At 39.7% G+C, this 124,546-nt stretch overlaps 3 protein-coding genes across 10 annotated transcripts; 1 reads left to right on the top strand and 2 right to left on the bottom strand.

The window, feature by feature from the left end:
* Positions 1-9,879: 9,879 nt before the first annotated feature.
* C4H12orf75 (chromosome 4 C12orf75 homolog) lies at positions 9,880-28,205 on the bottom strand. 3 transcript variants are annotated; one of them, XR_004417746.1, is made up of 7 exons: positions 28,143-28,205; positions 21,087-21,111; positions 15,989-16,024; positions 14,958-15,037; positions 14,158-14,193; positions 12,354-12,756; positions 9,880-11,274 (listed from the first exon to the last, which is right to left on the bottom strand). XR_004417746.1 is itself a non-coding variant. In XM_033058273.1 (6 exons), the coding sequence occupies exons 1-6, from the start codon at positions 28,183-28,185 to the stop codon at positions 12,749-12,751; spliced, it is 228 nt and encodes a 75-aa protein (XP_032914164.1). In that variant the 5' UTR covers positions 28,186-28,205; the 3' UTR covers positions 11,308-12,748. The 3 variants fall into 3 exon arrangements, 1 of the variants encoding a protein (XP_032914164.1); XR_004417747.1 differs by having other exon boundaries at positions 14,158-14,198; XM_033058273.1 differs by lacking the exon at positions 9,880-11,274 and having other exon boundaries at positions 11,308-12,756.
* Positions 28,206-44,499: 16,294 nt separating this feature from the next.
* On the top strand, positions 44,500-80,138 carry APPL2 (adaptor protein, phosphotyrosine interacting with PH domain and leucine zipper 2). Its single transcript, XM_033059088.2, has 21 exons — positions 44,500-44,614; positions 49,340-49,438; positions 59,408-59,467; positions 59,952-60,023; positions 61,810-61,897; positions 63,962-64,003; positions 64,121-64,179; positions 65,124-65,270; positions 67,464-67,546; positions 70,112-70,270; positions 71,267-71,455; positions 71,774-71,816; positions 71,893-71,949; positions 72,063-72,151; positions 72,573-72,725; positions 72,845-72,897; positions 73,633-73,807; positions 75,360-75,396; positions 75,500-75,640; positions 76,293-76,340; positions 77,135-80,138. Exons 1-21 carry the CDS (start codon positions 44,561-44,563, stop codon positions 77,261-77,263), a joined length of 1,977 nt encoding a protein of 658 aa, XP_032914979.1. The 5' UTR covers positions 44,500-44,560; the 3' UTR covers positions 77,264-80,138.
* Positions 64,195-118,535, bottom strand: WASHC4 (WASH complex subunit 4). 6 transcript variants are annotated; one of them, XM_033059085.2, is made up of 34 exons: positions 118,380-118,535; positions 114,408-114,547; positions 113,301-113,354; positions 113,125-113,190; positions 112,910-112,955; positions 110,445-110,512; positions 108,058-108,140; positions 107,043-107,085; positions 106,434-106,537; positions 105,638-105,758; positions 104,045-104,168; positions 103,817-103,944; positions 103,072-103,232; positions 100,730-100,856; positions 99,277-99,402; positions 97,940-98,047; positions 96,527-96,673; positions 96,341-96,420; positions 95,395-95,500; positions 94,549-94,665; positions 92,445-92,613; positions 92,155-92,309; positions 90,562-90,636; positions 89,654-89,758; positions 88,072-88,206; positions 87,248-87,356; positions 86,498-86,564; positions 85,690-85,776; positions 85,041-85,188; positions 84,785-84,881; positions 84,115-84,311; positions 83,184-83,283; positions 81,715-81,790; positions 64,195-65,022 (listed from the first exon to the last, which is right to left on the bottom strand). In XM_033059085.2, exons 1-33 carry the CDS (start codon positions 118,438-118,440, stop codon positions 81,723-81,725), a joined length of 3,522 nt encoding a protein of 1,173 aa, XP_032914976.1. In that variant the 5' UTR covers positions 118,441-118,535; the 3' UTR covers positions 64,195-65,022; positions 81,715-81,722. The 6 variants fall into 6 exon arrangements, with proteins under 6 accessions (XP_032914976.1, XP_032914974.1, XP_032914973.1 ...); XM_033059083.2 differs by lacking the exon at positions 64,195-65,022 and adding an exon at positions 78,688-80,351; XM_033059082.2 differs by lacking the exon at positions 64,195-65,022 and adding an exon at positions 78,688-80,978.
* Between the last annotated feature and the right edge of the window lie 6,011 nt (positions 118,536-124,546).

Consider the following 124,546-nt stretch of genomic DNA (forward strand, 5'->3'; position numbering starts at 1 on the left):
CTGGCAGACAAACTTCTTTGGGGCAGCAGAAAGGAGGGAGAGGGCAGAGAGGGAGACCAAACCCTTTGCCAGCATCAGGAAAATCCACAAATGCCAGAGCTTCATGTCCAAAAAAAGAGACAGAGGAGTCCCACAACTTTATTTGAATAAAAGGAGCGAGTCCACCAGGGCACACACCCGCGGGGTTTGTTCTCTCGAGGTTTGGGAGGGTGCAGCCTCCTTTCATCCTAAACTCCCGGCCAAGTGCTGCCCTCTTCCTTTCCCCACTGGCTGAGGTGCAGGGAAGGTACAGTCCTCCAGAACTGCCTACCACATATCCCCCCGTGAACTGACTATTTTACCCCAGAGTTCAGAAACTCAGGCTTGTGCAGATCCTTGTTTGTTTTAGGAGCCGAGCGGTCCAGGCTCTGCACCAAACCTGCTGCCCAAAGCCAGTGGGGACAGTAAGCCCCATTGCCAAGACGTGAACACCCATACCTTCAGCCATCAGACTGGAAGGACAGGAGCTTTTCTCTCCCAAAGCTGCCTGCTGGCCGTGTGTGGACTCCCAGCCCTGTCACCCAACCTCCATGGGGGTCCCAAGAGCCTCACAGACAACCTCACCAGCACAAACTCTGCCCAGCTTCCCCTGGAGATGGAGTACCGAAACACTCCTCAAACAAAAGTCCTTTGCTTGAGCACTCAAGTTTTAAAACTGTTTTTGAAGTATTTGACCTAAGTGATTCAGCCAAGACTAACAAGCCTGTGGCATAAGGAAGGCTGGAGTTTCTGATTCCCAGCCCCTCATGTCTACTTTTAGCTCCAAAATCAGATAAACAATAAAAATCAAAACCAACCAGGCAACCAACACAGAACCTGCTGAAAAATAGGAGTTGTGTACTTCGGGCTTTCTTCCACTGCTTTAAAGTAACTACTTTTAACTAATAATAGCAACGACAGGAAAAATAAAATTAAAGACATGGAGAGAATAAATGAGTGATTAATTGTTTTTACAGGCTTGTCATCTGGGTGGCGAGGAAAACTTTACACTTTCACGTCACACTCCGAAAGAGTGACTGTCAATCTAAAGGCAGGTGTTGTGCTCTCTTTTCAAATATCTCTCATAACTTGCTGTACTTACACCAGTTTTCATTAAGTAGAAAGGGTACCACCCCTCTTGTTCTCTTGAAGTTTATTTTGACCCATTCAGCAGCATGATGGAAGCTTTTGAATTCCCAGTAAACTACAGTAATGGTAAAACAAAATAATTTGAGTTACAGCAATCTGAAGACTCGACATTTTCATTCTGCATTTTAGAGAGCAACTGACAATCCTTGGGAGATGTTACCCTCGTTAATTATCCATCTTTGGATAATAAAGAACCAGCTTTCATTAGTTCAAAAATAAGAAAGGACATTAAAAATTACATTTTTATTATCAAACTTGCACATAGGCAAGGAAAGCATAATCCCAGGCAATAAATTGTCCCAAAGCAAGGATAAAACAATTATAAAATTAATAAACAAGCATTTGCAAAATTTCAAGAGAAAATATATTTTTCCACAGGTACCTAATTAGGTTAATCTATTTTAGCATAAAAATAATATTGATCACATTGTCCAAAAGTGTGCCATAATACAAATATATCAGGTATATTGGTATTCTTCGAATTTTCTGAGCATGAGAGGGTGAATCTTTTGATCTTATTTATATCTTATTTATAGCTTAGTAGTGCCTAAAGTGCATTGGGGGTAATAAGAACACAGCAGGATACAAACATTTATTTTAAGCTACCTTGCTTTACAGAGTGCCCAGAAATGGCTGGTTGCCCTTTTTCATTGCAGAATAATCGTAACATCTGTAGCAAGGCTAGACCAGAACTCTAATGAATCTACAACAGCATGAATTTCTCTGTAGAAGAAACCTCAGAGACATATTTTAATTTCCTTTATTCATAAGACAATCTGAAGTAGCCCAGATGCATCATTTTTATATACTCTTATCTTTGAGACTTGACCTAAAAGCTCCTTTAGAGGCAAAGTTATTTAAAATAATTTGATTTTTAAGCTTTGTCCACAAACTGTAACTTTGTCACAGGCAATGCCAAAGTGAAAAGTAGTACTGTTAGTATTCTCATTGCTAAATATTTTGTAAAATGTCATAACACCAGTATTTGAGTCTATCTTTTAAAATGAAACCGTAAAGTGAAAAATAAATGACCACAAGCTTTGAAGAGATTGGTTAATTAACTTGGGAAATTTGGGGATTTGGATACATCTGGGGATCAGGATAGCAGAGACAAAACAACTTTTTCCGAAATCTAAAATAAGCATTTTGAAAAAAGGTAAATTTTTAGCTGCTAAAATTACTCGTATAGATATTATGAAAACAAAACTTCAGATAGTCTGCTTTTAAGAAATGAGCAACTGAATGTTACAGAAATGAGAACATTAGAGGTATATCAAGGTTCATGTCAAAGGATTCTTTACACACTTTAAGTTTGGTTTTTTGTTTTTTTAAATCCTAAAACCTCTGCTTTGGTATTCTCTCTCATCAGAACAACTTTTCTGTAAACTACTGACAGAGGATCCAAGCTTCAGGGAGCTGTCATTGCCATCCAGGTCTGTAAGGCTCTTTCCCTTACAAGTATCACATTTGAAGAAAATTATTATGAGCAATAGTGAGAAATTTGCTGTCCCTAATCAAAGCTGTTTCTTGAGGCCAGGCATGGTCTGCTGACCTACTTTGGTCAAGGATTTATTCAGCCTACAGCCTGGGATGAGACTCTGGGACTGCTGGGAGAGCCCGGGAACATGTGAGTGATGATGGGATGATAATTAATTTGATTGTCACCAGCACAGCTCTGAACGTGAGGCTTGTCCAGCAGGCACATAAAAGGAAACTCAGTGCAGTTTCTTGGGTTCTGCTGCTAAGAGAGCAAAGGATGCAGACAAACAAACCCCAGCCCTGTTTAAGGCTTTGGCCAGCCAAGGAGCAGCCAGGCTCTCCAGCACAGTAGTGTGTGTGCTGTCTGGGGATGGTGGTGCAGCCAGCCTGGGGACCATCAACAGCCTCTGGTTGCTCCCTTGTGGGGTGGGAAGCTGCCCATACCTCACTGAGAGCAGCAAAAAGACAGTGGGATCAAGGGAGGGAGTGTGCCATGGGTGTGTCCTTGTGGCTCACCAGTCAACCAGCTCTTTCTCCAGCCCACTCTGGCTATTTACGTGGGCAGGCAGCGTGGAGTGCGCTACAGAGCCGCAGTGACAAAACCAGCAGGCTGCAGAGGGGAGGGCTCCAGATTATCAAGAGCCACACTCTGTGTACATCAGCCAGACCCCATCACCTACACAAGAAAACCTATGGGTCATCCACTGGGAGGAATTTATTTTTAGGATAAAATCTGTACTGGGAATAATTTCCCTTACTGTCTACAGGTGAAATTTTCACAGGGCTGCAATGACAGAACACCGAATACTGCATTGCATTTGCAATGTTTAATATGGGTATTTGTGATTCCTTATGTTGCTCCTTTTGTCATCATTTCAAGCCACTACAAAGAGACTGAAATGTGGCCAAGTCATCTATCCTACTAATTTACTAGCAATGCTTACTCTTGTGCACATCACTGCACAAACTGAAATGGATGGAGACACTTTCCCACCATTTTGTGCCTTCCAGCTTTGTAACACAAAATTTGCAGGAGCTTGCTGCTGTTGGCTGGGTTAAGAGTTTATTTTCTTCAGAGCATCTCACATGTGGCTGTGTTTTTGTGGATTTTTGCTGGAAACAGTGTTAGTAATTGAGAGGTGTTTTCATTATTGCTGAGTGGGGCTTACACAGACTCAAGGCCATCTCTGCCTCTCACCATCCCACCAGCAAGTGGACTGAGGGCTCCCAAGAAGCTGGGTGGGGACACAGCCAAGACAGCTGACCCCCACTGACCCAAAGGACATTCCTTACTTGCATATAAAGCTAGGCATGTAAAGCTGAGGGAAGAAGAATGAAGGGGAGGACTTTCAGAGTGATGGTGTTTGTCTGTTTGTCTTCCTAAATCAATGTTATGCATGCCAGAGCCCTGCCTTCCTGGGGATCGCTGAACCCCTGGTTGCCCATGGGAAGTGGTGAATGAATTCCTTATTTGCTTTGGTTGTGTGTGAAGCCTTTGCTTCAACCCACAACCATCTCAACCCACAAGTTCTCTCACTTTTCCAGTTTTCCCACCCCACCAGAGAGGAGTGAGAGAGTGGCTGTGTGGGTCTTAGCTGGGGCTAAACCACGTCAAGTAGGTGTCATGAAGGAGCCAAGATGAGGTTTCAATATCCTCATGGATAATGAAGACTCCTCACTCAAACTGTGCCAGTACAAATCTCAAGATGACACAGTGATACATGCAGTAAATGCTCTTCCTGGAGAATGATCAGGCAACACTGTCCCTGTTTCAACTGAAGTTGAGAAAGACAGCTGAGTAGTGAAGTGTTCAGGATAAAATCCCCAGCAGCACCTACTTGGAATGCCCAGCTGAGCAGACTTTTTATGCCAGAAGTTGAACTCTAGATAAAAATAAGAAATAGTGCAAGAGGTGCTACGAATTATAAAGAATTATATATTCTTGCAACAAACATGGATTAAATATTTTTACCAGTGATTATTTCAACCAACAAGAAAAAATGAAAAAAAAAAAAGTATCATATTTTAATGAAAATACTTGAAAGAAGGATGCATAAAATCTCGTCTAAGCTACACCAATTTGTTAAAGATTTGGATTAATTTCAAGCGTATGAACATATATGTTCCTACTACCGGTTATCTTTTTTCTTGTACCTCTGAATGAGAATTGCCTGTGATTGTTTGCAGGCAAGGAGAAGTAGACTGTTTACTCACTGGCTCCAATGAGAATTTGTCTTCCTCTTGAAATTCAAGGAGAAAAATATAATGCTGCTCTTGAGAAAATATTATCATAAATCAAAACATTTTTCAAGTAGTGATTTTCAGGGTTCTTTTCACTGGAAATCATGAGTTTCTCAAGAAGCAATGCTTACACAAGCAATGATGTCTTAAACAAAGGCCCTTTAAAAGCACTGCATAAATTCTCCAACTATTATTCATCCTATTAAAATAATTTGGAATTTATAAAACCTCAGTCTCTCCTGGTTGGCACTGTTTCCTTATTACAAATTAATTCCCTGCCAAAAATGGTTTGTTTCTATCTGATGATCTGAAGCAGTTCCTTGTAAAACTAAAATAATTTAATTATTTATTTATTTATTAGGGAAACTCACAATTTGGAACAGGAAAAAGAAGCAGGCAGCTGATTTCATGTGAGACTTCAGATATTAAATACAGTAATTTCACGATTATAAGCTGCACTGAGTATAAGCCGCACTTCCAGGTGCCAGCAACTTTTCATTCTTTGTCCATACATAAGCCACACCTGATTATAAACCGCACGTTACAATACAGAGTGTGATAAAAGGTATCTATTCTATCACCGTCTGTTGAGGGTGGGGACAGAGAACCTTATCTCAATGGCAGATACTCTGCTAATGGGCCATCCATTGAAACCAGGCAGGGCATTGTTCTTTATCTTTTCACAACCCATCCTTCCTCCAGCGAGTCATTTTCTGCTAATGGCCCATTGAGTCCCACTGTAGGACTGATAAAATTACTTCATCCCATTGGAAGTTGCTCCAGCCAGGGGGAAGAGCCCAGCATTTCTTACCAAAATAAAAACAGAGGTTTTGGGACACTAAGGAAACCCCTTTCTCCACTGGACTCCAGAGGAAAACTGGATTTCTCCACATCACCACTGGACCTCCGGAGGGAAACTGTACCTTCTACAGGAGCACTGCTCCAACTGAGCCACATCTGTCACTGCAGGAGGATGCAGCCACCATTTAATGGGACTGCTACCAACACCCTGCCTGACAGGGTGTCAGGTTGTACTCTGACTTTGTCAGGGTTTGGAGTTTGTTTCTTTGCAGTATTGTATTTCTATTTTAATTTCCCTAGAAAAGAACTGTTATTCCTAATTCCCATATTTTTGCCTGAAAGCCCCTTGATTTCAAAATTATAATAATTTGGAGGGAGGGGGTTTACATTCTCCATTTCAAAGAGAAGTTCCTGCCTTTCTCAGCAGACACCTGTCCTCCAAATTAAAACAGCAACTTTTCGTTCTTTGTCCATATATAAGGCGCACCTGATTATAAGCCACACTTTGGGTTCGGACCAAAATTTTAGTCAAAATGGTGTGGCTCATAATTGTGAAATTACTGTACATTGTTTTAATAACCAGATACTTGGAGTTTGATCAAGATGATATAATTTATACATGTTGATCTGATTAAATATTTGAATTTTAGAGGAAGTCTATTGGCTTTTTTCCCATAAGCATGTGAAGCTCCTACAAACAAGCCAGGTAGTAGGAGTCCTTCCAAGGCTTCCTCACAGCAATATCTTTTGGGGTATGTAAACCTAGCTGTAGGTAAGGTAAATATTCACAGCTCAAGGTTACAGTCAGACTCCAGTACTTACATAATCATAAACATGGTATCAGATATAAGCTTGAAGGTGTGTGTTACCTCCCTTATTTTGTTTACTTATGCATGTGGTTTTATGTTTGCATACTGCCAGGAAAAGTTTCATAGTGACACCGTATGGGCTTTCCAAAGTTTGAATACCTCCCTAACTGCAATGAAATCTTGCATTTTCCAGCAGTCTGGTACCCCCCACAAAACTGTTATCAAATATGACAAATTAACTGTCATTTTGAATCACAGCCTCAGCTTTTTTGGAGATGAAGTCATTGTGCAGACAACACTGAGATCCAGCCAACACAAAAAGTGAGCAACAAAGGTGAAGTGTGGAATTCAATATTTCACATTACTACCATCTCCTGTAACATGGAATCAAAGACCAGAAACAAAATTCTGTGAGTGGACAGATAATTCTAGAGTACCAATAAGGTGCTGTGACCCAAACTAATCACTTGCACAGTGATTCATTTGTTACATCAGAAATCTAAAGCGCATGGCATAACTAAACCAAAGATTAGGTTCTACCTCTACACTGTTTTACAGATTAAATTCTAGCTTCCTTTTTGCATGTTCTGTACAGTAATTTCATGACCATAAGGTGCACTGGACTATAAGGCGCACCCCCGGGAGTCGGCAAATTTCACAACTTGGTAGATCATATAAGGCGCACCGGACTATAAGGTGCACTTTTTTTTTTGCCACGAAGATCCGTGTCACATGCAACAAAGTAATGAATTAGTAACGGAAATCCACGATCGTGGAGTTTACTGGCAGGTGCTCAATTTGCAAACATTTTAACAGATTGGTGTAGCCTTTAAATGCAGCCCCAAGTGCCCTCCTTGAGTGCGGGCCCTGGCACTCCCGCGCACCCCCCTGCGCTGGCTGGTGAGGCAAGGCTCGGAGCGGGCGCCGCTCGGAGCGGCTGCGCTACAGAGCGGGTGGTGCGCACCACGCTACGGAGCCGGTGCCGCTCGGAGTGGCTGCGCTACAGAGTGGGTGGTGCTTGTCGCGCTATGGAGCCAGCGCCGCTCGGAGTGGTTGTGGTATGGAGCGGGTGGCGCACAGAGCGGCGGCGGTACGAAGTGGGCAGCGCCCGGCGGTTCTTTGCTCTCCCCACGGCCAGCGGCGCCCGGCGGCTCTTCGCTCTCCCCACGGCCGGGTCGGGGCCGGCAGCAGTTCCCTTCCTCCCCGCGCAGCTCCTGCCGGCCATGGCCGCCCGCTCCCGCCCCCCCTCGCGACTCGGTGCTCCCGTGGCACCGCCCCCCCATTGCGGTTCACACTTCCAGGGTGGCAAATGTCGCAACTTTGTACATCATATAAGGCGCACCAGACTATAAGGCGCACTTCCTTATAGTTCGGGGGAAAATTTTAGTCAAAAGAGTGCACCTTATAGTCGTTAAATTACTGTAATCTATTTTTATACTAATCCTGTTAATTGTTTTTAAATCTTGAGTATTTTCTCAGTCTGCACATAAACTAAGGGAATACCAACATAAATTTTGAAAGAGACAGCAGGATATATCCTGGTAACACCCAGGAGAACCTTTAAGGTGCATGGGCTCATTACACTGAACATTAAGCAAATAAAAATTACACAGATTTCCTTAAAGGTTTGCAGTCTCAGGCATCTGAGGGTTGGAATGCCCTGATAAGCCAGTTCCCATTTCTCTTCAGTCTTAAAACAATTTGGCAGCTGTCTACTTCTTGCTCTATTTTCTAGAGATTAGAATCATGGAGAAATGCAGCGGCTACTTAATTAAGGTATTTCCCTTTTTACGTCATTTTCTGTTCCTGACCTCTTTCTACATCTGTCTTCACTGCATAATAATCCTCATTCTCCTGTGTGTTTTCTCCTTTCTGGAACACAAAGCCCCCTTTTATCCAGGCTTCATCCTGTGGTTGTGGCTTCATCTTTCTAATTCTTTCCTCAGTACAGTTATGCTAATGAGAGTTTCACTGCACTTCACAGAATGATATGGTTCATGAGCTGAGTTCTATCTTCAGCTATAAGTCTTTTAATAGTGACCAGAGAATAAGCAGTACACAGAAGGTTCCACAATAGGGGTGATAGATTTCTGCTGTCTGGGAAATACTTCTGTGTTTGAAAACCCTGCAGATTCAGCAAAAATTGTCAGGTCAGGTAAAATGGAATCGCTCCTATTATGATAAACCTGAGTTCTGCACTTGATTGTCTTTAAAACAAGGGTTGAATCATTTAGCCCAACCTCAAAAGATTTTCTGCAATACTGGAACATCACTGTTCTATGGAAAGTTTACAGAGTTGTTATTTTCTTCATTTTTATCTAAATGCATTGCAAAACAAAAATACTCCCCAAATCCCCCTCCTTCAGCCTGTTCTTCACAAAGCCAATTCACCTGAAGTGTTTAAATTGCTGTCAATAGGAAGCAATGATGATGTACTGCAAAACACCCAGGGACTATAACCAGGCAAGAGCTTCTTTTAGTGGGCACACACAACTGAAGAACTGTAGTAGCAGCCCGTAATAATTGTCACTTCTGATCACCATGGGAACCAAACAGAGGTCTACTTTGCAGAAAACAGATCGGCAGTGACTCACCGACTGCTTGGGAAGCATGATTATTGAGAATTGCTAGACTTGTGTGGGTGACAGGGAATAATGATGCCATTTCAACTATAGTTCCATACAGCAGAGTCTCCTCTGCCAGACATGCAGGATGAAAACAAGTAAATTAGTACTTTGTGTTCATTAGAGACAAATTTCACCTTTATGATTTTCTGCAGCTTCAGTCTTGTGTGGACTCTTTACTAGCAAAGGATTTCATTCCTAGTGAATGAAGTTCTAACTGAGATTACACTGGTTTTTACCAGGTCTTCTGCAACTCACTTAGTGACAAGATTTAACCCTTGAGCAACACAGAGGTTTAGAGTTTTCACATCGTCTGAACCACACTAGGATGTGTATGGCATATAAAGGACAGGCAGTATTTCCTACCCAGAAACTGAGAAGTTTGGCCCTTACAACAAAGCTCCAGGTCCTGCATTAAGAAGAAAGCAAAATAAATTCACTGTCTCATTAGCATAATCCGAAAGAGAAGCTGTCTTTGAGGTAAAATAGTTTGTATTTTGTTTGGGTTTTGAGAGCAAAATTTGCAATATAAGATATTTTGAGTGTTTTTCAGCTGGTCACAAACTGTAGTTTCAATCTTATGCTTTCCTATTCCAGAACTTTTCAAGATTCACGAATTCAAGCATAATATTTCCGGGCCACCAAAGAATCTCAGATCAAAGATTCTGAGATTATAAAACCTAAATCCACTCTTTGCTGAATTATTCTCACTGGCTCCTCAGCTCTGGCTGAAGAAACGGTAGCCACTGCAAGGAAAATGATATTACAGCCCCAACATTTAAATGTTTATTTTCCACAAATGGTAATTCAAGATTTTTTGACAAAACCAAAGTATATTCCTCAATAATAACTTTGTCATTCAATGGCTCCTTGTGTTCTGTTTTCAGTTCTCCCATTGAACAATCATTTGAGTGGCTAAATATCCTCCAAGGATTCTGTCACATGCACAGCTGGTAGCTGGCATATAGGGTTTCTTTTCTGTTCCTCCTCCTAACAGAAATATCCATAGAGTGTAAATTTTGAAAGGGCAGATACACTCATTTCTCCATGAAATGACATGTGCTTTTATTAACAAAGGCTGCTCACCATAGAGGAATTTCCATGAGCAGAAAATCAGTTCCCTAAGTGGAATTTGGCCAGGAGAGAATATAGCATCCTGTCATACAGTTTCTAAACTCATGGATCCTTGGGAAAACAAAAGACAAGAGTCTGCAAATTGAAGACAAAGGCATGGCCCTAGCTCTTTAGTTTGATGGGTACATGCCCACACAGCATAAATGAATGTATGTCTATTTTAGAGTTTCCAGTCCGTGATGCTGCACATTTGTCAGTTGGCCGGTAAACTTTTGAGATTAAATGACACAGAGGAACAAAACTATTAAGAAATCACTGTACCTTCCACACATTCAGAGGATGAAACATTAAAAGACCAATTCTGCAAAGTGCTTCAAGCTTCTCTGTAGCTCTGCACAGGAAAAACAAGCAATGGTAAACCAAGGAAAGCACCCTTTGCAGCTGTCCCACCACCAGCGAGGAGCTGTTCATCAGCAATCGCCTCTTTCCTCCCTCCGCCCACACAAAGGGCTGCAGGTGTCAGTAGCAGAACAAGTGATGCTCAAGTTTAGCCCTGTCCACCTTTTTGATGATTCTTCCCAGCAACTGAAGGATAGAAGTGGATAAACAACCACGTTGATTTACTGGCACCTGCTGTTGGATTTTTGAGCACAAACTGAACACTGATGTATCCTAGGACGACTGGTGCTTTTTCTGCTTTGGGAAAGACAATTGTGATCAGGTCAGGCATGGGCTTAATTGCTTTATACTAAATAAACTTGTGCTATGCAAACCATTTTTAGCCATCTGTGGAATATGTGAAGTGGAAACTATATCCTCATGCTATGGTAAGTAGGTAGGAGAAAAGCCTGCATGTTTATCACCCAGAGCTACTTGAGTCCTCACCAGCCTGCCTTGCAAGAACAAGACTCTGCAGATATAATCTACAAACTTTCATTCATACTGAGAGATACTTTAATATCATATCTTAATCTTCAAGCTTATTTCATCTCGGTTTGAGGTCGACGGTCAAGAATGAGATGCATGTTTGTCTTCAGGAGCTGGAAGCCTGAAATCTTGATAACCCAAGTAGCAGATTTCTAGAGAATAGCAATAAATAATGTCACAAATAATTGAAAGAGGACAAGCAAGGAATACTTTTAAATATCTCTTTTTGCAAGCCTCATATCAAACCACCACTATTTGAAAGCGAAAGCTGCAAGTTACTGGAAATCATAGCCAAAGGTAGTTCATTGGTAGTAACAGGTATCAGTGAAAAGGGCAGGAATTTCATGGTTCACAGTGGCTTATTTCCTCATGTCCACATTTTCTGGTTCCCTTGTTTTATTTTAGTTTTAAAAATTATCATTAATGCATAGTAATATATTAACATGGTGCAGATTGTTGGGTTTTTTGGTTTTGTTTTGTTTATTTCGTTATTTAAAGTGTATGGCATATCAAGTCCCATTAAAAAGAGTTTGACTACAGAATTATGCAAAAGGCTTTAATAATTTAAATACTCATTTGGCTATCTGTAAATGTACAATCTGTTTTATGATCTATGTGAAACTTACAATTGCTACCAACTTAATGAATTTTAAAACCTCAACAATTTGCAAAAGTAGTAAGTAGTAACACTCATTCTGTTTCAATTTGCCATACTGAAGATGCTTACAGATGAGACAGGGATACAAAACTAATAGTGATCAAAAATTCTCTACAGGGCAGAAGGATTCAGCACTGGAGTTTAGTCCCATTATCTCTGAAAATACCATCACTTCGTCCTTATGCAAGGACATGCTATTATTATTCCATGCAGTGGAACACATAATAGTTCTCTTTTTTGGTTTTTTTAACATGTAATGCTTTATAAAAGAGATATAGCTAAAGAAAAATATAAACAGACATGTAAATAATACAATTAAGTTTATCATTCTTATTTGAACTAATTTCCTTGAGCAATATCTTTTTACAAGGTGAAAATTAAACATTTATATTTGTCTCATGGTATAAAAGGGACAGTAATAATTTTAAAGAACCTTACGGTCTTATGCTTGTTTCATCCTATTCATAAGATTTCACAGCAAAAATATTAACATTTGCAATATTCCCAAAAAGATGCAAACTTGTCAAATATATTACTCTGAGTTAAAATAACAATTAATTTACAGGAACCTACCATAGAAACTATTGAGTGGACAGTAGTGATGGTTTTCTATATAAAATCTATCAAAAATTGTTGGAGAAAATATATGAAGCGTAGCTGATAGCTGATGGAATCTGCAATATGGCCACAGAGAAATAAGTTGCAGATCATCAAAGTTAGCTCTTGTTCAGAAACATCCACCATGAGTTCACCAATTTAATCTTTCACTGGAGAACAGCAGGAGATTTCCATAATGCAACAATCATAGGAAACGGTTTCAACGCTGTACTTTAAGCTTTACCCGTAGTTGGAACTTGCAACAGTTTGGATTTTTTGGTGCTCTGATCTCTCTTGCTCTCTGGAAGGCTGTGTAAATATCAAAATCTTCAGCACAAAGACAGCTCTCTCCAAAGCACTGGCAACTGGTCTTAGTAGACTGTTTGAAAAAAAAAAAAAAAAAAAAAAAAGAACTGATTTAAGCAGACTGGTAAAGCAAAAATGGAAAAGCAATACAGGCGCAGTCTAGAAATGCTATAAACATTCTATTGCATTCTATAAATCAGACAACTAGAGCATCACTAGAAGCTGGGAGATTTGTAGTCCATGAACTGCAGACACACACACACACAGACTTGTGGAGCTCAGAGGACCCTTTGTAGATTTGAACTGTGTAAGACTTGAGTCAGCAGCTAAGCTCTGATCTTGCATGAATGAAGGCAAAATCCACTTTCAGCTATTTTAAATAGCAAAAAAAGGTCAAGTGATTGATTCTATCCAGCCTCAGGCATTCAACACACCTAGAAAAGGACCTAAGTAACCCAGACTCTGTTCATAAATCACAGATAAAAATATCAACCTCAAGATGGGGCTTAAGCCCTGGCCAGACCAAGGGTGATGGTGTTTCTAGCTTAGACATCTCAGCCAGGTTACTGAAATCAGCTGTGAAGATCACCTGAAGTTCTTCCTGTTTAAGACTGCTCCTAGAAAACTTCTGGGGCTTTAACCACTCATACAATAAAAACACATATGTGTTCTGTTCTACAAGGCCTGCATCCAGCACTGGGACCAGTCAAAACTGCTTCTGGATCTTCACCTAAATTAGGTAAGGGCTCTCCTTCTTATGGAAATTGTTGGCAGCTGAATAATTTTCAGTTCCCCACTGGCTAGACATCAAAAACGTTCCCTATCAAAATTAGTCAATGTTTTTTTAGTTCAAGTACTGAATGGAAACTTCACTTGTTTTTATTTTTTTCTGCAGACATGAACTTATAAAGGATTTTTTTTTTAAACTTAGTCAAAACTCTTCACTCAGGAAGAGAGCCTATAAATCTTCAATGTCCTATTTTAGCTGGTGGAAAATGAAGCCCCCACAGATACTCCCATAGCAAGGGGGAAACTCCAACACATTATTTAGTGACATACCATGGTCCTCAAGGTCCTTCCAAAAAAAGGAGATGTTTTCTAACTGAAAAAATCCTCATTCCTGGAAAAATCTTTGTCTCTGAGATGCTGACCTAAGCACTCCTGATGTACCTCACCTCTCATGGGAGGTCTGAGTACCACTAAGGACATCTGATTTTTACTTGCTCTCAAGTGAAGTAATACAGAGTTCCCTTGCTTCTCAGTTTTCACCAAGAAGCCGACTTTGCTACTGTCTAATTTAGATCCGCCACCACTGAGAACTGGTCTCTGGTCCAGCCTTTATAAGTTATGATGCAGTTGGAGATGTATCTTGGTGGTTCCCAGACCAACTTAGAGCATCACAGCAAGCATTGCTACCTTGTTCTGTTCAACAAATACATGCCAAGCACCTAATGTTAATCAAAACATACTGTACCTTGGGCTGTTTGCATCTTGATGTCTTTATTTACTTCTAATCTTAATTAGAAAACAAAAGACAAAGATGGTTAAAATCTTTAAAAAAACCAAAAGCATGCAACTAAGTTAGCATTGTTCAAAAACCACCTATTTTATTTTTGTTAAGTGTTACTGTTTTTAATTTTCTTGTTTTGCAGCAAATTTTGGAAGCACCAGTCAGTGACTAACCTCTGTGCTGTACATACGTGACAGCAGTATTTTTTTTGGTGTTAAATCAAAAGAATATTACATTATTTCATAATTATATGTTTATAACTTGTCAATTAAACAGCTATAAATCTAATGCTGCTTCCCACTGCTGAAAAACATGACATGGAAAAGAAACAGTTTCTTGCTGGGTTTCATGTAAGAACAGAAATAAACCTGAAAGCAAGCACTTACTAACTGTTATTACTGGAATTCACCACAATGCAAGTAAATACCTTCAAAACTAAAAATAGTGCTGGGGCTCTGCAAGTGCATCTATCACAGCCTCTTAGTCGTAACAGGGGTTTGTTTTCTTTCAATTCACAGAGCACTCAGAGTGTGGAGAAGCTGTTCAGAAGACCATGTACCTACACTGTCAGCACCTGCAGAAGTGTGCTATATTTTAAATAAATGGGAACGATCCCCTTGACAAGTATAAATAGCCCCACAGCCTTAAGAGGCTTCAAGGCTGGCCAGTCTGTCTGAAATAATTGATTTTTAAAGGACATGCATCCTGCAGGACAAACTGATCCCCGGAAAGCAGGAGAGACGCCATGCACAGCCTGCCGGTACCTTTGGGCGCAGCTTTCGTCTGGCTGGGAGCCATGGCAGCCGCGTCCGACGGCAGCCCCACGTACACCCCACCATAGTTCCTGGGGAAACAACGGCAGGCACATCAGAGATCAGCTGGGACACTTCTCCTCCCTGAAAGGAGCTATTTATTTCACTCAAGTTCCTGATACCTATGACAAGATCTCCACTGCCTTGTGACAATAAACTCCCCCTGCCCACCTTCCTCTGAGTATACCCAGCTGAGGACAGAGCTAATTGACACTGGTGTTTGACACTTGGACCACCAGAGCTCCACACTTCAAACAACACACACAAATTAAACGGCACTTTGACCCCATTAATAAATGCGACCTGCCCGCCCGTGCTCAGGGTCACACTTGGAGAAAACTGTTAGTAGAAAGGAGCACATGTGTCTTAGGTACTTTTATAGCCCAACCCTCTCCCCTTCATGGAGAGACATCCTTGCAGTTTCCTTGCAGAGGATACTTTCTGGCTCCAAAGAGCCCGTATGGAAAGTAGGGAGGTAAAAGAGTGGATCCTTAAAGCCTCTACTGTGCCTGGAGTTACTTGCAGAGGCTCCCTTTACACTGCTCTGCCCTGTTAGGTACTGAATTAATCACACCTCCTCCAGCTTCTGGGGTTCTGAGCCAATTTCTATTTTGCTTGATGATAGACTCATACTTCCTTCAACTTCCAGCCCAGCAGAGATCTCCCACAAGTGCTAATGGCCCTTTGTGTGGCGGTGCTGGTGTGAAGGCAGAGGCCACCGGCCCCGATCGAGCACACCACCTGCAGCTGCGAGATAATGCGCTCTTCTTACCACAAAGTTCCCACCTCCCCAGCTCAATAACAGGCTGGGTGGACTCATCAATACTCAACTCTGTGTGAGATTTTCTCCTCTTTTCCTTTCTTCTCTGCTTTGTTGGTGTTGGTGGGAGTTAGGAGGAGGGAAGGAAGGATGTGTAACTGGTGGCAGAACTCACTGCAGCCTATTGCAAATAAAGCTAGGCCTGGTTGAGCAGAGCACCTACCTCCTTTTGTCATCATCTGATATGGATTCTTCTGCTCTGCAACATCAAAAGATACAAAGCATGTTAGCAGATTGTTTCTTTCAAGTGCTCCGTGACCATCTGGGTAAATTCAGAAGCAAGGGAAGAACTATTACAGACCCCAGTTAAATTCAGGACATCCACCATTCAACAAAGTACTCACACAGGTATAAAAAAAGGACAATTTTCCAATATAATGTACAGAAGAAATAAAGGATTGAGAAAAGATGTAGCTTACTTTTTATGACCCCCACCAGTGAGATCTGAAAGTAGATTTGGGAGCAGAAACAGGTAAATTAACACTCTTCCTGAATGAATCCCCACACTACTCCCCACATAAAAGGAACATTAAGGCTCTGCATGTAACAGGAACAAGCCTGGACTGCTATTTCCCCAAAAGAGGAAAGAAACGGACTGGGTATTTGTGCTGGCATGTGAGCAAGGATGAAGAGAGAAGAATTTTCAGAGTAGCTATTACAGAAGCCAGAAGCTGTCACAGGGCCTCTCTATAAAATGAGGCACTGCAATTCCTGAATTCAGTTGTTTGCAAACCAAATGCAGCTATTAATCCCATGTAAATGGGCAATTACTTCTTCTTTAACTTTAGGGTAAAATCACAGGTCAATACATCAATAAAGAGTCACTGAGGTTTGATTTCTCCCACTTATATACTGCTACAACTTGGAAATTTTCTGACATCTACCTTCTTTCTAAGGGGCAGAACATTAACGACTATCCTTTCTGCATCACCACAGTGAATAAGGGTACACAGGTCCTTTTTAATAGCAGAGGTTTGGAGAAAATTGTATTATTCTGCAATTTTGCTAAATTATATTTATGCAGGGCATAGCACTCCTCATTGGCTGTCTTTGTCTATGTCTTTGCCACTCAAGAAAGACTGATCAATAAACTCCTCATTCCCTGGCCCTCCTGCCATCCCTTCCTGGAGGAACTGGAGCCATTTCAGAAGGCATTTCCCATCTTCCTGTGACCTAAGTCATCTTACAGTCCTCACACACACAGCCAGGAAATGCAGAGATATTTTTTCTTGAGGACTGTGGAGCTGCTCTGTCCTAGTGTGGGCCAGTTTCTCCTGAAGAAAATGGAAAGCCTGTGTATACCAGTGGGTAGAAATGAGGATGTATTTTCAGGGGAAAAAAAATAAATTCTACTTCAAGAAAGGGACTTTGAGTCCCAAAAGATCACAAACAGTCATTTCTGTTGAACCAACCAAATGTGTCACAGGATTGATTTTCTCATACAATTGGGAACATTTTCTATAATCCAGATTAACCATTGTCCAGAGAAAAGAGTCGTTTAAAAGCACCGACAGCTTCATGCACAGCTTGAAGCCTCTGAAATGGACTTGTAAGAATAATAATCAATATTGTCCAACAGGAAATTAATGTCAATGCTTTTTTTTTAAAAAAGAAAAATATTCTAGTAGGAAACAGGGTCATTTTCTTCTGTTCCAGAAATGTTTTGTAATATGGCATCACAGACCATTACTGTAATTCTTTCACCAAAACAAATTTTCCAGGTCTATGATTAAGCAGACAAGAATATTTTTAAACATTTCGCTTTCGTCCTTTCCTTTTACTAGATACAAATGAAAGTAGTAATTTTGCAATACCTTTTTCTTCAAATGCATGACAGCAAAAATAATCTGGGATTGTATAGAAAACAGTTCTTGGGCTGGTTGATGATTGGGGGCAAACTGTTGTAGCCCTGCCAGAAAAGAGGGAGTGAGCAGAGATAGGAGGAGCACAGGAGAGGGAAAAAAAAGAAAATTTTGGGTGATGGCACTTAAGGAACAAGCCATTTTACCCCCCTTTCTGGAGGCTCAGGAAGGAATGCTGCCCCAGTTTATTTATTATACCTATTCAAACACCTCTCACCTTCACACATGATGGCTCAAGACCCCCTTTTGAAAGGTGCCCACTAATTTTGCATGTTTAGTGTCTGCTGAGCCACTGAGGCAGGTGCTGTTTCTGTGCCCAGGCTGGGTGAACACAGGTGGCTCTGGAGAGCAAAGCTACAACATGGGACTGAGATTGGAGAGAAGCTCCTTTGGTTTCGGCCGTGCTCCCATTGCCATATCTCCTGGACTCACAGACGTGGACACAGGAGTCCAGCAGTCCAGGGACAGCAAGCTAGGACAAGCTTTTCTGTACCAGGAATAGACAGCAAAAGGAACTTAGCAGTCCCAGGTGCTTCGTGCTGACCAGCTGCTGTGTCGCTGCCTCAGACACTGTTGACATCTGCAGAGGAACCGAGAGCACGGTTTTCAGCAGGCAGTGTGGGCAGGGTCTTGGAGCCAATGGGCAGATTTAACAGTAAATCCACATAATGGCATTCTATTTTCATCTGAATAAGTGTTTCTTTTGGTAAGGTTTTGTCTGTCCCAAGAGTTCTTCCTGTCACCCAAGGTCTGAAAAATACCCTTTGTTCATCTGTCAGCTTTTACATCCATCAGTCCTATGTCCATTTGATGGTAAAAGAAGCTGCCATTTCTCACTTATTTTAAATGTCAGATGACAGGCATTCACACTAATTCATTCTATCCACATTTTTCTTACCTTAGCTTTTATGGCTCTGTTTGTGCTAAGCATCATAGAGACTCTTTCTAGCTGCGCTCAGTAGTCGCACCAGAAATGATTCATTGAACTTTGAACAAGTGACAGACAACTACTCCTCAGATTCTTGGTGTTTCTTGGGAACAAGGGCCTTTCATTTGTATTTGATGCATATCCTCTCAATATTTTGAAACAGGCTTGAACTGCTGTGTCCTTTCCTTCCCACTGCAACCAATCCTCCCCCAGACTTAGCCCTGCACTGAATACTGCAGGCATTGCATTACTTTCTAGCATATCCTTTACTTCTCCCACAGCTAAGCTTTTCCAATTAGCAGTGATGAATGTTTCTTTATTAGTGGGGCAGGAGCATGGGCTGAAGCTGGCTGACAGGTTCTGGGCTGGAGCATAGAGGAGAGGGCACACATGTTCTCAGAGCATGTTCTTCTCATCACCACACAGCCCTCAGACAGCAAGAGTCCTTTGCAGAGGAAGACCATATCATCATCCCTATCTTACTGGTGGGGAAACTTCAAGCCCAGAGGGCAAAGCAGCTTCCCCAGAGTCACTCAGGAGGGCTCAGAGCAGGACCCAGCCCTCTCCCAGCTAGCTGCTCAATCCAGGAGACATGGTGCTTTGGCAATGAGTCACAGTCAAGAAATGAGAAACCTCAAGTTAGAATAACCAGATCTAGTATCAAAAAACATGTAAGGATGGACACACCTAAATGCTTTTCTGGATCAGAACTGATATGACTGAAAAAAAAAGGGTTATTTAGAAGCAAAAAGGAAGTAAAAAGGTGTAAAAAGCTTTTATGGATCTATAATACTAGATAAATCTGCTTTGTTGATTTCTATGAAAAAAAATTCTGATAATTTACTTCCTTCATAAAAATCTTCTCTTAAGTATTAGAATTAGGGCTTTTGGGTCATCACTGCCATTCCTTGTTAGTAGATGTGTGTTTATAACACCTGAAGAGAAGGTTCAAACATGCTATTACCCATGTGGGTTGTTTGGCTGGCTCCACTATCCTTAATCTGAATGAGTAATAGCTCCAGGATTGACCCTTTCACTTTGGTGAAGACTGCACTAGTAATTCATATTTTTCTAAGTTATCTCGATACTATTTTGAAACATGACAGATGAGCTCACACTAATAAGTAGGATGCTCCCATTTTAACTCCTGCAGCCTAGCTCTATAAATGCTTACTCACATATAAACACAGTTCTACACATCCCCATACCTTTAAGCACAGGAAAATGCCTACAACATTCATAATTTAACAGTGCAGGTGATTTTGAAATTTAAAACTACTGATGAGCAAAGAGAAAGATGCAGTTCTAAGTCAGTCCTTAAATCATCTAAATGGAACAATAAAAAAGGCCCTGATATAAATTAAACCAGTGGGTTTGTAAATACAGAAGTACTGAGAGCAGTGGTGCTGCAGGCTGCATCAAGAAGAGGTTCCTTATAAGATTGCCTTCTGTAATTTATTTATTGTCTGCAAGCCCCGAAAACAGACTACAGAGGTAACACAGATCTCAATAGTATCTGTGGCAACAGAGTTGATCAGCCAAGTGACACCTGTTGTTAGTTCTCAGCTGTGCTCTGTAATAGCAAGGACAAGCCTGTTGTTAAGATCTTCCCTCCACTTGTTTATCTGACTCAACTGCCCTCATTTCTACACCAGGATTCCTCCATCTAATTAGAGTAGTTATTCTAAGTGAAGTAAATAAAACAGAAGAATGTTCCTATTGCATAACATAACAATCTTTCCCTCAGTCGCAAACTCCAGTGGCAAATACCAATTACATGAAACAGGAGAAGGCAAGTCCTTGGGAGGAGTTCTTTATGGTTTTCTTTGACAGAAAAATACATTTATGGCTCAATAAAGCTGCTTCTGTACATTTCTGTATCAGCAAATAAGAATAGCTCTAAAAAAGACCTTGCACGTTTAGAGAAAAACAGGATGGGTAGGGCTGCCTTCTGCTACCCTGTGCCAACCTAAAAGATACTATCTGCAATGCAGAGAATGCCTAGAGAAGGTGGGTACTTTGAAAAGGAAGTTGGATGGGTTAGTGGTTCTCATGCAAAGAGGAGGAATGTGTCTCAGAACTTTCTAAATCTCTCACTGGGCCCGGTGGAAATTTATATGCCAGCTTCATACACTGCTTTTGGAAAAAGGTGCACCGACACATGATGGGGAAAAGCAGTCTGAAGTTACAACCACCTCTGCTAGACAACTGTCTCAACAGAAGGAGGGAAAAGAAATTTCTGTTAGAGAAATAACAAGCAAAGAAATCTGTAGAAAAGTAAACAAGACAAGGAGTTGTTTTGTGGAGATGAAAGCTGTCACTAAAGACAGTAAACATCTGGTTGTGCTGATTATACGTTAGGAGCCAGATGAATCATGTATGACTAAATCTAGTATAAGGCTAGTAGGACTGACAATATGTCCAGGGTTATATATTTAAAAGAGTAGAGTAGAGTAGAGCAGAGTACTTACACATCTTTAGTAGTCCCTGTAGCACCTAGGAAAGAAAAAACAAAAACATGTTTACCAGGTAATGGCATAATCCTCTAAACCAGCTCTCTTTCTGTCCTAAACAACACAGAAATAGCAACAAAAATTTACTATTGTAAGAGAATGCATTTCTCATGATTGTTCAGTTTATCCTTAATGATTATTCATACTATCCCTTAAATCTATCATATCTGGACCAGACTCTTGGTGTGTGAAAATGATGCTGTTGTGGACCAGTGCCCAAGTGCAGTCACTCAAGATGGGAACAACACAAGACAAGAATAATCTTTCTGAATTTTATGTGCTTCAGTTTGCTCAGTCCTCTGGTGGGTTCGTCTGCCACAAAGCTGGCAAAACTAACCAGGCAGTTACTCCCAAATGACTGATTGTTCTGCCATTTGATGCAGTTTTAGAACTGGCACCACATGTGTGAAATGCTGCCTTGTTCTTCCTGCCATATAAACAAAGTTTCATAAAACGACTAGACAGAACTAATATAAACATTAGGACACAACCCATCCAAAGCTCCAGACACCTAACAAGATCAACCACCCTTTAATTCATCTTGCTGTTTAACAAAAAAAAGAGACAAAAGCTGCCACCTGGCTGCCTGGTATAAGTGACTGACTTTTTTGTTTTGGTGACTCAGATGTTTCTTGCTGGGACACAAACATTTACCCAAGTACAAATTCTTTCTTGTTCCTCCCTAGTTACTAATGTTACGTTGCTCTTGCTAGTGTATAAATCAGCTGAGTAAACAGTAAATTATCCCTTCTGTTAATTACAGAATTTAGAGCAGACATCAGAAAAACTTTCACTTCTCTTTTCCTCTTAGTATTTAGCTGGAAAAGGTGAACTGAGCTCACTCTGAAGAAACTGAAGTAGCCAGTCACAGAGATTTTTTTAGTTTGGAGGTGGGTTGTTTGTTTTTATCTCTCATGATACTTCATATTTTGGAAAACTTTTATTTCTTGTGCTGCTGAAAAATATACATAATAGCAAATACCTTTAATCTCCTTTTGATGTGTAAGAATATGCCTTTTGCATTCTCATTTTAAATAAGAGGAAGACATAGACATGCACGGCTTTCCAGCTCTGTCTACCTGAATGGACTGCTTGAATGTCAGAAAACATCACCCTTTACAGCCAATTCCTGAACATAATGTCATTCCCATTTCCTATGACCAGACTATCCCCTCCTTTTCCCAGCAACAACACAGACTAGACTCATATAAGACTGTACACATTTATTCTGTTAGTCTTGCTTCCAGAGTCAGCAAAATCTCAGTATGGCTACACGTATCAGCAGAAAGCCTTAATTAAGTTGGAGGGAGTATCTCTAGTCACAGTAAACTCAGGCCCTTGCTTTAAAACTTTACCAGGCAGCCTTCTGAGACTTCTTGGCTTTGCAGGTACATCTTTGAAGTACTACATGTAAATCTCTCAGAGTAATTGTGTCCAGATGGGAGGTTGCCATTGCTGTGCGAGCTCAATCTCTGCTACAGTAGGGAGACATTTTCTGCTACCAAGGCTAGTTCATCTGGAGTCAGCTAAGCAATGAGCCTTCAGGACACCTAGACAGAGCCCAGGCATCAGCAACTCTTTAGACAACATGAGTTTTGAAAAGCCTAGTTGAAGCTAGCAGGATTTTTTATTTTTTCCCAGAAGAAACTATTCTTTTGCTGTGCCTGCTCTGCACGAGGGCCATGACTTTCTTATTTTTAGCCTAAACTCTCTGCAATCAAAATCAGTTTCTCTAAAAAGGTTCATGGCCCTTTTTGAGGCCTTTGCCAAGACTTTTCTGAGTCTAAGCACCTTGGATGCCCATCTGAAAAATGTGTCTTCCTTGGAGGAGGTACAGCAAAAGTACAGTGTTTAATACACAAATTGAAACCTCAAGAATTGTGTGCCTACAGTATTGCTACACTCCCCAGAGGTGATACTCAAGTTGCAGTCAATCACTGGGTGCACTTCAGTGCCATATCCATGTTCAGTGCCATGCCTGTCTTCAGTGCATTATGGTACAAACACATTCCCTCCTTGGAGATGGGAGATGTCACTCAGACCCATCAGCCTGGGCTTTGTGTAGAGCTACACAAACCTGTTGTTTGAAAATATGCCACTAACGTTCACACATGGCAGCGTTTCTTGGAATATTAGCAAGGGTACCACTGCTGAAAAATCACTGCAGAGTTTTGAAATACATTTCACACAAAAACTTTAAGAACTGAGTATGATAAAAAAATTCACTTCTAAAGAGATCGGTTTTAATTTTATAATAAGTTTAAAAACACATATTAACAAAGCATTGTTTTCTACTTTTTTACAAGCACAGCAAACCAGTTTATCCTCACTTCATTGATGGGATTCCATTAATTTCAGTGGAGTTATTTCTCATTTTCACTAGCAAAAGTGAAACAAATGTTGGTTCAAATTCACTCAAGTACCGCTAAGGTACTTGACAATAGATCTGAGAGTGTTTCCAGTTAACAAAGGGGTTTTCTTCCTGCAAGAGTTCTGAGCTTGCAAATGAACATCATTTTAGTTACGTGTACAATAAAAAAATCTCTGTGCAAAAACTTCAAAGATCTTTTTCATTAGGGAGCCTGAACATTCCTTACACATAGATATTATTTCTCAAGGAATCAAAAACATCTCAGTCCATACAGACATATTTATTTGTAAAGTCCAATCCATTCACCCTCACCCTGTTACTTCACTGACATATTTCTCTAGCTCTTGCATGTTTAGTGAACAACACAATTTTATTGCTACTCAAGTTCCTTCTGCCAGAAGTTCAGCCAAAGAATCTTGTTTACTATCAATCCACAAACACTCTACAGCTCGTTCCATAGCAGCAAGGCTTAGTGCTCTCATACATATGATGGTTTCCATAAAAGACTTGAGAAAAAGCTCACATATATAGCTTGTCCATTTTTTCCACTATAAGAGCTTGGCCTAAAAAAAGGCATCACTTGACCCAAGAAGCCTTGTCTGGATAGGCTGTTGTTCACTTGGTTTTTCAAACCTAACCTCAGCAAGAGATTGAAGGAAGCCACATTCATAAAAAATAGGCAATACTGAATTGTCCTGAATGACCTCTCTGCTCACACTATTTACACAGTAGGACCATGGGTGCGTTTGGGCATTTTACAGCTGCAGAAGGAGAAGAAAGAGTTCAGCCTGCAAATAAATCTGGCCCATTCAGCCACACGTTGCTCTGAGCCCCAGTTGTTACAGAAGAAAAACATTCTATCCAGAGCAGTGGAGCTGCAATCCCTCAGAAAAAAACCTCACAGCATTTAAACAGTCACAAGTCAAAAAGAAGAAGAATTCCTCCCAAAGCATCTTCCATTAGGTGAGGGGGTTTTGCTCGTTCAGAACAACAGCAGCTTCTCTTGGCGACACTGCAGGGTTTCAGTAAATGCAGGCCTAATGCAAAAGATGGTTGAGAGACATTGATAGTCATTGAGGATATTCCTCTATGCTGAAAAATTCATCATGAGTGAAGGGGAGAGGCAAAAGCCTCAGAAAAATATAAAAAGCATGAGAGAGGCAACCACTGACATGAATAAAATGGATGCAAAAAAAATGCCAGGACGTGACTTTTGAGCAGATTATGAAACATTTTCCTAATATTTTTAATGAACAATGCCCTATGACATTTTCTTGCACATCAAATTGTTACAAAAAGCAAATAAAATCCCTCCAGATTGCATATATGTACGTGCAACTATTAAGAATGAGTTTTCTACTGCAGGGTCCTGTCTGATGTGCTCCAACAGTCAGCAACAAGGAAGCAAGTTCTAACATCAAGGAATTTATTCTATTTAAACCCCATTGTAACTGAGGACAGAATATTATCAATTTGTTTCACATTAATTATTTCTTCAGCTCATCAGGTGGGAGTTCTCTACACAGATTTAACCCAATCAATACAATGGCATGATGACTTCCTGGGGATTGCACCAAACCTGAAGTTAAATCTGTTAGAACTTGGTGTGAAAGTTCTCCTTCATCGTAACTTGACTGTATTGGAAGCTTTCCACAGACTAACAGCTTCTCTGGATATTTAAATTAAGGCTAGACTGACACCCTTCAAAGAGTACCATAATTTAAGATGCTTCATTGTTACTACAATAGATACAAAAAAGAAGAGGCAGTTAAAAAAAATAGTAAAGGGTCACTAGAACGAAGGGAAATTCCTTAACTCAGAAAAAAAAAAAAAAAAAGGAAATTACTGTTTAAGAGCATATTTTTAAAACACACACCAAAAAAAAATAGAGAGAGAGAAGAGCTATTTTGAGCTTTGAAAACTCCAGGAAATAACATGAAAGAAGGATATGTAAAATGAGACAATAAAACACAAGGAAAACAGCAAGTTGAGAAATAAAAAATGACTATAATCCATAGTTAATACATAAAATACCTAGGTAATTTAAGAAGGGTGTATATACATCAGTTTACTTGGATAACTGAAGTTGCCATTTCTCAACTGAAGAGCTTTTCGTCACTGTCTGATACTCTGCAAAGAACATTTGAATACTGTGAGTTATATTGGTGTTCTGGAGTACTGCACGACAGACTGAAATATTATTCTAGATCACGTCTATTAGTTTAGATCTTACAGACCATAGGGCTGATAGCTCTGATGTCATTCTAGCCATGCAACAGAAGATAATTTTATTAGCTGAACTATCACCATATATACATCTGCTTAGGAAAAATCAAATTAGGCTACAATAGGAATTTTACCAGAGTAAGAAAACAGGGATTGGCATAACACATTTAATGTGTTCTGTGAAGTACACTACAATATTATACTTAGTCATATGCTATGTCAAAGAGTGCTACAGGTTAATTGCATGTTATATACCTCCAGCTTTGACATTACTGGCTACAGAATAGTCATAACTTTAGCATTCAAAATGTAGTCATGCTGTGCATGCCACATAATTTATTTGTATTTACACAGTCTTCATATCTTTTGGTAAAATTGTGAGTTGCCATTTTCCTCAAAAGCTCGAGGACTCAAAATAAAAATTGTAAGTCTTCCCCTTCTCCTTAATAAAATAATTTTATTTTTATTAGACACACTTTGTAAGGAATGTTAAATGAAGTAAACAAATAGTAGACATCTGACGTCTTACTTTTGTTACCAGCTGTTCATTATTTTAAGACCATAGACTGCACAGAGTAATTCCTGACTGACAGTGGTGAACGTGAGAAGAGAACTGGACCTTTCAGAGCTGCATTGGAAGGGTTTGGAGAGGTCTATCAGTGCAACAGTAATAATTCCACTATAGTAATTATGTGTTTTACGTGGCATTGCTGGTTTTTACCTGCACTGTGCCTTTGGAGATTTGTGGAATATTTCTAAAGAGCATGCAAAAGTTTACCAAAAAATGCAAGTTCAAATATTTTATACATAACATACAAGTAAGTTTAACTATCAAGGGGGTTGGACCTCCATTCAAAATATTTTCTGTATCTTCAAGCCAAAACCTGTTGAAGACAACTACCTCTAATGCAATGGGACACATTTAAACAAACTATGAGTTCAAAATAATACTGCTCTCAGAATTAGTCTCTTTGACATTTACCCATTTGTACCCTGGTAAAAGTTCCAGAGGGCAGTCAGATCAACATTCACTTAGAAACTACACCAAATGGACAAATAATCGACTCAACATTCTCATCTGAACTTCTCTGAAGCTTGCACTGGTGCTTTTACCCAGCAAACAGAAAAGGGATGTGAGCAACCATCACCCCAGTGGTATGAAGCTACACTGGTTGTATACAGAAAGAACTTCCAGTCACAGCAAGGTGGGAATCAACTAAAGGGAGAGAATTTATGTGTGCAAACATGACAGCTCTAATAAGAGCACTGAATGTTCAAGCAAATTCACACAGTGTATTCTTTATGTATGAGAGAGGCCTCTGATAGATAGATATAGTACCTAAAACCTAACTTACAATCATTTAACATAAACTGAGTAAGGAATGGCAGAATCACATTCTCCTCCAAGTGGGAAGTGCAGAGTTGAACAGGTAAACCAGCAACATGCCCCACCAGCAAACACACATATGTACACTCTAGAGAAGGCAGCATCACTCACACTCACAGGCAGGACCAAGTCAGGACTAGCACCACCCAAGGCACCACTGAAGCACTAGTTAAATCAAGGCAAAACAGTAAGAGATGGGGACCCAGAAATTCTAAGTGGTCCAGCCATTATTTTGCTGTGTATTTTCAAGAGCTGAAAGCTCACAAGTACATCTGAAAGACTTGATAAAGGTCCTGGAACAGGTGGCAATGTTTGCCGAGTGCAGCTAGAATGAAAAATGATTGAGAAATGCTCATATTATAATTACAGGGTGAAGGTCCACTTATCAGTTTCCATGTACTTTCCTATTCTGCGGGGGCAGGGGGAGGAAGAACACAACGGCACCATCTTCCCAGATATTATCTCTTTTGAAAATAGCAATGAACAAATAAGGGAGCCAGTTGGACACACCAACCAGCAGTACACATTAACATGCATGAAACCTCAATCATGGAATATCCTCCAACTTCTCCAACAAGCAGAAGGAGAAGATGTGGCACAAATTCATTTCAGAAGTGGCATTCGTGGCCTTATAGGGAAGCGAAGAGGATGGAGCTGACACCCTCGGCAGGATCCCTACGTCCAGCTCCCGGCCTGGGCTCGCCGTGCCTTGGGCAGCTGCTGTCGGAGGTGGTGATTCGAGCCACAACCGGGCACCAGAAAGCCGCCGGTGCTCGCGGCAGGCCACATCACCCTCTGTCCCCTGAGCAAGCGGATCAGCCTCGGGGAAGGAAGATGCTTTTGCCAGAGGGCGGGCAGCGATTCCCGCGGCTCGGACGGGGATCCCCCGCGCCGGGGGCTGGATTCCCGCCGAGTGCCGGTGCGTGCCCGCCGCCGCCCCCGCCCGCAGCCCCCGCAGGGCTGCCCAGCGCGGTGGGGATGCTCGCCCCGCCGCTCGCCCGGCCCGGCCCGGCCCGGCCCGCCGCCCTACCTCGCCCGCCCGCGCCGCCGGCCGTGGAGTTGCCGCAGCCCATGGGCGCTGCCCTGGCCGGCGCCGCGCCCGCCGGTGCGGTGCGCTCACGGGAGACAGTGGCGGCGGGCGGAGCCGGGTGGGAGATAAAGCCGCGGGGACCCCTCCTCCTCCTCTTCCTCCTCCTCCTCCTCCTCTCCCCACCCATCGCCCGGGAAACCGCCGGCCCCGAGCGCCGCCCGGCCCCGGCCCCTCACCGCAGCCCCGTCCGTGCCCAAGGGGAGCCACACCCCGCCACAGCCCGGGCTGTCCCCTCGGCCGGACGGGCTGCAGCTGCCGAGTCCTCCGGAGATATGGCTCAGCCCAGGCTCAAGCCTGCAGGACTCCGAACGACCCCCACCCAGAGTCCCCCCGGGCACTGGAGACGCTCCTTGGCTCACGCGCTCCACGGGAGCTTTGGGACACCCCTCATCGCCGAGGGGAACATCGGTGCAACCACAGGAGCGGGCTGCAAACCTATATCGGCTATCAATAACACCCTGCTCACTATCTTAAGCAAACCTTTATGATTGGTTTGGGTATTTCTCTTTTGTAAGAAACATGATGGTGAAACTGAAGACTCATTGAGTTGAGAAGAGCTACAGATTCACTTTCTCCAAGTAATATCAACAGCACTGAGAAACATGAAAGATAAGTTTATAAATTCTTCAGGCAATAATTTTCACTCAACATTTGTATCATTTACCAGAAAAGAATTTGACTTTTTTTATCCCAAACTTGTCTTCCACACAGAGAAGCAAAATGCTTTAAAATCTTGATGGCTTGGTTACTCCTCCTCCGTCCTCAGATGACCAGGATGCTGAAATCCAATGGATACATCTAGATACAACAGCAAATACTCTAGATAGATAGATAGATAGATAGATAGATAGATAGATAGATAGATAGACAGACAGATACTACTGCTACAACAAATTTGTTTAAGGGCACAGAAAGATGTTTTAGGGATGTCATAGAAACACCAGTATGAGCATCACATATGCATATGACTGATAACTGACTACTACAAAAGGACTAGATATAAAGTGCTGCTGCCTGATCTTGCAGTCTGTTCAGAGAAGGGGAGAAAAAAGGAGATCACAATTCTCTTACAGGTTTCCCAAGAAGTACACATTAAAACAAAGCAGCTCCATAAGCAGCAGAGACAATAACATCCAGTCTCCTATGGATTTTTGCTCTAGGGAGGAAGGAACACCTATGTGGGCTCACTGATGTCCACCATAGGACAGGGTGTAAGATCTCCCTCGTCTGACTGACTATTTTCACGTCAGTGGCAGAAAGTCAGTATTTTCAGGTTCTTTGTCTAATCCTTCCCAACAAATTGCCTGAATCTGAACCTGAACAATGAGGTCAAAATTTAATAGGACAGGGCTAATGGGCACATAGGTATGACCACACAATTCCTTCACCATCACCAGCCCTACAGCAGACAGACAGTGGAAATGTGTACATTTTTCTTCAGAAAAAAAAAATCTCACCAAGGTTCAAAACGACCTCTTTTTGATGGCCAGTTTTCTGAAATTCACACATCGAAAAATAAACCCTCAGGCCAAGACTTCAGCACCAAGCATCAGCCCAAAGCAAATTTTTAATGGCGGAGTTAAGAAGGAAGAAAGGGTGCTCTGAAAGCAACACTGAAAGACATGTTCCTTAAGGCCCCATGTGGTTTTCTAATATAAAAACAAACCAACAAAAAAATCCCAGCAACCCACACTGACCATAAGCTTGGCACGTTTTGAAGTAGTTTCTAATATACAGTTTACCTTGGAAGAAGCAGTTGTTATGAGCACAGATACTGAGTCATGTCCTCAGGTATTAGAAGAGGCAACTGGAAGGCAAAAATCCCCTGGAGATGCCTTGACACCAAGCCATTGCCCTGGCCACAACAAGAAGATATGAGCTGGTTCAGAAACCTGCAATGGTATTAAGGATGGGAGAAAGGTGGTGTAACTTCTAAGTGCTCTCACTCCTCCTACAAGTTCAGTGTACCACACACAATCCAAGCACCCTGTGCACACAAACTAAGGGTTGCATTTAGTTCAGTAAGTCAAGAAACTTGCAGCACACCCATCCAAAGCTGGAGTTAGTAGCACTTTCAGAGGGCTTAAGACAAAGGAAATGTGATGTATTCCTCTATATCGTGTCTGGGATTGTAATGAGTCAGCCTCTCTCTTGGCAGCTCTATTGTAGTAGCCTCCTACTACAACTGGGAAGACACACTCTAGTTTCAACTTTACTTGTGTTTTACACAAACAGAGCATTTCACTATATTACTGAATATAACTGGTAGCAAAATACAGTCACCTAAGCAAGTTAATTAAATGAACACTTAATGCTAAGGGAAAGGAGCGATGTGTTCCCTGCATCAGCAAACTCTTGGTGTCTGCCATCACATGTCCTGTGTATGTCATCTCCTCTGAGGAAGACTGGGAGATATATGGATGTGAGCTTCTGTGAGAATTTCAGAAGATGTAGTGAAAAAGGATTTTATTTTTCTTTCCCTAAATCAACAAAAAAATTTACCCTGATGGGAAAACAGGTTGATTGATGGGATTACCCAAATCTCAAATTATAGTGGTTTTCCCCTTTTGGATATTTTTGCTAGTCTGAGATTTTTGCTTAAAATCAAAACAATCTGTCTGTCAAGCTGATATTCAGGTCTATGGAAAGGATCTTTAAAACTCATTACTTCTGGGTATTAAGGAACAGTCCTTATTTGCACAATAATGTATACTTTTCAAAATCCATTTTTATGTAAGTATACACACAGAAACGTTATGCACCCATGATTTCTCTCTACAAAACATTTGCCTACAAAGGCTTGGATCTGAGTTTATGTAAGAGCTAGGCTTTGATGATCCTTGTGGGTCCTTTCCAACTCAGGATATTCCATGATTTTATAGAAAAAAAAATATAGTGCTAATTAGCCTCCTCTGGGTATTTTCTGTAGAACAGTGTCTCTTAGACATGGATGGTCTCAAAACTTAAAGGTCCAGAAAAAATTTTCAGTTCTTCATCAGTAGTTAGCACTATGAGATAATTTCTTTCCTAATCAAATCTACAACAGGAATTCAATTTAGACCAAACTTGCCCTGTTTAAGACGGCAGGTTGCACCGCAAATATATGGTCAGAGTTTGCCAGTGCAACCACCTTGTTTATGGTTGATTCTCGATTCCATTGTTTTCAAGTTCTAATTCCCATGTTTTCAGGCTACCTTGATTTCTGTTTCCCCTTGGCCAGCTTTACAGTCTTGCTAGAGCACTATTGTTTTCTAGCTGGCAACTTGGACTTGCAGGGTTCACTGACTTCTTCAAATATTATGGTATGGCATAGGTGGTGCTTGGGAACACTTAGCCAGTAAAGGACAGAAAGTTACGACCCAATTTCCCAGTAAACCTGCAAGGATGATTCTTCTTGAAAAATTCAGTAGTCCAAGCTCCAGTCTAACAACAAAAAAAGCACTCTTGTGTCAACTGGGGGTTGTTTGTTTCACATGTCAATAAAGACCAATACATCGAGATACTAATTTTTTACATTAATAGAAAGAGGTGGGGAAACCAAGAACTGACTAGTAAAAGGTATCATGATTCCACAGTCCTTGAAGTTGCTCACTACATGGCAAAGGGAGACATTGAGAAGATCTCTACATTGCTGGGAACATTTCATTCTTAACAGAAAGGGTTAACTAATTTGCTTTGGGTTACAGAAGCCAAATGACAGTCATAAAAAAATTCAGAGGACTACAGAAAGAAAAAGGCTACTACCCCCCATGTTTCTACACTATTTCTTAATAATGGCTATATTGTGAAAGCACTCAGTCACACCAAGTGACCCCAATGTGCAAGGTACTATCTGGACACATAATGAATTTTCATCTTCAGTCAGAAAGACAAGAAATAGCTGATGGATGAGATAATAGAGAAGCCAAAGTAGGAAGCAGTGAGATAGCATTACTATTTATAAAATGGATGTGCCTAACAAGAACAAAAAAAAGGAAAAAAAGAAAGCTGTATCAGGTCAAAGGAAAGATCCACCTTATTCAGGATTCTGTCTCTGACAGCAGCTGAAAAGAACATAAGAAACTTGTATGGTATGTGCCCCCCAAAGTTTCCCATCTTCCAGCATTTGCAGGTCACAGTCTGCCTGGGGCAGATGTGGTTGCCATGTATTTAGCAACCCTTAACACATTTTTCTTCTATGAACCTGCTCCACCAACTCTTGAACACATATAAGACCCTGGCACTCAAAGCATCCTCTGTTCCACCTCTCAGCCACATGTGAATTGAAGAACCTACTTTTGTATGCTTTGAGCCTGGCTCCTGCCCACTTCAGCTGCTGGTGGTTTGTTCCTTGTATCAGGATAAACACTGAGGAATCAATTCCCCACCTCACACCATTTATGATTTTTTGTTCTTCATAGTAGAATAAACACCAAAAAATCAATATGCCATGTCCCCTATGCTCACCTTTAGTTAGCAGCAGTGACAGCAAGTTGTCATTTTCTGGCAGTTGATCAATAGGTAGCTAAAACACTTCAAAAGAGATTGTCTGTGAAAGGGTTTAGAAACCCCATTCTAGAGACTAGGTTCTGCTAGTAATACCAAGTTTATAAGAGAAGCAGTGCAGGGACCCTGCATGCAGGGAGCCAAATTTCTTTGCCCACAGTGTGTCCCTCCTTGCATTCCTTGTTAGCAATGAGAAGATGTGATAAAAGCTTTCTATATGCCCCTCTCTCCCTTTTCTGGATGCCTGGCTGCCCCACACTCACCATGGGAGATTTTCAGCACCAGCCCTACACTCCTCTGAGCTCTGAGCTGATTTTGCCTTACCTTGAGCTCACACCATAGTGAGTAGCCCAGATGGGCCATCTACCATCCAGCCTTAAATGATCCACATGGCATTATTTATCATGGCAGTACAGTGAGGAACAGAATCAAACTGCAAGAACTTAACAGGAAAAGCAATTTGTCTTTCTCCTTGCAGTGACAGTGGAAAATTTGACTTGAATACTTATTTTAAATGAAAATGATGACTCCTTCTATTAAAAAAAAGCATAAAATGGTAGAACATGTAGGTTTATAATGGTCTGTGGAAGCAGACTTTAAAAATATGATTTAAATTATGATTTAAATACCTCATTTTAAAGCAAAAAAAAAAAAAAAGAGGATTTACCAAGACCAAGGGTTTTCTTTCATCTTAAGTCAAGATTTTAATTTATCTACCTGTTCTGCTGTCATGAATTTCTAACAAAATTCTCATTATTGGGCCAAATCACACATGAATTGAGACAAAATCAATGATTTCTGCTAAAACATCTAGTAAGCAAGGAATCCACTGGCCAGCCAATAAGTGCCAAAGAAATGTGAAAATTCTGTTAGTGGACATGCCAGCTTTACAGAAATTTTTGTTCCCCCTACCCCCATCAAAGAATGAATAACAATTGATTTTGTAATAATTCTTTCTGAATGTGATTATTGTCCACAGTCATGAAACTCCCCTTGTTTTTAAAAGCTTATGGGGCATATGATTCTTAGTTGATCCACAACATAGAAATGGAGTTCAGGACTAAAACTTTCAAAGGTATTTCTCCATGGGGAAGAAATAATTCATAATTCACTGCTACTCTGTTCACATCAGTGCTTTATCTGTTCCTCAAAAGTCTGGATTTTAGCACACAGACCTGAAGAACTTGGTGTTCGACTTAGCTATTACCCCTCCCTGCAAAGATTTCTTTTTCAGAGTTATTTTCAGGTGCCCTTGAAAATAAAAAATGGCCAAATGCTTAAATTGGATACTAAGAAACAGTTTGGAATCCTTTCTGTGCCCAAAAGGTTGATATATATGACGTATTAGATTCTTCTATTAGAGGTTTCACAAAAATACAGGAGATAAGTAAGAGTCCTTGCCTCTCAGATCACTTGAGCTTCATTTTACTATCTCTACTAACAGCCTCCCAAAGCTCTATTCCAGAAGAGAAAAGCATCTTACTCTCTTATTTTAATATACTATGCAGACAGATTAATCTCTTTCCCTGTCTCTCATTTCACAGATTAATTTGCAAGATGCAGCTAAATCAGCTTTTACAATGACAGCATCACAAAATGAAAAGATGAAATATTGGCAAAATGCTAGGGAAAGGACCTTTATACTGCACTGTCTTGATGCCAGTGCAGCACTGCATCTTTTTGAAACAAAGTGTGTGCATCACTTCAGGCACACGTGTATCTAAAACAGACTTGCTCCATTTGAAAAGCCTAAATTAGTACTTGAGTACTGTAAGACAACTGCATTTAGATCCATGAGAGAAAACTCCCTCTGCCTCAGAACTGTGTATGAGGAAGGCACATCTCTTGTTTGGAGTCCCACACTTTTATTTCAAGAGGTTTTTCTGTACACATAGCTCTTATTTGTGCAGTACTGTGGGAAGATGATATCCCTGCTTTATTATGTTTTATTTTCATGCAGTTTTTCAAATGCCAATTCTTTCTCTGTTGTTGATATAAATTTCCATTACAGTTTTCCACACATAATAATTGCTTTTGCCCTATATTGGTAACAATGCCAACCAGCACAGTTGCTGCCTTGTTTTTGTATGCAGTGTGCCTGCAGACTACAGAAGCAGCAGACACATCCTCACGACAAAAAATGTCTTCATCAAAGCTGTATATTTATCCACCTCTGCTTAATTAATACCTTAGCTTTTGAGAACCAAGGGAAGCTAAAATTTGCCAGTCTTTTTACAGTAGCTATATATAATTCACACTGACTGGGACTTTCATAACTTGCATGTGCCATTTTATTAAAATAATAGAATTCTGCTTCAGCACATACCAGCCAGAGTAAGAAAATATAAATGTATATCTAAACAGCACCTCTCTATCTAAATATGAGTTTAATACAAGAGGATTCAAATTTTGATTAACCAAAACTTCTGTCATACTAGGCATGCAACAAACAGAAATTCTTAACATTAGCAATATGGAAGCAGTGTGTGTTAGGTCATTAAAAAGAAAAAGATATTCACAAATACCAGCTATATATTGTACTTTGGCTGCTTTTAACACACAGAATGTGGTTCTTGACAGATAAAGTGCTAGCAATTTTTAAGCATTTAAGGAAGGCTCTTGTATGCATAATTTCAAATATTTGTGAGAGCAGAATATTTGTACCCATGAAATAAAACAAACTAAGCTATCAATAGTAGCTATGTGATGTCATCACATTATGTTCTCATAGGAGACCTCCTTTTAGCACCTACATAAGGGTGACAAACTCCTCTCATTTACATTAATAAAGATTAAGCAATTCACTCTCGTCAAACACAGAATCAGCTTTTGGTTCCACAAGTAGAGGCAAATGGTAGAGACATAGAAATGGACAGTTTGGGGATTTCTGCATTAAATACTTTATCTAGTTTCATTTTATTCCAGGTTTAACAGCAAAATGGAGACAGCACATCCAAACCATCTGTTTCTTAATATATAACTGGAATTACTTCCAAAACACTAGTATTTTGTTTATTAATATTTGCATTGCATTTCAAAGTTCATGACTTTGGGGCTCCTAAAATGCATGGAAATGTGTGAAAATAATGAATGTAGCTTAAAATCATTGCTGTGGAGATTTAATTCTTTGATTTCTGACAGTGAGTATTTAGGATTCAAGGACTTGCTTTTCTCTCTCCTCCAGACTGAGAAGGGCTAGTCATTTTCCAACCAATCCCAAATCTACCATCTCATCAGAAGAAGCACATGTCACTTGGGGAAGTCTGGCAGGGAGCTGACAGCCTGGTAGCCCCTCACAGCAAACCTGCCCTAGAAAGCTGCACGTGGTGAAACTACAGGTGCTGGCAGCACCAGTCCAAATGTATAACAACATAAACAAGAAGAGATCTGGACTCAAACCTAACAATGACCAGAGCACTTACTTGAAACAAAGCCACTCTTTTATGATTTAGTTTTCAAAGTGCTGAACACTGCTCCATTTGGCAATGCTACAATGCAGCGTAAATCAAACCTAACAAAAAACCTCTGAAACATTGTATGCACAAGCAGTTCTGTTCAGGGGAGGGATGAAAAACTCTGGCAACTTCTCTTCTGCCACAGATTTCTTTCAAAGCTTTTAAGTTAGTTTAAACACCAATGAAAACATTTTCCATTGCATTATTATTCATCTTCTCGCAGTCACAGATATGATACAGCTCTTCTGTTTGGGACTATTTTCTTTTTGCTATTTCATAGAAGTGTGATTTGAGAAGGTGAAAAACTTATTAGAAACCATTGGTCCCTTCTAAGAAAAACCTATGCATATTGCTAGGTACTGTTGACTCTGACTGCCGTACATGCTGTCTGCATGCTTCATGGTTTTCACTGAGAGATACTTGCTGACCTAGGATCTTGTCAGCACTTATGTTTACAGTGTATTTAAAGATAATGACTGTATGTGACCCTTGAACTAAATGTTCTGGTTTTAAAATGTGAAAGAAAAACAAGGAAAAGCAATGTGTTGCCATAAATGAATTTGAAAGAACTGGGAAACTATTTACTGATCTAGCCAACATTTATATGCCTGATTAATCTCCAGGAATCTGACAGGCTAAACACAAGTTTCTAAGTTTGCAGTACTGGAGCTGGGTTGTCAAGTGCACAGGTAACATACAACACATGCATGCAGGGTTACAAAGCACCTGCCTGCATGGCAAATCACATAATGGAAAGCACAAGACTATGGCAGCTTCTCAGCTGCAAGGAACATTCTGCACAAGTTCAGGTGCTTGAGCAGCCACATATGGTGGGCAGTTTATAGCCCAAAAGCAGCTCACAGCTCACAGCCTGGCGAGATAGTTCACCCTGCTTGTACCTTGCTCACAGTGACCTTTATCCTAGGAAAACAGTGAGAGAGGTTTGCCAGCTGGAAGAATTACTTTGCTAACAGCAAGCCCTGCTGTCAGCCTCCTAGGGGCTGTGCTCTCTCACCCATGCTGTAAGGGCAGCACACCTCTGAAAAGACACTCCAAGAGCTACAAAGCCACAAAAGGCAATGACAATATGTGCCTTGCAACCTCTCCTATAACAATTCAACTCTGCTTCTCTCACACTCCTCACTGGCCCCTACTACAGCAAGTCACCACCTTGCCACAGTGACAACCCTGCCTCCAGCAGCAATGCTGGCTGGAGTGCCTCAGTGCACATGCTGCACAATTCCAGCTTTCTGGCAAGCCCTTCATCTGCAGCAGTAGGTCCAGTCATATGACAGGAAAGGGTTCCCAGTATTTGGCTTTCTCCAGACAGCAGAAGAACTTCTAAGTAGCCGCCACAGGAAGAAAAATTGGAAACATCTGATCTGATGTTGCGACACTGGAAGCATCTGAGCACTGTGGAGGAACACAGAGCTCACGAGCGGGTTCCTGCTGAGCTGGATTGGGGGTGCTCAGACCTGCTGCCTAGGCAGCAATGCAGCACTGCGTTTTCCTTGCATGACTGCACTTGCTCGTGTACTTCTGCTCCTGACATTGTCTCAGCAGCCTTCTGGGAGGAGTCACTGTCCAGCAGGAAACAAACAGATTGTGATAAGAGTACCCATTTGGGTGCTGCCTAGAGTTTCCTTAATGCTTCTGAAGCACCCTCTGGGGGTTTTTGCTTTTCTCTAAAAATACAAAATGACATCCTATTGCACCACCACATCCTGCTCTGCCTTTGCCCTGGGCAGCACAGACAGGCTCTGCTCAAGGGGGAAGCAGGCAGGAGCGTTGTTTGGGGCTTCTGTGGTCTGCAGTAGCCTCAGTTATGTACCCACACTCCTTTGTGCTACACTGTGCATGGAGAACAAAAAGAGTCCAAACAGAAAACAGAAAGACCAAAAAGGATATAATCATGCTGGCAAACTTTTGTGAACTTCTAATAGGCCTTAAGGTATGTTCTACTATATATAAATCCTAAGACACTATCATTCAGCTTTTTTACCCTAACCAGCCATAGAAAGATGAAGGGAAAGTGAATCAAAGGGAGTGATCCAAATTAAGACCACACAAATTTTTCAGTTGTGTTGTTCAGAAAGAAACACAAAAGTGCAGGGCCTGATTGGTTCATGTGATCTCATGATAGACCAAGAGCTGGCTTTAGACATAGTGACATTATGTGCATTTGCTTCTGATATTTGTATTGATGTTGCAAAGACTGAAAAAGCAGGTTCCCTCTGACACTAAATTGACAGTCATTTCTGCAGATCCAGACTGCATTTGAATGCGATATTCTGACTTCTGCTAACCTTTATGCCTAACAGGTTATTTATTGGCACTTCAATCATACGTCAGGCATTAGAAGTCTCATATTAATGTAAAGAATCATACCAGATATGCATTTCTTTGATTAAGTACCTGTATTATTCTTTCTGCCTCTTCTTGTATTTCACTCAAAGATTTTTCGCCATTCCTCAGACAGCCCTGAACTCCACTGGACCATCATCTGAAGCAGGTTAGGGAGCAACATACATCACAAAAAGCACAGCTAGAAGGAGGAAGGAGCCTGTATATCGACATTTGCACTGCAAAACCATAAAAAATTAAGCTTAAAATATTCCACTAATTCTCCAACGAACTACCCACTTTCTCATTGCTCCTGTTTCTTGCAAAGCAAATGCAAACTGTTAAATCAGATGCCCTCCATCAGACAAGCCCCCAAACAAAAAGTCATGGCAACACTATCTGAGTCCACACAGCACCAGGCAGAGGCAGGCGTGGAGGAAGTGGTGGCAACGCCTGTGGCTGGTATTGCCATCAGTGACTCCAGCACTTGAAACCATATTTTTATTCTGCATCTGAGTGGAGGCTACTGCTGTGCTTGGTTGCATGAGGGGACTTAATTGTCCTTAAATTACATGAAATTAAAGATGGCCAGTTATACCCTTCACCTTACATGAGGTTTTAATTAGATCCATCCCACCAGCCAGTCCATCTGTGCATATCCATTTTGTCATATTGCTAACGTGTTTAATGGAAATAAACAAAGCCATGTGTTTTATGTTAAAACAAAGAATATGACATCTTGGTCACATAGCAATTAATAATTTCAGTGGAATTTTATTTCAGCCCAATATTATGTTATGGGTCATACAAAAATCACAAGATACTTTTTTCTGTGTGTCCAAGACATGTCCAGTACATCAGATGCCCTATTATTAATTTAACCAGTAATTTATTCAGATACAATTAAAACATTTGGATTGGGATGCTTCTGGTAGTGAAAGTACTAAGAGTCCTTTTCATATCTTTTACTTGTATTCATTTGAAGCAATTTATTGCTATTGTCATATAACATCTTGTCTATATTTATATATATATTTATACAAAGCTGCAAACTTACAATAAATTATCACATGTCTAAAAGTAATCTGTAGTTCAAATATTTGTTACTGAGCACAAAGAAGAATATGAGACACTTTGTTAAATGCATAAATAGACTCAGCTGACTTAGCAAACATGTGACTACCACACCACTGCTCAGAAATTTCTTGTAAAGTATAAGGTAGGAAGCCAAAAAGGAAGCATAATGCAATATGTTCTTTAAAGTTACAATGGAACATATGAGAAAGAGAGCACAATGCAGTATGACTTACTCCGTAACTAGTCTAACCAGAAAAAAATAATTATAGTCAGCTCTCCATTAATACTGGGTGGATTATCAAATTTGGAAATAAATTAGGCTGAGGATGCACAACAGCTGCCTTGTTTCCAAACAGTCCAATTAAAGCTGGCAGGGCTTATTAACTCAGGCACAGCACCACCCAGGCTTGGCACTGCTGCTTCCAGCCCTGAGCTGGTGCAGGGCAGTTAGGGGGGAACGCACCTGGGCAAACCTGGAAGTGTGGCACCAACACCTTCAGTCCTGCAGAAGGCACAGTCCCAGCTGCCACCTCACGCTGTGGTCCTTTCTGTCACATGGCCAGACTTGACTGGCTGATTACCAAGGGATGTTCCTTCTGTCCTCAAACAGGAACAAGACTGTCCTGTGTATAACCACAATTTCAGGTTTGAAGATGCACCAATTTCTGTGGATCTACAGTAATGCTGAAAGATTTTATGTAATTTTGTTTAGCAGACAAATCTTGAACTTCCAAATAAATTCAAACTTTCTTCTTCTTTCCTTTAAAATTGATCATTCTCCCAACTATGAGATTTTTTTGGCAACAGTCAGTCTTTTGCTGGAAGGAAGCATCATCTTTTCATAGAAGCAGTACAATTAGTTTATGTAATGAATTATTTTGATTTCTTTATTTTACTTGATACTATTATTTTACTAGTTTTATAAGCAGTATGGATCAAGTTAATTGTAGCCATGAGTTCTTTTCCTTAAGTTTTCACAATCCAAGAGCCATTTTTCTTAACATGATTGAGTCACCTGTAGGTTACAGAATACACACATACAAATTAATTGGGCTGCTTCCTGGAAGTGATCTCCAGCTCAGTTCACACTTCCATGGCAGGTCTTTTGAGTAGTCAGGTGACTGATTCTGGGTACTGTGCCTACTGTTTCCCTATTCCCTTTCCATATGTTCAGTGTTCCTAGAATGGCTATAAGAGTGCTTTTCACTACCAAGACTTTTTGTAGTAGGTGAGTATGTTGCATTCAGTAGCTGGATATAGAACATGGAAACTCAGGAAACCCAGAAACTGTTTTCTTGTGTCAAAGAATGAGACATCTCTACCCAAAGGACTGTCCATGCACAAGGTACCTAACTTCTTTTTATAATACTGCTCATGCTGTATAAATAAATGGTTGAAATGTTTGGTGGTAGTACTGTGGGTTATTTTAATTCTTTTAGAAATGTTATTTGTTTGGAGTTACCAAAACTGAAGAATAATTCTTGAGACCAAATAAAATCAAGTGACTGGGAAATTACTTTCAATTACTAACAGGCAACTTTTTGAAATTCAAAACCAGCTGCACTGTATTGGGAAAGGTCAATAAAAACTTTTTGATCACTATAAATAAGCAATCTGCCAAGTTTATAGCTGTGTAAGAAATGATGTAATAAAGAATGACAACTAGTAAAACGTCCTTCAGTAAGTTAATGAAGTGCTTTTTGTTTTATTTAAATAAAACTAGTAGAACCTGTTCTGGAAATAACCATCTTAACTTTGGAATGACAATAGGCTTCCACTCTTGAACCTCAGACTAAACAAAGCCATCAAAAGGAAGAAGACAAAACCTTCCAGGTTATTGCACTGATGTGAAATAAAACCACAAACCACTTCAATGCTTTCCTGGTGAAGGAAATACTTCAAGTCAATGGGTAAGAGCTGTTGCTGAACTATTTCAAGAAAAGAGGGGGAAAGAAAGAGGTAAGAGTTGTAACTAAAACTAAGTATTTGGGAAAGATTAAAAAATACCCTGAAGCTACTTTAACAGGTACAGAAATCTGATGAAGCATGGTTTTCTTGTTCTTCACAAATTTCAAGCAACGTTTTCAAAATCTCTGATGAAAGAAAAAAAATACTTAACACAGAATAACAAAATTGGCTCAGCTGTGATCATGAATTCTTAAGTCTGATGCCTAACTGGTGCCCTATTTCATGTTCTGTGGGGGAAAAAAAAATCTCTGACCTCTTTTTACCATTTTAAAATTCTCTGAAACATTATTATGATAAATCTGTATCTATTTTTATTTTCTCGTTATGTAAATACATACTGTCATCCTTGGTATTTTTGGTATTAGCTAGAGATTTTTATTATGGTTCAGTGTCTTTATTCAGGCAGGAAAAAGAACTGAATGTGAGACCTCTGTTCTTACTCAAAGGCCTGGAACAGGGAGTCCAGCTTCAGGACTGGTGGAGCAGTCCCACTGTTATGGCTTGGCACATTGGGTTAAAGGTCCCATCACAAGCTTCAGAAGCAATACCAATCAATGTCAGACGCACAGAAATACCTTAGCCAAAATTACAGGGTTCAGTGATCTTTCTCATACATAATTAAAGCAAACAATCATCCAGCCAATCTGCAAAAAATCTTTTAATCAGAAAAAAAACCCTCAATCTTTATTACAAATCACTTTGTCATATAAAATGTTTGCTATTGCTTAAAAATGACAGAAGTGGAAAAAGCCACTGGGACTTACACACAAAAACCTGGCCAGTATTAATTTTTGCAGTTCTTTCATAACTAAAGCTGCATTTTAAAAAATTATTTTTCTTCTTTCAAAAGAGGGCAGCAATGTGAGATATCTGAAGATTGTGAAATTTCTTCAAAGATGGTAGTATCTTACTGCCATATGGTTGTTCGCATATTCTGTTTAATTGGCATGATTCTTCCTTAAAGTCTTCAGAAATGGGTTTTGGTGGTTTTATTGTTTTGGTTTGGTTTTGGTTGTTTTTTGTGTGTTTGTTTATTTTCGTAAATGAGATTCTGGATTTTAGTGTCTCCATTTTTATCTCAAGACACACTGGAGCAATAAAAGCTACAGCTTACAAGAATGGAGTAACTTTCCTGCAAGATCTGTAACCCTGGACTTTTGGAGAAGCTAAGGCATCTAAAAGCAATGGACAGACACCCTTCAAAAACATAATCAAATACTCACAGATCAAGCTGTGCTTACTTTGGAAATATTAATATTTTTCAACTAAGCATCTCAATTAATGTCCAAATACTGGAGTTATCCAACATAATTAACACAGCATCAAGACAGTCATAAAAACATACTGAGGTACATGAAGGACCATAAAATGCATCCCTTCCAACCCTCAAGTGCTGTGGGGGTTACGGTGTTATGGGCTATGGGAGTGTGGGGATTTGCCTGTCAGGAGCAGAATAAGTCCCACAGTTTCCCTTGCAGAGTCGTCCATGGACAAGAACAAATTCAGATGCCACAAACCAGGGTCACTGATAAGCCAGCTGTTGTAAGCTTTCTTTTTGTCCCTGGTAGTTGTTTTACCAGGACCTGAGAGTGCTAATGTTGATCAGCCATCTCTCAGGAGCTTACATTAGCCAGCAGAGAAAGACTGGAGGCCTTACTTGACGCGTTCCACAAGAATCTTTATTTCATGCGAAGGGTGGTCGAGCAGGTTCTCTCCAAGACAAAGGAGAGACAGTAATATAAGTTATAGGGGGATTCAAACTACAGCTAATAAAAAGTTTATATAAAGAGCAGCATCCAATCTAAGTGAGAACTTCTAAAGGTGAACTGACCAATTACACAAACTAATTTCTATCCAATTATCTTCTAAAGTATTAGTGTGACCAAATTAAGGAATTTGGCTCAGCCTTGGTATCTAGGAAACCTTATCTATTACAGTAAGTTCCAGAGGCCAGGGGAAGATGGCTTTGGAGGAATTGTATCATCCACAAGCTGTTGTGCTGATGCCAGGCAATGTCCCTGCTGTGCATCTGAGGAGAGCACAGTAAAGGGCTCACCCACAGCTGGAGGTGCCCTAGCCCCAGGAGCTCAGGCTGGAGGGGGTGATGCTCCCCTGGCTTTTATCACATTTTATTATTTTACCGCACGCACCCTCCCAGCCTCTCTCAGTGCAGCGGTATCCAAGGCCCCTGCCGCATCCAGCTCTGGGCCCTCAGTGAAGGAAGGACCTTCAGACGCTTGAGCGTGTCCAGAGCAGGCAACGAGGTTGGTGAGGGGCTTAGAACACAAATCCTGTGAGGAACTGCTGGGGGAGCTGGGGTTGTTCAGCCTGGAGAAAAGGAGACTCAGGGGTGACCTTATCACTCTCTACAGCTCCCTGAAAGGTGGCTGTGCTCAGGTAGGGTCGGTCTCTTTCACCAGGCAGCAATGACAGAACGAGAGGACGCAGTCTCAAGCTGCACCAATTTAGGGAAATATTAGGAAAAAGCTTTTTACGGAAAGAGTGATAAAGTACTGGAATTATCTGCCCAGGGAGGTGGTGGAGTCATCATCCCTGGATGTGTTTAAAAAAGACTGGATGTGGCACTCGGTGCCATAGTTTAGTTGAGGTGTTAGGGCATGGGTTGGAGTCGATGATCCTGAAGATCTCTGACAACGTAGTGATTCCGTGACTCTGTGATCCCTGCTTTCCGGGAGCGGAGCTGCGGGAGGCCGCTCCACGCCGCCACCCGCGGGGGAGGAGGGCACGGGCCGCCCTCCATCTGGGCCCTCCGTCCCGCTGGGCTAATGGCGGCAGGAAGCCTCCCCCCCCCGGCCCTCCCCGTGACTCGCTTCCTCCGGCGGACGGGAACTGGGCGGAGTGAGCGGCCCCGGCCCCACCAGCGGAGCCGTCCAGCCGTGCCCGGTGCCTGCCGAGCGGCCGCCCCGCGGGGACGGACGGAGGGAGGGACGCTGCCGAGCCCCGCCGCCGGGGCGTGTCAGCGCCGCGCACCCCGCTCCTGCCAGGGCTCCGCCGCGCCGCAGCGCCAACATGCCCGCCGTCGACAAACTCCTTCTGGAAGAGGCTCTGCAGGACAGCCCGCAGGTAACGCTGCTCCCGGGACAGCCCGTCGGTCGGTCCGTCCGTCGGCCGGCCGGTGTGACGCACCTGAGCGCTGGGTGCCGGCGGGCAGCCCGCGGGTCTGGCCGGGCCGGGGCGGGCTGACAGCTGGCCAGGGCCGGGGAGCGGGGTGCCGGAGAGCGGGCAGCCGGAGAGAGGGGTGCCGTGGCGGGGAGCGGGGTGCCGGGGGCGGTGCGGGGGCACAGCGCGGCGGTCGGAGCCGTCGGGTATGCGCTGAGGCGGGCGGACGGCACCCGTGCGGCGGCGGGGCAAGTCTGGTGTCCCGCGGGGCGTTCCTCGGGGGAAAAGCGGGCAGAGTCTGCCCCTCGGGGTATCCTGGGACGAGGGCTATCCCCCAGTGCGAGGGCACTCTGCCCTTTCTCCTCAGCGCCCGTAGTGAAACCCCTGTGGGTTTTTCCTCGCACCGTCCCGTCTGGGTGCACGCTCGGTGGCTGTGAGGGCTGCCCTGAGCAGCCGAGGTGTGTCGGGGAAGGACAGGTGGGCAGGGCTCGGTGCGCTGGCTTCCCCCGAAGGGAAAGGGACACCTGTGCGCGGTGAGTCACCTGGCCCTGGTGACAAAATGGGCTGGAGGAGTGTCGCCGCCAGCGTGCCGGCTCCTCAGGCAGGGGCCGCAGTTCCCACACAGGAGTTCCCATGGGGATACGTGAGGCGGATCCCCCAGGAGATGCCCTCCTTCTGAAGGGGTCAGAGGGACGAGGAGAGGCGGTCACTGCCCTTCCCTTCCCGGGTGCAGGCCGGGGAAATGTTCCTCCTCCTTTCGCCCCAGTGCAGCGCTCCATGCCCGCTGCCCGGAGCCGCGGTGGCCGCAGCTGCACAGGGACCCCTCGCCCTTTGGAAGCCCCACAGAGAAGAACATGCCATGTCTTGGTGCGTTCAGGGGTTGGTTGAGTGGAAGAGAGAAGTAACAGGACAGGGAAAGAGTGGAAATTCCACTGAGGTGTGTGGAAAGTGTGCCTGGGGACAGAGCGTGGTGCAGAGGGAGATACAGAGGTAGCTGGTGAAGCAGGGAAAGAACAAATGAGGGCAGGGTGGATCAGTATTGGTCCGGCTCCCAGGTAACCCTGTGTTGTAATCCTAACTCATCTGCTGATGGATCAGGAAGAGGAGTGAATAGGTAAGCTGTGGAGCAGATTGCTGCAAGGTGTTACAGAGTCTTCCATGAGACATTGTGAAGGAAAGATTGGAAGTGCACCTGTCAGAACTTAATGAGCCTTGGGTCTTATCTTGATTGTCTCATTTGATCCCGTTTTTTTTTTGTAATGTCATGAAATCCCATTCTAGTAAGAAGGATTTCCATCATTTGTTTGATGTGGCATATTTATGATCATCCTTGGGAATTTTAAACACTGGGCTGGAAGAAGTGTTTAGTAACATGATGTTACACCAAAGGAGCAGGTTTGGACAAGGTGACCTGCAGAGTTCCTTAGCAGCCTGAGCTTTTCTGTGTTCCACAGTTTATCAGAATGTGCCAGATTTATTATGGATAGTTAGTAACATTTTTAGTGTTAACCTATCCACTGCGTCCTAAAGCTGAAGAAATTGCCATGCAGGAGAAGTGAACTGATTTACCTCTTCAGTCAACACTTCTCTCAATGATTAAAAATGTAACACTGACTGAAAGCAACTGAACAATGCACTGAACTGAATTTGGAGGTCATCATCTTTCCTGTGTCGTGAAATGAAGGCTGTTGGCGTCTCCTTTGCAATCACTGGAATACCAGGCAATGCATAAACCTGAGTATTGGCAGGATGTTTTGCCTTGATTTGGTCGTTGCTTTTTCTTCAAGCTCTACAACTTTCAGAGGGAGGAATGTTGTTTAATTTTTATAATGGCCTAGTGTTGCTAAAATATATTATTTTGATGCAAGGAAGCAGGAGTAGGTTTCTTGAGCCTGTTTTTTTGGTTTGGTTTGGTTTGGTTTTTTTTTCATTTGGGAGAACACAAAATCAAGGCAAAAAGTTAGTTTCTGTTCCACAGAAATAAGCAGCATAGCATCTTTATAGGATCATTTACTTCTGTGAGAAGGAACCTGATTCTCTCTTGCTCTGTGCAGTCACAGGAGTGCAAAGGGATGGTGAAATTAGGATGTAACCTCATTTGTATAATCTGTGGGAAGTATGTGATTTACATACAAGACTGAGGAGAATTAGGCCAAAGTTATTTCTTCATCGGGTTTCTGGAACTTGATTTATCTCTCCCCATCAATACAATACTTTTGTCTTGATTTGTCTCCTGACACTGGCTGAAAGAGGCTATAAGAAGTGTCTCAATTTTGAGGTGTTTGGCTACAAAATAGAGAAAAAAATATGTCAGCAGTCATGCTAAAATCAAGGAAAGTACTTACATGAAACTACAAAATTTCTTCCTGTCTTTCCAGAAGCTGAGATAATGCTGTGAATAATGGGGCCTTCTAAATCTTTGCTTAATATTTGGATTACTGGTTTATTTCAGCAACATTAGCTGCTATTCCAAAATTTGTCAAAGTGCAACCAAAAAAATACACACATGTGGTATTTTGTTGCAGTGATTTCATATCATATTCTTAAATGTAAAAGTTTCCAAGAATAACTTCCAAACTGTCTGAATCATTTATTGTTTTTATTATTTTTGAAGAGTGTCCTAATAACAGAGGCCAAGACTCTCAGAAGTTGGTTCCCAGAGCTGTTCTACCTCAAGCCATATTTAGACAAATGAAAAATCTGAGTCTGCAAAAATTCAGTAAAATTTACAGATGTAGCTGACATTCCTGTATTTGGGAACTTTTTCCAGCAGGCAGAGTATATTATTTGTATCCTACTTCGGGCAAATTCTTATAACCTTTTAGTTTGACATGAGATTTGGCTTGATGAATATTGCATCAAGTTTCATTATTTTTGCTTTCTGCAGATTTATTTTTTAACCATCTTTATACCCTGTACTTTTCATGTGCTAGTGTAACACAAGACAGGTGCCATTGTAACCCAAGTTGAGCACTGTATAGATACAAGATAGTTTGTTGACATTTTTTTCCTTGTTTCAATACACCATTGAAGATAAAACATTAGAAACCAGATATTTTTGAAAATCAGTATGTTTTCAGTTACTGAAATAATATGTTAACGTGGAAAACTCTCAAAATCGTGCTACTGTCCTTACGGGGAGGTTCTATACAAAGGTCCTTTAAACATTTGGGTTCCTGGTATGCATTTCATTGACTTGGACTTCTCTCCATTCTCTGTTTTTTATGTTCACTTTATTTGGAAACAATACTTTGTAATGTGTGTTCCCTTACTTGCTAGGATCTCAAACTAGCTTCCCAAACTGCCAGCATCTCTCAGGTAGGAAGTGTTGTAGCAGCTCAGCACATCAGCAGAGTGAACTGTTGAGAGCTTTTGAAGTTACTCAGAGTAAGAAGGTTCTGAAGAGAACCCAAAGACTGACTCCTAGGTCATGTATTTTAACTATTGTGACTTAGATACTTCTCAGCAGAGAGGAAATTAGGTTAATCGTAGGCCAGGATTCTTGAAGGATGCTGATGCTTAGTTTTCCAGGACAAAGACAGTCTAGGCAGAGAATTTTGCAGAGAAGAAATGCCTTGTGGAAATGCATGTGTCTTCTGTTAAAATAGTGGAGTATCTTAAAACTTTGAAAATAAATTTCCCAAATTTGAACCTGGCTACTCCAAGTACGTTAGAGATTTCTGTAATAGGGGGATAAATAAAGCTCTTGCTCTTTTACAGGACTGACATGTCTGTGAAAGTACTGGAGTTTATGTATGCCCCTCGTGTAAGCAGATGAAGCTCACTAATGTCATATGTTAGCTGTACAGCTGGAGAGACATTTCCACTTAGCCCCAAAGATTGGATTTATTAAAGCTAAGACCAAGTAAGGATCATGACTGTGTTAAAGGGTCAACCTTTCCTCTTTAATTATTGTAAAGATTTAGCAAATTCTGGAGCCCAGCATTATTCTGAAATGTCTTTTTTCCCTTCTTGGGAGCTGTGTTAGCAACATAATTCTTTATTCCTGATTGCACCAAAACAAACCAACGGAATTTGTGTCTTAGGGGTAACACAAGTTCTTCCTACCCCTTCCTGCTTGCTGTCAATCATGAGTTAGCAGAGTGAAGAAAGCACAGGCTATCTCCAAGTGGGTGTATCCTTGTGCGCCTCTTGAAGATGAACATTCAGTTACTTGGTCCAGTGACATCAACTTGCTTTGGCTGTGGCCCCTTAAGAGTTGCTCAGGACAGTGGGGAGTGAATAACAGAGTGTAAATTATCTCAGTGGAAAGGGGTGCTTTCAATGCAGTCTGATACTGGAGAAGTAAAATGAGCAAGCAGTGGTGTTTGACCCCCAGTGGTTAATGTGGTTTGAATTACTTTCGTCAGCAGGAAGATATTCAGGATTTTTTACATTCCTAATTGTGTTGGGAGGACTGTCTTATTAGTAGGAGCAAGAGCCTGGGAGTTGGGATGTGGCTGTAGCATTTTGTTAGTTTGCCTTCTTGTGCCTTAGTTTACCTATCTGTAATAAAAGAACCTATTTCCACATGTTTAGAGATTCTGAATAAACAGAGTCATGCAAGTCAAGGGCATATTATTTCTGATTACTTTCTACTTTTTACTACCATCTCTTTGTAGTTGTTTAATTCTTTTTAATATTTCCACTCAGGACTAAAAATTGTTTGCTTTTTTCCTTTTATTGAAGACTCGTTCTTTGCTCAGTGTCTTTGAAGAAGATGCAGGAACCCTTACTGAATACACAAACCAGTTGCTTCAGGCAATGCAGCGAGTCTATGGTGCCCAGGTAATTTTTCATTTGTACTTCCTTTGTTCTATGTGAGTAGAAGATAAATTCCTATTATGATACTATTATTTACGTTGAAGTTGCTAAGTACATGTACCTTCTGTGGTTTAAGAGGAGTTGTGGTTGCTCTTCATCTGATAGCTCAGCCTTGATGCTCAAAAAACTTCATGAAAAAAAAAGTTATGTACTTTGTCTCCAAACAATTAATCAGAATAAAACTATGTTCTTACCTTATGGTACATTGGGAGGCCAACCTCGACAAAATTGCTTGCCAAAATGTAGAAACAATTCCCAGGTCTGCACACTGACTTTAGGTACCTAGCTTTGATGCTGTGTCCCACCTCATGGAGGGAACTGCCCATGTCCCTTGATTACAGAGCAGATGTGCACTTTGGGTCATACTAAAGTTGAGTGTCTACAGTAGGCATGAAAAAAACATGCACAGAAGCAGGAAAAATAACATTTTCTGGAGTGTTTACATGACCTAGATGACTAAATCCCTTTGAAAGTAAATCCTGTAAGAGAATCCAGTTCTTTTGAAAATGTAAATCTGGGTGGTTTTCAGTGAAGCTGTTTCCCATGTGCATAAAATTAGGTGTTTCAAAATGCCATATCTGGGTCTTTAAAGACATACATAACGTCTCATGGAAGTTCTGCAAGTATTTATGTAGGTTAAATTCCTGTGTTCACTAGAAACAACTTTTCTGTTCTTAAACCAGTAAGTTGGAGTACACAGAGAGATTTAGAGCTCAGGGGTATTTGGAATTTCCCTGAAGAGTGCCTGATCCTTACATTATTAGAAATCAGCTCAGCTATAAGTCTACTGCAAGTGTATGTCCATTTGGTGGGATTGCTCTTTGGGTGACTGATAGTTTGACATGGAAGAACCATTTGCCCAGGATCTGTCTGCCTACACCTGAAAGATCCATTTTTCAGAGTCTTCAGAGCTTCAGAGTCTTCACGTCCTGGATGTTGTGGAAATGCAGAGCAGCCAGAGGTTTGCAGCACAGCTTAGGTACACAGGAGATGATGCAGGGCATGGGTGAGGACTCAAGAGGTGACATGAAATTGGCACTGAAAGTCAAGACTAGGCGTTTTGGTAGAGTCACTGTGTTTTAAGAATAACAAAAAGTGTGGGCACATTGGATGATGGGAATCTGACAGCAAAGACTGGGTTGGATTGAAATGGATGAAGAAAGGAATCAGGAGATAAATCTGATTTTCAGTGTCCAGCTTGTGGGCTGTGTGTCTCTTTCCGCTGCTGATGACATTTTAGGATGTCATTTTAGGAAGTGGTTGCTCTGGTCTATGATTCAAGGAAAAAAAAGCTTTATATGCTTTTGTTTGCCTCTTCCTTTTCAGCTTGGTTTTTACCCTTCTCCATTTCTGTTTCACTACAATTACAACGTCTCCTTTTTCTTCTCATTGTCTCAGTACGTTTACCCATCAGTATCTTGCAGTACTACTGAGTCTCCTTCATTTTTCCAGGGCTTTTTCACTACTTCTTCCCTGAACACTGCTTTAGTTTGATGTAAATATTCAGTCACTTGTGAATATTGGATATGTTCTTTGAAATTGGTCTTTGGAGTTTGATGCAATTTTGAGATGTAGAAATAGAAGGGTAATGCTGAATTGCCTACAAAACATAAATGGACAGTTAAGAAGATGTGGTTGATATTTCTTGGCTGCCTAATCACAACTTGAGAGAAAAAGCACTTTTGTTGCTGTGTTATTTGGGCCTCAATAGCAGCATATTAGGAGGTGTTACCAACTCTGTAAAAGCTGAAATTATTAAGAAGTGACTTTTTGAATTTGCCTTTTTATTTTCCTGACTTAAAGTTTTTCTCTGCAAAGTCAAATTTTCTCTTTGCAAAGTCATTGCTATCTCCTGCTCTGATTTCCATATCTGTAAAATAGGAGTTACAGTTACTGACCTATTTTAATGCAATGACCATAAAATGACTGGGGTCACAGTCATAGCAGTCAGACAAAGCAGCAGTGGGTGGTACCAGTCTCCAGTACTGAAAATTCAGGGTTTACGCCCCCTCAAAACACTTATGACAGTTTTTAAAAATGTTAATTTTGTTTTCTTCCATAGTTTCTTCTGAACTTTAACATTTCCCAGATGTCTTAACCATATTTTCAAGATTTTTTTTAGTCTAGCTTACTAGAAGTTTGGTGTTCCTGGTGATGAAAAGTCAGATTTTCATGTAATTCAAACCGCTGTAGCTTGTGATCAAATAACAATGGCTAATGATTCTGAATGGATTCAGTGCAAAGTCTCAGGGGAGTAGCAATTAGTACCAACTGCATGCTGTTAATTAACCATGTGGATATATGCATATGGCTGTCTCAAAACACTGCTTTTGTGCAGAGCCACACTACATTTGTAAAGTGACAGCTCAAACTCCTCTAAGCACTTAGATCAGTGCCTTTGAAAGGAGTGTGAAAAATAAATACTTGCCCATATTTTTAAAAAAATATTTAGGAAAATAGGATTTTTTAAAAACATTTTTTCAGACTTGCATGTATTTGAGCAGGACTTTAAAGAGAGTGCAAGGAGGGATGTGCAGCATCCTGTGCAGCAGTGGCTCTGCTGCCTGGGCTGCAGCTGGGTGATGCATGGGTAGCAGATTGCCTTGGCTGCAAGGCCCTCGAAACTTTACGAGCCTCTGGTTGCCCTGCAGGATGAGGACAGTGTTCTCACCTCCCTGGGCCCCCACACCACATGGGATCAGGTGGTGACTCTTCTGCACATGGAGCTCTTCAGTGAAAAAGAGGCTGTGATGCTACAAGGCAGATGGCTGTGTGTGATGCCCTGATTAAGGAGAAGTCACAGGACCCAAAAGTGGCACTTGAGGAGTGAGGTTTGGTTGATCTGGCAAACCAGTGTGATTAAACACAATAAAGCATAGTGAAGTGTTTTTTTATGTTCATCAAATAAACCACATCCATGTGAGTACATACACTTCCTACTGTAAATCTCCCAGCTGTGCTGTAATACCCTGAAGTAGTTACCACAGTAGTAGTCTCATACAGGAAATCTTCCTTTCAGAGTTTATGCCTGTAGTGCTTCCTTCTTGCATGCAAGCCCTGATGTTGCATGTGGCATTACTGCTGATTTCTGTGAATGCTGTGTTTGTTAGTCTGGATGTTTTATTACCAGAGCCATATTATAATGCAGCAGTAAGCAAGGACTGTTAGAAAATTTAATTTGCTTAATTTACAATGCTGAGGTTCTTGCAAAGGTGTATGAGTGAAGTGTGCCCAGTTTACCTTCCTGACCACTGGCATAGTAAATTGTTTTCAGAGCTTTACTGTAATTTCCAGTTCTCTATCATGCTCTAGAAATGGCTGAGCTGGGAACCTTCACTTGAAGCAAAATGCCTTTAGGAAACTTAGGAGACTCTCATGTCTCTACTGGTTATTAGAAGGGATAAAAAGTTGAGCAGATGAGACGAGAGTAAGATGCAGTATTTTGTCATTGTAAAGAGATTTCATCTCATGAGTCCTGAGATGTCTAGATAAAGGGACAGTGAAGTCAGAAAAGCAAGTAAAAGTAAACACATTGTCTTTATCAATATATCTGGAGAAGGGATTGTGAAGCATGGTCTTGTTCAGCATTTATGTCTCTATGAGCAGTTGTCTTGTGATTCCAGAGGCACACAGCAAAACTGCAACAACCTCTGTGGCTCACTGCCTTTTTATGTCCAATCTCTTAGAGAAACTTTTGACAGTAATGGAGTAGTCTTGGTTTATAGGTACCGCATTACATGGGTGTCAGGACAGCTTGAATCTGTCAAGCTAGTTTCGGTAGTGCTTCGTAAGTGTTACTTCTCTCTGCAAATTCATGATTCCTCATGTCTGCATTTTTCAACAGTACTGCTTGTTTGATTTTCCTGTGTATTGCCTCCAGTGGGCTGTAACTCAGTAGTTGGGTGTCAGGCTCCTTGGGCTATGCACGGACTGTCATATTTATTATATTGCACAGCTAACCCCAAGTGCTGAGAGTTCTTGTTTAATTAGCAAGTAAGCACTGAGACAGCTTTCTTTTTATTTTCATGTCTAAGAGAACAATTGTGTTACCTTTTTAAATGAGAAGACCTTTTTTCCCTAAAAGGTTTTGATGGAATAAAAATTAAGTTAGCATTTTATAAACTTTTAGTTCTACATAGAGAAGCTTCAATAGAGTACTAACCAGGACAAACATTTGCAGTAAATTTACAATTGTCATCACTGACTTCTGTGAAATACCAGGTGTATTATGATTCCATACTTGTAAGTTTGCATCATACCTCTTACCTTCCTGAGGCATATTCACCATATGTTGCTGACAGAGATAAGCAGATTACCACATGAGAACTAATGTATTTACAAAGGCATGAGAGTTGAGTTTAATGCTGCCTATAAAGTCAGCATTGTCACCATGCCTGGAAGCAAGTTAACATTGTGCTAAGGAAGATCTGGAGATCTGAGGCAGCATAAATGCATGGATACCCTGCTGATAATAATTGTTTTGACAGAGGAGGTTCTTTCTGTACTGAGCTAACCATCCTATTAGAGCTGTTTTTGGTGTTTTTCTGCAGAGCTTTGACTGGTGGCTTCTGTTCCTTGGAGCTATTGGATCATCCTTTTCTGAACTGTTTCCATTTGTAAGGATGGGATGCCTTGCTGTGAATCGGTACCAGGGCAAGCCATATGTTAGCCTGATCTTGTAAAGTGCTATGCAGCCTGAGCACCCTGGTGAGGCTTAGCTTCTGCAACCCTGGGTTCATGTTTCCAAGCCATTTAGTATGCAAACCTAAGCCTGTAGGACTATGCCATTTGCTAGATTGCTGGATAATTCTGTTTTGTGAGAAGATAAGCATATGTAAATGGAGCTGCATTAAACTGTTGTATCAAGACCCAGTTCTTTCTGTGCTGTGACTGATTTTGAAGGTAAATGTGTTGCCTAGTTCTGAAGGGCTGAGGACAGGCTGCAGCTACCTCCTGGGTCTTCCACTTCAGCCACATACCTGAAGTTTTTTTTCTCTTTGATGAGGCATCAAGTTTTCCCAGACATAAGCCAAAAGTTATGATGTGTCATTCTGCACGTACAGAGTGCATGGATAAATACCTTTACCAGTGTCTTGCTTGTTTATATGAAGCAGCCTTTGGCAGTTGTGTGTGGTAGTTACTTGTAGTTTTAAAAATGCAAACTCTAGCTGGAGTAGGAAAGTTGCTTTGCAGAAAGCTTCATTATATTGGAATTGGAACTGGGTGTGCTGGAATAGTTCTGTGTCTTTAGAAGTTAATTTATAGCTGTACTTAATCCTTTACATGCCCTCAAATCTGTAGTCTGTTAGACAACTGTCTACAGAAATATCTTTGGATTTCAGCAGATTAGTCCTCAGAGTTTATTTTGGAAAAATACAGAGACCCTAAATATGGATAGACTGCCTCACTGGAAAATTGTAAATGGCATGGATATTTATTACAGAGGATATAGAAAAATCAGTCTCTTCTGATGATATGAAGAGCTTAGTGAATAAAAGTGATAATGAAGAAGGTGGAATCAACCTTGTGTCTTTACTCTGGGCAGTAGCTCAAAAAATAAGCTGGCCTTTTTTTTTTTTCTTTCTTTTTTTTTTCTCCCTGCCGACTTATTTGAAGGCTGGGTCAGGTATTGAAGTAACTTGAAAATTAAACAATGTTTTTTAAACTAGCTGTTTTTAATTTCTGGGAGATTAATGCTAGAATCAAGACACCACTTCCATTACTTTATCCATTTGAACTGGGCTTATAGAAATCTATTCCCAGGGCTATCGTGCAAGCCAGGGTTAAAGAAAAGGGGGAAAAAAAATCAGCACATCTGTAATCACTGCTGATTTCATTATATCTATTTACATATGGTTTTTTCTTTCTCCTGGTACACTTTTTTTACATTAATGCTGCAGAGATGTCTTCCCTGTTAAGTGAATGAATGAATGTATTTGCAAGGCTGGTTAAGTATTTGCAAAAGTTTGCTTTCGTTTAGAAAGCTTCGATTTCTGTTCAGGATTTTATTGAGTTTTTGCTTGATATATCATCTCATTGATAGCTCTGCCACTCCACAAATGTGTTATGAATTCTGAAATGCCAAGATAATGTGGAAGAGAAGTGGAGTCAGGAATGTATTGTAGCTGTTCTTTTGCTATGGTGTATTGAATTGCAGTCACTTCAGGACAAAGGAAATCAGTGTTGCTGTATCCATGGAAAAATGCCTTGGAAATAGATTAAAACCCGTTAAAATAATTTGCCTGGATTTAGTGGATCTGTCAGCTGAAGCAATGCAAATAACTTCTAAGTCTTGGAACAGAATGGCAGCAGGGCAGGGGGAGGGGAAAAGGCTGATTAGGAAGAAATGGGAGGAGGATTAAAGCAAACTTTCCCAGATTAGTGTGCTTAGCAATGCAGTATTACCACTAGGTCAGCAGAGCACTTTGCCTGCTTCCTGTTCCTTATGCAATGGACTGTGTTTCAACTTGCTAGCTTAGCTTGATTTGTTTACAGGTTTTGGATGTGTGGCTGTTTTGCTTTGATTCTTGTTTGGTTTTTTTCCTCAAATGATACAATGAATGATTTTGTACCTCTAACAGGAACTAAGTCTGGCAGGTGTTGGGAGGGAAGATGAAGGACCCAGGATTAACTTTTCGACATGGGTAGGGATTGAGTAACAAGTTTGTGGTTCTGTCACAAAGAACTGAGCCAATAAATGAAAAATGTGACCAGATGGCAGCAGTGGGTTGTGAGTTATACATGGAACTGTTGTCCCCAAATCAGACTAAAATCCCAAAGTAAGTTTTGTATCAGGCATACCTTTCAGTTTGTTCTGTGTCTGGAGTAGTAGGCTCTGAATGTCTGCTTGGGGTCTGTAATTAACTGTTGACACCTGATTGTGTGCTTGGTAAGGTGTTGTTAATTTACGCCCTTTTGAGATCCTCGGGGTTTATGTATTCTCCCATTATCCTGTCACATACTGGAGACCACTCCTGGGGAGTGGTGATCCTTGGAAGATGCTTATTCTGCACACTTCTTTACACTGTCCATCTCCAAACTGCCCCTCACAGACAAGTAGTGATGCCCTTTGAATATTAAGTGAGGAAATTGAGGCTTGAGTCTAAAAAGCAAACTGGTAGAAGCTTTGTGGATGGTGAATACAAAAGAACGGGATGTCTTTGGCTAGGGCTTTTTGTGGTGGGGATTTTGTTTGTTTGTTTTTATCACGCCATTATTCTGAAGCTTCTTTTAGTGTTAGCAAATTTAAGCCAGAAGCATGTATTTTCCAGATTCAGAGCAGATCACAAAACTGCAGACTTTGCAGGAATAAGTAAATTGAAGCAAACGTGCAAAAGAGGCGTATTTCTGATACTTGGCTTATTTCGAAAGATTTCTCTCACCCTGATCCAGCTGTACAACTTAGAGGTGGCATCACAGTCGCTGTGTGAGGACTTAGAGCTGGGTAAGAACTACAAGAAGACTTATCTTTGTGATGCCTAGAAACAAGGCATCATTTGAGGTTGTGTTTATGGAAAAGATGCCAGGTCTGAGAACCTCTGCTTCTTTTTGTAATCTTAATTTCCTCCCACAGGCATACAAACAAACCCTTTTAATGTCTTCTGTTACTTTCAGGGAGTCCTGTTTTCCCTGTCGTAAACTCATTGCTTGCTAGCTCCCACTTTGAAGGTGGCAAAGTCTCTCTGGTGTTCTTACTGCTTGGGGGCAGATAATTAAGGCTCATTCCTACCCATGCCTGAGCCCTTAACAGGGTTTGGTTTTTATTATAAGGTAGAACATCTTTTTCCATCCTCTAACTTGGGAAATACTTAAATACCAAGTGTTTGTGCAAAGCTTTTTCATTTTAAAAACTACATAATCCGCATAACCAGCCTGCAAATCTTACAAGAATCATTGGCATTATTATTGTGTGAAAATGTGCTGCTTATTGCTAATTGGGCTGAGACAAGAGCTAAGACTAATCTGTCACTGAAGTGAGAATAGTCATGGAGTGTGTATGATCTGAGCATGGGCCCACATTACCTGAACTCCTGTTGGTACCTTGGAAGGCCTCTGCTGTACCATCCCCTCCTGCCTATGAGTGTTATCACCATGGTATTTTAAGATGATCAAAATTACTTTGTTCAGCTTTTCCTGTCATGTGTTCACACGCAGCTGCTGGTACCTAGGCTGTGGCTGGTTTGGTTTGGCTTTTTTTATTTTGCCCCTGGGCACACTTTAACACTGACTGAATGTTGGGCCCTGCTGCCCATATGAAACCCCGTTTCTGGCGTGTCAAGGTGGTGTGAAAGCACCAGGCTGTAATGCAGTATGTCACAGGTGGCAGCAGGCCAAAGCAAAGGGTGTCTCAGGGTCTCTGGCCCAGATAGTTCACTGTGCTGGGCTCTGCTTGCTCAGGATGACAAGGAACAATGAGAGAGCACACAAGCTCTGTCCCAGTTTTAATGGTTTTCTGTATCAGCTCTAGCACAAAAGGTTCTGTTAAAGCAGTTCAGGGATTTGCTCCTAGTTTTACAAACTCTCTATGACCTATTTGGAAACAGGAATAGTTTGTTGAGGTTTAAAATTAAAGTTACTAGTTTTCTGCATTTCTGAGGATGAGAAGGATCTGATAGGGGTTAAGACAGATGTCAGTTAAACCCTTCCCTTTTTTTCTTTTATTCTTCTTGTTAACAAATCAGGGACAGAGCAGTTGATATGCTGGTGTTAGGAATACCTTGATTAAAGATTGACATACACAAATGCTTGTCTGGTTTTTCCAGCTGTCAAGTAAAATCCCACACCTTCCCTACAAATCATACCTGGTGTAAATACATCTTAAGTGCATGTTTAGAAGAGAGATTTGCTGGCTTGTGCTCCTGTGGCCACTTAAGGTGCTGTCATTACATTGGTATATTCCCTGAGCATGAATGCATTATGGAGGCACATCTACTGGTTCCCTTTATTGATGTAGATTTTGGGGAAAGATGATTAACCAGTAGATTTTGGGGAAAGATGATTAACCATCATAAACCAGATGATTAACCATGCCATTCTTACGCTGTTCTGGCAGTCTGTGTGTTTGAGGTTGTTTTAGTTTTGTTATTTTCTTATGGTGGGAGGAAACACAAGCCTAAAACCAACCCCCCAAATCTTAGCTCCATTCAAAGCAGTTAAACTGCAGATCTGAAGTATGTACCTCTTACTGCTCCTTCTCTGTTGTCATGGTTAAAGCCCAGCTGGAAATTCTGCCAGCCCCATTTCTGGGGCTTGCTTAACCCCATTTCTGTCCCACTCACCCCAGTGGAAGGGGGAGGAGAATCAAAGTAAAACTTGTATTTTGAAATAAAAGAAGTTGAATAATCAAAAATAAAGTAAAATACAATAGTAATGGTAAATTATGATAACAATAATAAAAAGAAAAAAAAAAAGTGATGCACATTGCAGTCGTTCACCACCCACTAACTGATGTCAGAGCTCCCTTCCTGAACCCAGATTGGCCTCCCTTTAGGGTACTTGCCCCAATTAATTTACTGGGCATGACTATTCCATGGTGTGGAATATCCCTTTGGTCCTTTTGGATCATCTGTCCCAGCTGTGCTCCCTCCCAGTTTCTTTTGCGTGCCTTCTCACTGGCCGAGCGCAAGGAAGAAAAAAATCCTTTACTTAAGATAAACATGACTTCACAAAAATCCAAAACATCAGTGTATTATCAGCACCATTCTTACTCTGAATCCAAAACATAGCACTGTAACAACTGCTGAGAAGAAATTAACTCTATCCTAACTGAAAGCAGAACATCTGTGCTGATATTTTGGGACTAGATGTTTGCACACAGCTAAATGTTTGTGTAAGTAGTTTCAGGTTCAGTCAAGAAGTTGGTATCAAAGCAGTGGTAACAGCAGCACTAGGGACCTTTCATTATTTCCATTAACATGTCATTTTTGTTTGTAGAATGAAATGTGTCTTGCCACACAACAACTTTCAAAGCAGCTCCTTGCCTACGAAAAGCAGGTATGTTCAGCACATGACTTTGGTTTCTGCCTCAATACTTGTAAAGTGTGTTTTCTGGAAATGCTCAGGGCATCTGCTTTACTTGGTTTCATATGAAGGCAGTTGTGAATTTCCCCAGGATGTCCAAGGGAGTTGGCTCATTTCTGAGAATCTTGAAAAAAAGAAAAGAACCAGCCAAGCAAATAAAAAAAACCCCAAAAAGGTACAAAATCTGAGTTAATAAATTTAGGAAGATACAAGTCAGTTTGTTCCAGTTCTATGACTTTAAAAGAGTATAGTAAGAATTAAGTGTTGTCCAAAATCCATTCATTTAACACAAGAAGAGCAGGGTAAAAGAATGTGTATTAATGAGTTCCTGTTTTCATGTTTATTTTTATCATTTGTTGCATTTTATAAAAATATTCATTAGCTTTGTAGTAAAACGTGTCATATTTTATATTCATCCTTATTGATTTATGGACCAAATGTGTGTTTCTATTTCCAGCATTTTGCCTTAGGTAAAGGAGATGAAGAAGTGATATCCACCCTCCATTATTTTTCAAAAGTTGTGGATGAGGTAATTTGAATTGCTAATATTCTCATTTTACAATACAGAATATTAGTGGTTTTTCTTTGGGTCTTTCCTTTTGATTCAGCCTTCCCATTGAAGGCTAGATTGTGCCTGGGTTTTAGAGTTTTTTAATTCTGGATAAAGACCCTTGATACCACCCTTCCATAATGGTTAGAGCTGTTTCTATGGCTTCATCCCATATTAAACCTCAGAGCACAGCTGAACTTCCTAAGAGAACTTAAAGAGAGACTAAAACAGGATGTGTCATCTAGGCTGGGGCAATCTTTTATTTAATGCCATATTAAAAGGACACTTGCATTTCTAAGCTTCAAACACTGCAGTTTGATCTAAAACTTGCCAGGTATGGATGCAGGGCAGCTGTGAATTGGTAAAGTTGCAGTCCAGTTTTTGTGAGATCATGTAGAATCCAGAGATGTCTGGGGAAGGCTGCAGTACTGCATGGTGAAGACAGTGAAGCTGTGCAATGAATACCCCCACACCCTGGAGGTTTCTGCTAAGTACTGGGAGTGTTTGTAAATGCTTTTGTTAGACCTGCTCATATAACATTTCAATATGGCTTTGGTATCTAGGTCCTTCCTGGTTAGGTTTCACATCACTCTCTCTGCTGTGAGCAGTGCTGTGCCATCAGAAAAGTCTGCTCTTGTTGGTCTACTTCCAGCCTTGATTAAGAAGGCAAAAGGCTGTACTGATGTCTGCTGTCTGGGAGAGGAGAGAGGGTTGTGGGACAAAAAGTAAGTTAAAAATTTTAGAGCCTATGGATAACTGAGGATGTAGTGAGAGGAATCCCAAAGGTTTACTTCTTTTTTTTAGGCTTTTCTTGCTGCATGTATGTTCTTGGCATACTAGAAAGGAGCATTTGTTATCACAAATAGATCAAAACAAGAACTTTCTCCTTCCCAGGTTCAAGAGAATGGTGCCATTTGGGGCTGAAAGCTGAAAGCCTATGTTCAGTTCTGTCAGTCACATTTTCCCTCATGAGAACTTGTTCCATTCCTTGGCCTCCTTTTCTGTGTGTTTGCTTCCCCTTGTGCCTGTTTTAGTTGTCTGTTTTATCAGCATTGGATTGTGATGTCTCATGGGAAATCCTGACTTCATCCTCAGCTGCACGAGGCTGCCTGGAGGTATCCAGGACACTGAGCAAACAGGCAGGATGTCACCTCAACGTGTGGCTCCAGCAGTGTGATTGATAGCTGTTTTACCTGCACTCATCTCATATTCTTGGCAAGCCACTGTTGACATGAGAGCCTTTCCTGCTTTCATCCTAAGTGGTGTCACATGGGTGCTTTAAAACAGCTGTGTGGTGAAGTTTAGAAACACAAAAACAGGAATGGGGAACTGCTATGAAAGTAAAATATTTCAATAGGACCTTTAGTTGTGGTTGCCCCACTGTGATTGTGTCCTGCGTAACACTCGTTCATGGAAAGACACTAGTTGTGGTGGTGGGACTGTAACTCCATGGCATTGAGACCTAACAAAAACAGGTTAATAAAGGATAATTACAGTTTAAATCCTGTTGGTTAAGCATTAGAATTAATGGTCAAGTGAATTGCCCTAATCCGTTATGTGGGAATTGAAAAGTTCTTGGATCCTTGGGAAATAGGCAGGAATTAAGCATTTAGGGAGACATCCCCATCTGTGTCAGATACCTTGAGGAGTGTATTTTAAACTTTGAAGTACATTATATCCATTGGCATAAATGGTTGGTGTGTTTTGATGTTCTCTTCTTGGGTTTTTTATTTACATTGTCTCTTAGAACAATTCTCTGTTTCAGCTCAATATTCTTCATTCAGAACTGGCAAAACAGCTTGCAGATACAATGATTCTCCCCATAATACAATTTCGAGAAAAGGATCTCACAGGTAAATTTTATTCTAAGTTTCAATTTTCCTTATATTTTCCTTCTTGTTTATTTCATATAAACTGAGAGATAATGCCGTGTATTAAGTTGTTCTTTGATGATTCACAGAATAGTTTGGTTTTTTTTCTGCTACAGAATTTCATTGACAGGTGCATACTTTTACTCAGACAAAAGCAGTTCAAGTTCACCACATAACATTTCATGTACCATATGGTGCAAGTTTAAAAATACACAGCTTTGTTCTTTGTTGGGTCACTGTGCTTTTACACCAGTGTCATTTCACTGAAGTCATTGATGTTATAATTGCCAGAAGGGAAATTTAGCAGTGAATTGGGCTTGCAAACAGTATTTATTCCACTTCAGAAGCTTGGGGCTGTTTAAAAGCAAGAATGTTGTTTTAACTTCAGAGAATAGCATATTCCCTCCTTTTTAAGGAATCAGTCCTCTTTAAATCTTTGCCATGCAAGTATTTCCAAGTGACCTAATTGCACAAATTTGGGATTTCATTACTTAAACAACAAGGCTGTAATGCAAACATTTGATATAATTTCAAAAGAAAGAAGCTCATATTCAAGGTCAAGGACACTCTTGCCTACTTGTGCAACAGAAATGTGAGTTTTTGCCACAGCATTTCTTTCTTTCTTTTCTTTTTTTTAAACCAACTGTCTGTCGCAGTCCCACTTATGTCCGTCTTGTAGACATCATTTTGATGTGAGACAAAACAACTACAGCAAAATAATGGCTGGTTTGAGTTCCTTATAGTATCTGATTGGAAATTGTGCAGACATCCAGGTGTCTATGTTAATGAATACATTGTTTATTATAAACTGTCAAATACAAAGCAGAATTTGGATGGTAAGATGTTGATGCTATAAACACTTCCTCACCTCCTTCATGTGGCCTCGGAGATAGTAAATATTTTTCCATATTTATGGATACTTTCCTCTTGTTCATTAGAAAAAGATACTAAAAGGCATATGAGGCCTGCAACCAAAGCTTCAGTTGCTGCTTGACAAAAAAACTAAAGCTTCTTCAACTCCCTGGATGTCAATATTTTTTTTATTCTATCTGTCACTTTTTCTGTGTCTGTAGAACAACATTTTTAGTAGGTCTGGCCACATCAACATTTCACAGAGGGATTAAACAAGGAAGCAAGGAAGAATAACTGTGTTACTGTTTTTACTTTTGATCCTTTTACATCTGTGCATTGAATATTGTAGAAACCTTTAGATACAAATCAGTTACAAATGGAAAAATCTTCTGTCTTTCTGCATCTGAGTCATAAAGAAGCATGCTGGGGGAAAAAAAGGTGGAGTGAAACTGATTAATGTGTGGAGTGTTAAAAATAATCAGAGACCATGATGGCATCCTACAATTTCCCCTTGGTATTTTCACAGTTGCATAATGTCTGTTCTTGTAAATGTGCTTTCTTTGTAGCTTTTTGAGAGAGTTTTGCCAGTTGCAGCATATGTTGGTGGGGACACTAAGAGTAGCTTGTGCCTGACATTTGTGAAGTTAAGTTGCCTGTTTAGTCTGTCTACTCTCTACCTGTGTCAGAATCTCATGGCCAGTGTTTGTAATGCAAGCATCATACCCAGCAATCAGGTGTGTTAGATACAGAGCAGCTTAGCAAAAAAATGTTCCACACTGAGGAAGATTGATGTACAGGAAAAATGCTTTAGTTCATATGTCCCTGGGTCTTAAATTTCTCAGTATCACACAAGCACTACCAGGTTGTTCAGAACTGCTGATCTTGTATGGCAGTGGTGGGCCTTTTTTCAGAATAAACATACTGAAATGGTGCTTCTTTGGAGAAATGACACTGGCAGACTCGGAGTGACAACTTGCTCAATAAAATGAACTCGCTCCACCCTTAATTAGCTATCTGCCTATTCATTTCTCTAGCAGTTGATCTGTTTTAGCATTTTCAAGACAGGCACAATGTATATACATATCTGCTGTGCAAGGGGTGGAGTGACATAGGCCGTAAATATCCCATAAATGATCTCAGTTGAACTCAGTTAACAGCTGGTTTTACTTTGAATATTTGATTTCTCTTTTCCAGAAGTAAGCACACTGAAGGACCTCTTTGGCCTTGCTAGCAATGGTATGTGTCCCTGTTTTGTTTCTATTCGTATGCAGCTGTTAAAGCACAGAAGACATGTTTAATCTGTGAACATACACATCACATTTCTAAAAAAAAATTAATATTCCTTGTCTACAGAACATGACGTGTCCATGGCAAAGTATAGCAGGTTACCGAAAAGGAAAGAAAATGAAAAGGTAATGTGAAAGGGAAAATAGAATGTTGTCATCAGCCATTCTTGTCTGCATCATTGTTCATTGCTTAAATTCACAGTAGCTCAAGAATACTTTTGATTTCATTTCCAAGCAGACACAAAGCTTTTAAACATCAACTCAGCAGTTACACCTGTTTTCTTCAAGTTAGGCAAGTGATGAAATATTGTGCTCAACTAGAGCCCTTCAGATCCATGGGAGATTTTCAGATAGAGGCAATCCAAGTGACTATAAATAGCTTTATATGGGCCTACTGTTGCACAGCTGAGGTGGTTATGCAGTATCACTGAGGACAATTCATTGTGAACTGCCATGAAGCCTTGTGTCTGCTGTTCCTAAAGCATTCCATTTCTTTGCATGTACCTTCCTGTTAAATTACTCTGTATGGACTGTCATTCCACTTAAAAATGCACATAACTCTCTTGGTGGGATTGCTCTACATTCCTCCTTCTTTGCCCACTGGACTGCTATTGTAAAATACATCCCTTTGTCAAAAAGTGTATGGCTGGCCCTGTTCTGAGAGTCAATCTGTTCTACAGGATGGTCCTTGAAAGGAAATGCCTTACGGAACACAATGTGATATAGCATACTGTGAATTATTCACTTCTGAATTCTGCGCTTGCAGACTGGTGTTGTGGTCTCAGCTGCAAATAAATTTTTTGCTCAGAGATCTGATCCAGATTTTTAGTGGTGGTAGTTACGTAGTTTGTAGTCACAGAGGCTCCCCAAATGCTTAAGTATCGTGGCAGAGAAGGGCTTGAAGTACTTGTCTTGGGATTTCAATTTGCTTTCTTTGTTTCTCATCCTTCATTTTAACCTGGAAAAGTTCTGTAATGAGAGTGATTTAAAAATAACTTGAAGATGATCATATATACCAAATATATCCATATACACAATAACACTGTCAATCTCTACCATTTTTTGTTCAGCTTAAGGCAGAAGTGGCAAAAGAAGTGGCAAATGCAAGAAGAAAGCAGCACCTTTCATCCTTGCAATATTACTGTGCCCTGAATGCTCTGCAGTACAGGAAGAGAGTGGCAATGATGGAACCTATGCTAGGGTATACACGAGGACAGGTATTGACAGTAAAGTGTCTGTGACACTTAAACATGTTCCTGGGAAAAGTAAAACATTTTAGTTCTGGATTTATTTTGAGAACTGACAAATTACAATGAGGGTGGGGGGAAACAATTTGCATTCAGCTTGCCTAGATTCTAACAACAGATTTTGTTTGTGGCAGATAGTTGAATATTTAGATATTCAGGAAAGACACTAATGAAAAGAAAATCCAATACACTTCTATGCAAAATCAGTCTAGGGTTGGTTTCTTCACAGCTGAGCTATCAGTGCAGTAGCATTTACTTCCACTGTTTACTCAGTCTGCACAAACTCTCCTATGTAGCAGTTCCCTTCCTGGCACATCATGTGCAGCATACTGATGAGGAGTGTGCACGATGAGGAACAGAGCATGCTCTGGAGAGCTGGAAAGACAGAACAGTAGAGAGGATTGAGCATAATGCTGGAAAATCCTTTTTCTAATTTTAATTCTAACAGCAATTTGATAGAGCATTTTTCAAGTCTGCAATATGTAAGACTCATAGTCTGACCCTCCAGGATATCCGGAGGATCAACGAACCAGTATTACCACAGCACTTGATTCTCACTATCGTCCATTTTAAGGGTCTTTGATTTTGATGAAAGAAAGTGTTTGGAAAATGAGAGTTGGGCTATGAAAAGAGGAAAAATTGATGTAGTGCTCTGTTTAAGATTGTAGCATGCCTTATCATCATCTACATCATTCTGCCTTTTGCAACCCCTGTGTCTCATTTAAAATAGGTAGTAAATGAGGATTCAGTCACTTTCCCCACCACAGGAGTTCACACTGCTTCTCTGCTGTAATTATCCTAAGTGAAAGAACTGCATTGGTTTCCTGTAATGGAAGCCAAACAAAACTTTCTTTCCCCATACTTCATCTGGCAAAACTGCCTTATCTCAGTGCTTTATAGAGGGAAGTCTCAGGTTGTCATGGGAATGACTGAATAACCAGAAGCCAGTTGATGTTGATGCTTAAATATTGTGAACTGTCTTTCAGCACAAATACCTATTTTCTTAATTAGTTCCTCAAATATGTGTCTACAGTTTCACATTTCCAACAAGTGAGTAGGTCAAATGGAATTTTTGGAAGCAGCGGCTAATAGAGGGTTCATTGGACTGAAAACTGGCATCAGTGTTTATCATCAGTGGAATTTAGAGCTCTTTCCTCCTAAAGCAGGCTTCACAAATAGAATAGGTGAATCATTCTTTAGGAGGGCATTTTTCCTCTCCTTTGTGAAGGGAGGCTGTGGTCTATAACATGGTTGCAGAAATCTGAATCTTGGGAATTCTAGGTCCCAAGGTCAGAGAAAGGGGAGTGAAATCACAAGTAAAAGTGGATGAAATAGCTAATAAATTGCTTAACATCCAAGAATTTGCTTTTACATCTCTTCCCAGAGTAAATCACTGCTTTTTATGTGTTTACCCTAATTAATTGCACACACATCCTAGCAGTATCTATGTTCCACTCAGTGGCCAGTAGGCTCTAATGACGATGGTGCCCTTCAGGAGGTAATACAAGGTCAAGTCTACACCAAGTGCTTTGCTTCTGTTGTGTGCCTGCTGAGCCATACCAGCTAAGAGAATTAATTTTCTGTCACAGAATGTGCACTTTGGCCCTAGTAGTTTTGTTTTAGCTCCTTCAGTAGAACAAAACCCATGATAAAGCATGGTAACCCATGGTAGTTGATACAACCAGTTGCCCTGGAGGCTCCTGCAAGCACAGCGACACTTTCCTGACTGACTTTGCTACAGCATTTTGAAAACTTTCATGGTGTGGAGTTGGTAGTTCAGGTTGGACTGCTAAATCTAATGGATGGTATGTGTCCCATTCCCTTTGATAGGGTAGCATTGTACACAGCAGTTCCTAGCACCACAAGCCCCAGCCCTGCCCAGTGCTAGTGTGGGAGAAGCTACCTGTTCCCTTATTTGAGTCATTTAGCAAGTTCTTTGGAAACATACCTGTCAGCAGGCAGCAGCTTATCTGTGTGTGAAAGGCTGGAGAGTTGCAAAAGTGGGAAGTAGCAAGAAAGGCAACGCAGCTGTTTTGCCCATGTGTTTGATCACCCGCCAAAAGTACCAGTCATAATGGGAGCACTGTTAACACTCCCACAATCTGCTACTTGTCTGCCTAAGCCAAGAGAACCTTCAGTGCCCTTTTTCTTGGTATTTTTCAGATCAACTTCTTTAAGAAAGGAGCAGAGATGTTTTCCAAAAGAATGGACAGCTTTTTGTCATCTGTTTCAGACATGGTTCAGAGGTAACCTAGTGCTTTTGTTTGCTTTTGTCATTCCACTGGAGTGCGAGCAGTAGTGCTCTAACCCTCAGCAGGTACCAGAGAGTGCTTCTGTTTCTTTCTGATTACATTCCTTCCATGCTTGCATTGTTGGGCATATTTTATTGAAGCAACAGATAGAAAGGAAATGTTCGTACATGGAAAAGAAAATGCTGTCCGTACACTGAAGAGAGTATTTTTATAGTATAGTCAAAAACTACATACTGTAAAGTGCTCACATTCTTTCTTACATCTCTGTGTCTCTTCATGAACAGAAAAGCATGGAATTTGGGCTAGAAATGGGTTAACAGTATTAATATAATAAACTTAAGGTGCTTTCTGAATTAGAGGTATTTTTATTTATTGGGTCTCTGGTAATAATACAGCAACAGTAACCCATTAACCTCTCAAATAAGGATTTAGGTTTGGTGTTTGGTGATGTAGCTACACAAGGCAAACAAAACTCCTCACCCTAGGGAGCATATTCATTGCATCCAATGTAGGCTGTATTAGTCCACTGAGTTCAACCTGCTTTGGCTAAGTCCTAAATTTCAGTAAACTGCTTTTGTACTCCTAATTTTGTGATCATTTTTTCTTACACCTCCCCTCCACATCATCTACTTGTAATGAAGAGTTGCTTCATAATTAAGTCCCTGTAAATGGAAACTTTACACTTGAAATATAATCATAATAGAGAGAACATTATTCATAGAATAATAAAATTTTAAGGGGTTGGAATGGACCATAAAGATAATATAGTCCCAACTGAGTCCTTGACTTCAATGCTTCATTTCTTTCATATCAAGCTGTAGCCAAATCATTACTTATTCTCACTCTGGTGGCACTTTAAATAATGCATACTTGTTAATTTGAGAACCATGCTACAAACAAGTGTTCTGTACAGTTCATTATTTCACTGAATTATTTTTTACTTTCTGTACTTTCATATTTACTTATATATCTTTGCACACTCATTTGTGAAATAAATCCCTCTACACAGTCTATAGAGCATCTGTAGAGACTGGAGGACAGATTTTAAATTCCACTGAAATAGTGTCTATTGTTTAGTAAGTCTGAGGCATCTTGTGTCTTACAGGCACTGGGAGGATCCTGCCACTGGATCCTCACCATAGAATAAGCCCTTGTTTTCCACAGTCGGATGGATTTGAGTTCTGGACAGCATACAGTAATAAATGGAAACAAAAATAGGCTGCTCAGTTATTTTGCTGAGTCTGGTTTTTGTGTTTAAAGTCTGCCACACAGTAAAGCTTGAAAGTGCAACTCAAATGTAACTAGTAAAGGAGTGTGATGTCTTCGGAAAAACCAAAAGAGAAGCTTGTAAAATTCTGAATGGTACTGCAGCACAGAATTACTGACACAGGACAGGGTTTCATGACTTCAGTTTGCACAGCCACTGAAAACTGTGCTGCCCACTCCTCTGCTTCCTTAGTGCTGAGGATAACAAGGCCTCAGTGAGTCAGATCTGCTTTCTAATGAAGCTAAAAGCTTTTCACTTGTCAGATTTGTTCTTTTGGAACAACAAGCTGATTTGACCCATTGTGCAGCTACATTATTTCAGTGGTATTTAAAAGCATTTTCATTTTTACTGTGAATATTGCTGATGCTGTAAAAACACAGGAGATATCTACATTAACACTAACACGTTCTCAGTAACCACTTGGCCTAATTGCCACGAATGCATATAACTTCAGAATTGTCAGCACTTTTCTTCCTGCCTTGGAAATGGGAGAAGCACATCTTAGGAAGAGGAATAGAATAGTCTTAGAAACCATGAAGGTACCAGGGAGGTTTTGTCAAAAGCATTTTGTTGTGCAACAAAAATGACAGATCAAAAGATCATTGAAGTAACACTGAGGTAAAAACTGACAGTATAGTTCCATTGTATTTAAAAATGGAATTTAAATAATTCTTATTCTGACCTTCAATGATGGAGTGGAAAGGCATTAGCTTGCAAAATATGGTCTAATTTAATTCAGATCTGATATTTTCTGAATCATACCAAAATAGAACACTGTATTACAAACATAAAAATTAAAGATAACGTGAGGCTTGAGCTATAGGCTTTGTTGCTGTACTGTTCTGAGTTAATGAAAATCCATTACCAGTTAATAGGTGATGTCAAGGCAGGAATTCATGTGTGTTTCAGACTTGGAGACATTAGACAAAGTTGTGAGAAAGCCAAGAGATCCTCTTAATACAGCCTGCTTTAAACTGTGCCATTATACTAGGGCGATGTCTGTATGTGTTCAGCAGTTGAAATTCTCAGCACTACTTTCAGAAGCTTTCTCTTAAAAAATAAACTCTTCTTTCACAACACATCTCAACATTTCTCATGTGCTCATTTCAGTATTATAAAACAGTATATCCTAAAAAGTCTATTTGAAAAGTAAATTTCATCTTTGCACTACCCTCCAAGGTAATTTCAGATGGTATTTCTGTTCATTTTGGTTTACAGATGTCACCTGTATCCTGGTATAAATGGCTAATGATGGCTTTGGGTTTCTTTTTGTGTTGGTTTTTTTTTTCCAGCATACAGGGAGAGTTGGATGCTGAAGCTGAAAAAATGAGAATATCCCAGCAGGACTTAATTGCAGTTAATGAATCTGTTTACACCCCAGATTCTGATGTAACTTCACCTGCCATCAATAGAAACCTCATCCAGAAGGCTGGCTACCTTAATCTTAGAAAGTAAGAAGATTGTTATCTGCTGGTTTGTTTAATGGATACATTTTTTCGGGGAGGGTCATAATAACTCCTCTGGTATTGATGTTTGAGGGTCCTAAATCAGTTTGGTAGCTCTGCTTTTCGTTCTCCAAGTAACTCTGTCATCTTTAGAAATATGTTTTTGAAGCTTTAACCAAATTAGTGGCATTTGAGACTATTTTTCTGAAAACAGAATTTTGCTTCTGATTGAATTTACCTATAGGAATAATTTCCTGCATTCAAGCGGCTAAAAATTAGAAGCTGTTGAGGCTGGGTTCAGATTGTTCCCAGGTCTTAAGGAAGATACAGTGTTTACAAAAACAGCTGTATTTTGTAGCTAATACATGTTTTCATAAATCACCTCTTTTACATAAATAAAAGTTTTGTGGACAATGTAAGTTTGTAACTTTGAATGTGTATCATATGTAGAATTATCTCTGCAGATTTTACATATAAAATTTTCCATAAACTTCCACAGGAGTTAGGTATATTGGTGGCATATAATAACCCTATTTTTGTGATTGATTAAATACCAGTTTATTATTTTGTTTAGTAATTTTTTTCTTTGTGAGTGTAAATCTGTTATTTTTCATAGTATTCCAAAAGCTGGATTACACTATAATAGGACTCTATAGCTAAGCAAGAGATGGACTCTGAGATACTACTGCAATAGATACTTTTTTATATTATGATTCCTTCTGCTGAAATTGCTCATAGTATTTCATGTCAGTTACTCAATGCTCTTTTATTCCTTATCTTAAAGATACAATTTTTAACTTGGATGTTTGGAATCAATTTAATTTTTCAGCTTTCATTAAGGATTAGTTTCTGCTAGAAACAGGTGCTGCTTTTTCTTCAAAACAGAGACCCATCATTTAAAAAAATGCCAGGGTGAACATAAAGTTCTAATTAGCATCAGGATACCTGTTTGGAGTTACTTCTAAACAGTAACAAGTCTTTATCACTGCATCTTCTCATCAGTAAAACAGGTCTGGTGACTACAACTTGGGAAAGACTCTATTTCTTCACCCAAGGTGGCAACTTGATGTGTCAGCCAAGGGGAGCAGTAGCTGGAGGATTGATTCAGGACCTGGATAACTGCTCTGTTATGGCTGTGGACTGTGAAGACAGAAGATACTGCTTTCAGATCACTACTCCTACAGGCAAAGCGTATGAGACAGGTTTTGTTTGAGGACAGCCAGTCACACCTACCCCTTCAGATGCTCTTTCCTGTAAAACTTGCTTGGTATAGTAGTAAGCTTTTCTGGGTTTCCAGAAGGGTGTTTCCAAATTAAAAGAATATTCCTTCCAATCCTCCCCCACAAGTGCCTGAATGGCACATGTGGTGTCTTTTAGCTGCAGATTATTCATGATTCTTGTTCCTTTGGTGTTTAATAGATGTAAAGCTTGGTGATATTACTGTAAGCACTGGAGTCAAACAGTCCTGATGTCTATTTTTAGCACTTACACACTGTGTTTATATTTTAGGGGTATAACCCTTCAAGCCGAAAGCAAGAAAGAATACGAGGAGGTAAAAATATTTTTTAATGTTATTATTCTTGCATACAAATGAACCTGAAGACTTCAGTTTCATTTTTCTCTTCCAGTGGATATGTGCCATCAACAACATCTCCAGACAGATCTATCTCACTGACAATCCAGAGGTGGGAGTTGTTTCCATCTTTCAGTCCATTCCTTCAACTTACTCTCCCATTATTCTTCAGCACAGTAAGGTAAACTACATGTCTAGAAGAGCTGTTCTGTCTTGTTTTCATAGGCAGCTGCAATCAAATTAAATCAGACAGCCCTGCAAGCAGTGACTCCCATTACCAGCTTGGGAAAAAAACATGAAGTTCAGCACCCCAGGTAATGTTCTCCCTTGCATGGAGCAGGGACTGTGTGCAGTTTTACTGAGCCTAGGGCTGAGGGGTCTTAAGAAGATGTTGGGATTGTCACTGAGACGTATAGGCACAAGTCCATGTGTCTGCTGGTAATGCAGCTGTGAATATGGACAGGGCAGAGAGACAGATGGTCACCTATTGCTGAAAGTCAGCCCATGCTCATGATCTGCATTCAGGTTTAATACACCAATGTTTACTTCTGTCCTAAATAATACTAGATTTAAAAAAAAAAAAAATTATTAGGGTCCTCAGTAACAGGCAAATAGGAAAATATCTTACATATCTGCGTAGTGCTTCAGTCCTGCTTTGGATTTTTGAATAATCTTGTCTCCCTTCCAGAGCAAAGGTAGGGTGAAACATAATTTTTTTTAACATTTGCACTTTAGCCAGATGGTAAAGAATACGGAAAATGACAAAGTAATTCCCAGTGAATCAGCTGGCATTCAAGACTCCGCACAACTCATTGCTCCTGGAACACCAATTCAATTTGATATTGTACTGCCTGCCATGGAATTTCTGGACCAAAACAGAGGTGGCAGGTATGGCCAGAGACAGTGATCCATCACTGTAACTGGATTTAGGCAAGATGAAGTATTGCAGCATCTGTTAGTGGTGATGACTACAATTTGTAATTAAAGTTTTAATTCTTATTTCACAGGCGTGCAAACCCATTTGGGGAATCTGAAGACAGCAGCAAAGATGAGGAGGAAGGTCAGTGTTTCTTTCATCCAGATAAAATTAGTCATGATTTCAGCTACCCAGTGTCTCTTAAGAAAAGCACCTGACACTGTGCAGCAGCAGTAACAGATCCATAGGAAAGTGATCTTCCTGTACTAGCACATGCCAGGCTTGGCCCTGGCTGTTCTCCTCTTCCCCTGTGTCTAGAACCCACAGCCCTGTCAGAAAACTGCTCTCAGAAGGAAAGAAGTACCTACTGCTCTGATCATTCACCCTGCTTTCCCTCACCACCAGCCATAAAGGGAGCCATGGTGACAGTCAAGGAGGAAGGAAGGATTTGGTGAAAACCTCACTGGGCCCAGCTGCGTGGAAGGACATGAAAGAAAGGGAAGAATGTACAAGGCTTAATGGAAGCCAAGGCTTCTGTACAGTCCTAAATTCATCACAGTTTATGTGCATCCTACAGGAAAATGGGCAAGGAAATTTTACTGGTTAATCAAATGAAGCATAAAGGACCAGTCACACTTTCAAAGCCTCTAACAACAGCAGTAACTTACTTCCCTACCTCAACACTGCTGCCTGTTCACACAGTTTAAAACTGGGTCAGGGCACTGTGTGACTCATGGCAGAAAGCCACCACTCATGACGGTCACCAACCATAGGCTTACTGTTGAATTTCCAAAGTGAATAAAATAATTCCATTGATACTTTGAGCTACTGGAAAATTGTAGTAGCACAGTGAAGGAAGTCATGGCTTTTCTCTTGCAGATTCCCTGCTGCAGCAGATGTTCGTGGTTCGGTTTTTAGGGTCCATGGCTGTTCGGTCCGATGAGACGTGCGAGGTGATTTATGAAGCCATGAGACAAGTGTTGGCTGCTCGGGCCATTCACAACATCTTCCGCATGACTGAATCCCACCTCATGGTCACCAGCAAGAACTTGAGGTACTGTAAAAGCCTTGCCAATATTCACTTCTCTTCATACAATTTGTGATTAATTATGTATTGTTGGTTTTGTTTTTCTAAGATACACACAAAGCAAGATCCCAAGAGTCACTTTACCTAGAAAGAAATGTCTTTTTTCTTATTCTATGGTACCTAGAAATGATCCTCCAGACTGAGTTGTAAGAATGTCCTATCAAAATCTAAGGGCTGCAGTGGGACTATAAGACCCTGCTAAGATCATGAAAAAGATGCAAAGCAATGGATTGGAAGATTCTGTTTCCTAACTATGTCCTTTGGCAGTAGTTTCACTGTAGAATATGCTGATATCATACATTCCCTTTAGCTGGGGTGTGTTTATGTCCCTCTGCATTTTGTGTTAGCCAGGCACTCAAGATCCTTTCCAAGTACAGTAATTTCACAATTATAAGCCGCACCATTTTGACTAAAATTTTGGTCCGAACCCAAAGTGCGGCTTATAATCAGGGTTATATATGGACAAAGAATGAAAGGTTGCTGTTTTAGTTTGGAGGACAGGTGTCTGCTGAGAAAGGCACGAGCTTCTCTTTGAAATGGAGAATGTAAACCCCCTCCCTCCAAATGATTATAATTTTGAAATCAAGGGGCTTTCAGGCAAAGATATGGGAATTAGGAATAACAGTTCTTTTCTAGGGAAATTAAAATAGAAATACAGTACTACAAAGAAACAAACTCCAAACCCTGACAAAGTCAGAGTACAACCTGACACCCTGTCAGGCAGGGTGTTGGTAGCAGTCCCATTAATTGGTGGTTGCATCCTCCTGCAGTGACAGATGTGATTCAGTTGAAGCAGTGCTCCTGTAGAAGGTGCAGTTTCCCTCCGGAGGTCCAGGGGTGATGTGGAGAAATCCAGTTTTCCTCTGGAGTCCAGTGGAGAAAGGGGCTCCCTTAGTGTCCCAAAACCTCTGTTTTTATCTTGGTAAGAAATGCTGGGCTCTTCCCCCTGGCTGGAGCAACTTCCAATGGGATGCAGTAATTTTATCAGTCACACAGTGGCACTCAATGGGCCATTAGTAGAAAATGACTCGCTGGAGGAAGGATGGGTTGTGAAAAGATAAAGAACAATGCCCCGCCTGGTTTCAACGGATGGCCCATTAGCAGAGTATCTGCTGCAGAGATAAGGATCTCTGTCCCCACCCTCAACAGATGGTGATAGAATAGATACCTTTTATCACACTCTGCATTGTAATGTGCGGCTTATAATCAGGTGCGGCTTATATATGGACAAAGTATGAAAAGTTGCTGGCACCCGGAAGTGCGGCTTATGCTCAGTGTGGCTTATAATCGTGAAATTACTGTACAAAGAAAGGAGCTCTGACCTGTACCTGTCAGGCAGCTGAGAGTCAAGGCCTAGATTTGAACCTTGCCAATCACAGCTAAAGCACCTATTCTGTGTGTATGTTTCTTCACTTGCAAAACTGCTGGAGTCATTGCCTTTCTATTATAAAGCCCCTTGAAACTAGCAGGAATCACTCTAAAATAATTTTCTTCTTTTTTTCCCTACACATAATTGCAGGTTAATAGATCCTCAAACCCAAGTTACACGAGCAAGTGTAAGTAACTTTTTCTATCACAGCAGTGACTACTAAGTCACATGAACCTGAGCTAACCTGCTAACTTGAGCTGGTCAAAACAAATAAATTTTTATTTTTCCAGTTTGAACTCAGCACTGTGACACAGTTTGCTGCCCATCAGGAGAACAGGAGACTGATTGGCTTTGTGATCCACCTCAGTGAGACTCCGGGAGAAGAATCCATGAGCGCATATGTTTTTGAGAGCAACACAGAAGGGGAAAAGGTTTGTGTAGCATTTAATAAAATTCTTTATTTAGAAAACAGGTCTTTGGCTTCTTGCCTTACACATCTGGGAACAGTGCTATAGAAACAAGAGCTCAATTTCTGTCCAAAAAAACCTGCATTAACATGCAAGCCTTTACTGGCTTATGTCTAAAATGGACCAAATGCAGCAGCATGCATAAGGAGGAAAGGATGGGATTGCTAATGCCAGCATTAAGAGAGATGGGAGAGTGCTGTCCAGCAGCAGCACTAACAAAAGGAATGTCAGCTATGTTGAGACGTGTACAGCTGTGAAGCTTTCACAGACAAGGCAGCCGTATGCACTGACACCACTGGCTGTTTGCTGCCTGCTGTAACAGAAATGAGGAATGGGATGGAGAACTTCTGTCCCTGCAAACACTTAAACACACTCCCCCAAGTGCAGGAATAAAGTCTGGTGACTAAAACTAACCAAGCTGAGTACCAAGATTTACCAGCCTCTGTGAGCTTTGAAGCTGAACCCAAGATAGTTTTCTTTATCGGTAGTTAGCATAGCAAATTGGTATTCCACCTCTGCTTTTAGGCCTAGACTGACAGTGTGGTTTACTCTTAATTAAGGAACAAAAAACCAAGCCAGAACTGAATGGAACTTTACATGCATTTCTTCTCTGTAGATTTGCTATGCCATTAGCTTGGGAAAAGAAATTACTGAGGCACAGAAGGTAAGTTTGTTTCATTCCCGCATATGCATGATACATCATGTTCTGCTCTTCAGTTGCACTGTCCAGGTACCTCTGGTGTGCATAAGAAAAAAGAACTGCTACTCCTCCTAAGATCAAAGTTTTGCAGACATTATATAACACAGCAAAAATCAACTGAGTTTGATTTCTCAGTAATGTGATTTGAGATAAAATGTGCCACCCTCATCCAAAATCAAAATTACACAAATCCAAACGTTCATGTCTGAAAGCTGTGAGCTTTCAGAAAACCAAACTGACTCTTTGGGGTGATGTGTAAATCACAACACTGCTGTTCTACTTTTAGAAACTTGCATTCTTTCCTCACCTAGGGATGAAAATCAGAAAAAAATTAAGTGTTTTTCCACTTAAATGAATGGCAGAGTCACCCTGTCCCTTGTAGATACATGTTATCTATACAGATGTAACATTATTATTTGCTGTGTATTTTTGCTGCTAAGAGTTCAGAACAAGTTGGGGAATGAGGTTTTAGTCACAACCACTAAGCAGTTACATAATAAATTCTTGAGACAGTTACTTTTCTCCTTGCTTTTCAGTAAGAAAAGCAAGAACAGCAAAGTAAAGGCTCAAAAGTAATTACTTTTTTCATCTTAAATACTCAAGGGTTGTCTTTACTTAACCAAAAGGTATCATTTATGTTTCAAATCTTTATTCTAATGCTTGTTTAAAAAAAAAAAACGAGCTTAGCAAGAAGTACTGGGAAATGTGTGTTCCTCGAAGGCCACTGCAGCTTGCTACCCTCTCTTCTTTTGCTTCAGGATCCAGAAGCATTAGCTCAGCTAATGAAGTCTGTGCCATTGACAAATGATGGGAAGTTCATGCTTCTGAATGACATGTCAGAAGAGGATGGGACCATGCATGAAGGAGGGGAGGAATCAGAAGCATAAGCAGCTCCTGTCACTTCCTTCAGCCTGTGTGGGAGCAGGTTTGCAAGAATCTCTGGTTTTCAGTCACCTGCGCACAGCTGAGGCCAGCTGCCCTTTCCTGCTGGAGCAGTGGTGTCTGTGCAGCGGAGTCCCTCTGGATTTACAGTGGAAGCACAGCAGGACTGTGCCCTCGAGGCATTTTGCATTTGTGAATGTGTAGGGTGGAGCTGTGTCTGGGGAGCTGACAATCCTGAGCAATGTTTGTCAGGAGCTAGGAGCTGCTGGTGGGGCAGGAGAGCACAGCTGTCAGCTGCCGAGAGTTTATGGCATTTCTTACATTTACAGGGCCAGCAGCCTCTCATTCCACTGAAATTCGTGTGAGCTGCCAGCTCCTCTGACAAATATCAGGCCTCAAATTTCCTACCATAGTCAATTTTCATAGTTTGCATGATTATGTGCATCTGAATGAAGGTTAAAAGTGCACTATTTACTTTATTTCAGATGAAGTTATTTTTAGTCTAGTTTATGTGTAACAAGATTTACCTTTTGTTTTAGACTATTTACAAAACAATTTGTTAAACACTAAATTTTTCCTATTAATATAATCTATTTTTATATTGCATCTAGAATAAGCTTACAAAACAAATCTAAGTGCCTACTCTTACCTTCCAGGGGACCGCACTCTCACATTCTGTAATTAAATAATGGGCAAAATGTACCTCCTTGATTTATTACCCTAAATACCACTGACATGCAAACCTCAGAAGTAGGCAACGAATGTGGCATGTTAGCTGTGTGCAGTTTTTCTATGGTTAGGTTTCTTGCCAGAGATGGTATAGTAGGACAAATAAGTATTTTATAGTAAGAATTGTATGCATTTTTAACATTGTCGTGACATGCAACAGCTGAGTCTACCAGCAGCCTTTGGTTTTAAGAAACTGAGCAATAAAATATTAGATTACAAGACTACAATGTATTGACAAGTCTCATCGTACCCTCCTGAAATTAGAGAGATTTGGCTAATAAGTTTACTTTTTTTTCTGTACTGAAAACATCTGCATCATTACTTTGCAAGAACAAACAAAATAGACAAAATAAAGAGCTGTTAGTGGGGGGAGGGGAGTAATCTATATTATTTTATATTAATCAAGATAAGTATTTAGAAAAAAAAGTCTGAAATTTCTCAAACTTAATTTAACTCTTCTCAGTCACCCAGAACCTAGATTTTCCATAAGCAGAATCTGTGCAACAGTATCTGAAACATCCCAGACTGGAAGTGTTTGATGTGGAATAAATCTAAATTTAACTGGTTATTGAATGTTTAAAAGTTCCGTGGAAGAAAATTGTTAGTAACGGATACAAAAACTTCTTTGTAAATAAAAGCTGCAGCTGTCTTATTAAAAAATTAACATCCATTGAACTGGTGGTACTGAAAACACTGGGAATGAGGTTCTCAAAATTGCATTTATTAACACAGTTTTATGTACATAATGTTCTCTACTCACAAACCAAAGAGACTGGAGTAATAAAATACCCTTTTGTACAATGAGTTAGGAAACATTAAGTATTACATTTGGTCCTTTGTACCTGAGAAGCTGAAAACAGCTGTTGATGGACATCTGATGCAACTCAAATTTCCTTCTGGTTCCAGGCTGCATTAGGACCTGCAGAATGTGCCCTTCAGCACCAGGAGTTTACAGCAGATGGGTGCTGCTGGAGCCATGCAAACCCTTGGTGGCAGGGCTGACAGGGAGCTGGGTGTCCACAACCCCTGGGAGAGCAGCTGCTGCCGCTTCCAACAGCCTTGGCAGAAGGCTGAACACCTGAGGGCAGTGGTGGCATCTGCCTGCTGGGGATGAGAGCCTGGCCTTCAGCCTGTCCCAACCCTGTCCTGAAGGAAAAAGCCCCTAGACATGTTTTATGTTCCTGCAGCAAACTCATCATCATCATTTCTATCACCCCTGGGAATTTCTGAGTGAGCACATTTGGTTTAGTTTAGGGGATTTTTTTTGTTTTGGCTCCATTGTCTCATCTCCAGACAACCAGTTAGGATCCATTTGGTTCCTGTAATTGCAACAGGAGGCCAAAAGCAACAGAAAGAGTAGCACCACAGCATGAATATTGCCCCCTTCCATATCCTTGTGGGGAGAAAAAAGGATTTAATGTAACTCAGTGTCACATGTGACATCCAAACCCAGGACCCACCTTGGCTTTCAGATGAAAAAAAAAATCTTTCTGCATGTCTATGCTGCTACATGACAAAGAGAAAGAAGGAAATAGAAACTACAGAAGGAAATAGAAACTACAGTCCTGTATTAGCAAGAATAGCTCTATTATTACTGTACATATTTGTGTATGTATATATTTTTGCCACATAGAGTATACATTCAGTTCTCCCAGATTAAACAGGCATCTAAAAAAATAGGCTATGTCTTTCCTCTAGAATTTCCATCACCAGAACTCTGTGAATTTGTTTGCCACCGTACATGAAGACAGTGCTCAGTTCACATTATGTTAAACTACAGTTTTACCTTAGCAAGATAATGTCTTTCCAAAAGAAAAACAAAAAATGGAGAAGGGAAAATACAAGTGCAGACTAGAGTGTGGGCCGTGTCTTGACTGTACACAGCTCCCTAGCAAGGTCATCCTGGGGAAAGGAACACCATCTTGGCCGTTGCTGTGGAAGAAGGAAATGCAGCACTTGGCCATTCCATTCCACGAACTTATGTGACTTCAGCAGAGATGGGAATGTGGAAGGATGTGCACAGTAACTGCAGCAGGATGGGAAGCAGCAGCAAGAATGCTGATCTCGGGAGTGCTACTGAGCGTTCAGTGCGGGCACAGTTTGGTCAAAAAAAATGTATACAAATTAAAAAAAAAACAACCCTGTATCAAAGTAAAAAAGCAAAAATATAAATCAAGTAATGCAGCATTCTTTAGGGCAGTTATAATGAATTAAAAATAAAGACTTTAATGAGCCCAGCTGATTTTAACAGTCCATGAAGCTTGTGTGTCATGTTCTCAGAACCAACAAATGGAACGTTCGTATCAGTCTGGTCTTTCCAGTTGCGACAAAACATTCGTCCTTGCTGTCTGAATGTTGAAGTGACTGGCAGGAAAGGGCGAATCAGAAGTATGTCAGGAATTGTTTTAACCAGTGACCCAAGAGTGGGTGGAACAACTTGAACCATTAAAACAAGATTAAAACAAGTTTGGTCTAAAAATACAGTTTAAGAGTGCCAAAAAACCCCCCAAGGGTAGTTCTCTCAGTTGGACTGACTCGAGTAGTTTATTCTGGTTTGTTCTGGTAAGAACTAGAAGGGTGTTATGTTCTGGGAGATTAAAACACACCTGTATATTTTAATAAACGTAGTGCTTTCTTTTAAGCTAAGTCTAGCTACTTAAGTTAGGAATCTGAGTAACTCTTGCACAACCTAGAACCTCTACTTGCAGGCGTGGACAGATGTTATATAGAGTTCTCACAGTGTTTAGCAGCTTCTGAGCCTGCAGTGCAATTATTGTTAATAGTCAGGCATTTAAGACTGTATGAACAACACATGGTACAACAGACCTACAAAGGCTAGGAAATACAGAATTGAGGCACAACATATTCATGAACTGTAAGATCACTTAATAGTTACAGACACCCATCACAGTGTCTGGTCATAAAAGGAAGAGCTGATTGTGGTTCTGTCTTGGCTCTGGATTTCCTTACTTCTGTGGATGCAAATCAGACCTTCAGTATGAAATGAGAAGTAATTTGTTATGTTCACTTTTCTTGTTTTCCTATTCTTTGATAAGGGGGCACAAAGAGGGGAAAACAAATGTTTGACAGGATCCTAAGTTCCCACAGAACAAACACTGTCTATAGTAGTAACAAGGGAGGGGTGAAATAAAACATTAATAAGCACTTTCATTTTGTGTAATAGATTTAACATACATTCACAACATACACTGTTACACCCACAGTGTAATCTGTGACTGCATTAAACGCAACAGGACTGCACAATGACGCGTCTCAATTATTTTTTGGACAACAGATACACCTAATATCTGGATTCAGGATTTTTCTGGTTGAAGAGATGCCAGTTCAAATCTTGGACCAACTGCCTATGAATTTGGGTTTTTTAAATGCTATGATAGAGATGCGAGAATGCATCTAGAAATTAATAAGGATTTTTTTATCTGCACAGTTGTACTTTAAAATAACTGCCTCTGAGGTCAACATTTTATTAAATTATTCTCAATCTAAAGAAAGTGCTGTAAATAATGCAAACTCCTGAAAAATAGGAGTTTCTACAGAAAATATAGACAAACACAGATCTAGCCTCAGTAGATGCTAGTATTCTACTGTACATTTTCTCTTGGATTTAACAGAGCAAGTAAATAAAATCTAGCGCTTTAACCCCTACAGAGTGTTACTGACAAAGACAAGGACATGAGTTATTTGAGTAAGTAATCATCACCCATACCAGCCATGTCATTTCACAACAGGCTCTGCAGGCGTAGAGTTGGAAAGATCTCCATTGCTTGTTTTACCAGATTCTTCTACAAAAATAAAAAAATAAAGGCATGGATCACATTTAACACTCTATTCGAAACAGAACCCCTCAAATCCTAGCACATTATATATATATATATGTGTGTGTATATATATATCACAGCAACACCTCATGCAGTATTTCATGGTCAGCATATGCAACCTGACCTTGCAGCACAAGAAGTCCTGGCCCTATGAAGAAATTCATATTTGGGGTGAAAGGTTCTTCAGCAGTATTTGCATAAAGATTACATACAGTGCTCACACATTTTTCAGAGTCCAAGTCCAAATATCAAGGCAGAGGGCATAGATATTGTTACCATGTTCAAAACTTTCCACCCTGGTATGCATTTCCAGCTTTTGTCACTGCACAACACATTGCCTGGGGAACTGAACAGGTACCACAACAGAGAACGTTTAATCTAAAATATAATTAGCTGATGTTCTCCAGAATGGTCTCCTACAGACTCCAGAGTAGCATGTCTACCCACAGTGCTTGGAGTTCTTTGACTTTGGTTTTGTTTTTTTTTTTTCTTGCACTGAATATTTATCTGAGTAACTTCACTGAATATGATCAAATATAAATTCATGCTAAAAGGATTTTTCTTTACAGACTTTTTTCCTAGTGCAGAAGAAAATGAATCTTTTTCTCCAATGACTATAATCTCACAGGTCAGAACTACAGTGGAGAATTATTTACCAATTCAGTTTTTAATATACTGTTCCCTGAGTTTCTAAGTAACTTGTAACTGAACTGTATTTCTGTATCTTGATCTTAGGAGCACTCTCATTTCTTTTGAAAGAATTTTCCCAAGAGAATCTTTCAGAATTCACAAGGAAGAATATACAACCAGGAATAGAAATGCAAAACACCAATGGTATTTATTCAAGAAACTACACCACAAATTTAGATCTTACCCTTTGAATACAGAAATCAATGTGAGACCAAGCATATAATAAACATCTGAGTATCTATAGTAGCTTCATCATCTGCTATGCAAGTTGAAAATAGCTGGTACAACAGGTGAAAACCCCTTCATTTAATATCACCTAAGATTGTCATTGTCAACACTGGTAATTGAAGAGGTAAGTATGATGCTGAAGTTACTGAATTTAGTATTACTGCAAGTATGCAACTCTCCCTGTCCCAGGCTTTTTTCTGTCAGTTGGGTCTTCTGTGGTGTTGTTTTTTTTTCTAAACCCCAGAAGCCCAGCTTGAAATTCACCTATTCCAAAAAAGGAGTTCTTGAGCTGTTCTTGCTGAGTCTCAATTACCCATGACCACATAAACCTCTCTCTGGAATATTCAATCAACCTATGATCAAGAAAGCAGCTATGAAAAAAACCTCTATGGCACACAATCTCATTAGTCAAAATGTTCTACATATAGGATTCACTCACCTTCTTTTTCTTTCTTTTCCTGGCTTTCTTCTGCTGCAGTTTTATCTGCTCTGAAAAAAATTCTTGCACTACTTAGTGAGAAATAAAGGAGTTCAAATTCCTAAGGGCAAACATAAAGAAAAGGAGCATCAGTGTATCACAAATTTATAGATAAATATCAATGGGATTTTTCATGAGCATCTTAGGCTCCTAGATTTCAGTATCCAAATCACTTAAATTCTCCTGAAAATCCTTTCATACCTTAATTCACATGCATTTTACAAAGCAAATGTCAAATTACATTAAAGGGCAACTTAAGCAAAGCAGCATCACTGCAATAAACATGTCACTGGTCTACTGAGGCTGAAAATGAGGTTTGCAGCAGCAGGGAGAACTTAGAGCAACTCGCCCATGGAAAATCATGTAAGCCAATAATTTAAACAACCACAAGCTTGATCAGTGTCTGAATGAGATCCAGTGATGTGGTTTTTTAACAGAGAATTCAAAATTCAAATGCACCTTTTCTCTCTTTGACATCTAATGCATCATTCAGTTTAGCAGCTCAGAATTAACACACAGGCAACTCTGAAAGTTCACAGCATTATGTGCAATCTTTGTTATAAGAAGTTTAACAAAAGATACCCTCTCCTATTTAAGCACTTATGGTTTAGTTGCACTAGACTTCAAACTCCATGGGACAAAGAAGACCAGGTCTTCAAATATCACAAAAACCGATGACATTCCCTTCAGGTCATACACCTCAAGTCTTTATGCTCTTTTTGCAATGTTGCTCTAGACAATGCTCTGGATTTTGCTCTCAATGAGCTCCATCAAAATACAGTTACATGATTTGTCATGAGCAAGTGCTGAACCCAATACAGAACAGAAATTGTTACCAGAACAATTTACATAATTTACCAGAACAATCTATGTAACCAGGCCTGTGCTGTACCTGTAAACAAACTTCCAGTCGCTTGTGGGTAAGGTTCATAGTCTGTAGTAGTTTTTCATCTTGATTAGTGGACTGCACATTCTGTTGCTTAGCTACTGCTCTTATTTCCTTCACATACTTCTCTCTAACAGACTGGAACCAGTGCAGGGAATCAAACTCCTGGTACTGATCCAAAAGCTTCAGAATGTAAGCCACACCTAGTCAGTAACAAACCATGTACTAAAGTCACCATGCAATTTGCAAAACATTTTGTGAATGTCTTTAATGGATGAGCCTAATGATAATTCCATGCAAATATAATTTAAATTGTTATTAACTTACAAGTGATCTATCAGGAATAATCACAATATAGAACATGCTTCAATTTATTAAAAACATCACTTCTCCAAATACTTGCATTCCTTCTCATCTGGATGAGAACCACAGGCTTGGAAAAATTTGGAACCACCAATATATGTTAAAACTGTCTGCTCCCATATGCAGCTATTTGATGTTTAGGAAATTCTGAACACAACCATAACCCTCAAATACATTTTGCTGAAGCAAAGACAAATCCAAATAAATTATGGAATTTTAAATTATGGGAACAGACAAAATATAAACAAAACTTTTCTTGCAAATGTCCATTATGTTGGCTTACCCAAAGGCTAGTGAGAGTGCTGAAACTTACCCATGGCAAACCCATCATCAGTGAAAGCTGCTCCACTTTTGTTCTTCTTATTCAATTTCTCCTTGCAACTGATTGAATGCTCTACAAAATTGAGGGTCTGAAAGAATGAAAGGCTGTCTTGGAATCACAGTGAGACTCACAAATGTCACATGGCATTGTCATGCATGCTACCACAGTCTAATACAAAACACTTAATCACAACCCCGATCTGACAAGACCCTTCTGAAGTGAGGCCTGGCGCAGTGCACACGCTCACCAAGGGGGGAACGATGATGTAGAAGTTCCGCAGATGCATGTTCTTTGGGCTGCGGAACTCGGGAGCAAACACATCCACCAGCATCTTGAAGTACTCTGTTCCTTCCGCAAAGTTCCGGGTCAGGTCACTGAGCACAGAGTCCAGCTGCCTGCAAGGGGTGAGCAAGGAGTTACCTGGTTCTGCTGAAAGTCCATTTGCTTACCCACCTCTTGGGGTAACAACCCCCTCTTTGCCCTTTGCCTACATGCACAATCCAGGATTTCAGAGAGTACCCTTCCTCTACAGCCCATTTGAATAGTGTTTCTTGATTTGTGTCAAAAAAGGTATATGAATAGAATACTTGCATTTTTTTTATCTAAGACCCTGAAAATTTTAAAAGTAGAGCTCAGGCACACAGTGAGGAAAGTGTTTAAACAAGGATTTCTTCACGAAATCAGGTTCTAGGTCTATTATTATCAATGCTACTTCACATTTGCAAAACAACTGTTTCTATTTGCTTTGCTTTGAAACACATATTTTTGCATAAAGGTAGCAGAACTTTTAATACACACAGAGACACAAGTAACTAATAGCTGCATTTATAAACATAAAATGACAATTCTCTCATCCCACTGCTGCCCCAGACCTCAAAAGTATGATGTTAGTGTACCTTGCTGCTTTTTGTGTTTCTTCTGAGAGTCCTTCTTCTTTCACCAGCTCTTCAAAGTTAACAATATCTTCCAAATCAGGAACGAACCTGAAAACTTACTGTTTGTTAGGATTATGCTCAACTGTCTGTGTTCATTGAAGTATTTATCCTAATTTATAATTTACTTTATTTAATCTTCTGGGTTTGAACTACTTAGTTCAAATTATGTCATATCTGTCATACATTCTCATCCAGGCACTGTTAACTTCATTTCTAAACACATACACATCATTATTTGTACTTCTGTTTTTACTGGATTATCATCTCCCCTCTCCAACACTTGATACTCTTGGTAACTCTAAGTTTAATATTATTTATAAGAAAACCAACTATTTCTTATTATGTATAAGTTTCTATATTTTAATGTCCTTTGATAAACATAGACAAAATCTATACAGAAGAAAGTACAAAAAGAATGTGTTTTTCAAGTTCCTCAAGGTTTGTATTATTTTTCCTTAATGCACCCTTGAAATTATTTAACATCACAAATTGCTGGCTTATGGACTAATGTCTTACTAATGTGTACATTATATTAACTCTTTTGCCATGTTTTTCCATAGAATTTGTTTTATTTTTAGTGATTTATGTCCATGATTGTACAGTGCTGAATCCCAGCACTGTCTACAATAATTCCATTTCAATGAAAGCATATAAATGGAGTTTTTCAAAATTTATGGGGAACAGGCAAGGGCATAGGGAATATCAGCAAGAATAGAGAGCAAGGGGAAGAGAAGGAGCAAAGAGAAAAATGAAATATTTGTGGAAATACCTAATGGCACTACTGCAGCAGTGAAGTCCACCAGATCTTATCATTCGTACATAGCCCATAGCGTTGCCTTTAAAAACAAGAAGAAACAAGGAAACAATTTATAGTTACTTAAATATACACACACTTTTTACAGCTCCTATAGGCTCCACAAGGTAAGTTAAAGTTACCATGTAGTTCCGGCACAGAACTTTGCTCTGAAAGCCAAATTATAAAAGTTAGACTGAACTCTACCATCAAAAGTCTGCACAGAGAAATAAAACAAGAACACATCATCAAGCAAGGTTTCATTCGCTTTCGTACAAACTCTTTCCACTAGACACATTAAACAATTTAAGTTCAGATCAGTTCTGCACATTTACAGCATCAGTGGCTGAAAACATCATTGTCACATTGTGACACTCAAGGATACTTCAGCTAGATATATGGCAAATTTTTTATATACATTAACTTAGCACTAATAGGTTTTTACTAGGAAATACACTCAACATGGCTAAAAGTCAGTTCCATAACACAGAAAAGAACTGAAAAGGCAACAGGAATCTGTGCAAGCTATAACTGTATTTTAGATTAATACATGGAAAGGCCATGTCTGTGCTATTAGATGAGAGCATGTACTTAGCATGGGCTACGAGTGAACTACTTTGCATCTGACTGGAATTAAATCTAGCTTTAGCTAAAAGGTCAGTTACTAGGCAATGAAGATCTCTACCATTTAATAACATTTATAACATGTTAGATAGCATTTCATACCAATTTGACTTATGAGTTGTCTGAACTGGTCAAGATAGCTCTGGCCATCCGGGGTTATTCCAAGTTTTCTGATGCCACGGTTGAATTTATCTGCTCTTTCAAAGGGATACTAGAAAAAAAAATTTAAAACTATTTGCAATAACTATCTCCCCTTAGAAAAAAAAACTTTTCATTACATCAATAAAATTTTATTTGTAATGTAATTTTACACCACATTTACAGTTTTATTTTTTTATAAATTTTATACCTGCTTGTCTGTATTAGTTCTCAAGAGTCATTTTACTAAGTCACTTATGCAAGTTGAGAAGTGAACTAGTTTTACTATGAAAAATAAAGTATTCCTAAAACACACAAGCACTTGACATGCAAAGAAGCTAGCAGCCTATTTTACATTTTTGAGACAATTTTCTAGCATGGAAAACCAGACTCTCATTACCAAATCCTGACACACTGGAATGAGTGCTACATGACCACATCATTTTGGATTCCACTCAAGTAAGTTTGTTATTCAAAACTGAAAACTGTTATACATGAGATGAACAAGAAGTTTAGAACCTCCAATAGACAACAATTCCATCAAATCATTCTTAAGTCACTGACAGAATGATTTTAGCCAACTCCATATTTACAGAACAGACAGAATGAAACAAAGTTCTCCTGAATACAAGCATTGGTAACACTGCATTTTGCAGGACAAAAGCTGTCCCTGTGTCTGGGAAGACACATTTAAATAATAGGAGTGTTATGGTTTGGTGCACTTTCAGTCACATGAAAGTAACACTTCTTTTAGCAAATTACTCTTGAGCCTTCAGAAACTACTATACCTTGTGATCATTTTGATCCTTGACTTCCCTGAAGAATCTGATGTCTTTGATAAGTCTGGATTTGATATGTTCATCATACATGAACTGGCTAAAAATGTAAAACTTTTTCCTCAGGAATTGGTAAGTGAAATTTACCTAGAAGGCAAAAAGTTAAAAAAACAGTCAAATCAAGAAAGTTAGCAAAGTAACAGAGACATCTAACCCTGTTTTTGCCACATGCCCGAGTAACTTCTAACGTAAGTTCTCAACTTGCTTTAATTTCACTGTTTTAAAAGAATAAAGAAAAATGAAAAAACATTCTCCTGAAAGGCCTACTCTCTTCGAGGAATGGCAGAGGGACCAAGGGACAAGGTCAGTATTTCAGTTGATCACCTGCCCTACACAGCCATCAGTTTATCTCTTCCAGGAAAGGCAGAGGGATCAAGGGACAAGGCCAGTATTTCAGTTGCTCACCTGCCCTACACAGCCATTAGTTTATGGAATATCCTGTAAGTGTCCTTTTGAAACAATACAAGCATAAAGTTGAAACTGGCAGACATGATCAACTTCCTCAGTCTGTAGAGTGTGCATAACCTCCTGACACAACTTTTTCACTTCCTCAAAGTTTTCAAAAATACTTTCTCAGAGCAGAAACTTCTTCCCCACATATCTCAATACTTCTCATGTCTTCAAAAATAACACAATCAGAAGTGAATAAATCTACATCACCAAAAAATAATGTGAGTAGCAGTATTTTTTGAGACAGTCTCCACACTCCCATCCTCAGAAGAAAAATGGAAGAAATCATTAAAACTTTTTTTTTGTAATTTCCACTTCTAAAATAATTACTTGGGTGTGAGTTCAATATTTCAGCAAGTTCCTTTTCTTTTTTTTCTTTAATACAGCCAGAAGAATAGAAAAAAGGAAACTGCAACAAGGTGGAAGTTAAGCAGCGACTGGAAAGCACTGACCTGAAAACACCTTCATCACTCTACCAAACTTGAGAATCCCAATGATAAATTCCTGCTGTAGCAGACACAATGCACCTCTTTGCATGTACCTTGCAAAGAGGCAAATACCTCTGGCTGGTTAAAACTGCCACCTACACCTCAGACATCATTAAAAGCCTTGCAATAAGAATCCATTTATCCAACAAGTGATCTGAGGTCTGTAGCTTTATTTTGCAAATTGAAAAGCTGATATTTCTAAAGCATAACAATTACAAGAAGAACTTAAAAAATTAACATTGCATTTTTTCAAGATTTCCTTTAACTGCAGCAAAAGTATGTCTCCTAAGTGTCAATAAGGAGGAAATCAGGGCATACTGTCCAGAACAGTCCAACCAGAACCTCTGTCTCTCCTCTGACATGGTTTGAGATCTCTTGCTTAACATTTATGTAAACGGAAGTGATAATGCTCTCAAAAGATTGTGATATTGATTTGTGCCACATCTAAGAACTGATTTGTTTTATTAATTTACACAGAATATTATTACTGCATTATTAAAACTGCATAACCAAATAAACTATTAGGAGATGCAAGGAGGAGCACTTTGTGTACAATCACAAACAAATAATCCAACAGTAGCAAAAGATATACTCACTGTTGTGTTCATGATTCCTGTTCCATGAGTTCGAATTGAATTAGCAATGTGTCGGATATTGATGGTGTTCAAGTGTTTGTTATTACTTGTTCTTTCAATGAAGATCTGGGAGGCAGGGACAGAAAAATAAAGTTAATTATCCAAAACTAGTTCTGTGATAAATTACTGATCTAAATAGCCTATATCCTATTTCTGAAAGCAGCTGATAACTGGTGATTAGGGAAAGAACCAAGAACATACAGCATGGATACAACAAACTTAATCTGGTAAATTCTTCCAATTTCTACACAGCTGTGATTCAACAATTGTAAGGCACATATTGCACTAAAGACTCCCATATTTGAGATTATATCCTACATTAAGTAGTCTAAACTCTTTTGGCACTTGCTTGCACTTTTGACTCCACATATAATTCAATAGTGGAACTCACTGCTGTAGTATAAGCTATGAAAAAAAGTATTCTTTTCTTCCAGAAAGCCGCTCATTTCTATGGTGAGCACCTCATTCTCACATTGTGACAAACCCCAAAGGTTTGTTCCATGATCATGTTCTCCATGTCATTCACTGCTTCATCTCTCCAATAACTTATTTTCAGATACATATTTTTCAAGGTCAAAAATCACATACTTAGTATGTTCTTATAGAGCAGTCTTGCTGCCTTCTAGCTTCACTGGAAAATTGATATGCAGTGATCCTACTGGCAGAACATATCCAAAATATGCTACACAACATTCTCCAAGACCAAGCCAGAGCATCCTCCAAGATGTTTTTCTAGAGCACCAAGACTATTTGATAGCCTCTCACTATGCATGTTCAGCCTGGGCTTTTCTTCCACGTACTCCACCCTGCACTTTGCAATCCCCTCAAACTGGAGCCGAATGCCAGGAAGAGGGTGGGATATACCTTACCTGATTATTCAGATTGTAGAGGTAGCGGGATACAAAAACATGAATATTTCTCATGATTTCCAAAACATCCAGACCCTGCAACAGTATCATTTATTAAGAATTACTATGACAAAACTTCTCAAGAACTACTGACACGCCTAACTGCTAAGGTGCAGAAATACTGTTTCTGCAGTTACTTGAAGGTATTTTAGAAAGCAGAGTTTTTCTTTGCAAAATGAAGAACCTCTTAAGAATTTTTGTTTGGTATCTGTATAATGCTTAGAGAAAAAAGCAGCTCAGGCGATGTTTTAGCATTTGCATTCTTGCCTGTTTTTTCCCAGTTTCCCCTTAAAGTAAGGAATCCTCCAGCCTATTCCACAAGGCACAATTAAACAATAAAAAAATTTAAAATTGAGATTTATCTGTTTTCAGATTCTAAAATACAGAATCTTGCCTTAGAGATTCTTACAGACACATAGATGTGTACAGAAAAATAAGCAACTAGCTAATTTTCAATATTGTTAACCCAACCTGTATAAAAGATTGAGGTTTGCTATTTACAAAATAAATTTTACAACTGTTTAGACTTTTCCCCCTAAGGAGTCCCTTAATTATCATCGTGCCTAGAGGTGATGCTATTTAATTTATATAACTTATTCCCAGTTATGCCAGGGATTTTATCAGGCTTTTGAGGCTGGGGGGGTTATGAAGTATGGGGTGTCTTTGTTATGAAGTAAAGCTCATACTAGAATTAATGTCATGAAACCAATGTTGTGAAATTGTTTAATTCTTTGTAACAACATGCTGATCAAATATGGCCAACAGGAAACCAAAGCTGGAAACAGAAACTAATCTACTTTTATGCCAAAAAACCAGCAGAAGTTATTAGTTCTATGCCCTCTTTCACCTTAGGAAGACACAGCCATCATGAACATTAGAAAAAAAGTGGGTGTATTTCTAAGAGCTTTCACCAGTGTGTTAACCCAAATGAGGGAATTAAGCAAACTGCCAAAAATATTCAAGACACTGAAACTCTTGAAGGGAAGCCTTCAGAACTATGCAATCTGTAGACCCTGTAACAGTGAGTATCTTCACCATCAACTTGATGACATTACAACTTCATTCTGAATGTCATCATGTTTAGTAGCTTTTAGGAGGCTCTAAGTCACTCTCCTCGAATCTAATTCACAGGTGTCCCAAAGTCCACCATGTCCAGCCTGTGAAACAGTTTCTCTTGATGATCACTAAGCAGAATCTGCTGAAAAAGCTAGCAATAAACCAGGGAAAAACACCTACTACTCAAAGGTCATTCCAGACTAGTAACAGTTGTTACTAGCTTGCCAAATTGCTGAATTTTCAAGAAAATATTCTGTGACTTTACATACTCAATTCATTATTTTAAAAAAATTAACAATACAAGTCCAACATTATATTAACTGATATCAGTGTGATCTCCAAAGGGAGATAAAGACCCTGCCTCAACAGAAATTCAACTAGAAATTAAGGGTCTTTTTTTCCAAGCAGTTTTCTGCTCTTGGATACTTTAGTTTCAGTGACTCAGCCTTATGACAGTGGAATGGTTTAAATTCTACTCCTGTCCTGTGGGCACTGTACCTGCTCCAAAGTCTGGCTGGGAAGGTGAGCCTCAGTCATACTTAAACCATAGCGCTGGGTTGCCAGGTTTCTCATCTCACTGTAGGTGGCCCAGTCATGAAGAGCCACGGTCGTTAAGTTGTAGAAGGTCTTGTCCAAATAATGAGTTACATAAGCTGTGAACAAAAAGGATGATGAAAAAATAACGCTACCTATTTAGCTAGGAAAGTGTGGAAAGAAGTGAAACGATACACAAAGCCAAAGTATATGAGACGAAAATAACAGAATCCAGCAAGTTTAAAATTGCTCACCTTTTATGTCAATGAACCGATTGAAAAAACGTATTGGGTTCAGAAAGAAGAAGTGAGCCAGGTCCTTCATGCCAACTCTGAAGGGGTTTCTGTCATCCAGCTTCAGGTGTGTGTGAACTGATAAGCGCAGATCCTTTTCGATCTCTTTGCACAATTTGTCCAGCAAGTGCTACTCAAGAAAGTTTTAAAAAAAGAGAAAACCCACCAAAACCCCAAACAAACACACAAAAAAACAAACCACAAAAAAAAGTCATGTTCGGTGTCTATTTACAATGCTCTGTTAGCAGAATCAACATTTCTCTCCACAGTTACATGTAAGACTAGTAGTGAAGAAAGCTTTGCTTTGGTAGGGCCACAAATCAATGTGAATAAATACTTGAGAATCAGAAAGACACTGATTTCCTGTGTTCTTGTTCTAGTACACAATAGCAAGAAAAAGCTACTCAGCTCAGAAAATCCGAAGGTTTACTTACCTAATGCCATTTTTTACATGGCTAAAACTTCCACATAGGAGTTTAACACAACTTACACTCAAGTATTCTTACTTTTCATTTTAAGGAGAACTAAGCTCAGGGCTATCTATCTAAATAGTAAGAACAAATTCAGTGAAGAAGAGTCTTGCAATAAAAAATTTGGTCTGATTTCTGAATAATATATAATGCTTTGTCTTGAACTAGTCAAATAAAAAAGCATAGTTCAAAGGTTAAAAACTAAGACTCAGGAAATCCAAATTTGCATTTTCTTTGCCAAACCCCCTTCATAATTTTAGATAACAATTTAGTCAAGAGGCCATCTGTATTTGCAGACCTTTCGCTACTAAAAGCCATGCATGCACACTAAGAACAGTAGCATTTATTTTAGGCATTCGTCCAAACAGGAGCTAACCTGACAAAAAGAACTCCTCTGCACAGTCAAATTTGAAACTGAGGTTTTGTTAACTTACATAACTTGGAGTGCAGGATTTTCATGTTCCCATCCAGCACAGATTCCATTAAAAACAAGTCTTAAATAACCAAAATCTGAACATTTTCTTATTTATTTAAGTACAGTAATTTCACGATTATAAGCCGCACTGAGCATAAGCCGCACTTCCGGGTGTCAGCAACTTTTCATTCTTTGTCCATATATAAGCCGCACCTGATTATAAACCGCACGTTACAATACAGAGTGTGATAAAAGGTATCTATTCTATCACCATCTGTTGAGGGTGGAGGCAGTGATCCTTATCTCCACAGCAGATATTCTGCTAATGGGTCATCCACTGAAACCAGGCAGGGCATTGTTCTTTATCTTTTCACACCCCATCCTTCCTCCAGTGAGTCATTTTCTGCTAATGGCCCATTGAGTCCCACTGTGTGACTGATAAAATTACTGCATCCCACTGGAAGTTGTTCCAGCCAGGGGGAAGAGCCCAACATTTCTTACCAAGACAAAAACAGAGGTTTTGGGACACTAAGGGAACCCCTTTCTCCACTGGACTCCAGAGGAAAACCAGATTTCTCCACATCACCACTGGACCTCCGGAGGGAAACTGCACCTTCTGCAGGAGCACTGCTCCAACTGAATCACATCTGTCAATGCAGGAGGATGCAGCCACCAATTAATGGAACCGCTACCAACACCCTGCCTGACAGGGTGTCAGGTTGTACTCTGACTTTGTCAGGGTTTGGAGTTTGTTTCTTTGTAGTACTGTATTTCTATTTTAATTTCCCTAGAAAAGAACTGTTATTCCTAATTCCCATATCTTTGCCTGAAAGCCCCTTGATTTCAAAATTATAATCATTTTGGGGGGGGGGGTTTACATTCTCCATTTCAAAGAGAAGTTCCTGCCTTTCTCAGCAGACACCTGTCCTCCAAACTAAAACAGCAACTTTTCATTCTTTGTCCATATATAAGCCGCACCTGATTATAAGCCGCACTTTGGGTTCGGACCAAAATTTTAGTCAAAATGGTGCGGCTCATAATCGTGAAATTACTGTACTTCACACTGAAGTTTTCTGTGCTATTTTTACAGTTCATATCAGCTTTGCTACAATAGATGCTAATCTGAGGTAAAGATATTTCAAGCACAGTGGTGTGTTTAATTCCCAACACAACAAATTACCTCATTGAGCACTTCCATGATTTCTTTGTCATAGCATTCCAGAAGCACCTCATAAGATTCCAAGTGTCTTGCATGCATCATAGCAGGTACACAGTCCCGTAGTGCACTAAACATATACTTATTAAAAAGATATATATTATTAACAGACAGATATGTCACCAGCACCTCAAATAGTGTTCAAAGCTAACAAAAATAAGAATCACTAGTCTTCCCATTTTTATTAAAAATGGACTTCATAAACCCTACTGAAGTGCCCTGTGCTCAATCTGAGGTATTATTTGCTACTGACAGGAAGATCCTAATTATTAGCTATTCAATCAGAAATTACTTGCACTTTATTCATTTCAGTACTGTACAAACCTGGAATAGATGTTTGATTTTTATCAGGATTATCATGCCAAAGCATGATTCACATCTGCAGCAAATACACAGTACTTCAACAAGGGGAGACTAAATTAGGGGTGGAAAAAGTTACAGGACAACTATCCAACACAGAATCACTGAACACTGTGATATCTGCTTTAGAAATATGTAACCACAAAGATGAACAAAGGCTTTTAATGTTCAAGTCTAGCAGGTGTTCATTTGAAATTAGAATGAAGAGAGGAACAAAGAGACAGACAGACACAGAGTTAACAATAGCAACCTGAGATTTTTTAATGAAATCTAATAGATAGATTTAGAACAAAGATTGCTTTTATATCCTCCAGAATGAGAAGAAATGTCTGACTCAGTAGTAGTCAGGGATTTGCTTTTTGAGCTTTTCCTTTAGGAGCTCCAGCCTAGTGTTTATCATCTCTTCATCTGAATCTGTCACAACAGTTAGTAAATTGTAACGTTACTTACATGTAGTCTAGCAGAATCCACTGCATTTTCATAGACATCATCTAAATAGATTGGAAAGACGGCTCGATGCCAGTATAAGAAACAACAGTCGCATTGTGCTCGAACTCTGGAATAAAAGATTAATTGTTAGACACGGATTTTGGAAGAAACCATTTTTATAACACAGTGAGTGTTTAAGCTAAAGTGCATTTCAAGCCCAGATTTTACATCATTACTTTAATGTTCCAGATGCACTGACCTTCACAAGAAAGTTCTTTATTAAAGAACTTTTTCTTTTTTTTCCCACTAGTTTATTTATAAATAAAAGGTACTTGCTTTAGAGAAAAAGGTTTACTCAGTCTCCCAAAGACTTAAATCTTACATTACAGCAAAGTCTTAAATAACTGTTTTCTTACTACATGCAAATTAGTGGCCTAGAGATCAAACATATATTCTAAATTTCTGCTGTAAGCCAAAGGAGAAACAGGCCTCTCCTGATAAAATCCTAGATAAATGCAGACATTGTATCTTATGAGTCAACCACTAAAGGTGTTTGTCTCTCTCCTAAAAACTGCATGGAACCCAGATATTCACCTGGCTTACAAATGGCCAGCATGATGTAACCTGAGTGTGCACTGAAATTACAGCAGCAGTAAACATCTCCCAAAAGAGTGGTACTAACTCAGAAATGTTGGGGTTGGGTTAAGGGGAACACCTCAGCTTATCATAAAACCAAGTAATTCAAGAAAGTGACAGAATTTCTAAACAAGCAACAGTCAGGTGAAATATGACTTGCCCAAAGACAAGTGAGCTTCTGGCTTAACTCTGGAATTCTTTCTGTTCATTCCTGGTCTATAAAACATGCAAAAATCACATGCAGAGAACCAGATTTTGCCATTCACACAGTGAAGGATCCACCTCGCCTGAGGCACTGTACTGCCTTCTATAGACTGCTGTCACTGCTCACCTCTCTGTAAGTTCACTGATCAAGTCCAGTTTTTTCAGAACTAACTGAAGGGGAATAAGCTCTTCATCTTTAAATGTTTTCTGGAGAAATTAAGAAAAAAAAAATAAACACGAGATCACAAGCAGATATTTTTTCATAAGACACTCCACCAAACAAACAAAGGGTTGGAACAATCATGGCACTTACCATCTGTGTTCCCACACTCAGTGCAAGGGAAACAATCAGTCTCCTCTGTCTTGTACTTGGCCCATTGAGGGTGTTCTCAGCCAACACCAAAGCAGAGAGGACATCCAGGCGCTGTTCACTGTACTTTTTATCAGAAATTACCCTTTTCTTGATGACAAAAAGACACAGAAATTCAGAGAAAAAGTTACCTAAGCCCAAAGGCAATAGCTTACTACTTCTTCCCAAAGCTGGTGGACTTGTCATAAATTGAGTATTTCTGCAAACAAGTTGTTTTGCAAACAGAGTTAACTGAATCCAGATTCACTTACTCTGCTAGTTCAGTGATATCACCTGTCTATAGTCCTGGAATATGTCCAACCAACATGAACATAGGTTGTCATAATAGTGGATCCTTCTATTTACCCACATTTGCCATTTGACATATTTTCTGATAAGTAGTCAAAATATCAAGAACCGTTTGCACAAGTCTTCTTTTCAATATCCTTCAATACAAAAGTTTTAGCTTACTTATATTCATTTTTATTCATTACATATATAACTTGAAAAGTTTATTAGAGACATAGAGACAGAGACATAGAGACGTGAAGTGTTTGAAGATACACAATTTTTCTTAGTGATTTCGAAGTTTGGTACCCCTTCAGTTCATGCTACTCCTGCTACATATATATATATATATGTATATTTTTTTTAATAAGTACAACTATTTTTTTTGCTTGCCCTAGAAAATATAGAGATACCAGATACATAAATGGAGATTACAGCCAAGTAAAAAGGAAATTTAACAGCTGCACCAGTAATAGTAGCATAAATCCTTTGTAACTCTGCTACTGAATGTGACTAAAGAACAAAACCAATCAGTAATACATCAGAACAGGCATACTAAGGTCTTGTTTTCCCCTTTGTCCTGAATTCTGAGATCCAAGGCTTGACAAGCCAAAGAAGCCATTTTATTCCCCAGTGAAACAGAGAATTTATGCCCACAGTAGGCTCCTCTAAGCTATAATCTACTGCTATTCTGCCAAGAAGACAAAGATTTAAATAACAGCCTGTTTGCTTAGACCTGCAACAGATTGCTTTATGAGTGTGCATCAGAAAAGAGGTAAGCAAAGGTCAGTTTTTGAAAATTCACTAGAAATAAAATCTAAAGAGAACAGAAAAAGAAGATGACAAGAGATGCAGCAGTTTAGAGGAAGAGAGGAACCACTTTTGGTCAAAACCCAGGTAACCATCTATGCTGTACAGTTTTCTAGGAAAAAGCTTGGAATTACTGAAAAGCTTATATATCTCTGGATTATGATACAGCATTACACTACCAATTTTGGAAAAAATATGAAAAATACTTTAATTTAAACTTAATACTTTTTTAAATACCTCAAAATAGGGAGATTAATTACTAGAAACTGGATTACATACCTTGGCCACAGAGATAGAGTGAAGAGCCTGATACTGCAGATGCTGAGTGATGTGTGTCACAGAGTCGGCCACAACCATGCTTCTTCGGTAAAACATATGTTCTATTGCCTGCAGTCAATCCCAAAACACATTAAAAACTGCTGCCTTTAGAATCTGGCTTTATGCTGTGTGACTCACCCATGCTGCAAATACAGTCTCTTTCCATTTTGTAAAATGTTGTTAGTAGCAGTTACAATTAACTCTTAGAAACCAAGAAAATCAATCTATTCAGGAGCACTGAAAAGTTTCAGGACTGATCTAAGCTTTGTTTTTTGGTTTGAGTTTTTCCAGTTTTGTTCATCTTGGCTTTTTGAAGTTATCCTAAAAAAGCCTATCGTCCTTTTGGAAAAAATACCCAGAGAAATGTGAAGTGCCGCATCTGGGGAGGAACAATCTCCCATACACATGTATATACCAGGAATCACCCAACCAGAAAGCAGCTTAGAAGGAAAGGACCTGGGGAGTCCTGACTGAGTGCAAGGCAGCAATGTGCCTTTGTCCCAAAGAAGCCCAATGGCAGCTTTGGCTCCTCTGGACAACACTTTGTTGGTAGCTCAAAGGAGATGACCCTTCCCCCTATTCAGCACTGGAAAGGGCACATCTGGAGTCCTGGGTCCAGTTCTGGGCTCCTCAGCACAAGAGAGACATGGAGAGAGTCCAGCCAAGGGCCATGAAGATAATTCACAGACTGGAGCATCTCTCATGTGAGCAAAGGCTGGGAGAGCTGAAGCTGTTCAGCCAGAGAAGAAAAGGCTTGGAGGGGAATCTTATCACTGTGCATAAATACTTGGAGGGGGAGTGTAAAGAAGATGGAGCCAGGCTCTTGTCAGAGGAGCCCAGGGACAGAAGATGGGGCAATGAGCACAAACAGAAACACAGGGGTTTCCCTCTGAACATCAGGAAACACCTTCTTACTACGAGCCTGGTTACCCAGGAAGGTTGTGGAGTCTCCACCCTTGGATATATGCAAAAGTCATCTGGACACAGCTCTGGACAACTGGCTCTAGGTGTCTCTGCTTGAGCAGGGATAGGCTGGACCAATGATCTCCAGAGATCCCCTCCAACCTCAACCATTCCATGACATCAACTAAGGAAGCCAGCTAGAAGTTACGAAAAAAACCCTAAAACAAACCCAATCCTAGCCTTCCAAGTCTTCTCTAACCAAACCACTCTCAAACAAGAAGCCATGCATGCAAAAGCACTTCATATCATGGTTGTTTTTTTTAAACTATGGGATGTCTGGTCAATGTTCTCTATAATTCTTGCATGAAATAAATAATTTTCATCCAGTGACCTACCTTCAGAAGTTCCACGAGTCTGCACAAGGCTTTTACTGAGGTTTTAGTCATAGGTTTTTGCATTGTCATGTAAAGATTCATTGTAGTTTTAATGGTGGTGCTAAGACTGTAGGCATAAAGAAAACCCTAAAAATAAGATGAATACAAGGGGAAGAAAAATGAATAATCAATATTTCCACATGTCAATAAAATTAGTGCTCTCTTTTGTTCCATACATGACAAGACAGCTAACCTTTGCCCCTGCCCAACAGACAGCCTACCACTCCACTACACGAAGTAAGCCAGGAATCCCAAAGCTGAATGAGACCCTTTTATTAGCAGACACTATGAAACTGCCTATGACTGATTTGATCATCTGATTAACCTCTTCTAAAGCCATTGCAATTAAACACAGGTTCGTGAGTTAAATAATCACAGAGCCTCAAAGGTCTAATAATTTCAGTCTATTGTAAACCAACCCATCAAACAATTCCCATCTCCCCAGGAAGCATCCCATCACAAAAACAATCTAAATCTTCCAGATTCTGTACATATACAAATACACTGTCAGTATTCACACAGTTTTACACTTTCTAAATACAGATGTCCACCCCACAATAAAGATACCAATCATTTCTAAATCAATATATGCTAAATCAATACAATATTGATTATATACAGCATGACAAACAATTATAAAACTTACTTAAAGAAAAAGTAGTAACAATTTTAAAAAAAGAAAAATAGACTAGGAAAAGACAGCAAGTGGTGTAGGAAACTCAATTCAGTATGGAGTAAATTTTTAAGTCCACTGCAACTAATTCAAATGTAAAAACCACAGATCCTAGAACATGCCTATTTTTGGCTAAAGAACATTCAGAATCATGCTTCTTTCACACACCTATTCTCATCAAATTTCTGTCAGGTAGCTAATACTTACAAAAACCAGCAAAAATAAATTCAGAAATAAGATGCATCTTACATTAAGACTACATGCTGTTAGTAGCCCAAAAGAAAACCAGCTGTCTCAGAACATAGTAAGATTTTTGCAAAGTATCATCACTAGGCAAAGTACAATGAAACAACACAAAACCTATATTTGGGAGTATGCACTGTCCTAAATAAAACTAAATAGATACTGGTTCAGTTACTCTGTAAGTACCTCATGACTCAAAAGGAAAGAAACCCAAAGCCTTTACCACAGAGAAAATAAAACTTCCTTGATTTCCTGTGTCAAGAGAAAAATCCAGAATTCTAGTCACCGAACCTTTAGATTCCCTTTCCCCACATTCTTTATCAAAAGACCATTTACAGATTTTCTTGGATGAGTACTGGGCATTAAAAGCTTTAGAAGAATTTCAAAACTGTGAAATAACACACTAATGATCACAGAACTCCTGTAACTTCTTTTAATGTTCAACAACTTGCACCAAAACATCAGTTTGCTGCATCACCACACTAAAAGACTACACACCTGGATGAAGACATTGCAGCGGTTAGAAAGGTCTTCAGAAAACTTTGCTGTGCGTTGCTCCTTGGACAAGATAGATTCCATTTTTGTCATCCACGAGCTCACAAAAACATAATATGACTGCATATCTCTGGGGAAAGATAAAGAGAATATTGCTCACTTCACGTAAGAAGATTATGAAGATTTTCTTATTTCTTTCCAAAACTTTAAATCTTGCAAGGGAAATATTTTAAACTTTCAGTCCCCAAAATAATAACTCACCTTCCCAAAAGTAGCAGAACCCTATACTCATTTACATTTTAATTCTCTACAGGTTAGACTAGTTAGGACTAGCTAGTCTGCTAATTATATCAGTACAATGAGTCAAAAATCATCTACTTTTCAACAGAACACATGACCCTCTTATATACTACATACATATTGAATATGCTACACTTCCTTAATTTAAAAGGCTATATAAAGCTCTTAGAAAATGCTTTTAAACACCAGACAGAAAAGTCCAACACTGGTGCTACTTTTTTCATCCTGGTTAGAATTTCTGTTGCTTACACACACACACACACAAACAAATATAACTTGTCATTACATCAATGCCAGACTGGACTGCTCTTAAGTAACACAATGCTACAGAAGTTTATCTGTTTGAATTACACTAGTTGTAATTAAATGGTTAAGCAGAATTACATAGAGAACTGTGACACTGTAACACAACTTCTTCCAACAATTGTAGCAGGAAAGTATTTAGGCCATTGATCCTGTCACCAAAAATTACACTTTTTAAAAGAGTCCTCATATTTAGTCCTCATATGTCCAATTAACCAAGGCAGTGCAAGGATTTGTAAACAAGCAAGAAAAAGTTTGTACAATTCAAATCAGCAGATGCAAAATCTGGATTTTGTTACAATATCTTCAAAACTGTGTGTACAAAGTAGGGCAACAAAGCTGGGAAAAGAGCATAAGGCTTGCAAGGGAGCTGAGGGTGTTCACCCTGGAGAAAAGGAGGCCCAGGGAGACCTCACAGGTCTCTGCAACTCCCTGAAAGGAAATTTTAGTGAGGTAGGGTCTGATCCCTTCTCCCAAATGACAGGCCAAGAGAAAACAGCCTCAAGTAGCATAAGAGGAGGTTTAGCTTGAATATCAGGAATATTTCTTCCCCAAATGGGCTGTCAAGTACTGGAACAGGCTATCCAGGGAAGGGGTTGGATCACCACTGCAGGAGGTATTTAAAAGATGTGGAGATGTGGGCCTTGGGGGGACATGGTTTAGGGGTGAACTTGGCACTGCTGAGTTACAATGACCTTTCAGGCCTTCTCCAAGTTAAATTAATCTATGTTTTTATTAAATGTATGCAAATACTAAGATGTTCTTCTGAACTTTTTCTTAATCTTAAGACTTGTACCACTGCCCAAGACCAGAAGCAAAGCAGCAGTGCAGTTATGTCCTACCTAGGAATTAAAGCCCAGGAAAGAATCAGGGCCAGGAAAAAGTGGATTGAAAAAGAAACAGGGTAGAATTGAAAATAATCTGTCACGGAATCAGGCACAGAGCTGCTTTTTCCTCTTCCCACCTCCCCAGTTCTGCCAGCTTACTTATCGGATTGGAAGACAACGTGCAAAATCTAAGTTTTTACCACCATTCCACAGACCCTAGTTTCCACTTTCTTGTTCTGTTCTGAAACATGTAAAACTTAGCCCTGTTTTCTTCCTATGCAGGACACTTGTTCTTAAGTCTAAGAGCTAAAAATATTCCATCTCATCTTTAGGTGTATTTTAGAAGAGAAAGAAGTGAGCTGCACATACATGTAGAACACAAAACAAGAAGGGCTTTCTCCAAACACAGAGAATTTCAAAGATCATTAAACAAGCAATAAAAACAGTCACAAAGAAAGAAATGCTTGCAAAGAAAGTATCATCACCAAGCAGATGAAAGCTCCACTATAAGCCTACTAGCGACTTACCTCCATAAACACATAGAAAGCAGAGAGCCCTAATAGAAAACAAAGCAGCCCAGGTTACTAGACACTACTTTAAAAAAACAAAAGGGAATTTGAAAATATGGAAACAGAAGTAACTGAAACAAATATTAAAAACTGCCAGGAACATTGTTATTTTGGAGTAATAATATATATTTTCCTGAAAGCGTGACAGGAAAAGCAGCTTAATTTTGACCAACATTTTTGCAGCAACACTAACACACACACACTCTGCTGCAGTGAAGTGGAACAAGTGACTAACACCACTGAGAGACACCACACACCACACATGCTACTACACTGAATGAAAAAGCCCACGTGCTTAAAAACTATTTGCCAAATAGCATCATGAGGCAGTATTTAGGAAGCATACTTGGTAAGTGACTGTGCCCTCTGCTGTAGAAAATTCTCCCTTTGTGTTTTAACTGTATGAATACTTTTCTTGTCCAGTAGTTTGGCAGCAGCTGGAACCTTCTGAATCAAAAAGTTGTCAGCAAACCAGATAATGTTAGCTGTTAATGTAATGGCTGGAACCTGGGAACAAAAAAAAAGGAGGGGGAAATAATACCAAGTAGCAATAAACACAATTAACACAGTTCAGTTTATTTCTGTGTAACTGTTTTCTACAAAGTTTAACATTGATGTTAAAAGTTTCCCTAGATGTTCACTAAGGACATCATGCCAAAATTACAACCACCCTCAGTGATTCTAAACAATATTAGAGAATTCAGTCATTTTTTTCATGCCATCCAATATGAAAATGTCCCAATCAACTTTGCACTTAGAGATCTTCCAAAACAAATGTTTATAGCCATGGTCAAAAACCCATAGCATTTATTCAGCACCAGAGCATTCAAACTCAAACAGTTTTTTATCAATGCCCTGTTAACCTTCAGAAAAAAAATATTTTAAGAGAAATGGTAAATTTATTTTGCCTTGCTGCTATGTGAGTGCACAAATTTTAGACCATCTTTAGAAGAAAATGGTGGGGGGAATTACAAAAAGTAGAAAATTCTTAACTCTGTTTTCAGACTTGTGCTCTTTCTTTTCCCAAGTCTGTGCTAACTCAGGAAATGATCTACTTCATTACTGAAAGACAAAAGAATAAAAGCATTCACCTTTTTACAGACATCCAACAATGACTTATAAAATTTCTTGTCTACAGTCCGAAAAATCTGAAAATGCAGTACAAAGAGGCCACAGATGCCCACGTATTTATCTCTCTGGTCAATTTCTGAAGGTTCACCTGAAAAAAAAAACACCTTTGTGAATTTTACTTCCCCACAAACAATATGAACAATTTTGGAAACAGTGAAGCTGGCAGGAAAAGCATGAGCTTGCATTACCAAGTTTGGCTTCGACGTTTGCGAAAGCTGTACGAAGAGTATGAGCAAATTCTTCAGCAAATGTGCTGTTCTTTGACACTGACACTCCACCATTTAACGAATCAAATTGTTGCTCTATACAGGCCTGAGTAAAAAGGAGGAAAAATATCAATATATCAAGATAATGCTATGTGTTTCGGACCTCGAAAGAGTGCAAGTTTTCAAGAGAATACTGGAAGAGCAAACTGATTTAAGACTAACCTAAAATAAGCCTTAATCTTCTACAACATACAGATTCTTAACTATGTTTACATTTTAAAGTATAAAACCAGAAAATATTAAAACACTTGACATTCAAACCCCCATTGTATTTATTTTTCTATTTCCTTTAAGGAACATTTTTAAAGAAACTATTTGGTGAGTTAGTGCTAAGAGACTAGATGCACATTTGTATTATCACATTATAATATGTTACTAACTGTCCTTTAAGCAAGATTAACACAAAAATCACTTGTAGGGTGTGGCTCATGACCTTGCAGCATAAAATCACACATTACTTCTGGCAGTTTAAAAAAGCTCCCAAAACCCCACATGAGTGAAAAAATAGAGATATATTTAATACATTTAATAGGTTCCAAAGAGATTCAAAAAGTATTTATTAGAACTGCATCTAATATTTTTAATGAATTTTTGTTGGGAAGAGGCATTTGCAGGACAGGAGGGGAAACTTTCTGAATGAATTCCAGCCAAAGCCTATTGATGTGTCAAACCTATAATGAAGTCTTTGTACTTATACAGCATTAAGGAAATATAACATGAAAAATGGATAGCTGGTAGCAATGTCCCTTGAAAGAATAAGCCAAACTGTGCTTAATTATTTACCTACAATTTCCCTTTTGAAGGCTTTTACAGAACAAGCCCTTTTTCCTTAATGCCATTTAAGACATTATGGCAAGATCTGAGCAACTGACCCTGCTTTGACCAGGTTCAACAACATTATCCTCTGCCCACTATGCCACAACATGCCATTTCAATGTGTGCAATATGCGCTTTTCTAAAGAGACGGCTTCTTGTATGAACACATTTAATTTAACTGTACTGAAAATGTAATAAATCTTCTCATCCATCTGTGCCCCTGCATGTTTCAGGAGTGTGCCCCACCACTGTGGTCTCTAATGACAGCAACCTGTCTCGTATGCAAGGAATGACAGGTCACACTCAACATATTCTAAAGATTACTGAGGAAACTAATTAATTTGCAGCTAAAATAAAGACCTATGCTATGTAAACCTGCTCCCTATTATGTGGGCAAAAGCAAAATTCTGATAATACACAGTACTAATGCCAAGCTGTCTGTGTTTCTCTAGCTCAGCAAAACAGCCAGCATTTACTGCTACCATTCAAAGCTTGGCACAGTTCAAGTACATAAGAAGAGCAAGAAAGGATCTTACAACAGAGCCTTTTTTCTCCCAGGCACAGATGCAAGAGCCAAATTCACACATCACTGTAACCAGAATAAAAACAAAACACAAACAAACAAACCAGTCATTCTGAGGAGAGTGTTGCTTTCCTGTAAGCTTCCTCTATCATACTGGGAAATATTAAGTTCATTACCTGAAATATCATTCCATCAAGTAACTGGCATTCCAGTTTTAACAGCAGTTTTTCAAATGGCTTTAGTTTATCTTCTTGAATCCCAAACTTAGAAGGGTTGTGATGGACAGATTTTAGTAGCCTGTAAGAGGTAGGTGTGGAACACACACATACAGCACACTTAAAACATAGTCAAAGTTTTATGAAATCCTGCCCTATTTTGATACGAGATTTTGATTCCCCCCTTGCCCTTAGCAGCAACCCCAAAAGTAAAAAAAAAACCACACAAACAAAAAACAACAAAAACAAACAACCCACAAAAATACACTAGGCCTGTATAAAGAATTTGCATTTGAGTAACTTCCATTTATTTGGGTTTTCAAGGACTGAGTTAATATTCCACTAATTCAGTTATCTTTATAATTGTTCACTCTTCATCTTTTACTTAAGGCACCATGCCTTCTTAAAGGTGAACGCCCATTCCCACGATCAATATGGACAGGGATAGTGTTAGCTCAGCTCTTTACACATCTAAATTTTTTACTAAATACTCTTTAAACCTCACCAATTATTACATTGTTTACCAAGATGCTTACCCTGCACTGAAAATGCAACATTCATACTCACACAAAATATTTACTGGTGCCCTTAGGACACTGTGGGAGCTTAGCCCTGTTCTTCATCGAAATTTCTGGAGAGATTACCAAAATCCACGTTCCCACACTGACTTTCTTGGAACATATCCATATGTTCATGTGCATATGCATATGCTTTTATCTTTTAGGTAGTGGGAGTATTTTTCACATCAGAGACACACCTCTTGTACATGGTCCAGTGATCTTTCAGTGTGGCATGATTGTCAATTATCTCATCCAGAGTGATCAAGATTGTGAGCAACTCTCCTAGATGCTCATACATTGCCTGTTAGTGAAGGAAAAAAAAAGAGAGGACTGTAGTTATTACAAAGTTTACTGCAGTCATATGTGGCACATAAAATTTCAGTTCCTTTCAATATATTTTCAGCCAACAAGATTATCAGCTACAGGTAAACAGGAAAATTTGTGGTTTGGCAGCTTAAAGATTTTACTTGTAGGGACATAAGAAATATTAAAGGAGTGTCTGCACACAAACTAAATTCCTTGATCTGCCTTGACACAGAAGAAACAGTTTTTTAAATTGTCTATATGCAGAGCCACACATTGTAATAAAGGAGCATACAAACACTTTGTTGCTAATAAATTTAGAATATGACATACATGGAGACACCAAGCCTTCCCATATAAAGGCCATAAAAAGTTGATTAATAAAATAAAACCTTTAAATTGAGATCTGTACTCAAAAGTCACTTTCATACTGTTTTTCTCAGGATTAATCATCAAGACCTATATATATTAACATAAGCAAAAGATTTCTAAATCATTCCCACCTGAAAATGAACTCCAGATGTCTCTATAATTTTAGGTGCATTCCTGTAAATAAAATAAAAATTTTAAGGCCTTTTTAATCCATAGAACAGAGCACATTTATCACTTCTGTATCATGATGTGTTCTCTGTTTCTGGGGATACGTTTCTCTTCATTAAAATAGTAACTTCAGGAAACAAAAGAACATCAAAACCTGATTTAAAGTACATGCTACATGAAATCTGTATGCTCTGATCAAATTTAATACTTCATTTTTAAAGATACAGCATATGACTGGTTGAAACCACCCAGTGTATTCAGTGCACACGTGTGTCAGCAATTCCCAATTCAGTTATGCAAATAGCTTTGACACACTCAGAGAATAAAATCACTTTATATGTAATCGAGCCATGTCCAAGCTACACATAAAGCACCACATAGGAAGTCTGCCTTGTGCTGGGGTAAAAGCCAAAAATAAAAGCAACAAATAAAACTGACAAGAATGACGCTGTGCTATTAGGGGATGGAGAAACAATTGAGAGTCCTGCAGAGATATGCAAAGCTAACTCAAACAATCCTATTCAGAGCTAAACCTTCCTCACAGTTTTCAAAGGAGCTAAATCAGTCCTTACTAAGCTAAATGTCAGGTGTTAAAACTATGGCTGTTCCATGAAGAATATATGTCAAGATTTACATTATCAAAATATACCGTAGAAGTGAGCTGATTTTTAAGTTAAGTATCAAGCAACAGGAGGAGCCTCTCAAACAGAGCAAGGATTAAAAATTAGCAATTTCTCAAACAAGGACTAAAAATGACAAACAATAACATCTTTGCATGTCATTATATACAAGCACTATTTTTTCTGAAAATAAAACAAAACCACTTCCATAACCATTTACGAAGTCCAAACTCGCATAGTAAAGCACTCTATCTCTAGACAACAATATTCCAAAATTGATCATGCTTTAAATATAACATTCATATTTTATACATTTAACTCTACATAGTAACAATACAGCATTTTAGGGAATAATTACTTGTTGCTGGTATACAGAACAGCCAGCTGATGCACTACATTCACCACCACTTCATAACATCGGGTAACAAAGCAAGACAGCTCCTGAAATACAAGAAAATAAAACACATAAAAATGTATAGGTCCTCCTCATACACAAGTTGTCATTACACCAAAACCACTGAACATAAACTACAGAATATGCAGCTGAAGCTCCAACTATATCCCCAACCCAAGTCAGCGAACAGATCTGAAGCAGGATGGAAAACATCCTACTATCAGCTCTGAAAAAGGATCTGGGAGTAAGCCAAGAAACTACCAATCACAATTTTCCAGTACAACTCTGACAATTTATACTATTGGTTCAATCTACCAAAGACAGTGAGAAGTGAGTTGACAACAGAGCCCAAGTACTTTCAGGGACAATACCACTGGTAGCAGAGGCTGTGCTTTTTCCCACTAGATTCAAGAGTCACACTCTGGATGCTGGTAATAACCAAATTCAAATTAGAATTTTCCACAGATGCCTGTACCTACGATAAGAGTGATAAGCCACAGCATACTGCTTTAAAACAAACAAAGAAAGTCAATGCCTTTGAAAGGTTTGCCTGACGACGGCAGAACTTAGGCTTGGTTATGTAACACAAAATGAGTAAGAACATGCCAACTCTGATCATATAAAGTACCACCTTAATTTCTATAATGGATTTTAATATGGCATTCCTTGAACAATAGGATAAATGAATAATAAATTAATCTGAGTTTCCCTTAACTGCAATAATATTTGTTCATTACTTTACCTTATAAATCCTATCAGGGAAATGTCAGTGTGCGATGAGTCTAGCCAGTCCGCACACAGATGGCTTTATAGCAGACAGCCCACACTGGCTGAACAGTGAGCCTGACAGGAGACTGGCTAACAGTTGAATTCTGTCTTCCTCTCCATCAAAAATAGATATTATTTGGGCTTCTGCCCTCTATTAGTCACCAATTTTCACAAAACATTACTTCTTATACTTGTTCTGCTCTAACAAATGCAGCTGAAATAAGCCAACAGATTCCAGAGGAATGGATTAATAGACAGCTAAGATCATGCTTCCTGGCAAGGTAGCACCAGCTGCCATTTTAAAATTTCTGGAAAGCAGTCCAAGTCAACAGCACATGCACATTAGAAGCTACATAATAAGATTGTAATTTTAAACTAATGTTTCAGAGGACTATTTTGATAATATTTTTTAAAAATGTTTTGACCTAGCAAGTTTGAGGCTACTGCATCTAGGTAATCCAGAAATCCTGGAAGAGCCAATAAACCAATACATGGACATTAGCTCTATGAAAGCAACTTTTCACCGTTTTGTCAACTTCATATTTTCACACCACTTCTGGGGACATGCCTATAACACTGACCAGAGTAGCATTTCCTAATCTAAGGATGTAGAACACTGAATGGTTTTAGGAGAATCCAACTGCTGAAAAAGAACAAACTTCATAAGCAAAACAAAGAATGAAAGATGAAACCTACAAAGTTGATAAGTCAAACAGCTTGGAAAATGGGAAAGAAAATCTGAGAGATCCTAACAAGTCACTGCACTTCAGCGTGATAAAGGAAGTTGAGAAATTACTTCCTACAGCATTGTCTTGCCATGTCACAGAAAATGATTAGTGCCATGCTGCACAATTGACAGGAATTTTAACTCTTTTTAAACCAGAATTTGTTTAAACATTCTGGAAGCTTCCTCTATATTCTCTACTTCACCACAGCTACTTCATTAAAAGCAATACTGCATAAAAGTAGAAACATTTTTAGGAATGGGACCGTCACTAAAGCTATATTGAAGACAAAAAACTCCACAATAGACTGAAACTCAAGAGCACAGGAAATCTTCAGAATAAAAATAGATCCTGTTATCATGCAAAGGATCCTGAACAACCAAACTGTATAAGAAATAAGTGTTCTTCCAAAAATGTTTGAAGGAGACACAAGCAATTTTTTTCAGGTACATACTTTGATTTTGCTTTCTTCTACCAGCTAAAAAAACTGCAAACATATAAAACAATGCATTTCTAATGTTCAATGAACACTAAAATTTACAAACCAAACTCATAAAACCAGCTATCTTTAAAACCAGATAAAAGCAACCTCAATTTTTCCTCTCCTACTGAAATTGTTTAAAGTAAATTTTAATCACTTCTCTCACTAGATTTCCAGAAAGAAGTATCAAAAAATCCCCAAACAATGTGTGATATGTCAGCTGGTTGTGACAGGTCTGCAGGCAAAACATAGTAACATATCAAATGACTGCTATGCCTTTCAGCAAAACGCAAACAGGATATGGCAGACTGTTAAATCCATTTTGCAAGTAAAATTAAGATTATAATTGCTGTCCAAAAAATCAAAACATACTCTACCTGCAAGAAAGAAACAAATCTTCCCATCTGTATTTGGCAATCTCCCTCCACCATGCTGGAGTCTGTGGCTTAAAAGAGAAACATTTGTCAACATTTTCTTAAGATTGTGCTGTACCTGTTAAACTAACATTGAAGCTTGCCCTCCAAGCCATTTATTTGTCATACTAGTAGAGTGCACTATTCTAAGTGTATTGATGGAACATCAAAACTGCCTAAATTTGCTTTCCTAAGGTGGACTTATTTTTGGAATTTCTTTTTCATTAAGAATTACATGGTTTACAAATTAGATATAAAGCTGGGAAAAGTCTTCTTCGTCTGGAAGAAAGAGAACAAACCCCAGAATTCTTTAAGGGCATATGTTTTATGTAACCTCATATACTTCAATTTTTAAGAAATTTGCATGAAAATAGTAGCTATTTATCTTGCAAGAAACATCCAGATGCTTTTTACTGAAAGAATACATTACATGATTAACCAGAAATAATTAATTTTCTTTTTCCTACATATCCTTCTGCACAAAAGAACAGGCTTACCACCATAGCTTCACAGCATTATCTGCATGACACAGAACACAGAAATACAATAATTACATCAGCCATGCCAAACTGTTTCAGTCATCTGGAGCGGTTTGAAAATCACCGGACAAAATACTGTCCTTTCAATGTGACAACAGATAGATGCTACAGACTTGAGATTTTTCTTCTGGGTCACTCTGAACAGGAAAAGCTCACATGAAATTACAAGTTTACCTGCCTTCTTGCTATAAAAAACATTCTTTTACAGTTATCAGAGACTAAAGGAGTCTCCATACTTCTCTAACATGGAGCGCTGGGACAGGATACTAAATACTGCATTGCTTCTTCACACATTTTATGTGACCTTTAATCTCCTTTATGTATGTCCCAAAAAACCCCTATCCAGCTACCTGAAGTTCCTAGACTAGTCCTAGCCACTGCAAAGACAAGATGGGGAAAAAAATTTTCTTCACACAGAGGGAAAAAGCCGGCGTAGTATTTGTTTAAATTTCAATCAACCTTGAGTCAATAACTTTGCCAGTTATTTAAAGTAAGCAAGCTTGCAGCTATCAAAGAAAATGCTATAAGTAGGCACATGGAAATACAGAACATAATTTCTGCATTCCTACCTAACCCTCAGAAAGCCAACCTCTCAGTTCCCGCCATTTCCAAGCATTCTCTGCACAACACCCATCAGGAACAAAGTGCTGCTTAATATATTAATCTGCCGCAGTCTGACTTTTTCATGCAAGAGACATGGAAAATTCTGAGGGATCTCCCAGTATCATTTCGGTAGCCTATGACTTTAAAATATTTAAAACCATATTTGATAAGACATGCAAGTCAGCTAAGATAAAAAGGAGAAAAAAAAACCACCAAAAAACTTCACACATAACAAGCTAACAAATGCCCCACTTTTCCATGCTCCTTACCCACAACAGTTATCTTATATAGCACTTAAAAGAATGATAAACAGTCCTAAGCTCAAAGATTTCACATTCCCTGATATTTCCACCACACTCTTCGTCTCTTGAAAAGCTTTAAGAATGCCCTTTTACAATACTACAATGGAAAAGCTTTTCTTCTCTTTCAAACCACTGGAATAGACACAAAGTTGAGTGATAGGTCTCTGAAGCAACTCTTGAATATATTCAATCCTTATGACCAAGATCTGTTCTTATTCTTACACTAGCATCCCTTAAGGTGGAAGTTTAAGGCCAGTCATTCAGGAGTTACCAGTTAAACTCCAAGACAAAAAACAGCTTTCGCCTAAAGCAGTGTCTCATGATTTGTGAACTGACTTATAATTACTTGTGCCCATCTTATGCCATTGTCTAAGCATGTAGTGGAGTTACCCGCAATGGAAGGGCAGGTGACATCAACACACTCCAACTTATCTTGGAGTATCAATTGCGTAAGTGAAGAGGGCAGGATTCGGGTCAAGTTATTTATTAATGGTTTCATGGTTTTACTACAATTAAATAATTTACCACAATAAATAATCAGATTTATTGTTTTACTACAACCAAGGTCAACTGTAGTCCCAAAAGGATGTAAGTTGGTTTAGGATGTGTTTATGCATGAAAAACAGTTTCAATGCCATACCTTGCAAAATAGCTGCTGCATTAGACAAGCTCTATGTAAGACATTTAATACAACCTCAGCAGCTCACACTCCCTACTTCCAATGCAATTAAGGCTGAACAAAATTTCCTATTAATGTAAGAATACTTACTGCAGGTCTTTACAAATAAACCTTATCATCTTAAGCCAACTCAGGACAGCTATAAGACACTAGCATATATCCTCATACCATCAAAGTTCTCTATTTGGTGCACATCACAGAGAAAGCACATACCCATGTAATAAAATCACAGTTATTGCAGCATTTAATATAACCTGAAGCAATAATACAAAACTAAATACTTTTACAGTAAAGGGAGCTACTCACCTCCTTCTCCATAAAACAAGAGGCCATTATAAAATTTAGTTTCTGCCTAACAACAAAAGCAGAAATTTGTTTTTTAATAAATAGGATATATGTAATCAAGCTAAAAAAAGTATTTAGACATATTTTGTTTCTTTACTGATACAAATAAATCTATATATCAGCTTGCCAAACCGCAAACCTTTTCATATACAATAATAAAAGTCAGCTGAATTTACCTCATATTTTAACTTCTTGATTTCACAGCAAAGAGCAGCATACACAGTTATAACTTTGTTTAGAACCTAGACTCAAAGTGAGGAAAAAAATCACACAGATTACAAACAAGTTCACATTTAGAGGGTTTGGGTTGAAGTTGAATAACTTTTTTTTACTTTAAGCATAAAGTGCTTACCTTGTTTTCTGTCTTTATGAGCTCCAGTAGGGAGGACTGTTCATATGGCAAAAGCTACCATTAAAATAAAAAGCAAACAAAAAAAATCACAAAACAACCAAACAGAAAAATCAGCAACTTCAGAAAACATTAGTAAAAGATAGATATTTATCCAACTAGGCAAGTATTCCCCCCAGTTTAATCCCAAATAGGGTCAGTAGCAAGACAGAGAGAGACACTTGCACATTACTGGCAACCTGTACTGCAGGAATCTTTCACTCTTCACCTTCACATAGAAATATAACAGCAGGTATATGACATAGCATTTACAATAATTTATTTACAAAACTTGAAAAGCAAAAGCATGGCATTATGGTGTATGTAAGAGAAAAATAACTAAACTAAAACATGAATTAATAATCCCAAATGCCAGAAACAGGAAGCAGAAAACACATCTGTATGCAGGCACTGATAATTTGTACTTAAGTCAGTCTGATTTTGACTAGTCCATAAATATGCAGTACTGTGGTGGCCCTACACACAATTTATTCAAATTATTCAGACAGATGATTGCTTGAGAGTGCATGTTCAGCACAGACAAGTTTCACATGGCAACAAAAGCGCTTTTAAAACATATCTGCAAATTCAGTGAAGAGGAAAAGCTAATGCTCCACTGAGGACAGAGAAACTGTGACCAAGAAAACAGCCAATTCTGTGCCAAGGCCATTAGGGTAAAACACAACCTATAAACACACACACAGTTTACTCTGCAGTTTTATAACTATTAGTGAGCTCTCCAGGAACTCCAGCCCTCAGATAAAAACACTAACCGCCACAGGGAAGAAGTCTGCTGAAATCAGCCTTCCCAACACATGAAGAATTAGAAATTCATTTAACTTCTGCTAGTATCCATAAGACTAGAAAGCAATAATATGAAAATTTCCTCTCATATGATATGCATCAATTCTATTAATTATTTGATAATTAAAATAGTATTGGATAGGTTCCTCACACACAAAAGTCAAATTTTTAAGAGCACAAATGCATCAAGTTTTTACTTCTGAGGTTTTGAAGGAATGGACAAATGAGGAAAGTAACAGTTGCAATGTATATTAAATATATTAAGACCTTCAAAGCAATGGGATCAAGACTGAAGTCCCACACATCTCCAACAGAGTCATCCAATGCATCTTCAATTCTCTTCAGCTGAGACGTATATTCCTCAAGAAATTTTCCATAATTCTTCAACTGCACTTCAGCATGAATTTCTGAGAATTGATAACATTTGTATAGTTTTATGGCCAATTCATTAAGTTGCAACATAAAAAAATGTTATTAAAAAACATTTAACCTGCTGCTATTTAGCTTTAGACCCGTATGCCTTATTTTGCTGTGGAAATTTCTTTAATAAAATGTAGATTTAAAACAAAGTTCTTATTTGTTTAAAAAAAATCTTATAACTTAGTGTTGGTCTAAAAGAAATTCAAATACTACTTGAGGAGTATCAAACATCTAAGCAATATGCAGAAAATTATTTTTAAAGGCACATCTATTGTTAAACTAAGACACTAACAATCACATGAGGTACTGAGCAAAGAAATTACTGTAGAAATTGTAAGACAGCAGGAGTCCCTTCCCATCAGCTGAAACAGTACATATACATTTATGTAAGAATTTTGAGGCAATGGGTCTAATAATTTCAGCCTGAGTACAGTTGAATTTCCAGCAATCCTCTTTCCACTTCTCTCTGGTACCTCTCAGTGAGTTATTTGAGCGTTACATGGAAAGCTTTTGGTTAGTCCCTCCCATTTTCAAATTCACCCTTCTCAGGCAGAATTTTTCTTCTGCTGGGCACTGAAATGCACAGCTGTCCTGTTAGTGTCAGGGGCAAGCAGATTCAAAGGGACAAATAGGTTCAAAGGCTAACATTCAGCTGGTCAAACACCAGCAACAGTGGTCTTACTTAGCAAAGTAAATCTAAAGGCAGTTCATGCAAAAAAAAGTTTCATGCTGTCTATCTTGATCTTTTTTATTTCCCATATTAAGATGCTCTCCACTCTCCTCTCCAAATTATACACAATTACTGACTTAGCTGCACAATCTGAACCACAGAGTAAATGATTACAGTTCAAGCATTCTACACTCAGGAAGTACAATCCTTTTTTATGAGAAGACTGAAGTGTCTTCCCCACAATTAGATAACATATCTACCAGCTTATGATCTTCTGCTACTTGTTGAAAATAGAATTATCTAAAAAAAGTTGGAGAATGAAGGTCAGCTGAACAACTGAACTTTTCTTACTCAAGAATTCAGCCATCATATAGCTTTATATGCGCCCTTTTCACATTTCAGCAAGTAGACGACTGGCCTAGAAAGTTAAAAATAATATATTCTTTTATTCTGTACATTCAACCTCTTACTCATCCTCATGCCAAACAACAGAGCCAAATGGTAGCTGATGGCTACTTCAGTGGGAGAGCACTGCTGAATCAATTATCATTGAAACATCTTTTGCAGAAAGAAAATACCTGACTGAGAAACTGCACCAGGGAGCTGAGATTTTTGAGAAAGGGAGGAATGAATAAAGACAATTTGCTAGGGACTATGTACAGGGCGGTTGAGATTGAGAAGGAGAAATGACTGCAGTGAAGAACTGAATTAATTTTAAGATAGTACTTTGAAAGCAGCAGCAATGCAACCATAAAGGCACACAGACTGCAAACCCTACCCAAGGAGCACAGCACACTCTCACTTCAATGGCATTACTGCCATTGAGTTCTAGCAGTACCTGCAGCCTAGACAATGCACAGGCATTGTCAAGATCAGGAGACTGAATTTCATGTAGGAGAAGAAGCAAGTGAACAAAACACTCTTCATCAGCAGGATTCCAGGCACTGATGGGTAGCCCTTAAGTTGTATCATCATACTATTTTATTCCATCAAATCCATCTCATCCTTCAGGCTCCTTCCAGTGCATCTTCTGTAAGCTCTGCTGCAGCAAACCAGTAAAACACTGGCTTTTAACCAGCTACCATGTCAGCTTCTGTGCTTTACTGCTAGAAAATCTGGAGTAGGGGAGATACTAAAGAGGTATGCTCTGGTAATTCCCCAACCACATCTCCTTCCTTATCACAAAAGACAAACTAAGAACAAAAAACTGACAGTCACTGGGGTGTTCTAGGAAAACAGAAAAAACTTCAAAGTCATACAAGAGTAGGAAATTTGCACCACTGTTCAAATCAGTTCCCTATGAAACAAAAACATCATGCATTTCTCAAACAAAACCTCAAAACAGCACTCAGCTAGAGATCCACAGACTGTCACCTTTCCAGCAGATAAATTATGGATTTGAGCAACACTGCAACTCATTAAATACTTCTAAATACTTCATCATTGATAGCCATCAATTTGCTACCTTATACTGATCATCTATAAAATAAGAGGCAGGAATAATTTCTCATTTTCTTAGTGAGACAAAGAGTGGAAGCTCTTAGCTAGAGACAGGCAGAGTTGCACAGATAAAAAATTACTTGCAGATAAGGGAAGCTTTCTAAGATGCAGAACATTTTTCCTAAATAAACTGACTCACACAGAGGAAGAAAACTACATCATAGAAAGCAGATATCATCCCTTTCTTCAGACAAGCATACATACTTTATAAGGTATAATGTGTTTACAATAAAGTTTAATTTAGTTTCTCCTCAGGTGATAAAACTAAAGCATTATAGTTGGAAAAGTGCAAGAGATGAACTCAGTAGCACAGATCCCTCAACTTAATCTTAACTTCTTTACATCAATATTCAATGAACTCGTTGGCACCAGGATTTGCAAGTGCCATAGCCACACATACCTAGGATAGAGATGTAACAAACTTACTTAGTATCTCATGTCCTCAGCTGAGAAAGTTGCAATTGCTAAATGTTAGCGATACAAAGTGAAAGTAGACAAGGACAAAAAATGCCTTTCAAACCACAAGATTTTTCTTTGGCTTTTCTCTAGAACGTTGTGTGCTGTTCTGCATGGAAGATCAGCCTGTTTCTTCACCCTCGCAATGGTGATAATGGGGCATATGAAGTCATGTACATTTTTTTGGAGTTGTACTTCATGTCCTGGTCAAACTAGCAGAGATCTGGAATTTTGAGCAATAGCTACGTTTTCCTTTGCACAACTACGAAATTGATAAAAAGTTCTGCTCAGGACAGCTTCAGTTTCCACTGAAATCCAGACTAAACGAACATGGCATAAACAGTATCATCCCTTGGGATAACATTGTATGTGAAACAGTTGGTCCATGAGTGACATATTTTCACAGCAACACCTGGTATTATTAATTTGGCACAGTTCAGTTGACAGTGCGTATTACAGTGTGACAACCATATAAGTTCCCTGTTTAGAAACTAGGTCACCTCCACAGGCTGAGTAAAACGTGGATTTTGACGGGCACACGAACCCACCGTGCAAGACTTCAGCACCGCAAGATCTTATTCAATTACATCTTAAAGGTGAAACTGCAAGTGACCGCCAGCCTCCCGCGACAGAGAGCCTTCACCAATGAAAGCCGAGTACAACTAACTGTTTAGAGCCTATCCTGATGTGACTTCTCTGGATAACCAAGGGAGCCACTGCGAAAATGTGTGAGCCACGAGAAATGTCAGGGAAGGAAAGAAGCAGGGTTCCCACGACATAAAAGAGAAGTCAGGGGGGCACAAGGAGCCTGGCCCTGCCCGCCGCACGGGAGGCACCGAGGGAGCACAGGATGAAGGGCTGGAAAAGCCACTCCCCCACCCCAAAACAACCCCGACGCTACGGAGAGGGGGGTGGGAGCGGAGAAGGTCACGGCGGCCGCGCAGGCCTGGCCGCGGGGGGATCAGCGCTGGGCTGGGGGGAGGGCGCGGGGCAGGGTCCGCGGGGCACCGCTGGGGCGACCCCGCTCAGCTCCCGCTCCCTCCTCCCTCGCTCCTTCCGCTCCCGGCGGGCGGGCAGCGGGGCGGGCCGGGGGGAGCAGGGGTGCCCAGCCCGCGCCTCCCCCCGCTCCCAGCCGGCTCTCGCCGCACCCCGCCGGCCCCGCCCCGCCCGGCCCGCCCTCCGCGGGCGCTCACTCTGCGAGCCGTCGTCCAGGCGGTCGAACTCCCAGTCCGGGGACAGGGTCTCCAGCGCCATCGCCGCCGACCCCGGTAGCGGCCGCCCGGCCGCCCCTGACTCAGGCGCACGGGACTTCCTGCCCCGCGCCCGCGCCGCACGCCGGGAAATGGAGGCGGAGGGGGAGCCTGGGCTCCGGGGGAGGAGGCGGGACAGAGCTGCCGCCGCTCCGCCGCCCCTCCCTGCTTCTCTCCCTCCGCTCCCTCCGTCCGCCCTGGGGGTCGGCGCTGTCCGCGGCTGGGGGGAGCGCGGGGAGGCCCCGCGGGGCGGGAGGCGCTGCCCGGGGGCGGGGCGGGGAGCTCGCTCCCCCCGCTCCTCCCTCCGACCCCCGGCAGCCGGAGCTGGCTGTGCTGGGTGAGGCAGGGCCGGCCTCGGAGGCAGCGGGGCTTTGGGAGCTCGGAGGCAGCGGGGCTTTGGGAGCTCTCTGCTTTTCGCCTGGGGCTCGGCACCCCGGCCCAGTCCCCGTGACACCGGCTCGCAGCTCTGCGGCTGCTGGCAGGAGGGAAAGCTGCGCCGCTGGAGCGGGACAGCCCCGCAGCCGCCCCGGCGCTTCCCCCTTCGGCTGCGCAGGGAGGGAGCGGTGCGAGGAGCTGGCCCTGCTCTGGGATGGGCTGGAGCGCGGGGACAGGGCACAGCTCCCGCTGATCATCCCCCTGTCGTCTGTGGTCACAAGGGCTCTGAGGTGCTTGCCTACGTGCCACTTTATTTTCTTTTTTCCCAGGGCTCTAGGGGTTGTAAAATCGAAATATAAGTAGAAGTACTTGGGATAGGGAGAGAAGTAGCCATTCAAGGCCATTAACAGCGACCACAGCAATTTCATTAGCTCAGCAGAATCTGTAGCATCAGCAGAAAAGGAAATGGCTTTCCATAGCAGTATCACCAGGAGCATCAGCAATGTCAGTGGGGAAAGAGCAATAAAAATAGCAATCCGGAGGAGAGATGTGTCATTAAGTGCAGGACCGTCCATAAAAGCTAACTCGGAGTGCAACAATTCTGAAAATAGCGCCTACTTTCTGGTTGCTTTATGACTAAAAGGAAGCCATTCTTTGGAATCTAAGGATTTTAAAGTTTCTAGGCATGAAAGATCCGGTTGGTTGAAAGATCATGTTTACTGATGAGTTTTTCTTATCTAAAGTGCATTCTAAGAGGCCACCCTGGGAAAGAAGAGATCAAATTTAGCTTTGTGTGAAATGAAACAATGTTTGGAGTAAGTTGTTTGTTTGTTTGTTTGTTGTGTTGGGGTTTCTTTTTGCTGAAGAGGACTGTGATTTGGAACATGCTGTCAAACAATCATGATGTAAATATGTCAATACATCTCATCCGTTCTTATGCAAGCTGAAGGTGTTCCCATTGGGTTTTATTGGAACTAGAAGTTTAATTGTGCAGGACATTGACAGCTGGCAGTGAACACAAGTGTCTCTAAGGAGATGATGAATATAATGCAAAATGAAAACACAAATTATGCTAGATTTTAAGGATTTCGTTCTGTCTGTGCAGCTTTAATTGAACTTAGTATAGCTCCTAAATATTTATTCAAAGCTGATGTATGTCTTCCAATTTTGAAAAATGGAACAAAAAAATAGAGGAGTTTTCTTTACAAACTTTGTTTGAAACAAACGCTATTTCTTTCATCTGTGTAAGACTGCACATGAACAGAGGCTTTAAGACTGCTTAAAAAGTGGTTATCAGACCTTCTGCTCTGTCTCAGAAAAAGATGTCCTTCAATTCTGCAGCATGGTACAAAGGAGAAGTCTGCAAAACTGGCACTTGGTAGAGCCCTCATTTCCCACGTCTAAACTGAATTTGTAAAGTAAATATTGCAGGGTTGTTTATTGCAAGGTTGTGAGATGGTCAAGGTAATCCAGCTGGCTGGTCTGTGCAGTGGCCACACCAAAGGGCACAGTGATCCCCACAGCATAAGTGATGTAGCCCTTATTTTAGATATGGAAAAAGAACATTATTTCAAAAGAAAATACACTGAAATATGCCTTTTTTTTATGGAAAAAGAAAAAAAAAAAGAAAAATCACAATTATACTCAAGTAACTATGCCAGTTAAATTTATGCTGCCATTCATGATCCATTAATTTAAATGACTGATAATTGGCTTTTCCTTTGGCTCCCTAGGTGGCAGTGTTTTGTTGCTCACACTGCAATTATTTAGGCCATTTGCAGATTCTGCTAGAATTTCTGTTTTCTCTGAAAATCTGATTTGGACTTTATCTTGAAGCTCACTGGCAGTGAGACTGGCTTGGATTTGATTGATAAGTTTTTTGGGCTGTCTTATCAGTGAAAAGTTTTCTGCTGTTCACTCATGTGAAATTACTGACATTTTATAAACATAATATCTGAAAATTAGATGACAGAGCTTCCATTTTTGCTAGGAAGCTTTTATGTGGTACAAACTCATAGGAATTGCTAAGATTGCTCAAATATCTGTTAGAATCTTCAGGAAATAGAGCAGTAAGAAAAGTCTTTAGACTTTGTTTAATAGAGAGTGGTTTTTAAGCTTATCATTACTGAACACAGACATAATTGATAAAACAATCATTTCTTTTGGTCAGGCCAAAATGATCATAAAATGAAATTTCATAATGGACTATCACAGGAACTGAGTAAAATGTGAACACAAATATGTTCCAGCTGACATTACTTGTTACACTTCAGTACTAGAAAGGGTAGATGAGAGAATAATGTCCAAAATACAGCAGAAATAATATGGTACTATGACTGTTTTATTTATGAAATGGTTAGGTATCTATGGCTTCATAAATTGATAGGGGCCTGATTCCATGAGGTATTAAAAATCCTTTTTCCTTTGAAATAATCCCAATTGTAAATATCATACTACAATGGACAGTACAGTTGCCTGGTATTTTAAACAGTATTTTTCTCATTTTTGAAACCCTCCATCTGATATTTTAACCATCCAAACAGAAGCCACTAAAAAAAAAACAAAACCCATACACACAAAAAACCAAACAAAAAAAAAAAACACAAAAAAACAATACAAAACAAATCAAAGAAGGTAGAAAAGCACCTAGAGCAGATATTGCTTCTCAGGTATAGAGGCAAAGTTCCACCAAGACTGACAGTTTGTAATTCCTAAAATTGTAATTACTTACAGGAAAAATAATTTTTTACTTGCTGTGTCTGCAGAAACCCAACTATTCTCTATGTTCCTTGTCTGTGGAATGTTTGATGCTTAGCTGTGAACATTTTAAATAAAATAAAGATCTTGCTCAAAGTTTTTGTGGCAGAATTCCCAGAAAGGATTTACCATCTGAGATCTGCTCTTTGCAGCTCCACTTCGCTAAGATAGCAACAACTTTTGCAGATGTAGTTTCTACTCTATCATATGGAATCTGAGAGACTTCCATTCAGCCATGTGACTAAGGCATCTGCACATGATAGTTCTTGCCAGTAGCTAAATTGGTAAAATAATCTCCTTTCCTCATATATATGCCTCTTTTTGGTTAATCTGGGGAAATGGAATGTCAAGTGTAAGATTTTAAATGGTTAATGTCTATTTAAGACCCTCTGGAGAAAAAAATTATAAGTTTTAATATAAACATTGCAGAGATAACAGACAAAGTAACTTTCCCATAAAATCTTGCTTCAGCAGGTGGAAAAACATAAAATGGTTTTATTGTATAAAATTTTAGTTGAAACTTGTCATGCAATTAACATACTTAGTGAACAACCATACAAAGCCTTACTTTATTTTTTTTAATTACTCGGTCTTTAAAACTGGGTGAACTCTAAAGTACTCCTGAGGAATTTGAGTCTGAACTATGACCAAATCTTTAATCATCTTGAAAAGCCCCATCAAGGCTGATTTCTAACAACAAAAAGCCTATGCAGAGCTCATTTAGTTGATTACTGAGTCCTAGAGCACGATTTTCAAAAGAGAGCAAATCCTGGAAGATTCCAAGCAGTTTCCCAAGCACTTTGGTATGTGCACACTGTGTGGAACAGTCTTTCCTAGTGATCTTGCCAAGTCTTGATGGTGTCTTCAAAGACGCTGAGTACCGTCTGCTTCACAGAAATCAGTAACAATTTAAAACATTCATCTGCATTAGGTCTTATATTTGTTCTGTCCATTTCTGCACATGCAAACACATTTTGCACATTTTGCTATTGTACAAGCAGGTTTAGCTCCTGAATAGCTTTTGCAAACATATTTCCCATCAGTTTTTGCCGTTTGCTGACATACATATCTTGAAAATGAGAAAGGAAAAAGTGCCCATGCTGAAAAGTTTACTATGGGTAATTGCAGGGGTTTTTTTTTTTTTCCCAAAGCTAAACTTTGGCTTTATGAAAAAGGATCAGAACTGGAAGAAAAAAAATTCAGAAAAGGAAAGTTAAAGTATAAAATGTGCTCCAAGCAAAGTAAGCACTGGTGCTAGGATTTTTTGCCCCAGATGAAGAAGAAATTAATAATTTGCAAGGTACTTCTAAGACTGGGGTACAAAAACTAATGGGTAATACTTTTTCCAAAAACATAAAGCCCAGAGGAACATACTGTAAGTACTATGATATTTAACACTGTTGTTGGAGCTTACTAGGCGTACAAGACCTATCTCAAAAAGATCGGCCTAATAATTTTCTGGATATCAAAAATCTTGATTGTAACTATTTGCACTTGAAATTCTACATAGGTAATTTGTTAAATGGTTGTTAAAACCCATTGTATGAATTCATCACTCTGATAAGAAGTGTGAAGCTGATGGTATGAAGATACCATCCTTGTCTGTGTTCTAGCACACCTTCATGGCCATTCATGTCCCTGGCCCTCTTATTGCTATGAAATCTAAAATAAAGCCTATGTCTGCCTTCCCATCTCTTCTTTATATAGCTCTTAGATGCTGACAGCAGACACCTCCTCTTGCGATTTTTCCCTTTTGTCACCTAACATTTTAGTAGTCTGTGAAATAAATGGAGGTATATTATTTTCTCACTAGGTTAGGAATTGTGTTTGGATATTAAGGTGTGCTGACTAAGTAAACCTCGGTGCTTTACACTTCCATTATTGTATTGCCTATGTTGTGTGTGTACAGGGAATAGAGCCACAGGTTATTACAAATTGCTTACCCAGGAAAACCAGGCATTTTATCGAAAGCTCGTGTGGCAGTAGTTAAAAGCCAGGTGTAGTGTTCTAGTTGGTGAGGATTTTGGACCATGAACCAAGATTTGAAGTTTCATTAACTTAAGCAAAGCTTTAATCCAGTTCCAAACCTTGCATTATAGGACGGTTTTGATGCCAGCTGTTATAGTAGTTGATATAGTAGTTGATTGCACCCTATTGTATGGAATTTGTGCAGCTTCCATTAAATGATAGGAATACTGCACACACATTCATTTCTCCTCCTGTCAGAGGTGGTGTTATTCCTTTAGTGAGGACTGTCAGTACTTCTTGTTTGAGCAGATCGTGGGCTTGCTCAGCTACAAACTGAGCTGTGTATGAACCTGTATAATTCTTGTATTGCTACAACACGACCTATCAAACTGGGCAGCTAATCTTTCTGAAAGAAAATGCCAATTTAAAAAGGAAAACAAGATATTAACAACAGGCATTTCAGACCAACAGCTCCTGCAGTAGTTAAATGATGCATTTTCGTCCAACAAAATTATGAGTTTTAATTGTTTTATTGTACAATTTAAAGAGGGAGCTTTTTAAAGGAATTTAGAAATGAAATTTTGTAGATTTTCTGTGAGATAATTGGAAGATATGATGCTGCATATGCATGGAAGTAAGAATAAGCCACAAAGCAAAATCTTTTTGCTTTCTTAATGAAATCAGGAATTATTATACACCATTCTTTTTAAACCCACAGTAACACAGATACTAGAGAAGGAACCATTTGTATAAACATATTATCCCACTTTGTAATGGAACTTTTTGATGAATTTTACTTGTTTAGTTTTTAATACTCCAGGACAAAGAAAGTCACTAACTCCCTTGGTAGAGTATTCCATAATCTAATAAATCATCACACACTCCACATGATGCCATCATGAGAAGAATTTTCACTGAACTGGACAAGTACTCCTTTAGCTTTTTCACCCCATAGAAAAGAAATTATAGGAACTGACTAGTGATTTTTCTTTGTGGAACTTTCTTTGCAA

This window comes from Catharus ustulatus, chromosome 4 (genome assembly GCF_009819885.2).
Source record: "Catharus ustulatus isolate bCatUst1 chromosome 4, bCatUst1.pri.v2, whole genome shotgun sequence".
NCBI classification, from domain to species: Eukaryota; Metazoa; Chordata; class Aves; order Passeriformes; family Turdidae; genus Catharus; species Catharus ustulatus.

Coding starts and splice junctions, on each gene's coding strand:
- WASHC4 (XM_033059085.2), bottom strand. CDS start 118,440: ATGGCGCTGGAGACCCTGTCCCCGGACTGGGAGTTCGACCGCCTGGAC. Junction 103,945..104,044: donor AAACGTCGAAGCCAAACTTG/GTAATGCAAGCT, acceptor TTTTTTTTTCAG/GTGAACCTTCAGAAATTGAC. Junction 86,565..87,247: donor ACAACTCATAAGTCAAATTG/GTATGAAATGCT, acceptor TTGTTTTTAAAG/GCAACGCTATGGGCTATGTA.
- C4H12orf75 (XM_033058273.1), bottom strand. CDS start 28,185: ATGGGCTGCGGCAACTCCACGGCCGGCGGCGCGGGCGGGCGAG. Junction 21,112..28,142: donor CGGCGGCGCGGGCGGGCGAG/GTAGGGCGGCGG, acceptor TTTCTTTCCTAG/GTGCTACAGGGACTACTAAA. Junction 15,038..15,988: donor TCAGATGATGACAAAAGGAG/GTAGGTGCTCTG, acceptor TTGTTTCCCCAG/GAACTATGGTGGGGTGTACG.
- APPL2 (XM_033059088.2), top strand. CDS start 44,561: ATGCCCGCCGTCGACAAACTCCTTCTGGAAGAGGCTCTGCAGGACAGC. Junction 59,468..59,951: donor TCCTTGCCTACGAAAAGCAG/GTATGTTCAGCA, acceptor TTCTATTTCCAG/CATTTTGCCTTAGGTAAAGG. Junction 72,726..72,844: donor GACCAAAACAGAGGTGGCAG/GTATGGCCAGAG, acceptor CTTATTTCACAG/GCGTGCAAACCCATTTGGGG.